This window comes from Zonotrichia leucophrys, chromosome 4, assembly GCF_028769735.1.
Source record: "Zonotrichia leucophrys gambelii isolate GWCS_2022_RI chromosome 4, RI_Zleu_2.0, whole genome shotgun sequence".
NCBI classification, from domain to species: domain Eukaryota; kingdom Metazoa; phylum Chordata; class Aves; order Passeriformes; family Passerellidae; genus Zonotrichia; species Zonotrichia leucophrys.
In genome coordinates, this window is record NC_088173.1 from 25073465 (window position 1) to 25181825 (window position 108361).

General features: G+C 38.3%; 2 long non-coding RNA genes across 4 annotated transcripts; both read right to left on the minus strand.

Annotated features, from left to right (window-relative positions):
• Positions 1-4518: 4518 nt before the first annotated feature.
• LOC135447329 (uncharacterized) lies at positions 4519-22750 on the minus strand. Its single transcript, XR_010440072.1, has 3 exons — positions 22620-22750; positions 5461-5517; positions 4519-5186 (listed from the first exon to the last, which is right to left on the minus strand). It is a non-coding gene; the product is annotated as an uncharacterized LOC135447329 (long non-coding RNA).
• A 1838-nt stretch (positions 22751-24588) lies between these two features.
• On the minus strand, positions 24589-105091 carry LOC135447328 (uncharacterized). Of its 3 annotated transcripts, XR_010440071.1 has the most exons (5): positions 104983-105083; positions 81597-81751; positions 72265-72402; positions 25437-25558; positions 24589-24690 (listed from the first exon to the last, which is right to left on the minus strand). It is a non-coding gene; the product is annotated as an uncharacterized LOC135447328 (long non-coding RNA). The 3 variants fall into 3 exon arrangements; XR_010440069.1 differs by lacking the exon at positions 81597-81751 and having other exon boundaries at positions 104983-105091; XR_010440070.1 differs by lacking the exons at positions 24589-24690; positions 25437-25558; positions 81597-81751 and adding an exon at positions 45549-46456 and having other exon boundaries at positions 104983-105091.
• Positions 105092-108361: the final 3270 nt, after the last annotated feature.

The following is a 108361-nucleotide window of genomic DNA, read 5'->3' on the forward strand; positions in this document are numbered from 1 at the left end:
TCATTTAAAATATTTACCTTCACAGTACTGGGTGAAAATGTTGATTTGCTGGAGGGTAGGAAGGCTCTGGAAATGGATCTGGAAAGACTGGATCCGTGCCCCAAGGCCAAATGCATGAGGTTCAACAAAGTAAAGTGCCAGGTCCTGCCCTTGGGTCACAACAACCCCAAGAACCCTGGCTTTAATCAGCAATAGTGTGTCCAGCAGGACCAGGGCAGGGATTGTCCCTCTGTGCTGGGCACTGGTGAGGCTGCACCTCAAATCCTGTGTCCAGTTCTGGGCCCCTCACTGCAGAAAGGGCATTGAGGTGCCAAAACGAGCCCAGAGAAGGGCAATGGAGCTGGTGAAGGCTCTGGAGCACAGGTTCTGTCAGGAGCAGCTGGGGGTGTTTAGCTTGAAGAAAAGAAACTTCCGGGGTGACTTTATTGCTGTCTACAACCGCCTGAAAGGAGGCTTTAGCCAGGTCAGGGCTGGCCTCTTCTCCCAGGAAACCAGTGACAGGATGAGAGGAAATGGCCTCAAGCTACACCAGGAAGAATGCTGGACATTAGGAAGAATTCCTTCACTGAAAGGGTGCTCAGGCTTTGAAACAGGCTGCCCAGGAAAGTGGTGGAATTGCCATGCATGCAAGTGGTGCAAAAGGTGTGTGGATGTGATACTTGGGGACACAGTTTGTTGGTGTCAGGTTAATGGTTGGACTTGATGATCTTAGAGTTCCTTTCCAAATTTAAGAATTCTGTTATTCAGATGGCCAGGTCTCAAGAGTCCCCAAGTTTTGCTTTTCAATAGTTTGCAGGATTTTGGCTAGAATCATTATAATAATTTTTATCATGTACTAGCAAATATTTTATCAAATGTCTTGGAACTTGAAATATGTCTCAAATCCATTTACAAAGGTGCAGGGAAACAACAAAATGGACTACTGAAAGTTAGACAAAATTAATTCCTTCCTAGGGCTTTGGTGGTAAAATAACCCTGAGATTAGCAAGTCTTCTGATGAAACTGTCATTACGGCTCCCTACACACATAAAATATTCCCTGTAAAAAACCCCCAAGTTTCTAAAAATTAGTTACGTACTTGTAGACAGAACAAAAAGTATAAATGTCACTTCATATAGTCATTTTAGCACAGAATATGGTGTACTGATTTTAATGTCTTGAAATATGCAAAGTAAATGGATTATTTCTAACTATATATCACAGACATATAGTACATATTGACAGCTGTACAAATCAATGAAATGTCAGCTAAGATCTGATCTGTGTGCAGTGAAGTTTGTGACAAATATTAAAAAAATGGTACTCCTGTCTTTATTCATTGCATTAGGCAGATAGGTAGATTATTTGTTTTAGTATAATTTAATGTACAAAATTAAAATGTGAAAAATTAACCACAGTAATGCTGCTGCTGAAAAGATGAGCCTTTACTTTCCCTGCCTGCTTGATCCCACTGCCTGCTTATCGCTGGCAACAGTTTGTCACTTTGTTTATTTGGGCATGGCATCATCTACATTCAAAAACTGAACTGACAAAAAAAAGAGCAGTTCTGAAAGGGAAAAAAATAAAATAAATCCAACCCAAATCAATAACAAATCCATTAGGTTTTGATTAAATGAGCTCCCTGACCCTAGGTGCTATTACCAGGACACGTAGGGGAGTAAAAGATCACCATCTTTCAGTACCTGTGTGAACATAGAATACCTTAAACAGATCATAGAAGTCACACTCACTTGTGTGTGGAATGAAAACGTTTATTGGTGTAAGCTGGACAATTCATAAGACTGTTAAAGAGCCCCACCATTTTATCTAGCCAAGAATGTGTAACATATTCGATGAAACTTATACAAAGAAACAGAAAAAGCTATACTAACAGCAGGGTCTTGAATTATTTAAGTTCCTTTCTTCACTTGTGTCAGGGTCAGCATCATAAGAAAAAATGCTACATTCATCACTCAGGGTAGTAGAAGCTGCACTTAGTCTTCTTTACAGATTACAGTAAAGCATTTTCAGATTACAGTAAAGCATTTAAGAAAACAAAAATGATCCTCTATGAAAACATGCCCATTAATCCAACCTCTTGTAAAATGTTCTATGTTTTGCACTGGCATCTCTAATTCTTGCTAAAAGCGTGGTAGAGAATACGCACTAGTCAGCATTAAACAAGTAGGTACTGTTAAATGTTAACTGAACATGGTAGCATAAAATTACAAATGGTCAAAGATCCTGTGTTTTGGCCAGAAGGAAGGAAAATTGTACAAATGTTAATAAGAGATTTTTAAGGTCATACTTGTAAAATTATCCCAGTGCAAAGAAAATGCAGTTAATATTCTTACCTAATGTCCCATTCCCTCATCTCCCTGCTACTTCAGTTGTGTAGATCTTGGCCAATTTTTGAACTTAACTATTTGTGAAGCTCTTTGTGGACTCTTTTCTCTCCTTATACTACTTTTTAAAGGAAAGAAAATATACTTAAATTAACCTGTGTTGCAACTGCAGCTGAGTCAGTCAAATTACAGCAGGGATTGATTTGCCTGTGTCTAACCGTGCTCTGAACAGAGATCTCCAGTCTGCTCAGATAAACTTTAGCAGACTTGCTCTGTGTTTGGGATTTCTTAGGTGAAACTGCACATGCATTTAAGTGTCAAGGTCCATAGACAGCTGGAACCATCCAAATGTAAGGTAGATCTAAAGGGTTTAGGGGTAGGACACTCAAAGTTTTCAAATGCAGATCTCCCTTGGCTACAGAAATGAGAGCTCATTCAAGGGAAACACAAGACCTTCCCTCTGCAAAACTCTTCTGCAGTGACATTATATTATGGGCTGACAACAACTCCCCTGAGGTAAACAATCAGAAATATTTCAGAACTTCTAAAAATTAAGCAAACAAAAAGCAAGCAATGATCCAAGTATGCCAGCTGTGAAAATACAAGAGAAAGATGGAGATCAGAGCTTTTCAGGTCTATAGAAAATATATTATTAAAAATTATAAAATAAAATATATTATTATAAAATATATATTATCTGTCTATAGAAAAATTAGGAAGACCTGGAATTTATAAACATGGAACCAGAATCCAGAAAGGAAGGATTCAGTAATAAAAAGTGGATATAATATGCACAAGATTCATTTGTGTTTGTTTGAAACACAGATTTTAACTTGTAAATCGTATTGACATGCAAGAAACAGCATTCCTATCAAAAACCCCACCCAGGTGAATTATGTTAGTATTGCTGGCATACAGCACAGTGAAGAACTGAGCAGTGATTCCCACAAGTGCTGGCACATAGAAGAATTCCAAGCCTCAGGGCTGATGTGTTAAGTCCTTTCAATGCTTAGTGACAGTAATATACATTAGTTGCATACTCCTATCCATTAGGATACAAATACCAGAAATTAATCAACTGATCTGAAAACAATTTTTGGTGGTAGCAAACAAGCACAGTTGGATCCAGGAACCAAAGCCTGAAATTGCACGCAGAAAGCTGAAAGGTGATGTCTACAGGGAATGTATAAATACAAGAAGATTAAAAGTGGGGGAAAAAAAAAAAAAAAAGAGGAAAATGCACTGCCTAGACAGTGTGGTGGCAAATTACATGTCTCACAATGCTTCCCATAGTCCCATATTCATAAAGTTTCTTTTGCATTCTCACTACAAGCTCTTTCAATATATGTCCTTTCAAAATTAATTTCTTTCAAAAGACTTATGCATGAACTGTTCTTGTTAAACTGTTTAACGCTCCAATTAAAACAGGATGAATAAAAGAACATTTTGTAACTCAAGGTGACTGAAATCCCAAATGACTGTCTGATCTTAACTTCTGGTTCTTGCCTTTTTTTTTTTAATAGTTCTTCTTTCTTTTCTGTGATCCCTTCTTGTTCTGTAATTTAAAACCTGGTCTGTCAACCTTCTCTATGATATCAATTGTCAGTAGGGTACTACGTGGTACAAATCACTGTCAGATGAAACCCTTAAAGAAAAAAGTTCCTGTTTTGAGAAGAGCTCTACATGGAGACAGTGAAAAGCATACAGTACTAAAAAGAGGAACCCAGGACTTTTTTTTTTTTTGGTTGGAGCTTATCTGATTATCGGCTTTAAATCAAGAAGTTGTTCCTTTCTGACAGTATGTTGTAACAGATCCTATTCAGCATTCTCTGTCCCTTAATACAGTGGACTGCATCACTTGCAGAATAACTTTAATAGAAAGGACATAAAATTCAATCATAAGATATATGAATTAGGACATTTCACCATAGTGTGTATGTGAAATAAATACAGTGAGGATATATTTGGGACAAAACCACTCTCATTCTTGGAAAGAAAAACATAATAAATGTTTATCTGAATTAATAGATTATCCACTCAGTCCCTGAGGTCCTTCCAGAGAATCTCATGGTAGAAGACACTGAAAACACTGAAAGAAGTTTCATACAGAAGCAGTACATCACCAGAATGACCTTCCTAGAATATTAATGGTATTAAACAAAAAACACACCAATAAAATAAATCCAGATCTATATATACATGGCTACAATTACAAAAACATTTTCATGCTTATAGCATGGAATTAATCCCAATTGTCTGTCTCAAATAAATTAATAATTGGAAGGCAGATTTGGCATTTATTTCCACATTTCAGCATGACATGCTACCTATACCTGAGATCATCACCTCTATTATCCTCCGCCTTATTGTGCAAAATATTTCTTCTTCCCTTTTCTGATCAACACTGCCATCCTATGACCACCCCCTTACTCTCCATAAATGTCTTCTTTCACCTGACTTCAGAACTCCATGTCTCCTTTCTGCTTTCTAATCCCTGATTCCCATGCAGCATCTCCACCTATGGAAAGTGCAGCCTCTTCTTGTTCATTGGGCTCATCTCCTCTCTTCCTCCTCTTTTCACAACCAGACTTCCGCCCCACGATCAGCACTTCATAGCCCCTGGTCAGCTGTCACAATTCAGAGAGCAGTTAAGCAGCTTAACCTTCTGGAAAACAACCCAGAGCTGTGTCAGACAGCAGGGCTTAAAAAATACTGGTAATGTCTATGAAGGCTTCACTTGGAATCACTAGGCTTGCCAGGCCCCAAGCTCCTCCAGGATTCCAATGATCCATCTTCAACCTTTGGAGGAGGTGTGGAGGAAGAAATCTCAGCAATTACAGTCCCAATGCTCCATTTGCAAGGCTAATTTTGGAAACAAAATGAAAAGCAGGGGAATGCATGTGGTTTTACAAAAACCAGATTAATTATTAGTGTAATAGTTTGTAAAGTGGCCTTCTTGGGCTCCAAAGCCTGGCACCAAACCATAGTGAAATGAATACTAGAGGCTTAAAGCAAAGAAAGTAAAACTGGATAAAATTATTCAAGATCTGTGTAAAAATATTAACAGGTTTTAAAGTTACCATGCACATCAACACCAGAGAAAATTTAAAAAGAGAATAAGAAATTACTTGCTAACCTTTGCTCTGTCTGGGTCTCACTTTTGCTCCTACTTTTCTGAAAGGTGGAGTCCATGCTATTGGTGACAGTTTTTTGTGGGAAGGAAGAGAGAGATTATTATCAACAAGAAATGCCATTGCCATGCTAGAACAAGTATAGCTGAGTATTAATCATGCTGAAAGACACAGCTCCCTGCATCTAGACAGATTATTACTGAAAACAATGACTTAATCTTAAAATGGCAAGAAAACACTTAGAATGCATGGGTTTGATACTGTTAAGTTGAATTGTCTTGCCACCAAAAAGTGTGAGCAATGCAAGTGAAACATGTCTGCGTGTGGAATTGGTCCTGCCAGTGGCACACCTCTGCTCCACTGCAACTGAATACCCTCCACATGCAATGGAAACAAAGCAGGTCCTGCATCAGTTGTATAATATGACTGCTAGTAGAAACTAGGAGTTCATATAAACAATAAGCACCTTAAGGTGAACTATTAAACATCAAAAAGTTGGATTTTTGTCACCCCACTGTTTCCTTTACTGTTCCTCTGTTAACAGAGAAGTCAGTTGTCATTTAAGGCTCCTTAAAGGAACATGAATAAATATTGAAATGTTATTGCCTTCTGCCTGTTCCTAGAATTAACCACAGAAGGAAGCATCCACCAACTGCCCAGTAGTTCAGTAAGATTTGCTGAAGGGTCAGAAAGGTAGCAGGAATTTCAATCAAAGGCTAGACAAACTATCTCCTGTCCCCAAAGTCCTTCAAAAGTAAACACACTACTGCACTTACAATTTTCCTTCTGGGAAGACAATCAGAAAGATAACAAACCACGTATGTCAGATATTATGCACATCACTTGGCATCCTCTGGAAAGCATTCAGAGAAACTATGGTGATGAGTAAGGTATAAAAGCCTATATAAACTTTTTTTAAAATTGCAAAGATAATAGTGGCAAAATCCTGCTTGAAGGGAGCTTTCTTGTGGTTTATTTCCAGAAAGGTTTATTCCAGAACAGAAACAAAAAATGATAAAATTATATCAGATTTAAATGAAAATAGCATTTTCTATGAAGGAAATACATTTTTTCTTGTTCTCATGGAGTCAACCACGTTGCTCTTTAATAAAGAGCAATTTCTGACAGAATTGCCTGTATTAATCCTTAAGCTCCTAAAAGAGATGCTTTACTCTCAGCTCTACAGATTTGTATGAGAATGATGAGACAGTGACTGCTTGCAGAAAATAAAGTCCATTTACAGCAAGAAACTGTTTGGAACCAAGAAAGCCTTCCACAACATGAATATGTGTCTCAGTATGACAGCTTGAGACAGCAACATCAACCTAAACTAACCTAGCACGTAAACAAAGCTCCAGTTTTTGTTGGGTTTTTTTAAAAGCATCTTTGGACTTCCCTAGAGAAAGTCTCTGCCTAAAAGTGATGACCATGCAAGATATGCAACTCCTGGTGTTCATGGGATGCAGTTAAATAAATTCATATGCCATTTAATAAAGATGTAAATGAGGGGAAAAAAGAGAGAATACCATAATGTTAGCCAAGTCACACTAGCATGAAAGGTTCCACTCCCTACAAAACATCAAATCTAACAGAAATAAATTATTGGTGACACAAAAAAGAGTGCAAGTGAAATTGTTACACTGACCTCAAAAGACCTCAAATTATAACCTAGCGAAGGTATAGTAAGTTACTTTGCCTCTGCAGTTAACTGTGAGGGTAAGTTTCACACAAGTTTTGAAGCCAACTTTTCAAATCATAAATTAATCCAGGAATAACTATCAATACATCTACCTTAAGTCAAAAAAAGCCTCCAAAACACCAGGGCATTCAAGAGAAGTTTGATTACAGCTGTTTTGTAGGGATTTGAAGATAAACTGTAATTAGGAGATAGTAGGGGTTCTAGAAGATCCTAGTAGATAAGGCTGTGAAATTTTAACCAGGAGGGAATTGGCAGATGAAACAAAATTCAAATATCATTAGCAAACAAATAATTAGCCATCAAGCAAGATTCTCCCTGCAGATTGTCTTGCTAAAATAGGTCAAACAATCAAAACAGTAAGCAAAAAACCAAACAAAAAACGGAGCCCCAAAAAAAACTCACAAACAAATAAACAAAAAGCAACAAGTAGAAGTCTGCAACAGTTCCAGAGATTAAACAATATTCCTCAGCTGAAATGCTTTACACAAAACTATGTATACACCCAACAGAGTATACTGGGAACCATCACTGAGCAAACTTATCAATCAAAGCCTCTCAAACTGGAAAACACCCACAGGACTACTGAGGCAGGGCACATGCCAGAATCTGTACAGGAAAAGTAAAGGTTCCATGAAAGATTCACAGGCACTGGCCCAGCCAGCTTCTCCCACACAGGACACAGCAGGGTCAAAATGCAGTGAGGCATTATCCAAAGTAAAGAGTGGGAGCTGCTCCTCAGGAAGAACTGGATCCTGCTAAGCAGGTTATCAAACAAGGAACTCCTATGTAGAGACCTGCACCAATTCATGATGGGACCTGAGGTCAGGGACCCAGTAAAAGGTGTTATATCAGTACCAGGTATTATACCTTATCCATTACACCTCACTCCTGCATCAGGGGTTAGCCTCAAGCTAGTATAACAGTAAACTGATCCTGTTTACTTTTAGACAAGTAATAGCTGTATCTGGTCAGAAGGACATAGGGTTTTCCAAAAGTAGGGAACATAACCTAGCAGAAGAGTAAAAACTGCTCCCTGATTATGACTAAGAAACAGTAAGTCCAAGTGGCTCTCATAAACAACTCTGTGCTATAAAAAGAAATTGGGGTGCTAATGTGAGTCAAAGAGAGGCATAATTTTCATTTCTTGTCTGTTTAGTCATCTCTCCAAGCTTTACAATTGCCTTGACTTTCCTAAATAAACATTATTAGTTTCTTTCATCTACCATTGGAAATGCAAAGTAAAGGACAACAATTGTTCTTAATCATCTTATTGGCAAGGTGAACCCACAATCAGGATTCTGGTCTGAGTAGAACCCAGTGTATTAGAAAGCTCTTCACAGAAATCCCTGTGAACATAGTACTAAACCTAAACACTGCAGAGATAAAGGTGGTACCCACTAAAGACCTTTGAGGAAACATTGCCAGGAATTCTGGTGATAACAACCATCATCTTTGCTGAGGAGTGCAAGGAAGTACTCAAGGTGTCTGAAAAGCTGTCAGGACCACCACTGGGCTCAAAGGCTCTTGGCCAACAGTTCAAAGTCCTACTGACTGGCCAACAGAAGGGCCATTGCTCATGAGTCACTTCTGGGCCTGCCATTGCTTCTCATCTGCAGCAAGAACCAGATCAGCAGGGGGCTGAGCAGAGACTTTCATGGGTCCCTACCAATCTGCATTCCTCCTTGAGGCTGCCTTGGATTGGTTTGTTTGCCTTGAAGGGGGTGAGCAAAGATGGGGTGGGGTTGACAGAGGAACCTGTGACCCTTTTTTCTCTGGATGAGAGGTGTCTGTGACAGATGCAGGCACATGCATAAACAAATGGACTCACATGACAGAGGAGGTCTGGAAGCTCTGCCAGCAGTGCAAATATCTGTTATGTCCAAGAATCTGGAGCCCTCCCTTCATCTCCTGACATTTTCTCAAGCAACTTCCTTCCCGTTTCCAAGACGCTTCTCCTCCCAAGGCTTCACATGCCATTTGCATAAGGGACTAATTATAATCAGGGCTGTGCAAGCAGCAAAGATATGGGTAAGAGAAAACCTGTTTGATCATCAAAATTGCTCACTTTGGAGAGGAGGAATTTAAATGATTATACATGTAGATGTGTATGCATACACACAGGGGTTATTTTATTTTGCTTTTTAGCATTTACAGTTACCATAAGGTGTTTCCACACATCCTTTTCAGGCTTCTGTGTTTAGTATAATTATTTGCGGAGCTGTTCTGTGATTAGACACTTTCAGAGGTTCCCTCCCAATGCAATATTTTCCCCAATTCCTTCTGACATTCATCCTGTGGATGCTTCTAAACACAAGAGAAAATCCTCTTCAGTCCTAAGAGAGCAGAAGCCAGTGACATAAGTGCCAGGGACAAGATTCTAAACCTGTTGATAGCAGAGATAAGGTCCAGGTAGGACGAAGAAAAGAAAGACTTATCAGAGTATCAATCTTCTAGGACCTTCAGTAGAAATTTTAGCACAGTAAAGATGAATGGGCAAGTCCTTAGCTTTTGTTTCTTTCTGATAGCCAAAATAGGATCCAATATACAGTTCTTTTCCAGTCCCAGAAATCACAAGAACACATCAAATGCTAAAACATTTACATTGGAAAGGCCAGGAGATTAAACAAGCCTCAGTTACTTCAACAGTATAACATTTTGCAAGAACATCCAGTTTCTCCCTGTACAGCCTCAATTGACAAGGACTGACTTTGGAAAATTTCCCTGAATCCTTCTAATCCCACATATAATTCTCATCCCTTTGAGAAAATGAACATGGATACAATTAGCCTGTTCAAGAAGAATTCAGCAGAATATCAGACCAAGTACAATAATAAATAGCTTCTCCCATTTCACCGAGCCCCTATCCTTACATCTCATAAATGCCAAGGTAATAGCTGACAGAAACAATTTTTTCAGTTTGCAATATCCAAGAAGAAAGCCAGACAATGAAGGGGCAAGTTTCACAACAAAACCCAGGCATGAACTTTATTGTTTACATGGATCAAGTTGCTGAATGCTATAGTTTACCATTTCAAACAAATGACCTGGTCCAGTGATTAAGCCAGACTCAATAGCAGATCCTGAAAAAATCCATCAGCCATGTCACAAAATCTTAGATCAGCAGCTGCTGTCTGCCTTATTTAACAATGGGGATTGCTACCAAAGTCCACATGCTTCTCCCTGGTCACATTTCTTTGTAACCACCAAGATGTAGGCATCTTAAACCCAGGAAAATCCAGCTATGACAAGCTGTCCTCGACACCACACCATGTCCTAGATTTAATATAAAAGATAAAAGACATGGTGAGTCTGGCCCAAGAGAACCTGCTAGGAACCAGCCTGATTAGCAGAAACAATATGACACAGCAGCCTAATTGACAGAGGCTTGAAGCACTGCTGTTATTTCATTCAGCAAAACTGTTTTCAAATATAATAGTTGAATAACTGGGTTAAGTGCATTGCCTATGTTATGAACCTGACAAGAGGAACCAGCTGGAAACTGAGCTGGAGCTGAAGCTCTTTATCATCACAAGTGAAAAAGCCTGGATACCATAGGAGACAAACTGTCACAACAACAGAGGGACTAAGAAGATCAGATAGTAAAAATGTTTGCAGGTGTCTTTTGGCTACAATCCAGAAGATTCAATGTGATTCAGCATAGAAACCAAAGTAAATTCATAAACTTACCTGCAACTCTCTGCAGTAGGTACACTAAAAACTAAAGATTATCCTTGAAAAATAGGGGAAAACCAATATTAGTAAGAAAATGCAACTGGAAAATATTAATGCTCCCTTCATACTGAACTGGAATGGGGCAACCCTGAATGTACATACAGACTGGGGAACAAGGGGCTGGAGCAGTGCTGCAGGAAGGGAGCTGGGCCTGCTGGTCCATGGCATTGAACGTGAGTCACTGAGCCCTGGCAGCCAGGAGGCACAGCCCTGTCCTGGGGGGCAGCAGGCACAGCCAGGCCAGGGAGGGGATTGTCCTGCCCTGCTCTGAGCTGGGGCAGCCTCACCTCCAGTGCTGGGGCAGCTCTGGGTGCCACAACATCAGAAAGACACTGAGCTGTTGGAGAGTGTCCAGAGGGCAACAAGGATGGCAAAGGGCTTGAGGGGAAGCTGTGTGAGGAGTGGCTGAGGTACTGGGGCTGCTCAGCCTGGAGCAGAGAAAACTGAGGGGAGACCTCAGTGCAGTTACAACTTCCTGGTGATGGGAAGAGCAGGGGCAGGCACTGACCTCTTCTCTGTGGTGACCAGTGACAGGACCTGAGGGAATGGCCTGAAGCTGTGGTTAGGGGAGGTTTAGTTCGATATTAGGAAAAGGCTCTTCACCCAGAGGGTGTTTGGGCACTGGAACAGCTCCCCAGGGAAGTGGCCACAGCACCAAACCTGACAGAACTCAAGAAGCTTTTGGACAGTGCTCTCGGGCACAGGGTGTGGCTTGGGGTGTCCTGTGCACAGCCAGGAGTTGGAATCAATGATCCTGAAGGGTCCCTTCCAACTCGGGATATTCTGTAATTTGGGAAGCACATACCAGGTGACAGTTCAGTTCCTCTCCTGTGACACGTGTTGAAAAGGGCCAAGGGAAAGTTTAAGTAAACCAGTTTCTATCGTGTATTGACAAACTGGTTGAAGTGATTCCAGGACTCCAGAAATTTTTAAGATTTTATCATTCTCAAGGCCTAAGGAAGTTAAATAGGAAGTCATCTGAGCCTTCAACCACTTTTAACAGGATTAATACATCTTTATCCTCAGAGTCTGTATGTTGCTCTATAATTAACACGTCATAATTTATAGTTAATTCAGTTTTGAGTTCTGTGATATGAACATAAACACCTCCAATACTGACAAACCATAATAAACATGCTTAAGTTTAAGACTCTCTCAGGTGGAAAACAGACCTGAGAACAACATGTAGCAGAGCGAATAGAGATGCAGTTTTGCTATTTGAACAAAGCTGCTGTCTTTAATAAATATTGTAACTTCACAGAGAGTTACACTGATTTATTATTTTTAATAGTGCCTGGAAATGAAGACAGATATTTTATTAATGTTTCTTACTGGAAACTGTGTGTGGTCTGTATTACAATTACAAGTCAACATTGCAAAACAGACCGCTACATCTCCATATGAATCAGCAATAAAACCAATCATTGCTGCAAGAAGCTAAAATCTGAGAAACAGCATCAAAACTGAAGAGAGAGACTCCAACATTCTCAGGGCATGCTTTCAAAGTACACAATAGTTGCCCAGCTGTGTCCTGTAGAGGTTCTGTACATAAAGACAATGCAAAAATTATATTCAAAGATCTTCCTCAAGTTGAATAGCTCACTCCACGAGAAGAAAAATCAGTAGAAAACAGCTCAAACTACTACTTATAGGAATAAGTTCAAGTACCCAGAACTCAGACAAGGAACATAAGTAATGCCCACTAAAGGACAAAAAGGGATTTGTACTTTGAAACAAGCCCTTGTGACACAGTGAAGTTTTTATTTTTGTTTGATACTTTGCAGAAGTCCCTGCAACTAGAACATTCTCACAGTTGTGCTGAAACATGTGAAAACAGAGACTATCTAAAAAAATCACGCTGAACAAGAACATGCAATCGGAGATTTGAGTTTGGAGGCATTTTCCAAGCACTTTGCCAACCAGCACAGTCTCTCCATTCATGTCTCTAGTCTACAAACAATCTCTGTGCTGTGGTAATCAGCAACTGAAGACTGCATAACTCAATCAACCCAAGAGGCCAAGCAGGCCCAGATGAGGTGAACACCTCCATGCAGCTTGGTGCAACGCCTACAGTATACAAACTGTTCTCCATCTGATCTTTCACAAATTATCTGTCTGAATTTACATTACTGAAGCACCAATGACTCAGCAAGTGTGTACTTCAGTATCATTTAATTTCAGGTTTTTCTGTTCAGTGAAAATTCTGGCAGATGGGCATTATATGGAAAGGTGGACAGAGAAAAGTACATTTATATCAAGTGTTTACAAAGTTTATCTCCTTACTTCAGGAGAAGCTATCTGAAGTAAGGAGATAAACTTTGTAAACACTTGATACATAATGTCTATGAAACACCAGCTAATTGAAGCATAAAATACCAAATACCTCCCCTTTAAAACCCATTTCTTGAATTAAAACTGTTCCATGACACAAGAGAATGATCTATTACTCTTGGAGTTACCAGTCTTAGTTATCTCACTGTGCCTCAGTCATTAAAATCAGGCAGGTGTTTGGGTTTTTTTCTGAGTTCATGCCATCCACTTATTCACCTCAATTTTTTACCATAAGCAGAAGCCATAAGAATACTGAACTACTCAGAACTGTCTGTAGATTGAATATGCACCTATTTACCAACGACCTTTGTTACATTTGCCAGGCATCTAGCAATGTTACAGGAGAAAAACCTGCTAATATACTGCAGACTACATGGGAGAAAAGCAGCAAAGAAAAATCCACAAGTGACATCTGTCATCTAGGTATGATTTCTCTCTGTGTAAAGCTAACAGAATCATAAGCTACTATTGACACCGAGCCAGCTGAAAATGTGAACTGCAGCAAGAGACATAATGCAGATAAATGTCCCCTTTTTGTGCTTTAAAGAGTTCCATAGGCTCTTTCTTCTAAATCCTTTCATTAATTACACTGTCTAGTAGAATCCAGCACTTATTGCAGAGGCTAAATTTTTCTTGATGCACATTGAGCCTGCTTTCCTCTTCCCCAGCCCCATCAGCTTAAAGAGAAAGTGGCTATTCTGTGATAGAATATGGAACCTCCATCCAGAAACGTGCTCTGGGCAGACAACAAAATTACTATGGGCTACAAGTTTACCTATACTTACACACATGGGAATTATTTCAAACTTCTCAGCACTCAAATATGCAATTTTATGTGTCAATACACTGATTACAGTTACTGTCTCCTTCTAGAGCTAGATTTGCTGCTATTTTAAGGTCTAGTTGTATGACTATATCTTCTGACACAATAACATCATCACCCCCCAGTTCTTTCAGGCATACACGTTACAGGAAGGTACAGTAAGTACAACTAGGAATCATTTGTATAATTATTGAGGATTTCTGACGTGGAAGTTTAGATACAGTTTCTAAGAGAGCCACAAAACCATTGGGAAGAAATATTCCTCCACCATCCATTTTTTTTTTAAATGAAGACAAGTGCAATACCGTGGACAAGCGCATGTTCATATGCAGAGTCTTGCTCAGTTGTAGAAAAAAAGTGATGACAACTTTTGCAAGCAGAGGTGGCTAATTGTGATTTGAGCTGGGTGTACTGCAACACTCAGTTATAAACAGACTTTGCTGAGGTGAATGCACTACTGCAGTGGCACAGGGCTGACTTTGTGCTCACTGGAGCAGGAGTTCTTCAGGGAAGGCAACGGTGAATTCTGGGGAACCAATTTGTTAAACACTGCTGAAGGAACACGGCAGAGATGTGGGTGTTCAGTGCTCTGATTTAACAGTCATTTGAAATGAGTATGAATAGACAGCATTACAAATCAGCAGGCTGTGCCTCAACTAAGGAATTAATCAGTGTGTTGTGATTTCTGGAAAGCAGCACTTAACTTCAGTGGATAGAGAACTGCCCCAAAACAAAAAGACATAAGAGGAAGAGAAGGCAGAACCTCTGTAGACTAGTTATGTCTGTCTTGTTGGTCACAGAGAAAAATTAATGTTATTTTTATTCCTTTAGAACTATTTCAAGCAATTATATCTCATTTACTTTGGTGCCAGACAGTGCTTGCTCGAGTCAGATCTCCTCTTCTGCCAACAGCAGTTCTCTTTAGCCTGCAAGTTTCAAGGTCACGCAGTATTAAACTTGCAAAGGCATTGGCACAAAGCAGGTAATAGATGTTGTCAACAATACTGACATATCTTCCTGAAATAATCCATCTTTTAATTTTCGTATTCATTAGAAAATTCAAATGATTTTTAAATGTGTCATGACACAAAACAGAGCCTATAAACCTACACGCTTCTCAGTTAGGGAGAAGTTATTCTTATCTGAGAGCTACTTAGAAATCTGATAACAACTCAAATAAGTACTGTCATTTGACAGAAAAAGGAATCCAAGACATACAAATGAAAAAATCTTCTACCTTAAATAGAAGGGATGCTTGAACTGTACGGTGTTCTGGGATCTGCACAGTATGCACACCCCCCTCTGTCTGAGAGGGTCCAGTGCACAAAGTTCAGTACTGGTGCATCAGCACACCAACACAGTCTTTCTCAAGTAGTCATGGTTTAAACACAGATGTACATACATTTTTAATGTAAATCTTGTAATATACATTCAATACTTCCTTTTTCTATACTTTCCATGCCCCTTGTGGTACAAGTAAATCTAAATAAACCCATCTTCCTTTTTGTGGCATTATATGAGACTATATGAACCCAAATCAATTATTAACAATTATTCTTGAAGTGAAACAAATCTATTTCAATAGCTCACAGAATTCAGTAAATTTTTCCTGATCCTTTTCAGTGCAGTTGATAAAGTTTTGCTTCTGTTTTCCTTTCAAAATAAATTGTTTTGATTATATACATTTGGGGTTTTTTCCCTTTATCAAGTGAATTGCAGCTATCTAGAAGTCATTGCATCTTGAACCTGTAAAAACACAAACCAATGGATCCCTACCTCAGTATCCAATTGCTCTTCAGAACTATTAAAAATTACTTGTTTTGATTTAGATGTTCAATATGTTAAATTAGCACTTAGTTCCACAGGAATAGAGGCCACTGGACAGAGGGAAACTTTTTTTGCTTATGTGACTTGTTGGATACCTAAAGCATTTCAAAAGATTTCCTTGCCCAGGAGGTCTGGGATAACAAGTTACTTCTTATAAATATGTACATTTAACCTTAAAGTATCATGGATGAGAAGTGTATGCAACAGTAAAAGCAGGGAAAACAGTTTCCCACTTTTAATCTGGATAAGACAAAATCCCACTTGCTCTCCAGAAAGTGAAGTTATCCGATTTTTACTTACATTGCTCTCTCAGGGACTTCTGTATCCCTGAACTCACTACTGGGCTGGGGAAAGAACTCCTCCAGAAAATCCCAAAGGAGAGAGTGAAAAAGGCAGCAAAATTGTAACCAAATAGAAAATGCTGAACACTGCAAGAAGCATCACAAATACATACAGCTGGGTTTATGTTTTTAATAAATTAGGGCTGGCCACTTTGTCTGCTTTGCTCGGTTCCTTTTTAATCCTCTCTCACTGCAGCTTTGGCTCTTTTCCTATCTACTCCCCAAACTAAGGCTGAATGCCAGTGATATTTGATAGCTGAATTGCAGTTCCCAAGGGCAGTCTGGATATAAATTCAGGTCCTAAGTCCAACCCAAAATAATAAAAATCTTTCAGAAGTCTCACTGAAATAACTCTGGTTATTTCAATGTCTTTCCTTTCTAACACCACTCTTGTAATTTTTTTTTAGATTCATTTATGTTTACCACTACTCCACTATTACCATCATCTTTTTTTTTTTTAAGTCCCACACAACCTAGATTCCTCACAGAAAAGCATCAGTTGGTATTTTCCATACAACATGTGGGTAGTAAGTAAAATTAACATTACTCTGAGGTCTTAGAGACAGAAAGGTCTTAAAGGTAAGGATATTCATAAGCATTATATGCAGGAGAAAAAGAGGGCAAGATTTCTCACAGTTAATTATAAAGTTGAAACCTGGCATTGTATTCTAAAACCTGGAGTCTTCACATTCCTTAAGAATCAGACTACAAACACAGTTCTTCCAAATCTGATACTCAAAGGGTAATATAGAAGGCTGAGAAAGGGAAACAGAATCATTTCTAAGAAAGACCCACCCCAGGCAGGAAAAATGTAAAGAGGAGTTTTCCTGCAGTAGCTTTGGGCATTTTTGTTTTGTGCACATTTTCTTCGATTCATCTGTTCTAGGAGGATGGTGCACCATAGAAGCAATGCCAATGTTTTGTTTGCCCAATACTGGGTCAAACAAATGTGCCTGCATGGAATTTTTATTGAAAATCTAATGTAACTAGAATGTTTGCGTGGCAGCACAAAGATACAAGGCTGAATACAGTGACACACTACAGTTTATTCTGCCTTACTAACCAACCACAACAAGTAGATAAGGGAAGGATTGTAATATAAGAATATGTTACTCTCTGTTAATAAAGTAACTGTCCAAAGCTACACTTCAAAATTATTAAACAAGTAGTTTAGCAAGTATTGTGGTCTTAGAGACTCAGAAAATTACCTAGCTTATCCTAATAGACCAGCTTACTTTTCAACTATAAAAAAACCCCACAAAAAATAGTAGACAACAATTGGATCAAATAAGTTAATTACTCAGCAGTTGGTAAAGTTTTGTAATTTGCCATTTTGAGCCTGGGCTAGACACTTCAACTATTTGGGTTCAGATATTACTTGTCCCTGAAATAAATTCTAAAGGAATTTCCCCCGTCTTTAAATTTTCAGCTCCCATTTCTCAACCTTTTTTGTCTCTCTCATTACTACTTTTTACATAGCAAAGTATCAAAGCCATAATAACAGAACAAATTTTGGCAGACTCATTCTCTATCATTTCATTTTAGGTCATCATTTGATGGCTGTTTTCTATAAATACCCTCAACTCATGCACACAGCATCTCCCCTGATTTAAACTCAGTCAAATTACTGAACTTTAAAATCAGGGCTGTGATCTGGGACAGCCTAGCTGCAACATAAAAATCATCACTTCTTCTTGAATAAAGACATTGCATAACAAAGAGTTAGATTGCTCTTGATATCTGTTGGAAACAGAATCCTGTACAAAGTCCATGACTGAGCTCTGCACTGAACCAACTATTAGAAACAGAGAAGTTCCAGCCTAAAAATGGTGTCTGAGTTTTCACTAATGCTTTATCAGAAGGAGTATTATAAATAGAAGGTACTGTAAACACGATGGCAAGACATTAAATCCTTGCTAAATTTCTCTTAAGAAAAAATGTTGAGCTTCAGTAAGATTTATGAACAAGCATAGGCACAGAAAAACCTAAGTGAAGCTTCCAAATTGAACTATGCACTGATTTTCATTTTGACGAGGACCGAAAATATCAACCTTGCCTCTCACTAAGATGTCAGTCACTATTTTGTCAACAGCATAGATGCTCTGCAGAACCCAGAATACAGTCAATGGTATTACATCAAGCCCATGATTTTTTTTTTTTGTGGGTTCCTGATTTAAGCAGAGAACTGCAAAACGTGGCAAGAAGAAGATTCATATTTCTGAATATTCCTATAAAAGTTTTGATAGCATTCAAAAAACATTTTAAAAAAATCTTGTGCTTTATGTCTGATACAAATCATGTTATTAGGTTAGCAATTTTGTATGGGAATCTTGAATCATCTCTCTGCATGCTGGGATTGCTTCTTTCATGTGGTACATTCGGTGCCTTTGAGGAACGCCTCATTCACTTGAAAATATAGTTCTAGAAACAATGTTTTGTCTGCCACTCTGCCCCTTGTCATGTTGCATTAGAAGTAGAGGAGGAGAGCTGATTCAGATAGGGATAGCTTCCTAGTGCATTTACTTTTGATTAAAGACAATATTATTCTGTTTTATGCAGTAGGCAAAAAATTCTGCTCTATTAAGAGTCTATAGCACCCTAATGAAATCTGGCAGAACACAGGAGGAAAACTGGGTTCCTACTGAGTTCTCTGAAGGAGCCTGAGTCAAAGAGAGGAAAAACACAGGCAAGATGTTAAGCAGGAGAGCTCAGACACAAACCTGACCACAAAGAAAAATGAAAAGCTTATTCAAAGGGGTAAAAGATTTCTGTTATAAATAATATTAGGACACTTTCAGTAGAGTCTTATTAAACATATTTTCTTCGGCACCATTTGTGAGTCAGATTCCCTTGTCTATTACTTTAAACATAGTGTCACCAGTTAGTTTTGCCTAAGTAGCCCCCACTGGCTTGTTTAAACTGGAGCATTCCTTTTTAAAGACTCATTTCTTTTTTAGTTACTTTGCATGCAGTGCGAAACAGTGCACGCTCTGCTAAAACAGAGCTGCACAGGAGGAGGCCAACTGCATAATAATTCTTGAAGAGACTGACAATAGCTTGAATTAAATTATGCTTTCATTTTTCTTATATGTTTCAACCTGATTTGTCTTAATAGCATGTTTGCAACACGTTAATTATAAGGACTTGACACTGTACAGTTGGTATTTAGTAGAAGAATGATTTGGCTAGGGAAGTGAAATCTAAATAACTTATATGCACACAAATGTTTGGCAAAAAATTAGATTTGCAATTAAGCAATCTTTCCTGCATTACCTACAAACTCAGCATTTCTAAAAATGACCATCATAAACCACCATGTCTCAGATATCCTTTCATTTATCCTGTGGTCCTACAAAGTCACTAGAGAGAACTTACGCTGCACAAAAATATACCCATTACATAAAAGATAAACTAATAGTTAAACACAAAAAATCCACAGAGAAACCTCCAAGCTAAGCTGAGACCTGTTACTGTGTTGTGTGAGAGTCCTGCCATTGGCCTGTCAGCGGGAGAGAGACCCCACACCAAAAGCAGCACCAGCATTTCTCTGAAGTCAGTGAGGCTGTAGCTCTTACAGCAGCTCTGAATTTGGCTTACTTAGGTAGAGAATGCACCAAGGAGAGAACAGGAGCAAATCTCAAGTGCTGAACATAACATATTCATGCATTCCTCAAGTAATCAGAAGTTAGACTAAAATGTTATTTAAAAAAAGAAGTGCGAAAGAACTTGCTGACATCAATTTGTCTTTGAAATATCTTACAGTAATATAAAAGGCTTCCCATGATACTTCTATGAATTGTCTCTCCCACCCAGATCCCAGGTGTCAACTAGCCTCAGTTTCAAATATATTCCAAATGAAACACTTTGCACATCCTCCCTGAATGTGTTCTTTTCGGGGGTGGGTGTGCTGGACAGTTTGGCAGAAAGCATTTGCTGTAATTAGGCAAACACTTGAGGAGAAACAGTTGAACAGATTTTCACTGAACTGCTGTACCTAGTTAGATTTGTGCTTCTGCTAATAACAACCTCTACCAGTTTCAACCCTAAAGATCTGAGATGCAAAAGACAGCATGAATAATTCAGTGAGCATGAGGTCCTGAACCTACCCTTCCTTTCATAAAGAGAGAAGTAATGCACCTCAGGTATAAAGTTTTACTCTAACAGGGCTTAATCTTTCTTTCTCTTTCAGTGCTTTGTTACTAAGTGCTGTGTAGGTGTGAAAAGCTGTATTACCATGTAATTTTGTTGGGATCAGACTTCCAACTACCTGCTTTGCTTCATGTTCATTTACACAGAATGATCAAAATCTGTTTTATTTCCTAACAATAGCAAATTTTGCTATAATTATTTTTAAATGGCAAATTCAAGGAATAGTGTCCTGGTTAATTCACACATGGCACCTATCCACACACGAATAAAATACCATATTATTTATTACCTTTCTCATAATGAACTTTGTAATAAACAACTGAAAAACTAATTTGTTTTTTGACAATGGCAAACCTTTGAATAGAGAAAATCACAGAGTCGAACACAGAGTGCAGTCCTGTGTGGTAAGTGGTCTCCATAGCAACCAATAGATTTTATGCTAAGTCTGGCCTTTAAAAACATTTCACGTTTACCACCGAGAAAAAGATGGCCTTGATTTAAAAATGATACAACAAGTATCTTGAATGTGCATGCTTTCTCGTCTCTCTTGCAAATAAAATTAGCAGACGTCCCTTTAACACTAAATCCTCTGAGAGCTGCGTGTCATCATTGACGTATGTGTGGGCCTCCTTTAGGCTTGGAAATTTTTTTTCCTTGCATATCATTGCAAGACTTGAAGCCCTTTCCCCCCCATTTACCCCTCCTTGTTTTTCTCTATCCAGAATAAAAATAGAACATCAAGTTCTTATCTCAGCCAGTGATCATGGTGACAGTGAAAATATTATTGCATGCTTATCTATAGCAGTTTCAATCATACAAGCTTATAATAACTTGCAATAATGGAAGAAGTAGTAACTATAGCTGCAACGCCTGCTACAGCCTAATTTATTTTCACTCCACATTCAAGCGACTGAAGCCCCTAAAAGGAAATGTATTTTTAATAAAGATTCCAACTTAAGAACATGTGTATGTAATTATTGACAATGATATGCCATAAAGAGTTGTATGATTATAATCATTAGCACTTAATGAGAATTTTGTTTGCAACACAGGAATTTGAGCAACAGGACATGAGGGTAGACGTAGAGAATTATAACTGAATTTATCATTATGCTTTCAACTCTTACAACCTGACAATATAGGGTGCACGGCTTTAAAGTTTAATCCAAAGCAGAGCTTGCATGCTCAGGTTATTCCTCTTGGCATGGGTGTGGGATGCCTGCTTTTCGTTGATTAGGAATGCAGCCTTGAGAGCTTTGGATGAGTAGGAGGGGAAGATACAGAGATCATTTGTCGCTATTCCTGTAAAGGTAATTTCAACATGCATTCAGTCATCATGGTGACAGTAATAGCACTTCATGCATAGCCTTTCACATCATCGAATGTTTGGTCTCTGTATTCCATTCCATCACAAATGCCATAAAAGCATCACTCTCCTATCACACTGATTGCTTTCCCCACTATTTCCTTTGTGCAAAGTACACTTTCCTTTCACTCTGACTTCAGAAAGGTCCTGTGTTGAGCCTCAGTGAAGAAGGTATCAGAATCAAGTTCTGTTTGTCATGAAATAAGACAAAATAACAAAAATTATTACCTTTTTGTTTCCTTCTACTATGTCCTAATAGACTTATGTTTCTCCAAAGATGATCATCAATGCATCAACAAAAATTAGGGCCTCCACAGGGAAGGAAATAGGCAAGAAAACAGAAGCTAAAAATTTCTGTATGAAGAAGCATGATCTCCAGTATACCTCTAGAGAAGACAGAGGTTTGCTCCCTGTATAAAAGAAATATGCTACAAATCTAGCAAAAATACAGACAGCACAGCCACAACAAGGCCAGAAAATTCTCAGGTATCATGGTATGGAAAGGCAAGGTAAACATATTAAGTATGTAATTCCTTTTATTTCTTGCATCAGAATACACTGAGCAGACTGAGGGGAATAATTAACTTCAATAGCAATGTGTGATGGTGTGCCAATGAAATCTTGCTTATGGTGAATGTTGTAGCATCAGTGTATCCTCACCACTCCCTCCTCCCATGCTCTTTTCTTCCACACAGATGGAGAAACACCATGCCAGAGTCATGACTAGCATAGGGCTGGAGGTATCAGAAACAACTGAGCAGTTCCTGACAGACCACTTTTCTTATTTAGACAGACCACTTATTTAGAAGAGAATTCAGAAATTCTGAAACATGTACTGCAACTTCATTGCAAAAGGATGGAAGATGGAAGCAGGATGCTCCAAGGGAGGGTCCTACCTGTCAGTCGCTTCCCTGGGTTCCTGGTGTGCAGACAGGCCTCCACAGAACCAGTAAGAACCACAGTGAGAACCTAAGATCTGCATTCCAGAGCAGGCAGCACCACAATTCCCCTGGGAGTTGTGCTCTTACGGCTTGCCTTCATGCCCTGCTTTCAAGGGAAGAGGCGAGTATTAATAATGTGGGATGCAGCAGCATTTCCAACAAGCTTACAGGGATACCACTGCAAAAAGACACCTTATGCAAAATGCAGGATAAAGATGATGGTACTGTATTAGCATGCCTCCTACCCAGAATCTCTTGCCTTCACATACTCCTAGAAGCTAATTCATTTCATTTTGGGCTTTTTTTTTTCTCTAAAGCACTTACTCTCTTATCATCATATGTACTTTTAGCAACTCTGTTTTGATTGTACAGACCTTTTATTTTCCTTAGCTGTCTAAGAGAAAAAAGTTTCAAATGACCAATTCTAAAGTGGAAGAGAATTTATGTGTTCTGAATTACATATCTGCTGTTGTTTTGTATTATTTGGAGAGACATACATACCTAGAGAAGTGGTTCCCTAACACGGGAGTTTCTAATATTGACTCATAGATATTCTAGTGAATAAGCCTGAAGGTCAGTGTTTAAGGAAAATGAAACAGGTGAAACACCTGGAACTCTCATGAGGCAGATTCAACAGCCTTTTTCTTCTTGTTTCGAACTGGAGATGCAGCAATGAGATCTTTTCTCAGGTAACATAATACTGATAATATTTGAAAGTGGCAACTTGTCATTAAATACCTGTCAAATATTCCAGCTTCCACAGTAAATTGCAATGTAGTATTTACTGCCTTGAGACAAAAAAATATCAATATAAATTTGAATTGGGGTCTGAGAGGGAGCAAGACAGTAGGCCCAGGCACTAACCATCAAGCCTACATGCTATGTAGGCAGATCAAAGGTCCACCAGCTGCTGTCCAAGATAAAAATAGGCACTCAGAACTATTTTTATAGAGATTATAAAAACATGTAAATGGGCCCAGTTTAGAAGTTCTATTCTATTATGTCACAGTCTCTTCAACACAGAGAATATGTGGTTGTTCTAGGAAAAACAGTTGATTGTTTTACATAATGAAATATCCTAGACTCTATTAATTTCTACATATAAACTGTTTTAATGTAGATGTGTGAGAAATCTGAAAATAATGCCTAGTGACAGCCATAGGATTAAGCTCTTCTCACTCAGAATTGCTAACTTTGATTGTAAATTGCTTTTAAAGAGCAAAGCATATACTGTAAGTCCTCCCAATGCCTCCTACTAGCTGACATCAACAAGGCATCTGGGACAAGTGTATGCTAGTAATTCATCTTAATAATCTGTCAGCAAAGCTGTCCTAATGGGATGTGTCTTTCATTTTGATTAAAATGACCCTCTGAAATGTGGCTCTCATAGAAAGTTGACAAGCAGAGGCAAATTTTGAACAGTCTGGCACTTCTAATTTTATCTCTGGAAAATGAAAGTGCTGTTAAATACTCTTACATAACTACTCCCTCTGTTTGGCTGTCTTTTCTTAGCTTCCAAATGAAGAACCTGTCTATACCCCCTTTGATGATCAATAATAAATAGTTCTCTTTGGTCCATGTGACATTCTTTTCTTTTTTTGTTTTCTCCCTCCATGGCATGATTTCCAGTATTGCTTGGAAATGTCAGTAATTCAATACAGTTGTTAAATGAACTACATGTTTTCTTAAACATAGAGCCATGCTATGAAAACACTTCTCATGCCATCTGGAAGGTTATAATCTTGGGATTTTTTTAAATGTATGAGCTGATGGGGTACATCATGTTATCCCAATACTCATACACATTAAACTCTTCAATATTAGATTTCTATTGTGCTGCCATGACATGGTATTTCTTTAGGAATCTCATTTATCCTATGTCCTAAGACTAATCATCATGAATTGGTAACAAAAACAGAACTAACATTTACTGTAAGGATGGAAGACCACAGGTTTGATATTCAAGTTGTCAACACAGACTTCCATGAGTTTTCTCATTAGACCGTCATACATTTCACTTTGATTCCTGCCAGGCATAAAATGCAATTTCAGTGTTATTATTCTAGGTCATGTTGCGTGTACATTAGAAAACATTGATAGTACCTTTAGAAGCTAGTTTGAGGCATCAGGTAAACCAAAAGTTTCATCAAGAAAAGACCCCTGACTTGGAAAGGCAGTTGGAGAAAGAAAATGTTGCTGTCGGTAGGAAGACAATCACTGAGTAAATAGTAACACCAGCTGGAAAATCCACTAAAAAAGTCCACCAATTTTTTGCTTTTCAGTTACCTCTCACAAAATGTTAGAAAACACAGATTCTAACACTTCAGCTAGCTAAAATGAAAAAAAAACAAAAAAAAACAAAAATAAGATACACAAGTATTTTTGAGAGGTTTATGCAAATTTCTTCCTCCACAATTTTGGAAGGGCTAGTTGGTAATTTCATTCATGCTCTACTTAATATAATGGGAGAGTCTGGACCCATTCCAAGACCATGTGATATAATGCATAACATATGTTTCCCCTTGAACATATGCGTGCTGTATTCCCTTCTTACTTTTCTAATCCCATACCTGTATCCTGTCAGCATCAGCCTTAAAAATAAAAATGATGAGACAAAACATGATCCCACAAATTCTGATTTACTGTCTTTGCACATGAAGACTAATGATTAATAAGGTTTTGAATAATAGTTCAATACCAGGAGTGTGGAAATGTGGGACAGAAAAAGAGAAGAAATATGAAAGTTCAGGTAGCAGTTTTAGTACAATTTACCTTCCTAGATAGATCAGCCAAAGCCAGCTTGAAACATTTTTTCTCCTTCTTCCTGTGGTAAAACTTGAGTTCTCTCTAACGCGCAAGACAGCTCCTTGACCATCATTTCATCTTTGGGTTAACTGGAGAGAAGGGATTCATATGTATCAAACACAACAAGTTCCAGATTCCCCAACTCTGTGTTGGGTAATGACATGTGAGCGCCAGAATCAGGCTTTGTACACCTCAATCTTATGCCACAATAGTAACGTTACAACTCTTCCACAGTGTAGCTTTCCCTGGTAAAGGACTGGGATCTTGGGCTGTAGTTCTACATAACCATGCAGCATAACGTGGGATTTTTGTCAGAAAGCAAAGGAAAAAAGTATGTCCTTCCATCTTCTCCAGACTCACCTTGTTGTAGCCTCCCCTCTGCCCCTTCCTTTTGGCCATCCTTTCAGGATCTGAGCTGGAATATGCCACAGAGGGTGGAGCACGTGTGTGTGTCTTTGGAGAGGGGCTAGTTCTAAGGACAAACATGGATGTTCAGCACCTCATATTCAGAGATGTAGCAATTAAAGGAAAAAAGCTGGGAACACACAGCCAACGTGAAAGGAGAAGCAAGGACTACAAAACAGCACCAAATACAGAATTAGCAAGAGCATGGAGCAGAAAATGGCATAACATTTCCTTTTTCTATGTTTTGGGGTTTTTAATAAAGGCAGCAGTCTGATATTAAGCTAGGTTCTCACATCTGTTTCCAGTCTTCCAATTCTGAATGAGTGCTATGATCAGATTTTGGATGAATACCTAGAGTATTCAACGCAATGTTCTATCCCTGCATGGACTCCACTTCTTTTGTCTCGCTTCGGATATCAAAACCATCCTGAACACCATTTCCTGTCATGAATCTCACATGGATACTTGAAGCAGTAAACCAATACAGTTCCTACCCTGTGCAAGGGGAAGAGGAGGCTTCCACAACCGGCAGAGCAGAAGGGGAAACCTGCCAGCCTGCCTGAACAGGACTCCCAGGCATCAGATTCACAGTCCCTGCAAGTTCTTCACTTGGCAGAAACAAAAAAAATTTAAAATGCTACTTCTACTGACACTTTCCCTCTCCACAGAAATCAATTGTGTTTGCAGCATGTAACTTTCAGACTGGCATCAACATTCCTGCTCTTCAGAGAAAAAGACAGGTTGAAGAAAGAAATATATCACTGAAGGAGCAAGGGAGAAGCCAAACATGTCCTGCTCCAAAAGGGAGTTTAAAAAAATAATTAAAAATTTAAAACTGAGCCACTGATTCCACCTTCACATATAAGCTATAAGTGGCTGTTGTCACAATCATTCCACAAGAAAGAAAAACTTATAAGGGAACAGGTAAAGCAGCAAAATTTATGTTCTCTGAAGTACCCAGTCCCCCAAGTATCGTGCTAGTAACTTAAGCAGAACTGTGTGAAATTGTACACTCCAGGTGATATTTACCAACACTGCAGCATTTTTCAATTTAATTTCATCAAATAGCTTGAGGGGAAAAAAGCACCTTAAAAAAAAAATCAAAGCTCATCTGTTAAAACAACATTTCCTAAATGTGTTTTTAATTATTATTCTGATTGACTATTTTGAATTTTTCTTCAGTTTTATTAAAGAAGACCTTCAAATATTAAAAACCAATCAAATAATAAATAAAACAATTTACTAAAGTCTCATTTAACCCCCTAAATAAGTGAGATAGATTTCAAAATTGCAAAGAGATCAAACATTTGTCATCATTCCAGCTCCAGCACTGACAGACTCACAATTTCTTTCTTTCTACCACAGAAAATGTAGGATCATTAATCCCTGTGTTGACTGAGCAAGAAGGTGCTTGGTCCCCAAACCCAAAAGCACAGAAACAAGTTGTCCTTTACACTTGAGAGGCTGAATCCTAGGAGAAATATTTGCTCTAAGAGCATAGCATGTGAGGGGAGAGACAATTCATGTTTACTTCAGAAAAAAGCATGTAAAAAGGAAAGGAAAACCTTTTCATCAAGCAGAATGAGGCACACTGGAGCTCAGAAATCAGTTTTCTGGTTTTGCCTCTACCTTCATGCGCTCTGGGAATACCAGCAAGTTCTTCAAATTTCTGTCTGCTTTGATTTACCCCCATTAAAAAAAAAATCATTCCTTTACAAAACAATTCAAGATGTATAAATTAAAAACTCTGTAACAGATATTCTAAGATTTTCTGCATTCTGCCTGAGATCTGGAGTCTTAAAACCTTCTTTAATTCACAGTTCAGTGAATTATCATGAAACATAAGTGTCTTTGGATAAAAACATTTGCATTTAGATACATTTAACCTTACATTAAAACCAAAAGACGAATAATCCTTTAATGCTCCTGTCATATTTATTAGCTCTGCTCAAGGTGAGCAAAAGCTCTTGGGAGCAGCTGTGCCAGACATTCTTTCCCTTCACCCATTCACTATTTTTTCCCTTCTTTAACTGCAGGAGTTCAGTTCTAACACTGTTTTATCATACTAGTTTTTTTCCTCCTGGCACCAAAACCAGGATGCAGCAAAGACATAAGGGATGAATGATAAAAGAAATAAGACTTACACTAAATTAACTGTATACAGAGTGTAAGAGACACAAAGCTTGTTGTTCATAGATAAATTCTGACCTATTCTATCATTAATCTCTACATAATTTAAATCCAAAGGTTCTCTTCCAAAGCTCAGCCTAATTATTGCTTCTGCTTTTGTTCCCAGAATTTAGCTTGGAAAGGAGCTCGAGAGCATCCAGTCCAACCCACTGCTCAAGCAGGGTTACCTAGAGCAGGTTGCTCAGGGTGAACCCAGCAAGGTTTTGAGTATCAACAAGAGACTCCACAATCCCTCTAGACAACCTCCTCCAATGCTGGACCAGATGTACAATGAGAGGCGTTTTCTTGTGCCCATTGCCACTTGTATCACCGAGTGCCACTGAGAAGTTTGACTCCCTCATCTGCATTCCCTCCCATAAAGGTCTATATATAGGTTTATGTGATCCCTCTGAGCCTTCTGATCCATAGACTAAACAGCCTGACTTTCTCAGGCTCTGCTCACAGTGGACAGGCTCCAGTCCCTCAAGCACCTTCACAGTTCTTGCTCTGCTCCTTCTAATTTGGAAAGGGTGCAAAATTGTCCTATCATCCAGGTTCTAAAAGAGATGTTAAATGGCATGGACCTCCATACTATATCATAAAAGTAATTGAGAAACCATCTATGGAGAATATGCAGACACACAAGTTAAATTTATTTCCTCTCACAAGCCTCAGAATTTATTCTATGGAAAAGAGCCTGCTTTTTCCATAATATTTACCTGAATCCTTGCAAAGCTTTATGCTTGTCAGTACAACAGAAGGGAAGGAAACATAGTAAAACAAACAATTATGAGATATTACTAGATTGACTTATTGGTGGGCAACAACTCTATTTATAAAAAAGAAGTAGAAGTACTGAGGAAAAACATTATGAAGAGAATGAGAGCAGGAAACAAAATGAGCAAAAACTGTGATGGAAGATGGAAAAGTGAGCATGTCACCAGCATGAGAAAGGAACAAGGACAATTTGCCATCAGCACAGACTGTCTTCTGTGGGTGTGATCTGCTAAGGTCTTACAGCTCAATAACTTTCCAAAATCTGATTGTTACAGCTATTTCTTTCTTTTATAGCTCAGTGATGACAGCTACAGAGTACTGCTAAGACAATATCTACACCAAAAAGCCCTCAAAATACTCTTCATTCCTTCTCATTTTTCTCTTCTGTTTTGATGATTAGAGAGAGATGCACTCAGAGTTTCACAGCATGAATGCCATTGGCAAAGTGGGATCCCATTCCTGACTGCAGAGAACACACAATCTCCAACTGAAAGTTTTTCATCAGCTACAGCATAGTAACATCCATTGAGACTAATTTGTTTCTTTGTGTCAGGACTGCAATCAGGGCTAAAATAGCCCAGAGTTTAACTGTTTAACTGCCAATCGAGCCAGTGGTCTGGGGTACTAACTCCCATCTCAGAAGTCCATCTGCCTCTAATCTATTAGCAGAAATATTAGTAATTGAATCTTAACTCTACCTACCAAGATATGTTAATTGAACACTGATCACCTTCAGGCTGCTCATCATTGTCCCTACCTCCTTGCCACCATCTCCCTTGGTTGAAGGTACAACATTTTAAGACCTGTTGGCACTGCTATACCTTGAATTGCCTCCTAACAGGCTGTTCCAGAATTATTTGGGTTAGTTTGGATACACTCTAAATTATTTTTTTCTATTTTGAATAATTTTGACTGAAAACCACAACAGAATATTTACCTGTTCCATCATGGAATCTGATCAGACAGGACTGAATCTATTAACCTGTCCCAAAATTCAGAAAGAGCATTTTGCCCAACTGCAATCTCACTAGCAGCAGTAATCTTCTACACTACTTCAACCTTGCCATCTTCTAGACAAAATGAAAAAAGGACTTTTTTGACAGTATTTTTGTATGATGGATAATGGGCATTTAACTTTTGCATTCCCTTTAAAATCTCATCCTCTGTATAATGAGCCAAACTTCAGCGTCTGATTTGCATATCTAGACGTAGTATGGGTACTCACCATAACAGATCTGTTTTAGCAGTAAGATGATTTCACCTTTTAATCTAAGATGGAGCAACTGGTGGCATACTGGGTGTACTCACACAGCAAGGTACCCTGTCTTTGTCACAAAGCCTTGAGTATTTATCTCAAAACCTTGAGTGTCCTCTTGCTGAGAATGGGGACAGAGAGCATTTGGGTGGGCAGCTGGCTAAGGTCAATCTGGCGCTGAGCCAGAATGGCATGGGGAAAAAGAATTTGTAATTCATACCAAAAAACCACCAGCCATGGAGCTTAACCTTGCCTATATGCATTCCAAAGTATTATGGAATATAAACAATATTCTTCATTACAACTGTACTGCAGATCTATTGTTTCACATGGCAGTATTCAGAGCTTGCTCTTTGTTGGGCACATTTCTTTGGATAGCATCATGAACCCCATCTCATTGGAAAGCACTTTTAAAAATTCACATTTGATATGAATTTATTTCCATAAAAATCTTAAGGTTCACTTCTGTTCTGATCAAAGAAGCCAAAAACCGAAACTGAGCAACATGACTAAGACCTACCCTGAGGCATAAAATACTTTACAGCAAAGAATTCATATTGAAAAAAAAATATTTAAAAGTTTCTGCTGTAATGGCAAGCGTGAAGAAAACAAAACATGTGAGGCTTGCCTGTTACATAATAAACACTTGTTCTGCTCTCAGTTATGTTGCTTTAAAACCAAACTAATCCAATGGACTAGCAATGTTTCCCTGGCATGTACTGGTCCAAGAGGGATGGAGGCAAAGAGCACAAAGCAATGCAGAGAGATGGCCAAACAATGTAGTATGACTTAATGCCAACTCTGTCCGCCCTGCACAGAATAAGATTAAGAAACAGAATTTTTATGTCACCAGGCATTAGGCCCTTTATATTTTTGGAAGTAGCCTTGCCAGCTGTATTATATGAAAAAAAACTCTTTCAATAATATTCCAGAATGAGACATTCCATATTCCCTGTCCCAAGTTTACCAATTATTTTTTCCATTTTAATGTCAAGAGGAAAACAAGGCACACACAAAACACACCAAATTAAAATAACCCTGACGCAAACCCAAAACTCAAATCCCAACCGAAAATATTGTCATAAACCCCCAATTCCAAGAGATTCTACCCCCACCACCCATGTCCTTTTCAAGAGAATGAAGCATCTTTGACAGTTTTACTGTTGCTTCCATTAAAATTAAAGTTTTGAGTTGCATCAAGCTGATCTCAAGAGAGATGACGTCAGGATTTCTTTTCACATTTTGAATGTTGCATGTAGCAATCTCTGTCAAGCACTCTAACAAAAAAGAGACTTTCAGAGGAGAGACCTCAGTCTTATGCTTAGAAAAATCTTTGAGGTTCACCCAGTATTCTGTGGCACAGCATTCTGTTTTACATCTGAGACCTAGAATATTGGAAGGATGTAAACTAATATATTAGATCTTATAAGTGATCTCTTCTCCCAAGCAAAAAATGTGGTTTTCATGGTATTCTCCCACCCTGGAATGTTTATGTATTACAGGTGTTAAAATGCAGGAAAATGTTCTTTATCACACATACACAAAATAATCTATATATAAATACATACACAAAATAATTCCTTCCCTCTGTTCACTGAAGGCTGTGAATAGGAAAACAAGCCTTATAATAGGGAAGAACAGGGTATATTGAAGAGAGCTAATGAGAATGAAGAGCTGCAGCCAGAGGGTTGCAGTTGTTGAGCGCAGACTCCGCTGCACACATATATCTGGTAGATCTTATGTTCCCTACTCAGAAAGCACCTCCAGCATCAACCAGGAGGCGTGGAGCCTGCTGCCCCTGCAGTGCCAGTCCTAGCAAATGGCTCACATCATAAAATTACCTTTGCTGGTTGAGAAAACAACACCACATTCTGAATGTATTTTCAGGGGTTTCTAGGTGCACTATATCTCAAAATATACTGAATGTTTTGGCTTACTGACAGACCTACACACCTAGCCTAGGGTTTGAAAGTCATGCTAAAAGCATGTTAATTGTAAGAATAAGGTGCTTGAAGTAGGGGCAAGCTGTCACCTGGAAACTTGTCTGCATTCAGTAGTAACCCTGGTGAGCCACATGAATATTCAGCTGATCATCAGGATACAGGACACTGAACACACCCCATAAAAGCCCTAGTGAACAGCCATGAAAATTCTACATTTATTTCTACACACTCTCTGAATATTGCTGAGACTCAGTTACCCTATCACTTAATGAACTCTGCACCTGAAGAATTTACTGTGCTATAGGAAATGGTATCTACACAAACACATGGTCATGTCAATCAGCACCCTAACATATGCCAGACCACAACATTCCAGTATTGCAATAATTATTTCATTGGTATTAAAATAATTATTTCATTTGACCATACCAAACAACAGTTTCTAAAGCTGCTCATAAAATTATATAGCAAAAAGTAGAGACTTCCTATTTCAGGTGACAGGGTGTAAAAGGTGAAGTATAGCTAATTCCTTTTCTTAGTTTAAATCCAAGAAAGAAAATTGTTTACCTTTTTTTTTAATAGCAACTTATGAGATAGTAGCATTTCCTAGGGATTAGTAACACTTTTATGGTGACAGATAAACACATACAAGATTAATTTACTAAGATATTTGGTAACGTGGATATTGAAATAATCTGTTACAATTGATCTTTCACCTTATCATATATTTAGCAGTCAAATCCATTTGTAACCTGATGAAATATTATCCAAACATTGAATGTTGCTTTGGTGGATGTTTTGGCTAAATAGCTGAGGATGCTGTAGCACAAAATTGTATCATATATCCTGTTTACTACAGCCAGAGACTAAATTACAGGTTCTGGTATTTCAGTTATCTGGTATTCCTGTGCTCAGGAATTTTCCCATGGCTGTTTCTAATACAGCGAGGTTTAAAGACAGTCTTTAGCAAGTTGGCCTTTAGCAAGTTACTCTGGACTTAACTATGCCACATCTACAACTCTGGCACAAGAACTTAAAGTATCTCCATGGCCAAATTTTGGCCAAATTCTGAGTGTAAGCACATTAATTTACCAGAAGCCTGATATAACAACAGAATCCTCACACTTGGGTAATTACTCAGCGACCCTGAGCAAATTAATCTGGTTGAGATGAAAGATGCTTGTTTTTCTATCAATTGCTAGATATGTTATTCTACAAGTCCTCACACACTTATACACAAATACATTGAGTGCTCTGCAGAAAGTTACACATTATTGCAAGAGGAAAAGGCATGTTCTGAGACACTGCAGACAGATTAGTATCAATTCCCCTTCATAAACACAGTGAAATAAAGAATTAGCCTTAGAAGTGGAAGAAGAGAGAATTTCTATAATATATTTCTGCTTCATGTGCTTTTATCATGGATCAGCTGTGGTCTGTGATCTTTCAGAAGTATTTCACACATGCTGTGTGGGTATTAATATTGAGGCCAACAACAGAGAAATGCAAACTGGGTGCATACTTCACCCTGTGTGTCAAGCCAATCTAGCACATGCCATGTTAGCAAAACAGCAGTTTCATGAGATTTAAATTGTCTACATTCTATAATTGCACATACAGTTACTTAAATTTAAAATAAAGTCCTACACAGAAGAAATCAAGCCTTAGCTGTGAGTATAAAATGTATTTTGAATCATTCAGGCAGGGCTGAATTCATCTGTATTTGTTAGAATTCATCAATATCAGGAATTTGCAATATTTACACATTCAAATCAGAAATGGCAAGAAAATCAGAATAGTCAGACATGTAAAGACACAACAGCCATACTGTTGCCCACAAAGTAACCATGAATGCAAAAAGTATTTGATTCAAGCCTCAGTTATACCAAATGATATAATAAATTTCTTTGTTCTTGACAAAACCATCAGGCTAAAACATCTATGATAGACAAAATCCCTTTCTTAACTAACTAGCAATGTGGCTTGTCACTTTGCATGGGAGGAGTTTGAAATCATGATGCATTGTAGCTTCCAAAGGACTTGGGCATTTAGCATAGGAGACAAAGCAAGGAACACTGTAGAAATTTGGGTTACTTTTAGACAGCTATACTGTCATACTGCTATAAAACTCTGTTAATAAACAAAGAACCAAGTATGCTACATATTGCATTAAGTTTTCATGTTTAAGAATTGCAATCTAGAAGACAAGAAGCATATGATCGGGGAATTATAAGATCAGTAAAACCCCATTTTAATAAACAGTGCTCTTGGTTCTGTGAAAAAATGTTACCTCTTTCTTTTACAGGCATCCTGACAGAGAACTTAAGACAGGGTTTGAAATATGATTATAAGGTAGCTTTATGGATAATTACATGAAGTACCTTCTAATCATGAGAGACACTCAGAGAAAGCAGAAAGGTGCTTGTGTAGAAATGAATGAGTGACAAGGCAGACCAGCAGCACCAGAAAACAGCTGCCTCAAAAACCAAACTAAATACAGTAGATAGGGAAGTAGATAGCCCTGAAGGTCTTGAAAGCAACAACTTCTGGGAACAATCTGGAAAATTATTCTCTAACTTGGTTCTACCAAGAAAGTAAAGTGTTATTTTTTAGGAAATTACTACTTCAGCTGTACACAATTCCATGAGTATCACATAGCTTTTTCTTTCCACACATCTCTCTTCTTTAAGAGGCTTAGAAAAGAGAGATAGCCACGAGTCACTCACTTTCTTTATTGGACTCCAATCTTTATGATTTAAAGGAGAGATAAATGGAAGAAGGCAAAAAGTAAATAATTCTCTCCTGCCTCTAATGACAGCAGTTAGCACTTTGGAGCAGCTCAGGTTGCTGTGGCCTCCAAAATGCACTTCTACAATCACCTGGTTTGACAAGATATGGGGTTGGTTCTTTTAGAAAAAAAATGGTAGAAAGCTTAGCAAGACAATTCTCTGAAGTTCTTTTGTGGCTGAAAGCACAGACAACAGCAACAACCATCACCTCACTCCTGCAGCACTCTGTTGCAACAAGAACAACACGATATGGCAGAGTTCAACTGTGTTGAGTTGTAAAGGTGCAAATATCTCCTTACAAAGCATTTCCAATAAGATTTTACCTATAAATATCTTACCCATATTCCAATAAGGTAGTCTAAGCCTACAGTGGGACAGTATCTAGCATAAGAAATCTTCCACTATACCAAGTAATAGCACTTCATTAATCAACTAGCTTAAATAAGCCTTGGGAAAAGTTTGGGATTTTTATGGTTTTGGAGATTTTTGGGGTATTTCGGTTGCTGTTTTTTGCTTGGGCTTTGTATGTATGTTTGGTTTTTGGTTGTTGGGTGTTTTCCATAATTTTAAATTTATTGAAATTACTATTTTATTTTTGCTGCGATTGCTAGTTTTATATTTTGTTTTCTTCAAGAACAGTGGAACTGGTGGAAGACTCAAGGTACTAACAGCAGACACAATTGTTATCCAAGTGAACAGGAAGCAGGCATGAAATATATCTGCAAATACACCATGGGGGATGGCAATGTGTGCCCACTTCTCATGAAATAATGTCTGAGGAACAACATTTGAAAGCTAAAAGCCCTGCCACTACTGCTCTGCACCCTGACACCTGCAAAGACATGCATTGCTGAGATTACCTCTGAGGTTTCCCCCCAGTAATTACAACAAGTATTTAAGAACTTCCAAAGGATTAGCAAAAATCATCTATTCTGTTTGGGTGTTATTTGTCTTAAAAAAACTTGTTTTACTACCCTTAGAAAGTAGGCTAGCAGCAATGCCTCCAGATGGGAATAACAGTAATTCACACACTTTTCTGTTTATCAGTACAACATTCTTTATATCAATGCCAAAAGATTTCAGGACAAAATATATTTCCAAGGAATTAATTACTCCTCAAGTATACAGGCTGAATTAAGAGGTATCACAAGTTTCAGTACTGCCAGCCTGGTGAAAACCAATGGTCACAATATTTTCCCTTGCTTATCAGCTCTCAGGGAAGCCCCCACAGCAGTACCCTTCCTGTGTACCAATGGTTTCTTGTTTTCCACTGTTCCTTAATGTGACCAATGTGAAAGCACCTATGCTGGAGTCTTAATTTCATTGCTTCAAAGCTGAGAACAGATCTGGAAGCCTACTGTTCCTAAAAATTTGCCAGAATTTCCTTGGCACAGATGGGCAGGACAAGACATGACTGATCGATCATTATTATTGCTAAATAGGAAAGGAGTAATTTAATTTTAAAATGCATTATAAACGTCATTTCTCTGTATTGCAGTTCCAAACTCCTGAGTCACTTAATGGCTAGAAATGTGTGTATGTCTGTGTGTATTATTTGCATTTTGCTTCAAACATCCCAAAAGGAAAAGGACTAAAACAACCCTCAAAAAGCCAAAATCAACTAAACAAAAGTACACCACCAAAACAGCTTGAAACCTAAAAAAATATAGGCTTAAATAAATGTGCAGTTATTAACCCATATGTAAATGTGTATTCAGTTTTGCTGTCCTGATCAGTACCAATTTTCTAAGTGTAACAAGGACGCTCAGAAATTAAAAGACCAAAACAGAGAAACAAGTCATATTTTTAAGACTATTAAGGGAATTATTTACCTTCCAGGGTCTGTAGCTAGTTAAAATGCTCACTAAATGTTTAGAGAATAAACCCAAACACCTGAAAAAGCACTAAACCACTCTCTGGAACAGCCTCCTTCCCTTAACACAGGTTACAGATGCCTATAGAGTGGGATAGGTGAATCATATCCACTGCACCTATTCTTACATAGGTAATTCCTAAACCATAGGCATTTTTAGGCTGACATTCACATTTCCCTATCTCTATATTGAAGATATGCTTCTATGAATAATATAATGTTAATTTAATGAGAAAATCTAAATTCACCTTCTATCTTTGCTGGAACTGATTATCTTCAAACACACATAATAAGCCAGAACTAAACACAGAGAGATTGACTTGTGCTTTGTTGACACCTTTTCTTCTATCACTCGAGATGAAGATAGATGCATCTTCATCTTTGGCTGTTTCTTTGCACAGTATTTTGCCACTTCTGCACTGTTCTGAAATGCACGCTGTGAGATTCAAATATCTTCATTGTCTCCATTTTCAAGTCTTGACAAATAGGTGTATATGGATTATTAAATTACTACAAAATCACCAAACACTGAGTCCAGATTATTAGACACATTCCAGCTTCTTTGTATTTTTTGTAACTTGTAACTCCTGGTATCTGGCCCCCGGAATTTTCTTTTTTTTAGCAGAAGATGACTGGTGGCAAGACACACCTAGGATTGTGCTTGTGGTGTATTTTGCTTTTCAGAACCAGTGTGGAAAAACACCCCAAGTACCTATCTACATATTACACTCATCTAGACTCCATCTGCATCACACTGAGCATTTGTTCCTGGGAAGCAAAACATTGTGGGTGACTCCAAATACCTTACTGCATTGAGATCGCACATTTCCCACAGCATTAAGAGATACAAATTCCCTCAAGATAACAAAAACCCCAATCTTGTTATCTTGCTGCATGTTCCTTGCACTGCCTTCACAAAAGGCAGCATTGCTGTTGGGCACTTTCTCCAAAGCCAGGCCACTGAAACTGTTGAGGGATGCAAATAAATAGTCCACCCTGAATGTACAGCTGTACATTCGAGTTAAGAACATGACACTGCATCCTCAGAGCATCCTCACAACAAAGAGAGTAATATGCAGGCAAAGGTAATCCTGAGGATGCACTAACATGACAACATCAGGAGAAATAGCAGAAACAAACACGATGTAACAACCAAACTTATAGGGATCGTTACCAGCTTATGGGAATTGTTAACCCTGGAAGAAAGTACCTGGGCAACGATATCTGAAATACCAAAGATGTCAAATACGTAAAAATCAGGACCAATGGGAAAAGAGTAAATACTTACTTAGGAGGAGACAAAAGTGGTAGGGAGAGAATTGGCAAGAGGAAGAGGAGTAAGACGACTACGAGAGCAAAATCACCCAGTCATAATTGACCACAGTACCTGACAAGCAGTCATGTGCTCGATTACCACAGTTTGCACAGGCCAATAAAATCACTGCTTCCATCATGCTTGCCTCTGATTTACTTGTAGGCTCAAGAAAACACACCTATTCTCCTTGGCATCAGTTCTTGGAGCACTCTACCTAATATCAGCGTAGAAACACCTCACCTTTTCCTCTCTTACAGTGAATATTTGTAGACAACTTAACATATTGTAAACAACTTGACAAATCTAGGTCAAATTCACCATGTTACAACAATTTTAAACCATATTTTTGCAAATCTAGTGCCTAGCAAAAATAAAAAAAAATTGACTACTCTACGTAGAGTAGTCCTCTATAATTTTCAGTGCATGAAACCTTTTACAAAAAATGTGTAAGTTTTGTTATAAAGGAAGATTTGGGAAGCTTTTTTTATAAAAAAATTACCCATGATAAGGATAATGTTTATTATATTTCATAAAAAGAGAGCTGCTCATGATGAGGGAGAGGAAATGGATTACAAATTATATGCTTAGCAGCAGACCTGTCACAAACGACACCACCAGTCTCAAAATACTGATGCTGAATCCATCTCAAAAGGAAGCATTTTCTGTAGGATAAGAACTCATAAAAACTCAGGACCCAAAGCTAAATGTGACTGTAACATTCTAAACATCTCAGATGCACAAAAAGCAGGTTTTTAAATCTCAACTTGCTCTTCCCTGTGACCTTTTCAGCTTTCTTGGCTGGAGAAAACCTTTAGACAGAATGATTTGATCTTCAGGTATTCTAGGCCCTTCTGATTTTAGATAACTGTAATTCTTCCATTTTCTTCCAGGAAGGTAATTTCCAGCCCAATGCACACATGAGGCACTTTAAAGCTTACATGGGCCTAAGTCAACACCTTCAGCAGAAGGACCATGCTCAGCCTTTTGTGTCACCTTCCTGCACAGCTGCCTCTCTTCTGGCATTCACACTCAGGGAGCAGGATATGGGAGCTGTCCTGAAATAATGTAAACAACTTAGGATATTTGTCAAGTTTTTAAATCTCCATCAACTCCCACATCTCATCCGCTCCATAGCCCCACAAATATTTGTTTATGCATGGAGAAGGGGCTCATGTTCTTCCAGTTCAGCAACAGTTTATGTCAAATTTTAACGTCTGAGAAGCCAAGAATCAAGAGTTGCCCTAAAAAACCCAAATAAAAATTCCTCTCAAAAAAAACCCCTACAACTCCTCCCACCCTGAAAACTCCAAAACAAAAACAAAAATCAAAACCACAGAAAAACCCACACACTAAGAAATCCCAAAACACACAAATACCCCAAACAACCAAATCCCTCAAAAACTAGTTATGCTCAAGAGATTTGAGACCTACTTGTGCAGATTAAAGAGTTTTGCACAGTTTGAACTGCTTAGTTTGCATTGTTTAAGCCTTCTTGGGTGTGACTTAGTAAGAGCTCAGCAGTATCAAGTTTGCCACTTTGTATTAAATTAGTTGAATTTATGCCACTTTAAGGCTGAAATAACCATAACTAGGACAGACAGACGATTTTCTTGCCTACCTTAAAGGTTTGCAACACAATAGCTCTTACCAATGGCTCCAAATCAGTGCAGCTACACCAAATAAGGAACCCAAGTAACCTCATGTTCAGGATATACACCTGAACTTCAACTGCAACCTGTTTTCTCTTTTAATCAAAGGCTTTTCAGGTATTCCTACTTATATCACATCTAAGAATCTTTGAGACCTGATTTTCAAAGGTTTGACACTAAGAGTTTCACAGGGAAAAGGTGAAGATACTTCAGAAGAGAAAACCCAATTCTTGGACCCCTGATATTTTTCCCTAGAGAATTAGGTTTCACCTTAAGCATAAAAGACTTATTTCTTAATACTTTTTAATACCTCTAAAATTACAAAAAAAAAAATTAAAAAACAATCCAGATTTGGTTACATATTTAAATCAGACGCTAAGCATCTTCCCAGCAAAGACAAGGAATTTTTTGTATATAATCTAGTCCTATATTTCTTGTAACTTAACCTCATAGCATGTAAAACTGAATGCTCACAGAAAAAATATTTGGCACAGCAAATAAAACCCTGAAAATTCTTAAATACTTTATATTTTCTGCCATATTGTGGAGAATATCAGATGGAAAGGCCATAAATAGCAGATTTCAGTTTATAAACTTGTTGCAAAAGCCATGGATGACTTTTTTATTCTGACTTAGTACAGAGGAACTGAAGGCCTTCGACTTTGTATCAGGAAATACTGAGAGCATGTACAAGAACATCTTGTAACACATCTCTGTGGAAAAAGTGGTTTGTTATTTAATCAACGTGTCATAATAGTAGGAAAAAAAAAAAAGAGTTTAATTCAGTTTGCACAATTATATCCAGAAATCTCTTTCCAAATGTGTGGCTAAAAGTTCCCAGACCAAAGCAGCTCTGTGCAGTTCAGCTCTTGCCATAAATGACAGCAGAACTGTGACCATTCTCACCTATGTACAACTGCTACGTGTTGCTTGAACACACTACATAGATCCCTGGTTTCTTTCCCTTTTTCAGTTACCAGATATCATCTACAGAAACAGTGATGGAAAAAGGAAATCTGGTCTTCAGATCCAGCAATTGTCACTTCTTTCTCAGCGAAAAAGAGGTCTGTCTCTTCTGAACAGAAATAATGGTAACATTGCTCAGAGAAAGGAGAAGGCAACAGAGCAAAACTTGACATGAAAAGGACAATCACTCAACAGTGTCAAAGGAGGAAAGTGAAAATCCTCAATCAAATCCTGAGGGAGGAGCTGGGACAGTAAATCTTAAGCATTTCCATACTCACAGTTCTTGGCTGACCCCTGCACATTCAGAAGAGCAGCCTCTCTCACCACTGTGCAAAACACACAAATCCAGCCCTTTTCATGCCCAACCTATATCACTACATCAACCGAAGTTCACATTTAATGACTCCTTAAGGTAACATTAAAAACACACAAATCTCTAAAATACAATACCCCTTCTGTACCAGGGGTGTACAATCGTGAAACAAAACTTATTCAACTGAATTTTTGCAATGAACCAGCTTCTCAGAAACAGATGCTATTTCATACACAGTGAAAATGTTTCTTAATAGTGCCCTCTAGTAAAGCATCACCTCTTCTAAGTCAGCAATAGCACTGTGCATTGGTGCAATATCTAACTTTTGGTCAGAAATAGTTATTAAGTCACTATTTTCAAACACATACAATTTTTAACTGGCCTTTAGAATTGATTCCTAAGCACTAACCCTGAGGAATAAAACACTCTCCCACACAAGGCAAATACTGCAGCCTCTTTACTAGTGCTAATAGATGCTTCACTGGAGAATGTCAGCCGTGACTCAGACTCACTTCCTTCAAATAGGAGATCACAAGTTTGGGCATTTTTGAAGCCCTGCAGTCATTGAACTAGGTATTTTTTACATACACACACTCTTGCCCCCTCATCCCCCCCATGCTCTGAATGGAAAAACAATCTCTCATCATCAGCAGCTTTCAGATGGAGCTGGGCCTTAAAAAATGAGATCATCTAAGACCATCATAATAATATAATAATAATTATGAGATAATAATATAAAATAATAATTATGAGATCATCATAATAATTTTAAAAAAACAAGAAAAAAAAGCAAGAACTGGTAGAAGACAAACTACAATCATTGTTTCTGTGACTAATATTTTAACACTGTTAGAGTATACAAAGGACAGTAACAACCTGCAAGAATTACAGTATCAGTAAAAACCTAGAGAAGCCATTGTTCACTGTGGGAGCCTCACAGCCAGCTCCAGCCCTCTCAGCAAGAAATTGCCAGATTCCTCATGCTGAGTTGAAAGGAATTTTCATATTCTAAAAGACCTAATTATGGCAATCAAAATATAGTGATTATATGCCCTTTAAACAGCAAACACGCACCTGCACAAAGAAGAATAGGTTACAGGTGCACAGAAAGGAGTGAGTGTCAGGATGGGTGTCAGCTACACCTCTCTGGTCAGAACCTTAAACATGGAAAGGCACATTAAAAAACTGTCTGGAAAAGAACAAGAGCCCATCTTCAATCCTATTGCCCAGCCTGAGATAAGACAACCAGCAATTTTAACTACTTGCTTGACATAAATTGCATAATAGTCAGCTAATTAGACCTAACCAAAATTCGGACATCCTGCAGCTGCAGAAATAGAGAAAAGCCATTTTCCACAGGCTCCGAGTGCTGCCACTGCAGGGAGGCTGAGCTCAGCTCAGCTGACAGCGTTGCTCAGTGCTGCTGCAGAGACCTTTTATATTGGAGAAATTTAGGACAACGCTTAGAGTCGTGTCAGCTCTCTTTATTAAGGTCCTAGCAGAGATTTGTTTGATACAATATATTTTTACCAGATCAAAGTATACTGTATGTATGTTAGGCAAAGTAGAGAGCACGCTGTACTTCCCTCTTCTCTCTCAGAGTTTGAAACAAAGCATCGAGAACCAAGGTGTGAGCCATTTATCTGTCAAATAAAGATCAAGGATGATTAAGAGCCTCTGGCAAATAAGGATCAAGGATCGTTAAGGGCCTCTGACAAAGCTGATGGTGCAATGTGTCCCCATCCAGCTTTAAAAAGCATTGATACAGAGGCCCTTGCTGCTATTACAAACCAGAATTGTTTGGAAGGTTGAAGTCATTCCCTTCAAGATCCATGAAGTTCAATACCTGTTCTTCATGCCTATGGAACTTTTGCTTTTTCTTTTCTCTGATCTTCTGTAATATATGAATTAAAGTGTCGTTAATGCCTGATGACTGGTAGGCTGACATTAATAACCATATTGCTACTCTGAAATATTGTATTCTTGTTATCAAAACAAAACAAACAAGCAAAAAGCCACAAAAAAAAAAAAAAACCCTGAATAAAAGAATTTAAACTTCAGCCTGCTTCCTTATGTTTACAACCTGATCCAAACTCAAATTCATACTTGGAAGGTATTTAAGAAATCATGAATCCAGCTCTGTGGATACAGGTAAGTAAAAGCTGATCAGAGTCAGTCAAATGGAAACAAACATAAATCCCATCAACTTCATTTTTTACTGAACACTTGGATTACACTAGAAGATAAACACTACAGAAATGTCTCTAGAGAATGCAGTTTGGGGACTCCTCATTATGGCCTGGGATGCTTTAACAGATGACAATTAGTAGATTAGAAGTTGCCCAGTTGAACACTTCGGCTGTCAGAAAATGTCATCAGTGAAAAGTGAAATGGGTTGTAACTGACACATTTTTCTAAAAGTAAAACATCAAAACAAACAGGGAACAGGGCTTTGTTTCCAATGTTTTTAAAAGATAGATCTCTTAGGGGATGCTTGTGAGAATTCTAGGATTCACTGGTGCTTTAGAACTGTAGCTGTGGTCTGCTGAGGAGGGTGGAAGCACGAGAACTTCCAATCAAGACAAGACACCAAGAAGTGCACCTCAGATTTAAGATTCCAATACTTCAAGGCACATGTTTAAGTAAAAAAAAAATTAAAATCCATGGGTATCCAGACCTTTTCGCTGAGATCTCTTATTTCATCACTTATTTCTACTGGACAATATGGAGTGTGATTTCAGCCAAATCTAATTTCTTTATACAGAGACAAGCACAAAACCTAGGACATCTCTATCTAACTACATTCAGACAATTCTTCACGCCTATAAAGTCTTCTTGTTTGAAGGCATTATAGTCACTGCTGCTAAAAAGAAGATTAAGAACCACCCAGTTAACAAGTCTGTATCAAAGCCACGAGCAGCAGAGTTCCTCAGCACAGCAAAGTGCTGGTTACTCCATGCTAGAGGAGGAGAACATATAATTCCTTTAATTAATTCCATTAAAACTGATTGTAAAGTTTACTGCTATTATTATTACCAAAACATCTGCCATTGCCTCTCACTTTAGACATTTCTTCTTGTTTAGCACTTCTCATAGGAACCGTGCTCTTGAATGTTGTCTTTCACTGAGGTTTCTTTTTTGGAAATCCATCGTAGGCATGATTTCCATCCATTGCAAGAAACGTGGGCATCTGAACAACAATTGTCTTTGTATTTGACCCAAGTAACCTTGTTCAATATTCCCAAAATGCCAGTAAACGACCATTTCAGACTGAATATAATGAGAACTGTAGATGAGGTACTCACATCCTATAAAATTAAAGTAGTAACAGTGCAGAAATGGAGTAGTAAAGTTCTGCTTTACACAGATGCAATCTTCACTGGTTCACCTAGTGATGATCTAAACTAACACCTCAAATATATTTATTATGGGGTGGCTCTCTACTTGTTTGAATTCCTTTTTCCTCTGCTTTTGATTGTTTTGGACTTGGTTTTTTTTTCCCGTCTGTCCCAGTCCTTGTTTTCTTTTTACTTCTAGTCTCAAGTAGTACTCACATGAGGAATCACACATGGGAACCTACCTTTGAAAACATTGCTCTGCAAAATCTGCAATGACAAGGTCTTTATGGACTCAGGTGTGGAAATTAAATTTTGGCATGAATTGCAGAATACCAAAGTACATAGGAGTAGACCATGTGAATCATAATTCAGATTATTCATATTGTAACATATTGTGCACTAGTATGAAAACTAAATTACAGAACAGATAAAGGTCTTGAAACTGTGGAAAGAAATAGAAGTAAATGGGCATTTCATTCATTCTCAAAGAGAATAATCTGTTTTCATGATGTAGTGTTCTTCAGAGATTTATAAGGTAAATACATTTATATCAAACATGTAAATACAGTAAAAATGAAAAACTTTAAATTAATTCTTGTTAATACCAACCTTTCAAATTTGTGTACCCTTATTTACCTTAGTTAAACCAATAGCATAATGTTCAGAAATACCTGGGGGTATGCCAGGCTCTTTTCACGTTTTTTGTTTGGGTTTTTGTTTGGTTTTTTAAATGTGGCATTTTGTGCCAGAGCTACAAATCTTTTAAGGCACCTAAAAATATAATTATCCAATTGAAATTAAAAAAATAAAAGAAAAAAAGGAATAGAATCTGCGGATTTCCAATTCCTATTCTAAATCTCTAAAATGTTACTTTTTCTAAACTTTCTGAAATAAAACAAAATGAACTGGCAGGAATCATTTCATTTCAAAAAAATCGTACTTTTTTGATTACAGACAGCCAACCATCTCACCTGGAGCTGCTGAGGCAGCTATACTCTAGAGGAGGGCAGAGAGTAAGAGAAAGTAGAAATAAAAGCAGAAGACAACACAGTGGTTTCTATTTGCTCTAGATTGCTCCTTACACTGTAGGCAAGTTTTTTTACATTGCATTTCAGAGATGCTCCTCCCTGTTTTCTGCACCCTTTGTAGGTGACTTAAGCAACTCCTTCTAAATTTTGCTTCCTGTGTCAGATGTCTGAAAATGAGGTCCTGCAGAACATGATTCTGAAGCTTTTATTCAAACAATCCATATTTTGTAAAAACACCCTCTTAAGTGGCAGCAGAGGAGCTACATTTAGAAAGATGGAGAGGAAAAGGAGAAAGCTATTTAGTAATAAAGCAGACAGTATATGTCAACATTTTGTACATTAGAAGTGACAATACATCTTTCTTTACTTACAAAAATAACAGAGTCAATGATTTAGCTCTTTATCCAGGGGCAAAAATGATTTAAAAAAATCTGGACACTGCTTAAGTGCAGTAACATTTCACACAGAGATCATAAATATTTACAATGACTCAGTCAAGTTTCACAAAAGGCATGTACGTGTACACAACTACCACTGTCAAGCAATGATAAATTTCTACAATTCCTTTGGTAATTCAACAAAACGAAACAAAAACACCTTAAGACAGCTAAAATACTCTCCCAATAAATACTGAAGGTTCACATTACACCACTGAGATGCCATTTTGTGGAATCAAATAAATCCTAAGTCTCAGAGGCAAATTGAAACTTGGGAATAAGTGCAGATGCCTGGGACATTCTTAGATTTAAAAGGTTTTAAAGTAATTTAGAAAATCACAAGAGGTTGTATGCAATACTGCTGCAGTGCCCAAACTGAGCTTGAGAGGAAGTGAATCACAGTCTTTTTGTTCAGAAGCCTCTCCAAACACGAGCAGTATCCATAAAACTCAAAAGACATTAACTCCTCTTAGAAAATGGGGCTATACAACTGCAGTAAGATCCATCTCCTAATCAGATAATCTAGTTATTGCCACAATGACTCCATTCATCCCAAGATATGAAATTACACCGAACAGAAAGCCTTGCTTCTTTAATTTGCTTCCTGCCTGCAGGCTGAGGTCCTGCACACACACACACAGAGTACCAGTGACCTCTCTTGAGCCAAGGCTTTTGGGCTGCTCTCTGGTGACAGGCCATAAGACAGCACTTCTGTAGCTTTCAGGCTGCCCTGTGGTGAATGTAACAGTAAAAGAGGATGTTTCTGGTTAGTGCAAATCTAATAAACTAATGGTATTCTGCTTCTGTAAAATTTAGACACATATAAATAACACACCATTACAGTGACAACTACCAAATTTCTCTGTCTATAGAGAACTGGCAGTTCATAAATATTAAAGTATGCTGTTAGCAACAAAGTACAACATATAGCTGTTATTTTTCCTAAAGATAAGGAAACAGTAACCATTGCTGAAAAAATTTATTATTTATAGACCTTTGAATTTTAAAGCCTCATCTCTGCACTGTAATTTTTTCATTAAAATTCAAAAAAAGTATCTGTTTGTTATCCCTTTGATGAATGTGCTGAAGGCACGGAAACAAGTAACTATTGCTGACAGATTTCCCAATGATATAATGGTATTTGCCACTTAACCATCAATACAGTGCTTTAAATGTGCCTTAATGTTGCCAAATAACTATCACGTAGATTCATTAAAGCTAAAGCATAGAACTGCTGTCACAATTGGACATTGCAATCACACATCAATAATTTGCATCAGGGAAGTGTTACAGGGGAGAAACCCACTCCAAGGCAAACTTCCCTTAGGGCTTACTGCAGGGAATTTCTAAAGCCTTCAGAGTTAGGAAGGATAACAAACAAATTTTCTACCTAGACAAAACATGCCATGGAAGTATTGTGATGGGTCCCAGAGATCCATCATGTGTGTGTATTACTTCTGTAGTCAGAATATTTTCCTTTCCAAATTTCAGTGGGTACTACCCACCTTAATTTTTCTTCAAAATAATTTCCTTCTTGTAATGCTATCAGTCAGAAAGAGCCTGACAGTAAAACATGAATGGACTAATAAAATAATTACCCAAAGTAGCCAAACTAACTTATGCAGAAGAACCCAACTGGAAAACTAAATATATTTTCCATAGAATATCTTCCCCTGCTACAATTATTTTGGATGTTATAAAAGACTCTGGTCATATTGGAGACTTTTCTTCTCTTCAAACTGTAGGTAATTCTCATGTGAGTTTTTAAAATAGGTAGTCAGGAGGAAGAATTTCTTTTACTAAGGTTTGTTAAAACAAGAACTTTTCATCTTATTTCAAAAATGACCCCTCCATCAAACCCCAAGTAGAGTTTTCTTGAGAGATTTAATGACATTATAGAGATCAGGACTAATTACAAGACTCTAAAGACATGTTTTAGAAGTTCTATTGTTAGGTAAGTCACACTAAGGCTACTTCATGGGGCTTAAACAACCCTCCAAGCTGAAGCTCTGGATCCAGCACTGTCAGCCATGGGCTAAGGTTACAGCCACAGCTGCCAAATAGTCCAAGCTGGTTTGCTGGGTCAGGGTGTGGAACTACAACACTCTTGGATGAGCTGGCAAGGCACCACTTGAAACAGTCTCTGAGGTTGGAAACTCAGAACAGAAGTTGTGCATAATCTCTGCTGCATGGAAAGCAGAGTCCGGACACAGGGTGAACAGAAGGGCATCCAGAAATCACCCTCACTGCAGAGAATGTGTACTTCCACTGCAGTAACAAAACTCTTTTCCCCCCACAGATAGCAGGAGAAAACTGCAGAGGAAGGGAGCTCTTTAAGGAGAAATAACAGGGAAAATCCCCTCCTCCTACAATCAGCATGAAGACAGACAGCTACTGCTCCTAACAGTTACTCTCCTCTATTTTCACCTAGTGGGTTTTTTGTTTGCTTTGCTTCAGTAAGAGTATCAGTAATGTTCAGCTAATAAGGAAAATAAACTTGCTTCTAGCAAACAAATATGACAGCAAAAAAGGTGAAAATTCTCATTAATCTCTCGACACACAGTTGAAACCTGGAAAATACAGCTTATACAGTCCTTTATGTAAAATATATGAAGTGTGTGCATCTTCAGAAGTGCTTAGAATGTTCCTTTCAAAATATCAAACCTTGTCAAAACTTGCACAATTTCAGATTTTACAGTAACCTTGAATCCTAGTCTGGGCTGTCAAAATCTTTTTAACCCAGTTCTGAGAAGATCAATGTCACGTTAAAAACCTAAGCTGTTGTTTTTGATTTTGGGGGATGGGAATTGGGTGTTGGGGTTTTCTGGGAATTTTTTTTTTTTTTTGTAGGGGGGCAGGGGGGGAGGTGGGAGAGAGAGAGGTTTGTTTGGGTTTGTTTGTTTTAACAAAGCCAGAGCTCAACTCCAAGTTCTAGATATGTGATTCTAAAATATAACCTATAAATTAGTCAAAACTGCCAGAGAATTCATAACAGGAATATAGAAGCAAAATCAGCAGCTTGTGGTATATTCAAATGGAGGATTTTGGGGAATTTCCTCTAGTGAAATTTCTGAAGTACTGGAATATTTGAACCTAGCACAGTGTATGTTGCCTATATCCAGATGTACTGTGTACAGATGGACAGCTAGAGAGAAGGGCAGAATAAGAACTATAGCCAATGTAGTAGTTCTTCCACATCATCCTCTTTCATGCAATGTCCTCAGATTCACAGAGACCTCAGGAGATCACTTTGAGGGCACACATTCCTTTATCTTTCTGAAAGAGGGGATGTAAGGCCTCTGTGTGTAAGCATTTTTATGCTAAAGACAACTGGTGAAGCTCTTTTACTTCTTCATAGGAGGTAATGATGTTTTCCAATAGCAAGCATGAAAAATTCTGTCAGAATATGGATCTGTGCTGAACTGCAGCCAATATAAGGAAGATTTACTCATACAAAAGGCAGCTCATGGCTACTACAACAAAGTGAGGTGCCAGTTGCACATACCTCCAATACAGAACAGAGCACGTTAGCATTTAAACATCTCAAAGGAATTTCCATAATCAAAAGCAAGAATAAACTGCAGAGTGCACTCAGGAGGCTGCAGTCACTTAATGAAAGCAAGAAAAGCCTCTGAATTACACTGCAAGCCAGTGACAGCCTCAAAACTCCTGAAGAAAAAATAAAAATGGTGCAACACAAGCACTTCTCCACTTTTCTTGGTGAGAAATATTCAAGACATTGATTCATATCTGTAGCCTGCATTATAGGAGGTAAACATCATTTTAGCAGCATAGATTGTTAGATTTGTATGGATGCATCCTCTCCCACTGTTCAGACCAGCAGGTGATTAACTCACAGGTCTGTTTCTCCTGAATCAGATGCAAAGACAAAAACATGAGAACTGCAGGATTTTTTCTCTTAGCTCTGTCACCTTCTTTAAAATCTCACAATAGATTGCAGTATACTATATATTGCACAAGGTACTTGCAGTACAAAAGTGTTTAACCACCCACCAGCTGAAAAAGCACATACCATACAAGGTTTACTTCACCCCACCCTTAGTTCTTGCAGAGGTATGTCTGAGCAAAGTCTCTCAGTCCTGTTCCTTGGTTTACTAAAGTTCAAGAAGAGTCAGAACAAGAACTTTTGTCCTGAAGACATCTCTGATTTATCTATTTTGAAATTTCAACCAAATAATTGGCTTTTTCCTCAACCTCTGCATGCCAGCTAAAACCACCAAAAAACCGCCTGCAATCTTGCAATTCCTTACTGAATCCCACCACACCCTGTTATAAGAGAAGACCTAAAAACCTCTGAAGCCACAGACCATTTAATGCCAGCACAGAGACATGCAGCAAGATATTCAACAATATTTAGGTTGAAGCTGACAGCATCCCCCAGCTGAAGAAGGCACACTCTCAGAGGGTAGTTAAAGCAATCTGATCCAGCCTTTGCAGCGGCTCTGGACGGACCAGAGGCTTTGTCCATTTGACCTCCAGAGGCGCCTCCCAGTCTGAATATTTTTTAAGATGTATTTAACGGATGTTCATGCATTGAGAAAATACAAGGGCAAACCTGAATGGTGCTGGATGACTTGAAATGCATTCACACATTCACCAGTTCTATTCCCTGTCAGGATTTTGTGCATTAAGAGCCTTGCCAGGTACTCCATAGCTGACAGCTCACAACAGACCACAACATACAAAGAATATTTTTGTGATTTTAGAGAAGCAACAGGATAACCTATAGCTACACCTAATAGTGATTATATGAATATTACTAATATCTTACCTCTGCAGAGTCAGAACAACTTAGAATGCTTAGTGTCAACCCTGATTTCAGAGGACCTTCACCGCCTACAGGAAAATCTGCATTTATGTACCCATGCAAAATTAGCATTCAGAAGACACCTGAGGCTCTCCTAGCTATTTACTAGCTAACTACCTCTTCTTGATTCATCATGTTGTTGCAGCAGAGCTTCCCTGACCGTGGAAAATATCTGGTCTGGGCAAATGCAGATTCTTTGTTTTTCTCAAGGCCAAGCCTGAATTCTGCACCCTAATCTCAAAACACTATATGGCATAAAAGAAACATAGTTTGAAAATCATCCCTAAGGAAGGAAGAAACCAATAACTTTTGATTAATATTTTTACAGAACTCATGTAAATTCGTGTCAGTTAATGATGATGAGCTGGTCTAAATCAGATAAGGAAAATCTGGTCCTAAGAGTCTCACTTTCAGAATGTAATGTACCATCTATTTATCAGAGCAGGACTCCATTTTGCTAATGTTTGTTTATTCTGTTACCACAGTGTTTAGCGAACTATTTTCATGTACAAAATATTTAGTGTTATTGCTTGCTATGGTGTATGTATATGGAGTTCTAAGAGAGGTCAGAGTTTGCCAAAACTAGTTAGGCATGCTCTAATTTTATCATGGATGTCTCATACAGCAGCCAGGCTGCAGCTTGTAAGCTTGATTCAAGGAAAGGAATAGCTGGATAACATTGAAATATTGTAGAATTCTGGACAGGTGCTGAGAAACTGCAGCTCCACACAGTGTTAAGGCCTTGGGAAAACATCCCTGATGGATTTAATAACGTTGTCATTGATTATCTATTTTTCCTCTAAGATCTGTCCTAATCGATTTTGCTCTAGATTTTTTTAGGCTGGGCCTCTCACAAGAAATCCTTTCAAAGGCCAGCCCTTTATGCCACAACTCTCCCAAGTCCTCTGATTGGAAAACCTGCTAGACAATGGTCCATCAGCATGGAGGCATTTTGATTCCATGCCACTCCAGATGTCCATCTCCCCATTACACACATACACACTTCACTTACTCTCTTAGCAGCTTCCACAGTTTGTGACTACCTTTGGAAGCACAGTCTCCCCTTCACCTCCAGGGGAAGATGTTAAAGAATATATTGCTTTTTCAAGCATTTACCAGCATGTAATGGGCGGTACCTGCAACCCTTACTTTTTGTCAGGCTCATGCAGAATCTCAAACCCAGAACACAGCTGACTACCAGGTTGTAAAGTGACAGAAGGGGGCATGAAAGGCACTAGCTCCTCATTCTTCCCAAACATGAGGGAAGATCAATCATTGTCTACTGGAACTCAGAATACTCTTAAAAAAGGGAAAACACTACCTATGTACCCCTGGCCCATTTTGGCAGCTTCCCACATCAGCTATTTGTTCTGTCTCCCCTTGCATAATTCCTCCACCCCTATTACCATTTTTTAAGGCCTACTAAGACTATTATAATGAAAAAAGAAGAATCATCTTATAATTTAAGACATATAAGTTGCTATGTTTTTGGAAACCAAATAGAATTCATTAGAGACATACATTAACCACTACCTTCTGATCTTCCTGCAATTACCTCTTCTTCAGAAAACCGTAGTGAGGGTTTTAATAAAAACTGGTTCCTATATGCTAAAGCATTAATACTTGTGAAATGGAAATCACCTTATCCAAAAGACGATGAATAAAGAGTAGGACAGCATGAATTATCTTTGGTAGAAAAAGTCTCTTGCAAAAACATCAGGCAACTAAGGTTCCTTATGTAGCAACTGCTATAATTTTTATGAATGGACTTAATTCTGTTGGTTTCATTTCTTTTCTCCCCAGTTTCTTTTATAGCATGGGGCCCAATCCAATCGGAAAATGACATATATGCTGCAGGTTTTTGAAATTGCTTCAGCTTTTCTTCAGCTTAAAACAAACAATAATTAATGTTCCAGCACATCTTAGTGCTCATTTGCATTCTTCCAAGATAAATCTCATGTATATTTCCAGCATTGCATGGAGCACCAGGAAGTTAAAAACATGAGAGAAGCCTGAATGAAAAACCCAATGCCAGGTTTCTCTTAAATCTGAATTTATGTTCAAATTTTTTTAAATCACTGTACCTTTCCAGCTGATTAAAATAAATCCTACTGTAAATTCATGGTCATTCCAAATTGTTACAGATGGTCAGTGGCTGAGGGGACAACCTCATGTCCGTGTACTGCACTTGTTTTCAGAGCACAGTAAGGGCTTTCTGATGGCAAATAGGATATGTAAAACTCAGGACAAATTCAAAAATACAGAAAACCAGCTGGGCAATTCCACACAACTACTGAAAACCTGTGAAGCAACCAAAACTAAACCCATGCATGCAGCAAATTTAAAGGCATATGCAACAAGTGTTTCACACAGGAAACTGCATACTCCCTTTGCCCTTGTGATTTGAAGGTAGTTTACAGTCTGCTGTGGAGCACAAATAACTAGTGAGTACATTGTCTGTTTAGGGTTCAAAGTTATGGGTGTTTAGAAACATAATTTTCAAAGTCACATTGCTTTATGACTGTTCATATGTCTAAAGACTAATTATCTGTGACAAGCTGACCATTAGGGAAAAGCATTCATACACAAGATGACAGATGTTTTAACACAAATATAATGCCAACTTAGTAATATAGTAAAAAAAAAAAGATATGACAGGTATAAGTTTCAATTCATTGGAGACGTTTCAGAATACAATAATCACTTTCAAACTGATTAACCCTGTTAAACTAGGAACACAGTATTCCTTATTTAAACAGTGATTCCATTCTCAAAATTGAGTGATATAAAAGAAGATATTACTTCTGTGCCCTGTGACCTATTCCCTATCTCTATTCAGCCTTGACTGAACAAAGGTTTTGCTGCTTTTACTTTAATTTACCTAGAAAAATGAGAGACAATAGGAAAGAAAAACATAGGATGTAATTTCAAATATTTTTTCAACCAGCCACATACAATAATCCCCAACTTTATAATCCTTATTCTAATGCCCCACAAAATTGACCTTATATTTCTATTTCAAAAATAAAACCTGGAATTTTTGAGTGGAGAAAAAAACAAGCAAAATACACCATATATTTTCCTTTCATTTTGTATCCTTCATACCAAGAAAATGAAAGTTTTCCACAGTGCTCACCTATCCTGTCTTACTCTTGACTTTAGGGAAGTTTTGCAAATGTGAGTTATTCCAAACTGCAGACTATTCTGGAAGCATTAGAGCTGTTGGGACGGCCTGGTGTGTATGTTTTTAAAATGCCTCTGACCTGACTGTCCCAGCCTGGTGTCTGAGCTAACACAAGCTCAGCTCATGCCACAGATTCCAATAGCTTTCTAAGGAAGTATTCCAGCATCCAGCATCTATTGTAAGAAAGCCATAGTTGAATATTTTTCTTTAAATGCAGCAGCTAAGCTCATGTCCAGAAACTACAGGCATGACTGCAAAAATGTCATGAGTAGCCAAGGCAGCATTACACTTCTGGAAGGATGCACAGGGAGGAATACTTTATGGCTAGTGCTTCTTGTGTGCAGCACATTGTCTCAGGATTTTGATTTGGAGGGGAATTCTTTTGTGGATTGAGATTTGTTTATTTTGTTGCTTTTATTTTTTTTAAGATTAAATGTTTTTGCGGCCAACTAAATGGCAGTTTTCCAATGGGAAAGACTGCCCTCACCTTTTGCCCAGGGCAAGGAAAATAAAATATAAAAATCAAGTTTCATTTGTTGGACCTCATGAATAGATGCCTAGCACTGGAGCACTGGTCTGTTATCATGCCTCAGAATATAATCTGAATCTAACAAAATTAAATTCCAGATTAGTACTTATCCACCCAGATTGTATTCAATCATCTCAAGCTTTGGACATACAAGCAATCTATAAGATTTCTAGTCACAAGATTGTACCACAAAAATCAAATTTTGTCAAGCTTCCCATCTTGCAACTGTTCAGACTCAAGAGCTCATAACACCCCTACATGTGCAAAAAGAAGAGCTTGGTTGCCACAGCATTTCTCTTACAGCCCTGGAGCCATATCAGATATAGATTAAATTTCAATACAACCCAATGGTTTGGGGTTTTTTGTATGTTTATTTTAACAAACACCTCTGAGATGCAATCCTAGCACCATCTCCTGTATGGGTTGATGTGCAAAGCATAGAACAGAAGAGAATACCTTGCACTGTGTGAAGATTGACACAGTGGAATATATTCTTAGACCACTTTGTGGTCAAGAAGAGTAATCCACCATATTGTTTTCTTGCATTGAGATTACTCTAAGGCAAAAGAAAAAGAAATTACTTTTCTTAATTGCTCTACCCCAAATGCACATTTTGCTCAATGCAATAGCTCCTGCTTTTTTTCCCCCATTAAGGCTAGACTCAAACCAAAAACATTCATGCCCGTGAATTTGTTAGCTCCTTATATGTTCCTTTTGTGGAATCTGGCATCTGTATAATAATCAGAGACTATCTTAAGTACTGCACAACAGAAAGTATCAACCATATTATACAGCAATAAGGACAGTAACAACTGCTTACAAAGGCTTAAATAATTTTTTAAACCCTGTTTACACTGTGTAGTAGCTCCAAACAGTGGAAAAGCTGAGGTAACTTGACAACTTCCATACACTGCAGCAGTGCTGAGACTCTGAACTTCTCCTGGAGGGAGGAAGACATGGACAAGCAGAGCACAAAAAGTACAGCAGCAGGGTATAAAAACAGCTCCCCTGGAATATTTATTATAAATAGGAGTTAGCTCTGTGTAGTTTATTTTCTCCACATCATCATGTTTAACAGTACTCAATGGACAGTCCTTCCTAAATTCTCTCAACTTTTTTTTTAAACCATTCTATAGCTTTTCTGAATGTTAAAAAAAATCCTCTAACAATTGACGGAATCTAAAAATGTAACCAGTCATAGTGTAAAAAAAAGCAAAAACTCCTAAATTCCTTTTGTTTAAGTTTGCAAATCAACAATTTTCCAATTTGTATGCCATGGAAAATAGTGAGTGTCTTTCCCTGGCAGGTTCTTATCTTCTAATTTTACAGGTCTTTGTCATATTCTCTGAGGCTGACTCTTTCCTAGCAGGTGCAGCTTTAGTCTCTGCTCGTGTAAAAACTATTCCATATCTCTCTTCATTTATTCCTCTGCTACTGCATGGTTTTCAGTTAAGCACAGTTAAGCACACTTTTACTTCATCCCATTTGCAGCTCATTCATAAATATGTTAAATGGCAAACCCTCAGACTCAAAATGCTAGAAGGAAGATTCTCAGTTACCTCTCTCCATTGTGAAAGTTGACTATTTTTACTTCACCTTCATTTTCTGTCAAGTAACTATTCATCCACAGGAAGACATTTCCACTTACTTCATCAAGCTTAATTTCTTCAAGAGTTGTTTATGAGGGCTCTTTTCAGGAGACCTTCGAAGAATCTCAGCATACTGCACTAAGCAGAGCACACACATTCATGCTCATTGACAAGTCTAAAACTCTAGGAAAAAAAAAATCTAGTTGATTAGTGAGGTATAATTTCTCTTCAAGGTGTGCATGGGATAAAACAAATAAGAAATTCCTTTCATAAGCATCTTTAAGACATGCTTATAAGACAAAATTTGATTTCTTTTCTACTAATATGACCAGAGGAGAAGTCAGATCATCTGGGGAGTATTTTGCTACTAACCCTTAAAAATTGGCATAAATTTTCAATTTCATGTTCTGAGGCCACTTTAAGTAACAGATTTCACCTCTTCACTCATTAATTTCATGACTGAGAGATCTCTTAAAACTCATTATTGGATTGTGTCCACCCTTGAGATTTGTAAATATTAATTTATCCTTTCTTAATTTCTAAAATTACATATCATTGCTAAAATCTCTCTCAATGACAGTTCAACAGGAGTAGTTCCTTGACCTGCCTCACGGAGGCAAAAACTCCAGTGCGAGAACATTGACTACAGGCGCTGGAAACTGAATGTGACCATGCTGTATCTTAGATTAAAGCAGACTGTACCTCTACATCCTCTTACTTAGTGCAGCTTGTTTTCTTTGACCCAAATACTTGACTTTTTCAATTTTCAGTAGGATTTTTTGGGTATATACAAGTTTGGATGGGTTTGAGATTTTTATGGAAAGCTGATGTTTGGGTTTTTGGTTGGCTTTTTTGGGGAATTTTGTTTTAGTTTGAGGAGGAGGGATTTGTATATTTGTTTCTTTTTTTTCTTTTTTTTTTTGCTTTTAGACAGCATACTGTATACGCATAATGCAAGCAAAATAACAAGAATAACTGTAACCACATCTCCTCACCTCAGTGCCAGGCGTATAATTTCAGAACAATACTAACTCCAGTAGCATTTCTCTAAATTTTCACTGGTATAATTAAGAATCAAAATTAAAATAAAATAAAAATAAAATAAATTTTAAAAAAGCAAACCCAGAACGAACAACCAAAACCAAACAGCAGTCATACAATGGATTTCAAATTTTACATAATATAATAAATTTATCTTTGCAGTAAGAGGATAGTTCTGGCCTTCTAATTTTAAAATTATAATCCAACCTGGCCTTGAATATTTTGAGGGATAGGACAGCCACAACTCGTCTGGGCAACTTGTGCCAATGTCCAACCATTCTGACAGAACAGAATTTCTTCCTTATATGTTTTCTTCCTTTTATCTGAGGTTTATATGTATGCTTATTTTTTCATAGGAGAATACATCCCAAGGTGATCACCATTCAGCTACAATTCATTCTATTTTGCACAGAATTAAGGATAAAGAGGAAACAAAGTCTTGCATACCTAATTCTTGAATGACCAATATAAAAAAAGTTATAAACCTAATAGTAGTTGCAGGGGTTCTTCCTCCTGGGACCAGAACTTTGGCTGTGACAGAAACATAAGAATGATCTCTGACATATATGAGGCACTTTCTTCTTCCTCTAATCTTTGTTAGAATTTCTTCCAATGCAAGAGTACTGTGCCCTCAGAGCATAATTATTTCAATACTCCTTTTAAATCCCTGCAGTTGTACATCTTTTACTACACTGAGCTTCAGACAAACACTCAGCTGCTACCTTTACATAGACTGCATTAGGAGCAAAATTCTTTGCTAGGATCTTTATTAAGGAACATCTGAAATTTATGTCAGCATTCAAAAGAGGCTGCTTGACAAATTTCTGAAACACTGCATTTAAAAACTGCATACTTACTTCTGTTTCTTACCCATTGCTGTTTATATTTTCTAATTCTACCAATTACATGTACTTAAAAACATTGTAGTTTAAAATACAATTGTTTAAATTCAATTGCATTAGCAGCTGAATGATCTCTCAAAATTCTGGAGTCAGAGGTAACCAAGTTTAGGTATTTTTCAGACAAATTGGCAAGGGATTAATTAAATTTCCAACATTTTGATTTGCTTGTTTTGAACTCAGATAAACTTTTGTTCTTTTCAGTTGACTTGCCTTCTAGCACTCACAAATGCAAAAAGAGAGATCAACATCATTAGCATTCTTTGCACCCCAACAATATATTAACACATTTTCCTTACAGTGTGTACAGAATTATTCTGTACATCTTGAGGACTATATAGTAGTACATAATATTTCTTCAAGAGTTTTATGAAGGCAAAAGCAAATAAGGGGGAGTGAACATGACTTTTATCATCGCACAGCATCTTAGGCAATGTTTTTTGTCTTAAATTTCATTACAAAAATTGGTAATAGGCCAGATCCACACCCCACTGCAGCAAAAGCAATTGCAACTAATGTCAACAGGAACTGAAATGTTGAATATTGTTTAAGAATATTTTATGAAAGATCCTTGCTTATAAACATCCTTTTTAATTGTTCCTTATGCATTAATGCTAAAACTTGGATCAGATTTTATCTACTTATTAGAAACTACCTAACTTGTGCGGCTTTTCTAGTCTGGAATATTTGGAACCTCTTGTTCCAATCAGTATCCCATTTTGCTGCAGTAGCTCAAAATATTTTACTCTGATCACTACACATATTGTGAGGTCACAGCAATAGGACAGACAGAAGGAAAGGAGACATTTATGGCTCCCTACTACTGTTTAGTTAAAAATGTAGCTTATTCTGCTTTTGCAGAGTTGCTTGTGCCTCCGATCCACAGGGGATAATTTTTTGTTTTTCTCAGAAACTAACACCAATCCTCAAGACTACAGAACTGTCTGAATTTCATGATGCCTGTTCCTTCACAGGACCTTTTCCTCTGTATGTGCAATAGATAGAAGCTTTTCACCCCTTTCTCTGACAAGGCAGGCATTAATAGGCAATGCTGAACAATTCCTCATACTGTACAGCTAAGCTTTTTAGCAAAAGGAAAGGCATAAGCAGCTCACAAAATAAAACCTATAAGGCTAGTATCTCACTGACTTGGTTTAAAACTGCAGAGTGACAAAGGTTCTCACTGCAGAACTTTTTTTTACAATAGTGTGTATGTGTATATAAATACAGACAAGACAGAAATGAATGCTCTAAAAATAGTGAACTAGAATATTTGGAAAAATACACTACATGCAGGGTGTGCTCTGAGTATCCAAGCACTTCATCACAATATAAAAACAAGGTTAGCTGAAATAAAGACAATGGTCCTCAGCAGTTTTCCCTACAGACCAATAATTTGTCAGCACAAATGACATTACTGCTCAGAGGATGCTGAGGTGGATATTCGTCATTCCCCAATGGGCAGAGAAGACAAGGTTAATTCTTGGGACCTGGTCTTCCACATGAGAACTCTGTGCTCCCTCCACAATATACTGCCTTAACCAATGGAGTTTATGACCATGTTTGTCATCTGTTTCTGAGCCTGAGCCTTTTAATCTTGAAGCTAAAAGAATCCTCTTGCCTGCAATATCTGAGACATATATTCCCATGCTATAAAAACCAAAATTTACTGCTAAACCTTCTCCAATGTCTGTGAGGAAAAACTGTGCTTGGAGCTGGCTGGCTCCATGCATCTGCTGGCTGTCTCCATGATCTTGTTGGAGAAAGTCCATAGGAGGGCCACAAAGATGATCAGAGGGCTGAAGCACCTCTCCTATGAAGGCACATTGAAATTGTTCAGCCTGGAGAAGAGAAGGCTCCAGGAAGACCTTACAGCAGCCTTTCAGTTCCTAAAGAAGGCCTACAAGAAAGTCAGAGAGCGATTTTTTTATAAGGGCTTGTAGGACAGTAATAAGGGGACAGGATTTACACTGAGAGAGGGTCAGTTTAGCTTAAATATTGGGAATAAATTCTTCATGGTGAGGATGGTGACCTGGAACAGGTTCTCCAGAGAACTTGTAGATGCCCCATCCTTGAAAGTGCTCAATGCCAGACTGGATTGAGCTTTGGGCAATCCAAAGTACAGTGGAAAGCTCCCTGCCAATGGTGGGGGTAGTTTGAACCAGAAGGTTTTTAAGGTCCCTTCCAGTACAAACCATTTAAAAAAATTCAAACATATTATAAAGGAACCAATGGAGGGAGTTAGGGAGGACATCTGCAAAATAACTGAATCTGAGCATTCAGTCTGAAGCCTCCCCATCACCAGAAAGATTGCTAAGCACAGGGGATATACTAACACAGCAGGAGTAGTCTATAGCTTCTTATCCAACAGCATCTAGTAGTCACCATGTCAATGCTGTACAGTTTGAATATGTTCATTAGAGACACAAAGTGAATGCTACATCACAAGCAAAACAGGATGACATTCCGGACCACAAATGGAGTCAGTGTTTCAGAAGATGCATACAGGACCTCTTTTTCTGCTGCCTGTGAGAATTCTTAAAAACATTACTGTTAATATTCAGCATATATTCCCGAGAAGTGTCAGCAAAATGAGGATTTCTCCCCTCTTTCAGCCTTTACATCAAGAAAAGCCACAGCAGACAAAATTCAAGCAAGAATTCTGTCGGTTGGGTGCTGAAAAATCTCTCCTGATTCTCACCATCACATGGGAACGAAGTAACTCCAGGTCACAATCTGGAATGGATTCTCTAACAGATCAGGAGTGAAAGGGGCTAAAAGGCAAAATAGTATTGGGCAAAGTCAGACTGCTTTGTACTCACTCTGAGCTCTTAGAGGATACTTGTGGCTACAGACAGTTAAACTAAAGAATATTTTCCATTGCTGATAGTGTCCTTTTCCAGTGCTGTTTAAATCCTTTAAGATTTCACAGTTTAGCTAATCCTATTTCTTTTTAAATCACATTAAGCCCTTCCATGTGTCTTATGGATAGTGAAAAGAATGAACACATACCTTGCAAAGACAGCAGAGTAAGTCTCTCACATGAGGAGAAATGAGCTGGCTAAAATTCAAAGCTACATTTACCTTCAATACCCAGCAGTGAAAGCCATGGTTAAAGGATTGGGCAGTCTCCAAAACCCTTTCCAACTCCATTACTACAGCTCTTGGATATGCTAGGTCCCATCAACTGCCTAAGCAATAGACTTTGCACAACACCTTTTTTCCAGTGTTATGACATCAGACATAATAATTCCTTTACCAGCCAGAACACAAACATTCCAAATACCATTGCTGACAAAAACTAAAAAGAAAAAAACTATAAAACACAGAACACTTGTGGGTGTGCTAGCAGGGTTTGACTGAAGACAGTTTCACCCTGTCATTCTATTCCAAAGCCATACACTGCTACAACCATACTATCCCTAATTTTTTTTTCTTACATCTAAGCAAGATTTTGTGAACAGCAAATACTTGTTGTTTAAAAGCCACTACTAAGACAGAATTTAATTGAGAAGCTGAAAGACAGCCATACTCCATTTCCAAGTTCCTAAACTCTCAAACTCACCATTTTTGGTTTTGCTATAGAAAGTAATACCAATTGTAACTGACATAAGTGACTGAACCCTGTTAGACTTTTCCTGTGTACAGCCATAACCTCCTCAAATCTGATGCTTTACCTGCTGAAAAATGCTGAGTTTCTGTACATGAAACTTCACTGCATATCCCAATATGCTATTAGCTTTTCAAATACCACAGAAAACTAATTTTCTAGAGATTATTTTTCCCTCCCAGACCATAAACCTCATTCTTTCTGAGTCACTTAATGGATATGTTTCTCACAGCTCTATTCAAAGCAAAATAATTGCTGTACATTTCAAGATTATAAACCTCTTCTTTATATATATATATTATATATATTTATTTTTTTTATAAATCATCTCAGAAAAGTTTAGTATGCTATATGCTGGGACAGATCTCTACTATTGTCTCTTATAACAGTAGAACTCTAGCTTTACTGTGTAATGCTCTGTCTGCTAAATTCAAATGATAATCAAGTATGAGTTGTACAAAAAGGATGTTCTATCATTAACATTGCTCTGACCAATACAAAACAATGCTTTTTAATAATTGCTTGTGTTAAAAACAAACCCCACCTACAATCTGTTCTTTCTGGGTTTGTGTGCTTATTTATGTTGTCTATTGTAATTATTGCATGGGAAGACATATTAGTTGAACAAACACATTTGAAGCCACACTTCAAGTTTGCCACAATTCTATTTCTTCAATTTTAGAAATTCCTATTCTCAGAATTACAGGAGGAAAAAAAAAGACCCTAGGAATTGTAACATGGATAGCAGTTCTCTATGGGCCTGACTCCTCTTAGACCTCAATAATTCTATTAGTACAAAAGAAATTAAATCTACCGAAAGTTTGATCTGAATTATCTAAGCTTATACCTATACATTTAATTAAAAATTTAAGACACTCAGCACCTTGCATAAGACATTCTATCTTTATCCTGAAGGATGAGACATTTATCTGTAAACTGAAACTAAATGCCTCCTGGTGAGAAATCCTAGTTAAGTGTACCTACCTCAAACAAACTGCTAAGTAAGTGACGTCCAGTTATACCCAGAATAAACAATTTAGTCTAGCTAGAATGAAGACAATCCAGGAAAGACTACCTCAAATGAACATATATAGGGGTGGCTGGGATTCAGACAGCATATGCCAAAGCAAGCAATTTTATAATTTACACACATGCTCAATGGAACAGAGATGAAATAGAAATTGGTTTGCTGAACAATTACCTTCAGCATCAGCATGTTTGAAAAACAACTGTGATTTCAGAGATGCCAAGAATGGACTGACTATATGGAGTGTGATTTATAAACAACAGTCATAGAATAGGTTTTGTTTGCCTGGACGTTATTTGTTTAGAATTCATAGGACCAGACTTTTATCCCTCTAAGAAAAAGAGTAAGGAGGTAACAAAATAAATACATAAAAAAGCCAACAATCACAGTTATTGTCCATTTATTGTCTGATGCTCAGTGTTGTGCTCTCCCATAGATAACACAAAACTTGTGTCCATCCTGAGTTTAGGCTGTACAGTCACATTTTCTTCTCTTTTGTCAAACTTTATTATTTGAAAAGACTCCTGCAATGAGAGAAAGCCCTATCCACTAAAGTGAAGATAGAAGTATTATCTGTATTTTAAGATTACAGCGCGCTATGCATTTCAGTTTTACTTCCTTATTAAATTGCTAGTCTAGAATGATGTGGGACAAATCATAACTTAGAAAAAAACCCATAAATGAGGCATTTATTTGAAGCAGAAATCTGTGCAGGAGGAAGATGACATGAGCTAAGCTACATGTTTTTCTCTGAGCCAGGTTGAGTTACACTACTGTCTTGAAAAAATTTAGACATTGAAAATATATCCAAAAAAAAGGAAGGGCTGCTGTCCCAAGAGTCCCTTTGGGTTCCTCCTGCCCCCATATTGCTAAGGATTAAAAGAAAGATTAAGGCAAAGTCAAAATATGTTAATAAATATCAGAAATAGGGGTTAAATAGCAACAGTCTGTATTCCCTCAAGTACCAAAAAAAAAAAAAAAAATTTCATACTATCTTTTGAAAAATTTTCAGTCACTCTAATCAGCTGCCAATCTCTGGATGCCAAAGAGGGAAGTAGAACTGTGGGCCATTTTTCTGAGTACAAAAGGCCAAACTGGAGGGCTACTCTGTATGCCTAAATTCAGCCAGACAGGGATTGTGTTGTTCCCCCAGAGATGAGATGCCACCATGTCACCTGATGGCCGTGCTTAAGAGAAGGTGAAAAGGGAAGGGCTCTGCCACTGTGACCACAACCTTTGGCAGCCTGCTGGTTCAGCCTAGAGCACAGTGCAGTCCTCTCAGGGAACTGAAGGGAGAGTGTGCAGGTCAGATATGCACCGTAATGAGCTCATAAACATAAAACCAGCTCAAATAACATTCCCAAATTGCCTAAACTTTGAAAAACTTCTTGATTTTAGGGCTTTCAGCAAGTATCCCAAGTCACAGTGGTGAAAATGAGCAAAACCAATACTCCTCTATGTCAATATTAAATCCAGACTTGGAATGAAAGGGGAAAAAATAAGGAAAGGAAAAGAAGAACAATCCAGGAAGAAAGCAATTTGTTCTAGAGATTGAATGCACTGCCAATCAAATCTAAGAGCTCTTCAATCTGAAAATTACTCTATCTAATAACATAAAATGCAGAATTCATTTAATTTTTACAAGTTATTATGAACAAAGTGATGTTTACTTTTTTCTTTGAAATATATGTAGTAGCTTCAGTTCCATGCATTAATCAATAAAAAAAAGCTGAGAATTCAATTCTGAAGTGCAGTAAGCTCCATCCAATTATTTGAAAAAGTTTTTCCACTAAAGCTTAATTTTTTGCAAACATTTCATGATACTGACAGGCAGGCATAACTCCACTATGAGTATATGGTATACACCATGCCCAGGTGTCACCTTTTTCAGCTCCATTTCAGCAACAGCAGCATTGCAAACCTTATCTCACCTATACAAACCAAGTCTGACACCCCTTCAGTTGCCTATAAAAGCACATTTATTACCACAGAGTAAGTGAGATATTTAAGCCACACCTGGCAAAAGACACTAACAATGCTTCTCAGATTTAGAGTAGCAGATGGTGATAGCATAGCTGAAAACACATTTGGCAGGACAAAGAGTCATCTGTCCAGCTATTGAAGCCCCACCATTAGTGGCTAGCAAAATTCAGTTTGATTGTGTGAAATGAAATCAAAACAACTAATGCTTGGGAATAGTTTGACTGCTGGACTTACTGATTATATGATAGCAATTCTGACTGTCTAAAACTCTCCATAGTATCCCTCTAAATCCTTCTTTTCTTCAAGATATTGGTTTTCTTTCTGCAGTTTATTTGCTTTATAAGTGACAGGCTTGGATGTTCAATCTTGTCATTTTATATCCACTGCAGCAACTTATAAAGGCCCCATTTTACAAAACCAACATTCTTCTACATTGGCACCATGTTTATATAAAGCTTCATTGTACGATTATAAAGAAATTATTGTTTATATAATAAATTTTTTCTAGAATAAAAATCTACTTCCTTTGCTATCATGATGCCCAGGGAAGCTATAATGTAAAAAAATCTTACAAGAGATTCAAAGTACCATGAAAACAATGGAAAAGTTCTTCTGTTGGACAGTATAGCACGATCAAACAACCTGTAGAGGTGTGCAGTTTGTTGCATATTGTGTTTGACTTAGCTGTACTTATTTCAACGTAAAAATCAGTATTTCATCAACAGCAGCTGTCATTTAAAATTAAAATTCAAACTTGTTTGATTTGTTTGCACTCTAACCCATTTTCTCTATATTAAAGAGGATGCACAGTTGTCAGCAAGGTTATGTGAATTTCCATCAATACACAGCGTGCAGAAGTTGTATGTATAGTACCCCAAATCTACATAAAACCAAACATAAACCTTTTGAAATAGCAATGTTATTTACATGCAAGTTCACCCCAAAAACCTCTCTCTTCTCAGCACCTCTCATTCTGAATGGATGTTGTCTCCCTCTCTTCCCTATTCCCAGCATATAAGTTCCTCAGCTCCCCCTTAATCACTTTCTCTGCTTCAGTAGTTCACCTTCTCTCTGGACTGTTTGAAGATGAAGCTTTTATAATACAGCACTTACATAAAGTATTCTTAAGCACAGCTCTCCTTTAATAAACAGCAACAAAGCTCTCATTAAATAAAAGGAAAATCTCTTTCTTTGTAACATAGACTCAAGTACAAGCCCATTCCCAAAATGTAAAGTATGGCCAAGAAATTATAAATTCTCAGATATTTACACAAATCTGAACCTAAAAAATATGGATAATATGTCCAATCTGGACAAGAATACCACTAAGGATTTAGTTTTATAGCTATTACATGACTAATACTGCACAGCCAGGCTAGACTGCTGATATTCCTTGTCAACATCTTCCTGGGCATGCTCATGCAGAAGGAATGTGAAAACACTTGGCAATGCTGCTACAGTTTTAGCACATCTCCAGTTTCCTACTTGTTTTGGTATGACTTTTAATACAAATTACTGAGTCAAAATTCCCATATTAAAATTAGGATAAACACTTGAAAATGTGCATGTCCTGTTTGATGTGATATGCAATCCATCCTTAGAACGAAACTCTCCCACTCATAAAAGCATGCCTTGGTAGTGAATAAAACACTCCCCCTCTTCCCACACACGCACAACTGGACATCGACTTTCAAAGCCAGGAACACTCTTTGCAGCAAGGATCAAAGGAACCATGTGAACTAAAAAGCAGGAGATGGAATGAAAAAAATTCTCCATGGATTTCAGCGAGAAATAGGAGTGTTCCATTCCTATATTTCTGAAAGCACTTTACTTGGGCACTCAGAAAAAACCTCTTTGACCTTCTATAATCCAGAACACTAATTGTTGGTTTGGTTTTCAAAAAACACTTTGTCCAGCTTGAGCTCAGCACGAGCTGTGTGACCTCACTTAATGACACACCTATCATAGACATCTACATCATGGGAAATGGAGCCAAGCAAGAGCGCTGGCCTACAGACCCAGTCCCACTGCCAGGGCAGCTGGGAATAGCAGTGTCCTTAAGAAGCTGTGCCAACATCGCCTTTGAGACATATTTGGAAAGAGAAAAGGCAGGAAAGCCTCAGCAGACATCTGGAATTCCTAAGTGGATATATAATTACAAAACCTGATTCAGAGACCAAATCAAGTGGACCTGAAGGTTCTAGCCACATATGCTTAACCTGATTTATCACGTTTCCAAATCGTATCCTTCTGCTGTTTTATCTTACACAGCTGGCTTAAAACACAGTCAAAGAATCAAACTACTAATCCACTGTTTATTTCTGCCATCCAAAACCTGAAAAATAATTCACTTGAATGGTCTAGAGAGCTCCATGATTTGCTGGACGATTTATTATTTCATATAGATGTCTTTTCTAGTTTGTTCAGAGCACATAAAACATGCATAAGCCCTTAGTGCCTATATGCACTCATTAGATAACATAACACCAATCGGCCTTCTCATGAGCAACTAGAAACCTAGCTGGATTTCCAGGGTGAACACCCAATACTGCTAAATGAGAAATCAATACAGCTCAATAGCGTATTTTGCAAGACAAGTGCTGCTTTTACTCCTGACCCCGTGCATGGAGCTTAACACAAAGATATCCTACCCGAGCAGAGAATGTCTCACCTACAGTCACAGCAGAGAACATGCTGTACAAGCAGGCTAAAATGTCAACTCAGTCAGATATTTGATTGCATGCACTTGATAGAAAGACAGAGTTTAATTTCCCTGTAGCAAACAAGATATTCTTGGGAAACTTGAATATGCACTTGAGTATCAACTAGCAAAGATACTGTAGCTTATACAAAATGAATCACAGTACGACAATTTCAAACAGGAACATTCATAATTTTAAAGCCAAAGTCAGTATTGTACATAGTAGTTGTTGAAGAAATATTCCTGGAAGATAATACAGCCAGAAATAGAAGTATATACATTATATATAAAGCCTACATTGATCAGAGACTGCACAAAAGAGTTTGTCAGATAGAAGAGAATCACAGTGGTGCAAAGCTACTGATTTTAATATATCTTTTTCCAAAGATACATTTTTTTCTTTCATCTACATTATCAACGTGATGTTCTGCTCTTGAGATTGAGTGGGCAGTGCAGCAGGGAGCCCACAGAACACGCCCACACGCACGGCCAGCCTGTGATGCAAGGCTCTCTCCCTGTTTGCACAGCCCCAGCACTGGCAGCTGCCTCTTGCTGTGCTGTGCTGACTAAGAGCATCGCAGGCTGCAGCAAAGAGGAAAACACTCATCTCAATACTGGCTTCACAGCATGCAGTTCAAGAGGGTTTTCTACCTCTACAGAGGACACTGCAATGGGGAGAGACTGGTTTTATTATACATTATAGTCTCTCAAAAATTACTAGACTCTTAGAAATAAAAGGCCTTCAGAAATATCTTTTATTTGTGGTTTGTCTAAAGTTATTTTTAATGTCTTCTCCTCATGCACAGCATGTGTAACAAATACAGTACTGTAATCCTCACAGTTATAGCCTGAGTAATGCAATTTTTGACCCTTGTTGCAACCCTCTTGACATGAATCTCAATGGAGATGACAACACATGTATTTATTTCTATGTGTATACATTCTCTCACAGGTTTTTCCCAAAAATCTTAACTGCAGCCTCTCTGGCCTAATATAATACACATTCTTGACCCAGTTCAACAGTAACTTGCATATGCCAAACTCATGTAAATTCTGCACTCATCAGTAAAGTTTTGTATCTGCAGCCATTATCTCCCGTCAGCCAGGTAACACCATTAGTGCCCCTTCCCTGCTTTTCATTGCTCATGCTGGGACCTCATGCTTGCCCCCTTGCATTCTGCCCCACATGGGCTTACTTAATACAATTTTCACACACTCATCTTACTTCTCTAAGTCTGGCAAAATGCAGTTTCAAGGGGTCTTACACTCATGGGATTTTCACGGGCAAAACTTCATCAACATACTTCCTTTTTTAGAGTTTACTGTTACATATCTAGAAGAAAAGCCTGGGGGAAAAAAAGAGGACTAAGGGGCAGACCTGTTTTTAATCCATTAAGTATGGGGAGAGAAAAACTCAAGCTTTTAGACTTGCTTAAGTGCCACTGTTGTAGTACAATGGAAGTTCTGAAAATTTTAGAGAAGAGTCAAAGAATGGTGCTGGTTTTCTTAAGTTTCTTGGATGAAGGACTTCTCTCTGCCAGGGGCCAGATAGGTAAAGAATGGGGGTCTCCTGCAACCTCAGGTCCCTACAAAAATAGTACACTGAAGGCTGTAATCACTTTATTAAACTGAGACCCCTCACCCAGCTTTCTTTGAAAGCAAGAAGATAGGTAGCCAACTCATCAAATGAGAATCCAAAATGATAAAGACTGATCAACCCACTTGCTCAGTAAAGCTCTAATAGATATGAGTTTAAGAACATCTAAGCTTTTTATGATATAACACAAGAGTATATCCCAAGAAGGGTCAATTCCATCACAAAATCACTATCAGATTAACCCAAGACAGCTTTTTCCCAGAAGATTTTCTATTCCTGAGGCCACATCCTTCCTCAAAGATGTAACACTCAGCACTTCAATCAGAAAGAGAGATGCACGCAGGCATGCAAACAGTACAAGTGCTGCTCTACACTGGAGATCTGGGCTTTGCTCTTCCAAATTCAGACTCCTCCTCATGCAGGGTCACAAACAAAGGCTCTGCAGTTTATCACCAGGAAATATTCAGTATTCAGTGTCTAATGCCTTGAAAACTTCAAGAAATGCATAAGAAGGCAGCAAAAGAAAAGAAAGAAAGGAGGGTCATCTTCAGTCACAAAACATCTTCATGTTATAAAGACATATCTGGAACATGTTCTTGAATAACTCAGATAAATTGTGTCCAGTCTCTAGAACTGTTCTGGCTGCAATAGATTTGAGTGAAATTTTTATCTGCAAGTGATCTTGAGATGAAATTTAATTTTAAAAATAGCTAGGGATTAGAGGTGAGGTTTTTTACAGGTGGGCTTGCTTTTGGGGTTTTTTAATTTTTTTCCTAATAGAAAACTCCTATATTTAATATTGAATACTCAAAGCAAATAAATACATCAATTATATATCATAAAATACTATCTACATATTAAATAATCAGTTATCTTCAAACTTCATAGATTTATTTTCCATGTTTTTTGAAAGCTACTTGAATGTGACTCTAGGGCAAATAACAATGAAAAGCTGGCAGTATGGAAATGCTTTCACTGTCTTACTTAGCATCACAGTCAAGAAATAGCTACACTGGCATCCTTGCCAACTAGGTTCATATGTCAACTGCTACTCAGATTATTTGGAGGCAATAGTCCAAAGAAGCTGTCTTAGTGAGGACTGCAAATTACTGGATCTTTATTCCCCACTTCAAAAATACTTAGGAGTACTGTATGAAGCATCAAATGAAATAAAATTTAGGAAATACCACTACTATATGGGCCTGGAGCAATGCAGCATCTAGAGTTATTAGATTATTGAAATTATTTTATCTGAAAACCATACACAAAAATCCAATTAAAAATCTACATTAAGAACAAAAATGACAAGGTTTGTGTCTCAGCTTCAGCTCCCCTTCACAGTTCCAGCATACATAGGTAGCTCTGTTCATGGTTAAAAAAAAATGTGCAGGTTCCATTTTTTGGACCTGTTTACAAAAAAACATACAGATCTGTGTAAACTCTTCCACAAAGACTGTTTAAGAGAGAGGACACTGTAATTTAGAACCAAATCAAGCTCATGAGTGGCCAGCTCTGACAATGAGCAGGGCAAACCTGAGCCCGTTTGTACCTTGCATCTGTCCCAAAGGACGGCAGAGAAAGGATCAGAAGAAATGCTGTGCCAGCTCCCCCCAATCTCAGTTCACTGCTTTCCTCCTGTCCTCCACAGGATCAAAAAGATGCTATTTCAGATTTGACAAAAAGATATGTATATCCTTCTTTTGATCTCTTTGGATTCTAACTTTCAGTTCCTGTCCTCCCACACACACCATTTCTGCGCGGTGAAACCGTGCCAATACCACTCAGAAGACTCCTGCACTCCTACAGACCAGAAGCTAGACGTGCATTTCATAAAGGTTAAAATACTGACGCTGAACTGATCTGAGTGGTAGCAAGACAAATACAGTATTCCATACCACATTTACTAAAATTTTTGAGAACAAATGAAACCCAGTTCCATCCCACCAGGGAAAATAGGAATGAATGTTCTGGGACAAAACCCAGCAAGGGCACTCTTCTAAATTGATGGTGTTATGCTACAATATATTAGAAGAGTAGCAAGAAACCCAAATACTCTACACAACTGAAACACATGCAAAATATTCCATCTGAATTTGTCTCAGTATTTAAAGATCAAAGATAAAATTATTTCAGACAGGATGCTTCTTTTCCAGACAACATGCTTAAGACTAAAAAAAAAAGGCCTGTTTTAATTAAGATTTTGGCACTGGCTTTTGAACATCACAAGTTTGTTAATTTTATGTGAAGCAAAATAAAATTATATTCTCAATGGACTTCAGCAAATTAAATGAAAATATTTCCAGCAGCCAACTTGAAAAGGGATATCATTAAAGCACTGAATTCAATCTTATCTGTAGTTACCACTTAAACTTCTAGTCACGACACATTCATTCAAAACAAAATAGCAGATTGTAATGTGGGCTGATATCTGAAGGCATTTCATAAGCATACTCATGCTGAAGTCTAAATTTTACATGATCACTAGAGAGATTACCTTTGAACTACTTACAAAAATGTTTAAATGCCTTTGTTCTGCCTCTGAATTAGCATGTGGCATTGGAAAATTCAATATTATTTCTTACCATTTACTTCCCTTGACTAGTTAGCTGAAATAATGCGCAATACAAAACTGGAGATAATTTTCTCTTCAAACAGGAGTGGTATTAGAGGCAGAAAAAAGATCATTCAGCTATTCAATTTACATAGCTTTCAAATTTACTGTCCAAAAATCCCAGGTTAGGGACATAAAGAATAGATGTAATTGTCATTTGCTGCATTAGGATTATGATTTTTCTGTTTGTACTGGGTAACACTGATAGTTCAATATGTTGTTAAATGAAAAAATTGCTTTGACACTTGTCACTGTATCTTAAGCTAGAAAATGAGTGTGGTTCTTAATCAGAGCAGACAAAAGTACTGTACTGTTTGATGAAAATTACAATTTCTAACTGGCTCTGTGTAAACCATTCTCACCTAATGCCAAGCCCTTAATGATAAGTGCTGCTAGGAAACACTCCTGGGCAGCTCTGTGCATGCAGTCAGTTAATTAGGACTTCAGTGGAGAACAGTTCATGAGATTATGTACAGTTGCAACACAATTAACTTGTTTATCATTTCTTACAAACCTGCAATGTTTGTCTATGTGTGGAGCACAGATTGTTTGCATATAATTTTAACCTTTGTTCAGAGGGTTCCAAATCTATAAGGGTTTGTATGCCTTTTCTTTTTAATAGGAAAACAGACTAAATCACAGTGTTTACAACCAAGCTTTGTCTCTGTCACTTGGTTTTATGATTCCATATATAAAAATTAGCTAGATCTGTGCTTACTATAGCCACCTGCTGAAACTTCAACAGCAAAATAAGATCTATAATTGGATATACAAAAACAGAAGCCCTAAAATTATAGCACAGGCCTAAAATTTGCAGCAGGGATAGTGAAATTCTGCAGCAGTGTTTATGTGTGGCTGTCAGTAGTTGTAACACCCACAGAATCTACCATTAGCAGTTTAAAAAGGCCAAGAAAAAAAAAAAAATCCTTTGCACACAACCTTCTACTTTTAGCGGGTTTAATTGTCTGTCGTTGCAGGAGCTCTTCCCTGTTCCTTCCACTGCTCCAGAAGGAGAGCATGGACCCCATGCTCTACAGGAGAAATGCATGCCATCTTCTCCACACCATGTTTAGGAATCTAGGTAAAGGGGAGATAAGAGCATTTAATTCCTCAAGGCTTCCTCAAAATACCACTGAAAAATACTCTCTTACAGCATGATAACAACATTTTTAGCTAGTATATTTTTCAATAGAACCCACTTCTATTTACTAGAAAGTACTAACCCACTTCTATCTACTATACTTCTGCAGTGATTAAAATCCATATACAAGACACAGGTAAAGAAATAGGCTCTTCTTCGTGTATAGCCTTAGTTTGTAGCTTTATTTACAGAATATCTCAGCAGTTCACTTTATAATCTCCTACTGAGTATAACCCCAGAAAAGCTCCTTGTACGGAAATACTGGCAGAAGTGAAGGACAGGGTTTTAGGACTTTAGCCACTGCATCACCTAAATTCAACCAAATTTAAACTCAACCATACGAGTGGTTAGAATAATAACAATTACTTTGATTGGCACTCACTAGCTGCTACAACATAACAAGAGTTCTAAATCCACTGGAAAAGAATAAAATAAATACTTCTGCTGTCAAGGTATGGCATGGCTCAGCTCTGGCACATCCTGGCTACACTTGATATACTACATTTGATACTGGAGACACATCCAAAGCTCAATCATGTTCTAGATCTTACAGACCCTGCTCCAGGTGGCCTCAAAACTATGAGGGCAAACCTCAAAATTCTCCAACATATACTGGGGATCTGGCCCAAAATCTCAGAACAAATTTTGTCCCCAATTCTGATGTTGAGCAGAGAATTCAGACTGCAACATCTAGAAAATATTATGCTGACTATGTAGAGCTCTGGTATGACTCAGAGGAGAAGGACAAATCTACTGCAGGCTCTTTTGAATTTAAAGCCCTAGAGGAAAACAGTGTGTTTTGTACATGTTTTGATGTTTGTACAGCCTCTCCTTCTGGCAGTTCCATTTCCTCTGGAAGCAGAGAAATCAGTCAGAGCTGTTAATAGGCCAAGGTAGAACTGATAAAATTGTTAAGGATGTTCTCTTTTCTGCCTGTCCAGATAAGGTGGTGTTGACTGGGGAGATGCTCACACCATTTCCACAAGAACTGAGAAAATCTTTGTCTCACAGAAAATATGGAATGCTCTGGTGTTCTTGCTTCTCTCTCTCCGGCCACCAAGAGAGAAGCAACGGCCACAGATGCCTAGGCAAGTTACAATAGTGCAACATACAAAATCAAAGAAAATCAGTTAAACTGAGGAGGCAGGGGGGAGACTGTGAAAATAAAGTTAGTAAACAGAGGCAGGAAAAGAAAATTACAACCTCAGAACCTAAGTAAAGCTGCAAGCTGCATATGACAAGGGCACATGAATGTGTGTCCTGTCCCTTAGCTACACAGTCCAGAGGGGGCTGCTATAAGTGCCAAAAGCACACCACAGCATCAATCTGACAGCCAACAGCATTAGCTAACTTAGGAGAAGCCAGGAGTTCAAAAATGGAGAAAGTTTCATTCTATATTGTTAGCACGTGTATCAGCTTAAGCACCAAGGCAGTCAATGTTGTGCCTGTGAATGCAGGGACTGACAATCCCATCATTGACAGGTACCTGTGAGTCTCTCCGAATGCTGCGGTACTAAACATCACTGACCTTGGGAGCTGTAACATTGCAGGTGTGCTTTAGCACAGGCAAATCCTATTTGGAGGTTCACTAGGCCTGCTTGGGGCCCAGATAAGAGACTATTTATTTATTACCTCTCCTTTCTGAACACTCATCTTCTGCTTCACGGACCTGTTTTCTGAATGCTGCAATATTTCCCTCACACCTCAAGATGACCAGATACAGAAAAGTCAGCTCTATCAAGCTCGTTAAACTACCCTTTTGGTTTTATTTTTTCTTCACTTAGTAGCATTTAGGCTTCTCAAAAATCTTCAGTCATGGTAGCTTTTATAGCATTTATATGGAAGCTTAAACCTCTAATCTATTTCCTCACCTTTGCATCAGTCAGAGGGCACAGCAACTGTCACTTACTAGTGCTTATAAAAAGTACATTTTAAGCTATAGTAACTGACTGGATAATTTATGAGTCCCAATATCTCATTGCAGTGGCAATGCTACTTTAGAAATTACTTTTTTTTCATTTCTGGAGAAACTAAAGTATTATCATGGCAAATTAAAACTGTATATTAGCTCAGAGATTTATTATATTGTCTCTTTATTCTTGCTCTCGTTTTGGACCTTATTGGACCCCTTCTATGTGTTCAGAGGGACAATCAGAACTGTTCAGTGTGCACAGCTTAGTAAGGATGGTAAATTTGCTAACAGCATGTTTTCCACTGCACATATTCAAGTCTTTGGCCTATCTCTTCTTTCACTGCTTCCATCCTCCAAACTCAGAGAACAGTAGTCTCATTTCCTACCACTGCGCCCATCGTGATGTTTGTGCTTCCCAGCATCCTGTTACTCATCCTTTTCATCTCTCAATGGAGCATCTTTTCAGTTGTCCATTTAACCCATGATCTGTCCCTGAGGGTGACCGTAGGGAATGCTATTTAGAAAACACAAGAAAGAGTAACACTGGCTGCAACTCATTCCTCTAATAACAACAGAATTTCTCTTCCAACCTCAGAAAGGGTTGCATAAGAGGGGCTAAAGGATACATCCATGCCTAACCCTTTGCTATCCATTTATAGACCTCCTGTATATTATTTAATCTGATCTCTTGCAAATCTGCTGAAATTGTCTGCTTCTCGAATATGCTGAAAGGAGCTTGTACAAGTTCACTGCCTGCTGTGTAAAATACCAGGGCTTCATATAGTGCCAAGATCCTGCCCTTGTCTTATTATAACAACCCCATTTTGCTGGTTCTTTTGGCTGCTGCACATTCAGCCAGCAATTTCAGCAATCTCTCAACTAGCTCTGAGATATTCCTCTTGTGTTGTAATTGCTTGTTCTGAGCTGGCTTTGTGTGGGAATGATTTGGGTGACTTTACTTAGATCCATTAGTTCATTTTAATCTGTTCTGAAGCTTGATCTGCTGCCTTCCTCCCCCACTGCCTCTCCCTCCACCCCTGCACTTCCTGAGGTCCTGCTGGAATTCCTCATCCTTAGCATACCACATTTGACTTCTGAAACAAACTCAGTGACTACACTCTTGGAGAGTTCAATGTTTATCTCCTCTGATTCACTGACTGTGATTCCTGAAGATCCCTCTCTTGCCTCCTTTTCAACCCATGAAGTGATGACTACTATTACACTCAGATGCCATAGCAACTGAGTTTCTTTGATCACTGAGAAACCTTCACCTGAGTCCTTGCTGTTCTTTCTGGAAGAGCAGAGTGGGAAGACACTACAGAATTTTTTTCTCCTCTTCTCAATCATGATGCTCAAGTTTCCTTGAGAAAGTGAAGCACAGAGCAGCAACACAACCAGCCTGTTACTTCTGAAGTGAGATTAAAACAGTGAGATTACAAAGACAGAAAACTGACTATTCAGAATTCTACCCCTCCCTGCACCAGAGGAAGCATTATTACATTGTTAAGAGACATCTTTCTCCATGTTTCCCCAATAGTGACTTTGATCATTGGCTCTATTTCAGGCCATGCAAATGAGATTGGTAGACAAATTGAAACGTAATCCCACCATAACTGAAACCTCTTCTCCTATTATGAAACATTCACAGAATCACAAGATGATCGAGTCCAACCCATGCCCCTAACACCTCAACTAAACCATGGCACCAAGTGCCACATACAGTCTTTTTTTATAACACATCCAGGGATGGTGACTCTACCACCTCCTCAGGCAGACACTTCCAGTACTTTATCACACTTCCCATAAAAAACTTTTTCCTAATATCTAACCTATATTTTGCTTGACACAGCTTGAGACTGTGTTCTCTCGTTCTTTAATCCTCGTTCTGGAGTTGCTGCCTGGACAAAGCGACCAACCCTCACCTGGCTACAGTCTCCTTTGAGGCAGCTGTACAGCAATAGGGTCACTCCTGAGTCTCCTTTCCTCCAGGCTAAGCGCCCCCAGCTCCCTCAGTCATTCCTCACAGGGTCTGTGCTCCAAGCCCCTCACCAGCCTTGAGGCTCTGCATACGCTTGAGTATCTCAACACCCTTCCCAAACTGAGGAGCCCAGAACTGGACATATCACTGAAGGTGTGGCTCACCAGGCCAGAATGCTGTTGGCCACCAGGGCACTCTGCTGGCTCATGTCCAGCTGGCTGCCAACCAGCATCCCCAGGTCCCTTTCTGCCTGGCACTGCCCAGCCACACCATCCCCAGTCCATAGCGCTGGAGGGGGTTATTGTGGCCACAATGCAGGACTCAGCACTTGGATTTATTAAACTCCATCCTGTTGGACTCTGCCCATCCATCCAGCCATTCCAGGTCTCTCCGCAGAGCCCTCCTACCTTCCAACAGATCGACACACGCTCCCAGCTTAGCATTATCTGCAAATTTACTAATGAAAGACTCAATCATGTTGTCAATAAAAACATTGAACAGAACTGTCCCCAGCACAGACCCCTGAGGAACACCACTAATGACTGACTCACATCAGTCCTCACCAAAAATACTTCTAAGATCAGGCAATACCACATTTGGATATCAACCCCACCTTGCGAGGGCACATGTGGTAACCACACAGAGTTCAAGGAGTCCTGACAAAATACTGGGTTCCTACAGGAAAAAAAAATTCTGAGAGTCATGCCATGAAGACACAGCTCTGCATCGCATGCAACAGAACTGAACACTGTAGTGCCTGTGGGGAAGAAAAAGACCCGTAGAATGAGGGTAAGAAAGAAGCAAGTAGGCTAGCATTTACTGCAAACTAGGAGGAAGATATCTGTTGACTTGGAAGAGAGAGAAAGATGTGGATCTTTTTCCTCATAGTCCTATACCTATACAGGCAAGTCCTACTTGATTCCATTTCTGAGAGGACTGAGCATGTTATCCAGACACACATATTTCTTTATTAAACAAGTTCCTGTATAAAAGACCAAGACCTTTTCTTTAAGATCAGAGAGAATCATGCTATGTCCATGTCATTCTTTGACCTTTGGTAAAATAAAACTATAGGTACAATATCCATTGAATGTACCCAAATAATCCCAGTAGTGTTGTTAGAGACATAATGAAATTGATGAATTCTTCATAAAAGCAATGCTTGAAGAAAGCAAAAAAGAATGAAGAATAGTGTTTACTACCTTAATGAAATTGTGGCAGTGCCTTTAGGAGAGTGATTATTTTCTTCAGTGGTGTCTCCTATCAGCAGCTTCATCTGTTTGCTGAGTTTGACTGTTAGCCTCAATTGGGATCTGCACTTGCTGCTTGACTGGCTTGATGACCTCAGCTTCAATAGCTATGGGCAGCAAGGGTCAGGAGTTTATAACGCCTCCTTCACTTCCAAAATGCCAGCTTCAACTTGCCTAGAGCCAGGGGTTCATATACATACAGCACATAATTACATTTTAAAGGGTTATGGTTGAGAGACAAGGAAAAGTGTGCATTTCAAAAGGGGAGGGAATTATTCCTGTGAAACAGTCACTGCTCTCAGTTCACCCTGGGAAACAATAAAAACATCACCTCTGCATCATGCAGAGGCATATGCTGAGCACCTTGCAAACTAAGCCTTACTTCTTCATCCCACCAGATATTAAAACATGCAGTGTCCTCAGCTCACCTCATTTTGTACAGCCACTACAGCACCTGAAACTGCCCACCACATTACTGCTACAGCACATTTCATTTCCTTTAACTCTTTTTTTTTCCTAATGACTGTAATAAGGCTCATTGGCTTGAGTAGGGGTTTGTACTCAAGCAGTTAAATGAAATTTAAGATTGTAACAAAACCTACAATGCATCAGAGCTGGCATTCTTAACAAACACTGTTTAACAGGAACATTATTATTTATGGGGAAATGGTTCTGAAAATAAACTCCTACGCATGTTTAATGTCTTCTTTCCTTTATTTTTATTCTATGCAGCAGGAAAGATTTAGAAAAAGAACATACCCCAAAACAATGAAAAATTACTTAATGTCCAGTAATGACTAATTATATGCAAAATTGCTTTTAAAACCAAAAATCAGTTTAAGAGTTCTTCAATCAACTATATATCAATAGATAAAACATGACAAAAATGTTCATTCAGAAGAATCTTAAATTAAATTTCAATCTAATAAGGGCCATTTGTCTTCTTGATGACTTATATCCAGGAGTGAGGAAAACACAATGTAAATTCTCTTCATCACAATCCCTTTTTCATTTCTTATTTGCTGATGTATATCACATTATTGAATTTTAGAAAATGATGAGGAGAAGAATTGGTAAGTGCTTCACCCTGCAAACTTTCATTAGTTTTTTTTTTAAATTGGCATATTTGAATATGCTCAGGTTTCAAATAAAGTTGAAGTATTTCTTTAATTAAGCCATTTTAACTCTTGAAGTTAACAGAAAGTCACCGGTAAAGCCCAATCTAGGCTGTGTTTTCTTACTTGGTTCCATAAATCCGCAGTTATGTGCCTACAGGTCACCCCAGAAACTACAAATTGCTCCTCTATAGAGGAGAACAAACGTGGAGGGGTATCAAATACCACGTTGCTTTAAAGACGAGTTGCACATTCAGATCATGAGCCACGATCCCTAGTTCTCCCATACACAAGTATTCCCTCGTTTTTCAGTATCCAGTGGAACTATGGAGTGTGAGATACTTGAATTTGGGGCTTGACTTGAAAGTGTCATTACATGAAAAACTGCAACGTACCCAGCATTGATCCTTGTGGGTCCCTTCCAACTAAGGATATTCTAATGACTCTATGATTCTGACTTGTAAAGTATCTTCAGTTAATTTAACTTGCAAAACTGCCAGCTGCAGTTAGGTCCATCACAAAATTAATTCTCAAATCAATAATGAACCATAGATAAAATTACACATTCATCAATATGAAAGTTAACCTACTCCACATTGATACTCCTTAAACAGATAGTTGGCATGTGTCTTTTCTATTAATATTGACAAGTCAGAGGGAAAACACTGTTACAAGATTTTATGGTTAACGCTATGACAGATGATTTTGACTGATAAATCAAGCTCTAGACATGAGACCTTTGATTTTCTACTACTTTCTACCACATCCATTCTACTACATGTGATACGTCACATCTCTCTGCCTCAGTGTCCCTGGAAGGGACAAAGTGCAGTGAAACTAAATCAACTTATAAGCCTCATGTAATCTAGAGAGTATCAAAATAAGTGGAATACATTCAGCATTCTCAATGATGCTAGTGCCTTGCAGGATGACATCTGTGCAGCTCCTTGAAGATCAAATACACAGTGACTAATTTTCATCTACTTGAAGGCAAAGTTTACCTTTAAAACCTAGACAAGAAGTGTTACATACTTCTTACTATTAGTCAAATCCTCATGTCTCTCTTTTACATAATAGTAATCACAGTAAGATCTCCAGATTTGTAAATCATAATAAAATTAGAGTTAGAATGAATAATAAAAGTAATACAATTGGATTTCAAAGGATTTGGACCATTTTGGTAATAACGCCAGTAGATGGCAAATGCAGTTGAGTTCAGAAAAATGTAAAATAATTGGTCTGGGAATATGTCCTAAGAGGAACAATCATAAGAAAAAGCATTATTTTTTGGGAGGGGGGAGGGAATAAACCAGAGAAGAGAATGGTGTGGTTCAGCACATCCAGGAGTTAAGCAGCATGCAGTCACTGGCTCACTCCACACCTCACCTGCCCTGGGATGAGGGGTAACAGCACAGGAGCATGTCCAAAGAAAGGCAAGGAAGACGGTCAGGAGGCTAAATCACATGAGGAGCAGCTGAAGGATCTGGGGGTGTTTAGCCTGGAGAAAAGAAGGCTTAAGGAGGGACCTTAGAGCCCTCCACAACTGCATGAAAGTAGGTTGTAGCAAATGGAGTTCGTCTTCCATCTGACAAGAGACAGGGCAAGAGGAGATGGCCTCAAGTTGCACCAGGGGAGGTCTAGATTCGGAAAATTTATTCTGTGAATGGTGGTCAGGCATTGAAATATGCTGCCCAGGGAAGTGGGGAAACACCATCTCTGGAAATGCTCAGAAAATGCCTGGACGTGGTACTTGGGACCTTGTTTAGTGGTCAAGATGCCAGAATTTGCTAGGTTAAGAACCAAACTTGGTGATCTTAGAGGTCTTTTCCAATCTTAACAACTTCTTGATTCTGAAGTGGCTCAACTTAGATCAGATATGAGGAATTTTTTTACAATGAGGGTGGTGAAACACTGGAACAGGTTGCTGAAATGGATGCCTCATCACTCAAAACGTCCAAAGTTATATTGGACAGTGCTCTGAGCAACCTGACATTATTGAAAATGTCCCTGGGCATTGCAGGGGCATTGGACTGCATGATCTTCACAGTCACTTCAAACCCAAACTATTCTATGAATAATAATAATAATAGCAATTTTAAAAATCCCAAACAACATCAAACCAAAACAAAGAACCCCAAAACAAACAAAAAAAACCAATCCAAACCAAAATACCCCATACCCCCAAAAAACTGCACCACAAGTGATGCCCAACACAATTGATCACCACCTGCTGACCAATGCCCAGCTCATCCCCAGCAGCAATTGGACCCTGTCATTCAACTCCTCCTACATTATGGGCATGACTTGTAACTTGGAATAACCCTTTGGCCAGTTTGGATCAGATGTGCTGGCCATGCTACCCTGACACTCCCTCATCAGCACAGCATGGGAAACTGAAAAGTCCTTGTCTTAGGATAAGCACTACTCAGCAACAACCAAAACATCAGCTTGGCATGAGCATTATTCTCATACTGAATCCAAAACACAGCACTGCTTCAGCTACCAAGAAGAAATTAATTTTATCCCAGCCAAAACCAAGACATCAATATATTAGCTAATTAAAATATGTTAAAAGGATTTGGTAAAAGGAATTTATTAGAGACTACAAGGTATAATGCATGTGAGCCATTTTTTACAATCAAGGGACTCAGTCAGGAAATTATTTAATTAGGTAACAGAACCAACTAATGTGAAAGTGCAAGTATAAGCAGAAGTATTCGACACCTAACAGGACATATTTGGCATCCCATAGTATTAAATCTAAAGTCAGTAAGGTTCTTTGAAGATCAAGTGCATTAAGATATAACTACGACCTTTTGAAGTTTGAAACCACAAAGAAAAACAAGCCAAGATGAAATGAGAAACACTAACATACCTGATTAATATTCAATATCCGAATGAAGAAATAATTTAGGAGTGTGCTTGTATATGTTGCAGGGTCCTCATCTAAACTAGGCAGACCAAGGACTCTAAACACAGTCTTGATGACCATATTATCAGTTGTTCCAGAGTGAGTTTCCCAATTCTGTTCTAAAAAAAAGGTCCCTTTTCTTAATACAAATTTCATTTAAAAGGTTGCTAATTTAATTTTTTCATAAAACCCAGAAAATTTACACCCAGATTCTCTAGTTATAAACATCATGCATCACAACAGCATGAAAATAATTCACATAGGAATAAAACCTTGATTATAAGCACTGTATTGTCCTAAAAAGACAGACCATGACAGCACCAGAAAGTTGTCACTTGTGGGTTGCAGCAATGTAGAAGTGCTGCAGGGGGTTGCCAGTTCTGGTACAAAGTGGTCCTCTTAAAAATGGAGACAATACAAATGGGAAGACAAAAGGCTAAGTTAAAAAGAAATATTTGTGAGAAATAGGCACTGCTACACTTAAAGAATGTTACTCTATGCAATCACTGACATTTCAGGACAATGAAACTTATGCCCACAAGTACAGGCCCATTTTCACTGAAAAAGATGGCACGGATTTATGAAAAAAAAATCCCTATTTTGTTACAACTATGGTTTTTTGTTTGTTATTTTTCACATACTAAAAAGGAAAAAAAATCTAATTTTTGAAAAGCCAATCTTGTTTGTGCCATCAGGCATATTCACAGGTCCACAGAACTGGAGCAGGGTTCAAGTCCAAAGTTAGAATTTACAGAACAGGAAACTAAATAAAACATCAGCAGAAAGGGTGTAAAAAGCAGACAGGTGGGATTAAAATCTTAATAAATATTAAACCCCACATTTCTAATCCCAAAATATCATTATTTCTTGTAATAAAATGGCAAAATTCTTCCCTTACACCATTAATTTCCCTCTCGTCTGAACCTGCTAACTTTATTTTGTGCTGGCACTACCATATGAAAGCGCTTTGAGTGCTTTTCTCTGATTGCACTGGCAGAGTTATATGAACCATTACCTATCATTACTTTTATTTCAAACCTGTCAGTTCCTCCTCTTTGTAGCCAACAAGCTGTAAGAAGGGAAAAAAATGCAGTCTCTGTCAGGGAATAAAACCACACATACAAAAATGAGCTGAAAGGAGCACCTGAACAAAGGAGAATAGAGGGTGAAGGAAGAGAGAGATAAGAGATTGATAAATCTGCTCGCCCTCTCTGCGAAGGACATTCTACTCTCCTGCCATTAGAAAGTAATAAATAAATAAACACATAACACTAACACACAATGCATGCTAGATGTGGCTTTTGCCCATGGCTCTTCTTTATTCTGCCACGTGTACTCAAAATACCTCAAACATTCCATAAATGTTACGCAAATAAAAATAACATCAATGCCATCTCCTCATTCATGGGAAAATGCACATAAATTGAGCTTGAATACATGAGAGGTTGTGAGCTCCCCTCAAAGCTGTGTATCTTAGGAGGTGCTTTTCAGCAAATCCTTTACGAGCCACACAACGAGCAACAGAAAATTAGTGTTAATTAAACAGCCCCCCTAACTGCAGTGCTGCCAGGGACAAGTTAACGACCTCAAGATGCACTTGGATTTGAAACTCCTTTCCCTCTGGGTGCATACCAGGCTGCCTTACCTCTGTGGAGCTGTGGCATGCTCCAGCTGCTAGCACACATGTATGGAATGTCATTCCCATTTGCAGTCACTAGCACCATTCTCCAGACACTGAAGTAGCCATTATAGAGGGGCACTGCAGACACAGCTCCAAGAATAAAACATACCAGTAAGTTCTGATTTGTCTGCTTGAAACACCCAGGGAAGCCACATGCAATGGCAAAGTGACAGCATACTGACAGGCAGACCACCACGAAGGCAGCCAACTTAATGCAGCAGAAACACATTCCAGAAGCTTGTTTATCAAACTCAGTGCCCCAGGTTAGTACCACACCTGCCTCTTAACATCTCAAAAATAAATCAGCAAATTAAAAAAAAAAATCTTGAGTAAAAAGAGTTAATATACCACCACCACTTCCCTCACATTGTTCATGTTATTCTCCTCATGTAGCACCATGGAATCAACACCAGAAACTGAGGTGTCCTACTGCCTCTCAGGAAGTAGGAGACAAAGGAGTACAAATGATCAGTTATCCCTGTGAATGTATAGTGGAAGTCACTGAAAATGACCAGAAGAAATAATGTCATCAAGTCAAAAACAGACAGCTAAACTCACAGCTGTTCCTAATTTGGGCATTATCTACAGACTAGGCTGCAAACATTCATCCTTGGTATTCAATCAAACTGAATTAACAGTCAATAAAGGTTGGAGGGTGTTTGACAACTTTTATCTCCAAAGGAGAAGATGGAAGCACGTGGAGTACGTGTTAAAGAATGAGGCTGGAGCATCTGCCATAGCAAGCATGCTACTGGGCAGCTGGAGGAATCCAAAGAGCTGGCCCAAGGAATCTATCAAAGAAATGAACAGGCGGAAACTCATGGGACTTCACAAGCAAGGATGGGCAGTGGCAGAACATACAGGGATTGCTGAGCCCAGCTGGAACGCCAGAGGTCATATGATGGCACAGAAAAGATTCATATTTCCCATCTTGCTCTGAAAAATACACCCATGCTCCACAGCTGATGGACTGGGCTGTGATTTACCTCAAGAAAACAAAGCCTAGTCTGTATTCAGACAGTAGTAATATTTTTCCTCATGGTTGTTTTTTGCTTGTAGGATCTCTTCTTTCCCTCCATCTGTCTCAAATGACATAGTTCCATTAAAACACCAGACTTGAATCCGTTGTGATTTTGGTGGGGTTAAGGACAGTAAGATATTTCCACCTCTTTTCCAAAAACTAGCTAATGGTAAAGTCAAGAATGTTAAGATGTTGGGAGCTTTTCGACACTGTGATAGAGAGAAGGACAAAGAAAACCTGTTCCAGAAGCACATATGGTACAAGAAAAAAAATCGGAAAAATAAAGTAGTAGCTCAAAGCAGAGAAAAGTTATGATAATAGCAGCATAAATTTCTTGCAGCTAATATGCAGCTTGTCACAGCCCCTAAAAATCACAAGTTATTAAGTATGAAAACTAGAATGTAATAATGACATTTTGCATTCCAGCCAAAACAGAATTCGGTTTTGAATTTTATTTTCATTTCAATAGATGAATAATGCCCACTGAAAAATACAGACTGTGTACAGAAGACCAAGGTAAGTTCAGGTACTTTCATTTGAAAAGGAAAAGAAAGAAAAAGAATTTTCATGCTTGAATCCAAAAGTAATCAGTGAGAGAGAAAGAAGAAACCACCCTCATTCAGAGGAACAAAGGAAAAGACCATGGAGAAAAAAATAAAGAGAATTGCAAATTGTACTGCATTCAAAACATTGTAATTTGTTCACATTAAGCTTTGATACATGTGAAATTCCAAATACAGCTAAAGCAAAATGCAGCCCACTACAGGAAAAATTAAATCTTTAATTTGCACAAAGATCCAAATGTAACAAACATATCAAGGTATTGTCTGCTGCATTACATAGAGTCAGAATATATCAAATCTTCTTATTATTTCCATTATTTCATTTGAATTACAATTGCACCCATTGTCCAGGGGATAATTTCCAGAGATTCTATCAGTGCTTCAGAGGCTTCAGAATCTAAAATAGCAAGCAGCATACACAAGAGAAATGGGAAAATATTAAAGCATATCAAATAAGTGTTGGCTTCTTCCACCAGCTATCTACCTAGAGAAAAAAGTAACACCTATCTGGTACAAAACTCACATTATCACACTCTTGGTGATAATCCATCATGTGTTCATAGGAGTCCCCCCTTTAAAGAATTGCATACAGAGGAAAGGAGAACTGCCTCAAATTTTCTGTGCTTCCAATAAGGCTCTGCTGAGTGGCTCTGAGCTCCCACTATGCATAGCCATGAAATCAAGGCATCTGACATCTCTAACATTCTGAGCTTTCAGCAGAGCATGAGAAGACAACAACTAAGCAATATGCTTTCTGGAAGTGCTCCCTCTCATAGTGCTTCACTGAGTTGCACATCTGCCACACACTTGCACTTTCTCATGTGGACTGCTAAGTGGGTAATGCTGACAGACACCGCAACCAAAACCATTAGCTGTTTCTCATTTGGCCTTATTTACAGAAACAGAGATGTTAAAGTGCTGCCTTGCAAATAAAAGCAAAGCCAAAAATGCAGTAGGTATAAGTGAATTGTGTTTCTTTCAGTGAGAGCCATTGAAAAAGTCATCTCTAAGTTTTTCCAGCAGTCTGACCTGTTTGAAGCCAGTGCTGTAGCAAAGCTCCTAATGGGACCAGGGAGCCCAAGCTGTGCACATGATGCTTCTCTGCTACAGCCATGAATTTACTGCTGGAATACAAAGAGAGAAAAAACAGTCAGGTGAACTCATTTTCTGCAGCCTGTGTCCTCTAGGAGGTTTGCAACCACACAAAGTGGCAGCTTATGGATGGAAAGGAAAGCTGTAGTCACAAACACCATCTCTTACAGCTACAGTTATCATGGTGCATCCACAACCAAGGCCATTCTCTTAAACACTGCATGAACAAAGATGAAGAAGGAAACGTTGGTCCACTATCACAACTTTAATGAGAGACAGCAGATGGCAAAATGGTAAACCACAAGGAAGCAGTGGAATAGCAGTGGTCTTGGCATAACCCATCTGCTTATGTGGTACGTAACTTTTGCAGGCACCAGAAATAAACTTCAGAAAGGCTTTGGGGGAGAGTTTGGAGGCAGTTCTGCATCTGTTCATGAAATCACAGAATGATAGCATTAAAAAAATGTTAAAGACTTAAATGGTTTATGGAGATTAGCAACTGAAGGCAGAAATAAATGTTTTAATAATGCAGGAGATGAGATATGTAGGAGAGAACAAAGAGCCTTGAAAACAAAAGACAAACATCCTACATTTAATGTGACAGGTTAGGTGGAACTAGCTGATGAAGTCAAAGAAAGAAGTGACAGAGGTCAAACTGAGAGCTAAGGAAATTCTCTTTAGAGCGGCAATTATCACTGACAGAAGCGGATCAAACCTGCATTGCCAAAGATAGAAGGGTTGTTGGCATAATCAAGGTATACAAGACAAAGCTATAAGAATGGCCTGGAAGGCTGAGGCTCTGTTTCAGCTACACTGAGCTTCAAGAGGTGAACATACAGGTCCAAGCAAAGATCAGACAGGATAAGACTTTAGTTTCCTCATGGAAGGTGTAGAACCTGGATGATGAAAGACACAAAAGTAAAGCATTTCTATTCTGAGAATTCTAAAAGACAGAGGACTAATAAGAGGGAAGCTTTTAGAGATTATGGCTATGAATTATGGTGGTTTTGAGAGGGGAACAAAATGAGGATTCAGGAAGTACAAGACAAGAATTCAGTGCATTCTACATAAGTGCCATGACAACACATTTAAAGGAAATATCAGTTGTTGATTCTTATTAATTCTCGGTCTGTATGAGCCTCACTATTATTCTGCATGCTTGTGTGTGCATGCATTAAAAACCAGAGAGAAAGTAGAATCTCAGCTAACAGACTGCTAACTCTTGACTGAAAAAAGGAAAGCAAGAGAACTTAAACCAGCCCACAGAGAATGGAACAAGCTTGTCAATTTTGAAACTGTTTTCTAAATACATTAGTAAAAGAAAAAAAATTAAGGGAAAAAATCTCAAGTGTCACTTGCCAGTTTCCTACATCTCTTATATGGGCTTCACAGAATCACAGTATGGCTTTGCATGAGAGGGCGTGGGGAATTCATCACCTCTGGGCAATGTATTTCCATGTTTTACCACCATCACTGTAAAAAATTACTTCATTATATCTAATCTAAATGGACCATATTTTAGAATCACAGGCAGTTTTTTTGGGTTTTGCATCATAAATCCTTTAGAATGTAGCAATGGACAATGCAAGTGTTTCTGAAGATCTGCTATCTCCATAACAGCCTATGACTACTTAGAGAAGCAGGATTTTTTCAAGCTCACAGAGTCATACAGACCCTGAAGCCCTGAGGCAGCTGAGCCAGCCAATCTGATACCAACACTGTTATCATAATTTATGAAAATTTATTGTGATCAGGCCACCGATAAAACATCTGTTTTAAAAGTGTGCTATGCCAATCCCTTAAAAAAGTAAGGAGCAGAATCCAAAGAACAATCTCATCTGAAGTCCTGGAAATCATGGAACACCTCTTCTTTGAATACATTTCCAAACACACACATCACCAAGGAAGGAAAACCAGCATTGAATTATTAAGCTTAAGCCACACTTAGCCAAACTACAGACTAACTATCTGTAGAGAGTGGAAAAAATAATCTCTGTAGAGTTTAGTAAAGTTTTTGGAAGCTGAATGAATATGGGCTGGAAGAGCAGACTCCTAGGTAGGCTGAAAATAGGCTGGACTGCTGGGCTCAAAGAATACTGCTAGGCACCAACTGCTCAATGGCTGGCACTCAAAAATGAGAAATGCTTGCCAGTGATTGATACCAAGATCTGTATTGTTTAATAATGCCTGGGCAATAACAATGAGCTTCCAGAATAGTGCAAAATTTTGCACCTGGGGCAGAGTAAACCCATGCTGGGAAGCAGATGGCTAAGTTTCAGCTCAGAAGAAAAGGATCTGTGAGATACAGCAGGCATCACCCTAAACAGGGCCTATAAATGCTCACTCATAATGACCAAGGCAAACTGAACACTCGACTGTACCGGCAAAACAATGGGAATTACTACCCTCCTCTACATGGTGTTGGCAAAGCATCAGGAATCTGTGCCCATTTCCAGGTAGATGTGGAGAACCTGAGAACATCCAGAGGAGGATCACTAAGATGGTCATGGCCTTAGAGAGCATGATTCCTAAGAACCAATTGAGGAAGCTGAGCTTCTGTAGTTCAAAGAGGCTAAGGATTGCTAGAAGAAATACAATGCCAATGGAGTCAAAATCTCCTTGACAGTAGCAGGTGAAATAAACTGTCTTGACCACAATCTGCAGCTTTGGAGATTCCAAGTGGATATGAGGAACAACATAGTACAAATTTGTGCCCTGAAGCTGCCAAATTTATGCTAGAGGATCAACACATTTCCCAGTCAACCACCTTGCAGACACAATGCCACCAACCTTTTTGTCAATACCAAGCTTCTATCTATTAGATTTAATAGGCTAAATATCTCCAGCTGAAATACCTTTCTTAAAAAGGCATTGCAGCAAAAGCTCAATCAGCATAAGCCCTCCAAAACCTGTACTGACTTACTCTGAAATATTTTTTGTGCAGGGGATGACAGGAAAAAGGAGTAGAGATTGAAATAGGGAGCATGTTACCCTTCCTACATTTATAATATCCTGTGAAGCTACCACAAAAAGGGATTTGCAGGTCTGAGCTGTCATTGCATAACATTTCAAAGCCACAGTCCTCTTTCTGTGATTCCCTTCTAGCCCAGATCTGTAAGTTTCCCACTCAGAGAAGGAAAACCCAAGGCCCTCTGTTTGTAGCTACACGTTATGCCTGCAGTCAAACTGTCAACATCTAAGCACTCATGTAAACAGGTACATATTTTAATTCTTTCTCCCACAGGCATAATAAGTATTATTAAGTCTAGGGCAGACAGCAGATTTTTAAAAGGCTTTGGTTATATCAATAGTAAGTTTGAATGGTTTTTCAGTCTGCTGTAGTAAGGCAGTAAAATATAATAGCCTTTTAACTGACACATTGTTATCAGTCTTATTATGGCTTTCTTCATGTCTGTCAGTGGATTATGGTAATTTTTTTTCGTCACAGGTCTAATCAAAGTAGAAAACTCTGAGATACTGACAGCTCAGGAGAGATATAACTGCTTACATAATAGTGTCATGAAATTCTAACGCAGGCAGAAACTTCAGCATCTCTGCAGTTCAACTCTCCTCCTAGTTAAACAAAGCAACTGTTAGAACAACAGGTTCCTTTTCATGCCCAAGGAACAAATAAAATCCTATGGCTTCTCTCAAATTACTACAGTATTCATAACAAGAAACCTTGTTCTTCCAGGCAGCTGGTGTGATGCACTCTAGAGATGGCTTTGTGATCAGGATTGTAAACTCATCTTAATATCTACCTGTCCAAAACATCTCTCTGCTTATTTCTGAAGAGCTGGTCAAGTTAAATCATTACCCCTCCATGGGAAAAGTTCCTTTGTAAGACTCAAACACCACCTTCACATTCAAGCAAGCAAGGTGAAACTAATTTTTTTCTTCAAAGACCCAAGGAAGAGCTTGGTGCAAGCATTATACAGGGGCTTAGAAAAGGAACAGCCAGGACTGTATCCACGTGCAGGGGATGCCGTATGTCTGAGCAGGTGCTGGACTTTATCTTGTGGGGATTTCTCCGTTCCTCAAGAACAGAGAAAAGTCCTCAATGTTTTGGGTTTCTACGGAAACAGATCAGAAGAAGGTCCCAACATTAAAAACCTTACAGAGCATAAACCATTTGCTTTCTAAAAGACATTTCTAAAATACATCAAGTATTTCCAGTGTAGTTTGCACTGAACTTGAGGGCCACAGATTGAAAGCTGAATTGATGCATAGATTTAGAGTGTTTATACAAAACACTACACGAAGGCAGCTCACAACATCTCTCCAAAAGAACTAAGAAAGCAGAGGAATTTTCACTTTCTTCAGGTATACCTCACATGCCAGCTGCAGCAATGGTCAGTGACCCACTGTATCCATCACTGCAATCACTAACATACTTCTAATTGGCTACTAAAGAGTGAGATTCTGTAAGTGCTTTAATCATAGCTGATGGGACCTTGAAGCTTGAAGCACCACCAATCAAAACAAACAAACAAAAACCCCCAACAAACAACACAACAAAAACAAAACCTAAAAAAACCAACCAAAGGGGAAAAAACCCCATCAAACAAACAAAAAGACCCACAACAAAACAAACTAACAAAAAAACCCCACACCAAAACCCATAAAACACCAGATAGTAGACTGGTGGCACAAATCTCACCAGCATTCTTCACCACTGATATTACAAGAGAAAACATGAACAAACCAAACAGCAATCCAGGAAAGTAACACCTGCTTCTGTTGTGGAAACAAAGAATAAGAAATTCTTAAAGTTAATAGGAATGTTGCCACAGCCTAGTTTTCATTCATTTGCCCTCTGCATATAAAGCCAGGTGGTTAGTGTCCTGAAGCTTGATCTGATGGTGAGTGACATTCCTCCAATAAAATAACTTCTTGCTTTCCTCAGGAATATGTTGGATGTCAGAACACTCTCAGGCACAGGAGCAATGCACTATGGAGGTGTTTGTGAAAGAACCTATTCAGAATATCTAGCCATTCCTGAACATGACAGAATGGGTCTCAAATACATTTGAGTATTTGCAATCCTTCTCTTTCTCCTTCAACCATTTTTTATTTCGCTTGACTTACAGAGAGGTAAAAAAAGCCAAAATCAAAAACAAGCCTGGGCAAATGAGCTAAAGATTTGATCTTCACATAAAATAATACAGGCAGGTACTGAAATGCTGCCTGATGCTGCATTTCTATTATCCGCAATAGTACAAATCACGCCCAAAGAACATCTTTTTACAGCAATGCAAAACACTTCAAAAACAATATGGATATTTTTTTTATCATGTGAAAACTGAGAAGAGTCTTATTTTCTAAAATCTGTTTAAATTCCTGGCTACTTCAATGGTCACAGTATTATCAGTCAAGTATAATAAGAACTCCACAGAGCTTCATGAGTCACAGTATTGGACACAAAGCCGACTGATGTCAAGGTGAAATATCTTCTCATTGACTCTAAAGGGTTTTGACTCGAGCCTATAGCAAAAGACATGAAGCAAAGCAATGCAAAAACACTTGAAATAAGATATGCCACATCTTAAGACTAAAGACAAATCATTATATGATACAGAATCTCCAGCACTTACTGCTTATCCTTGTAGGATTTAATGCTATTTTCTCTAGTTTCTATTCTGCAATGAACTAAGGTTATTGCCAATAAAGATTTCTGTAAGACACTTCACCCTGCTTTTGCAAATTCTTAACCTTTTCCACCAGATTTTGATACAGACTTCAATATCATCCATCATTTTTAAAAGCACACTAATTTCAGAAACTATTGAAACAAGCTTTAGCATAAACAAACCAAAGTGCAACTTGAGGGCAGAAAGCAGTGAATTCTGAAATATTTTCGACATAAAAGTGAAACAGGGTTAGCTTTTGTGGCTGAAAGAAAGCTGTTGCAAGTAATACAATGGGGTTCAAATTATATAGGTGAGCAAATACCTTCTACTAAAGTCCTTTTTATAGGTCTCAGAGTTTATTGTCAGAATTAACTAGGGCAAGGGGAGAGAGAATCTAGTTATTCAGTAAACAAGTTCTAACTGACCAGCGTCACCCAACATGAATTCTAACTATTGTCAATGAAGTATCTTAAAAGTAGTTTTCAATTGGTTGGTGATAAGCACTGGGCAAATACTACATGAGGTTTTTTTTAAATTTTTTTTTTTTAAATGCATTCCTTGTGAATTAGAAAAATCTATCCAAACTGGAAGAAATTTTTTCAAAGCTCATATCAATACTCATCTTCTGTTAATTGCTATAAAATTCCACCACATTAACATATGACAGAAATACTGTTGTAACTAATACTTCAGATTAGTTAGTGCCCAGCAGTAGTGAGATATCAATAGAAGCAAGGATTGCTTTTCTAAGTGAAAGCCACAGCAAATGTCAAAACTGAAAACTACTAAGATCTAGGCTCTAGTCATGTGCCACAGCGTAAGACACATTAATTCCAAGTTCTGCTCTGACCACACCATGCCCCTATCTTCTAACCACACTTTCCAGCCTGGCTCTTCAGTGCATGTAAAATAACACATTGAAGTACAACACGATGCCCGCTTGACTGCCAAGTCCTGCCACTGCACAGCAACGCAGTAAAATTAACATTTTTAGTTTGCTTTCCCCATGTGGTAATCTCTGTCTTCCCAGTGAAAGGCTTCCTGTGGGGGCATGACATAATTTAAGGTGCTGGAAGGTTTAGCTGACAGCAAAACATGTACTTCCCACTACCACAGGAAGGACAGCTACTGACTGCAAAACTCACTCTAAACCATGCCCTTTAAAGATAACTGGCCAAATGCTATAAACTCCTCTGAAATCCCTGGAATAGAATTTATTTTCCCCTACTCTGCTACCACCCTTTAAGGTTCTGTTTGTAAAAATAGTACAGAGGAGGCAATTCAATTTATGCTGATATGGGCCCAATAAAGGAGCGACAGCTAGCAGAAGGAGCTAAGAGGACAAAGGTAGAAAGGTATACAAATTAAATATGGATTACTTGACATCAACTTTCACTAATGTATTCAAGGAACTCAAGACTTACTCCTAAGAGATTGAGGCTTGGAGGGGGTTTTGTTTGTTTTGGGGGGTTTAGTGAAGAGGGGTGTTATTTATGCCTGATTACTCTATTGTTGGTTTTTTTGAGTTAAGATTCAGTAACAGAGAGCAGTCAGCTTTGAAGGTCACTAGATAAGGACATGACACTAGAGTGTTTTTCTTCCTGCTGTTTTCCCTGTACAGTGCACCTAAAATAACAACATCATCATATGCTACTTAGTGGAATTGAATCAATTATATCAGATGCTGTGTTGTGCTCAAATACATGAAGCCAAATAACGAGCATTTGGCTTATTGTACATCCTTTTCAGGAAACTTGGTCTTGTGGGAAATTGACAACCAAAACAAAACACCACATTATAGCCTGTGGGGAGTGCTTCTGCTCCAAAAATATGATAAATACCATTGTCTTTCATTGTGGAGGTATCCCTTACTAACACAGGCTACTGCTGATGGCAGGCAAGCATAGAATGAGCCACCTGTATGCCACACAACAGATTTCTGAACAATACCACTTTCAGAGAGCCAGAAGTATCAGGCCACAGATGGTGCTTTAAAAATCATTACTAGGGCAATTTGTTGCATCTCACCTCAATCTTTATTTTTGCAATTATGCAATAATATATGCAAATCTGTTGCTGAATTTTACAACAGCTATAATTCTTTTTCACAAAATCCATGGCATCACAATCATAGTAGTAAAAGATTAATAATCCACATCATTGTCTCTTGAGTCCACAACACCTCCTCAGATCAGAGATCAGCTGGGCAGTGCAAGTCAATATGTCAGACATCTTGGTCCCTATGGAGGTCTCAAAAGAACATCTTTTATTGATGAAATATGCTGATGCAAACACCCAAGTTACTGAGAGAGGAAAAAGTGCTTTAGGTTTTGGACAGTTCCTGGACTCTTGGGACAACTGGGACCATTTCAGGCTTTTTTCTTTAGTGTTGCTGTTTGCTTGTGGTGCTGGTTTTTGTTTTGTTTTTTATAATTCCCTGCTTAGAGGACTTAAAAACTTGCTGCTGCTCTTTTTAAAGTTAAGCCTCTGAACAAAATCTAGGTATGCTATGATCTGAGAGGAGGTCATATTCTTTCCATTAAATAAACCAAGGTTGCACTGTAATGGTTTCCTGACCACTTTGGGCACAGAAGGCCTTACAATCTATTTATCACATGCTCTTCAAGTGCCCCAGCCAGGTGGGCTACAAAAACTTGGTATTCATTTTGCTAATCATTTTCATCCCTCTCTTGTTTTCCATAAAAGCATTTATTCTCTCTAAAACCAGCTCTTTAAATGCATACATTTTCTAACACTCAAATCTACACGTGTATTTTAATCCCACAAGGGAAGATTCTGAAAATGAAATGACAGGAAAAAAATGAGTTGAAAAGGTCATCACATCCCTAAAATTCTATTTGCTTCTTAAATTCTAACAGACAGTTTTGGACATGAAAGGACAAACCATATTGTGGTTGCTCCAGTAAATTTTGCAGTCACCACTGCTGCCTGTTAGCCCAATGTAAGCTTGCACAGATTTTCAAAACAAGTCTACTTTTTCAACTATTTCAGAGTATTAGAGGGAAAAAAAGAAAACACATACTACTCAAAAGAGAAATCCTAATGGACTACTGAAAAGTCCATTTGACTTAAATATTGGGAAAATTCCCTAGAGGAGGCTGACTCACCATATAATTTTAATGATGGCAATTAAAAAATAGATCTGTATTGCAAGTATTTCTCTTACATGGAAATTAATAGAATCTGCCTTCTCTCAAGCAGAACAATTAGTCCATTCAGGAAACCCACATAATTTCTAATAGCAATTTGAAAGTGTTTATACTTCAGATTTATACACTTAGGTAGGGATAATTAACTGCTCAAAGCAAACAGTGGAGGACATCTTGCTAGGTATCACTTCTGTTGGGAGAATCTGGTAGTTACATTGGATCACAAATATTAATTTAATAATTGTTTCTTTGTTTTAGTACCATAAAATAAACATAGATCTTTATGCCATTTATAGTCATAAATAATAGCTGAAAGAAAAGTCAAGTATCTCTATTCAGCACCAGTTAAGCCAGAATTCCCATCAAGGTGTGACATTTCAAGAAAAACCTAGGCCACATGGAGAGGGTTCCGAGAAGAACAGAGATCAGGAACCTGAAAATACCAGATATGAAGGAAGATAGACACAGGACTATTTAGCTGGAAGAGATCAATGGAAATGTGCTAGTGAGAGTCTTACTGGATTGTACAGGACTGCTGCAAAGAGGAAGGGATTCATTTGTTCTGCCTACCCACTACAGACAGGACAACAAGAAGTTGTCCTAATCACGGAGGCGGGGGGGAAGGAAAAAAAAAAAGTCTGTGGTAAGCAAAATTTTGCATTAGTGAAGATAGTGAATGACTAGAAAAAGTAGGAAATACCTACTACCAGTGGCCCTTGAGAACAAACTAGACAAACACCTGTCAGGAGCACCATCAGACTCCAGGCCCAGACACAGATGACTTCATGTAATTCAACAGTATCTCTTGATTTTCTGCATACTCTTTTTCCTATTTAAAGTGTTTTGCAGAATGTATCTGTTATGCATTTTAGCCCATCTCTACTTTTTGGCGTGCAGTAGTACAAGTGCTTATTCACTCATTGAAAGCTGCAGCAAGGAGAACCACTAGGTGGAAGGACTAAAAAAACATGCCCAGTTTTAGCTGAAATAAAGTCTATTGGATTAAAAAAATTATAGGAAGTACCTGAATTTGGGAGGGGGAAAAAAGTAATACAAAAAAATTAAGTAATAACTTAGGGAGTACAACCCACTGAGATTTCTTGAGGGGTGGTACAGGCCTGAGAATATTCTTGCAAAACCAAACATACACATAATGTGGCTGAGAAGCAATACATCAAACTTGTCAATTTATGCAGGATACTGTATTTTATTTCTCTTTCAAAAAATTTGAAAAGGTAGGTAAATTCTAGAAAGGCACATACAGCGTCTGGCACTTGACACTTACATGCACTTACTAATTGTACTTAGGGACTGAAATAAAGGGAGTTAGGAAAGAAATTTCGAAAGTGACAAAGCAAGAACACAGCATTATTTGTATGCCTTGTCCTTTCCTGGGTTCATTTTTCAAATAAATCACTACATTTAGCAGATAATCTGACTCCCTTCTCAAAGTGTTTAAGAATTTTCTCATGCCTAACACATGATTTAGCAGCTCTAGCATTTATTCATGGAAGGAGGTGGTGGCAGAGAAGCAGGAGTGAAGTCAAAGTTTCGTCAATGGACAGCACAGCCACACTAATAAGTATTGGGGCAGATGGTGCAAATATTTTGGTAATTAATAATTGTTTGAAGCATTGCACACAGGCAAGAAGTCTCTGAGGGTCTCTATAAAAAAAAGCTCTTGCATCATTGCACCGATAAACCACTTACTTAATTATGTTATCTGCCTTTCAGTAAGAACTAAAAAACAACAGGATTCATACAGGCTCCAACAGGATGAATGGTACAAAGTTTCAGGCAACTCCCCACAACAAACCTAGCAAATTTTATGTTACATCTTGCTACATTTTAAGCATTGTTTTGTTGAATGTTTCAAGATACACGTGTACCCTTGATTAAACAGTCTCCGAGTGTGAAATCTTACCAGACTCTGTGCAAGGAACTATCCAGGGTAGAAAAGACTGAAGGTTTGATTAAAAAACATTTTTTCCTCTATTTTTGAGATAAGTTGTGGAATGAGGCAACAATTCTAGTCCAATAACTATTGTCAGCATATGAAACTTCACCTACTCTTGTGAAGGACAGGGTCAAATAACATATTCATAAAGAGTAATAATTTACACCTCAGTCTCACTGATTTAAAGGATCAGAGTGAAGCATGGAATAAGTGAATAGCTTAATTCTACTGCTGGAGCAAATGTAGAAGCAGCACAACTGGAATACCAGACAGGATGGCCAAACCACAACTATCTCAGCCAGCCCCAGCACATTAGCACAAACGTGCCCACTGCTGTGGCTTGTGCCAATACAGCAAAGCACAGACATGTGCCCCATGCCCTGCTGCAGGGAAGTGGTGTCTACACCTGGCACACAGGTGAGAACAGGCTGATACAGCGAAAGCCACCTCCCCAGGGGCTGTGGCACAGGTGACAATGTTTCTGTTACCTACACCAGAGGCTCGTCTGGTGACCGTATTCAGATCAGGTCAGACTGTGGGTCTGACTATTTGTTTTTCTCTTGCATGAAGAGGGAAGAAGATGCAGGGCATTCAGTTCCTCTCTCTTAAGGCATTTCCCTAAAGGCCCGTTATATATAAAATAGATACATGTATATTTTATTTATATATATGTATTTATATATATATATATATACATACACACATATTTCAATAAACCAAATTTTCTCTGCTGACTATATTTTCTCTCTATTTCCATTCCAACCTAATTGAATGGGTTGTCAGTCACTGTTTGGCTAACTCTGACTTCTCCCAGTATGTAAAATAGATTCCCCTGCCCCCCTACTTTAATTCCCTAGAGTGGTATTTTTCCTGTATTTAAATAATTCTACTACTTATTACTTGGACAATGAATCCAGACCTGGGTGTTTGCCTATGCTAATAAATATATAACAATGAAATGAAGATTTCTTCTGCTAGCACAGTGACATAAGAAGTACAACAAGAGTTCTAAGACTTACTAACGATGTACTTATGAAACGTTTCGGCAAACTGCAAAACTGAAGGTTAAAACATCTTTGAATCTTGACCAAAATAAAAATATGCAAAAATCAAACATGACCAAACATGCAACATGCAATGCTCAATTACTGTACTATACCAGCAGTAATTGCTGAGGGAAGTCATTAGCCCAAGCAGGATCGGCCCAAGCCATAGGACACCAGGCACTGCATTCACCAGTTTACTTCCAGGAAGCAGAGCAGATGCAGTCCATTCATAAAATTCTCTACCCAATAAACAAACTTTCTGGAGGGAATCCCAACCCTGCCTACATTCACCTAGCTTCAACTGCACCACAGCTCTGTTTACTGCCACTGATTGTGGGAAGAAAACATTCAGCCACATCCACACACCACAAGCACAAAGAACTGTAGAGAAGCAGCATCAATTCCATTTCTGCAATAGGACTTGACCAGTTTCTCTGAAGTCCAGGATTATCAACACTCAAAGGAAGAACAGTAATGCTTTATTTCTTCAGTCAAAGAAGAATGCTTCATTTCTTCAGTCATTTCTTCATCCCACTTCTTCAGCTTTCTCACACAACTTTTTGACAATCTGCTTACGACTGCAATACCTGAATGGGCTTCCCTAACTGGAAAATCCTCATAGATTTAGTGCTTTTCTGAAGGTCCCACTCCAGGGCCTCAGCATATTTCTTTTGCAATGTCAATGCTACTGCCTCTGAAATCAAGGTCACTGGAAACAATGTGAGCCTGAAGCCAGACCTAATGTAACTGTAATAAAAAAAAAAAAAACCAAAAAAAACCAAAAAAGGCAGATACAACTCCATAACATCTGGGTGGAAGATTTATATTACTATTATCCTCTAGATAATTCCACAGTGGGATATGAAAGCTGAAAAATCACTTTCTATATTGGCTATCTCTCATGGAATTAATGTCAGAGAAATAGCCCAATGGACAAATACTGAAGGTCAATTTTTTGGATTTTTTGCTTAAATAAGCAGGTAGATTAATAGCATTAGACAAGCCTTGTTTAGGAAACCTAAGTCAACAGTACTTAAAAAGCAGAGTGCTGGATAGACAGACTCAGACATCTTAGAGGAGACAGCATTTCTTGGCATCCTGAACCACTTGGTAAGTTATAGTCGAGGGTCTTCCCCAGAGTGCAGAGCTTTTGAGAAAGCTACACAGAGTCTGGGAAAAATAACTGCTGCTGTTTACAGACTGCACTGTTGGGTGGCAGCGGCAGTAATGAAGACTGGTGATGGAAATCTGCTGGGCTCATCCATCCATCCTAAAAAGCCAAGTAACATTAAGAGTTTTCAATTTTCTTTCCCAATAAGTATTTTTCTGGCCTAGCTTGGCCTGCCCTCCATCTCATGTTAATGACTTCCAGCAATTGCAGGCGAAGTCCAGTGCAATTATTCCAGGTTTTCATCATTACTATGATGGCCCTGCTTCTCTCTATCCCCCCTCAGATGGATTTAGAATAGCAACCTACAGATTTCTGTGCAGCAGCAAAGAACTATAAAGGTGCAGCTATATTCTGACCTAGTTCCATTACTACTAGAGACATTTCTGTGCAAGTGAAAAACAGGACGGATGCCAGAGAAGAAACACTGTCTGCCACCACTATCACACAACTTGTTAAATTTGCCTCACTAATACCAGGGCAGATTTTGTAAATCACCTGCCTAGTAAATTTGGTCCCTTGAGTTTACAGTTTGGTATAAACTCTGGCTTGATTAATCATGTGGCAGTCCTCTGATCCTGCTCTGTTCACTCAGAGGATAAGCACTAGATATTAATTTTTTAAGGTTCTCTTTTTACAAGCTTCTAGAGGCCCATGTCCATCTTTAATGCACTTTATGAGTTCATTCCTAAATTCCAACCATCTAACCAACTGAAGCAGGTAACAGATGCCCTTGAGCTCTTTGAATAATCACAGTATGCTCCTGACTTGGTTTATTTCCACTTCTGTCAAGAGTATTAAATCAACAGCTTCCACTATCATCTGAAAATACCTAGTGCTAACCTGGAATCTCAAAGATTGAATTCTCTATACCCTCATTATACTTACTTTGTCACATTCATAAGAGTTCGTTCAGTATCTTGTAATTCTCAGCTACCTTTTGATATTTGGCATTTCATTTTAAAGTCCCAGCTTTGAGACTTTAGCTGGGAGTTTGGTGGCTTCATGAGAAATCACATCCCTAAATTTGACTTAATATTGTGAATAAAATTAGTTTAAATAAAAACTGAGACTCAATCTTAGCAGTTTTGGAAAAATAGAAGCCAAGTAATTAATACTTACTACTACTTTAAAAAGAAAGGAAAAAGAAAAAATGTAGCCTTACATCCCTCTTGATTTAAAGTCCATCTTGTGATGTGATTTGGGGGGTTTCAACTCTCAACACTAAGAACTGCCCTTTCAATGAATTCACATCCCATGAATTTGGATCCATATTTAAATGCACAATAGAAATTCAAGCCTGAACAGCTAAGTGAATACAGCCACACTGTGAAGAGATAAGCTATGAATGAATAGCTTAATTGGACACTTGCAAAATTAACTTGTCAAAAGTAATTACTCTATACATGATCCAACTGGAAATGTTTTATGTCATCCACAAGTTGAAAGAGTATTTATGCTATTCCTTGGCCTTTAAAAGATACATTTACAATATGCTGATTATTTACTAAGCTGCTATCATGCATTTGCAAACCTTTCAAGCATTCTGGTAAAAAGAGACAATAAGTTCATTTGTGAAGAGGTTAGCAGATACACTGACTATATTTTTAATGAAAATTCTCATACTTTCTTCTTATATTAGAGTAAAAACATCCTCGCTAGAGGTATATGTTTGAGGTTTGTTTTCTGTGTGTAACAATAAAAATGGATTTAAAATTAAACAGATGAAGACTGGGAAAGACCAAGGAAACATAATCACACATGCAAGTGTCCATATTTCAAAAGATGGCAAGGAGAAAAAAAAAAACCACAAAACTAGACATGCATTGAGAAAGAAGAGCCCAAGAGGCGGTAAAAATCTCTCCCTCACAGGACCTAAAAGAAATCGCAATCTTTGCATAACCCATACAGAAGTAAATAAAATGCTTCCTGAACTAGACAGTTCCCATCTAGTGCCATGAGACAAGAGATCATAATTGGAAAAATAGAATGTGCTGATACACAGATCCACGTCTTTCAGCCATGCATAAGGCAGCTGCACAGCTATTCAAAATAAGGTGCCATAGAATTTCCACCTCAGTAACACAGGAAGCCACAATCCAAAGCATGCCTTTGAGGCCATGCAACCTTCAGATATAACTGCTCCTGCAGGCCTGCCCCACCAGAAAGATTCTTCTTCACATGCAGTAACAGCACAAGAATTGCCTCGTGCCTTGGCGAGAATCCCTTCTCCTACAGATACCACCCTGATGGAAAAGGCTTCCAGTGCTATCCCTTGTGCATTGCCTTAATCTACACAGTAGCAGGAAACAACAGAAGAAAGATCAGAAGCACTGTTAGAACAAAAGCCAGCAATGAATTCTTAAGCCATTACCATTACTTTTGGCCACTACTGTGAGCATCAGCAGAAAGAAAATGCTTCTAAAGAGAAAGCTATGCTACCAGCCTATAAATGCTAACATCTGGAAAGGAAAGAGAAGGACATATGGCAAAGCTGGAAAGAATGGTCTCTAAAGTCCCTTTAGCAAAGTTGTTATTGCAATTATCCAACACATGTTGCTACCTCCTTTGGGTTTGTTTCAGCAATGGTCTGGGGAGTCACACCCAAACTCTTACTCAAATCCCCCAGAGCTCTCTTTGAACAAGTCCTGTAGAAGCAGCCCTTTGACACAATCTAAGCATCTTGTGCTGCTGTGCATTCCCTGCACGTGCTGCTATCCTGGACAAAGCAAAGAGGAAATACAAACTTCAAAGATTATCCAGTGTATTAAAACTTAATGAGCCATTGCCCCAATATGTGCAAAGCACACAACACCTCTTACATTCTGGCTTCAGATTGCAGTTTACTAATCAGCTACTGAAGCTGAAGCACTTCAGTCCCAAAGCAGTTACTGACTGATTGGTTATAGAAGTTCCTACAGAGAGAATTTCACTTCTATAATGGAAGGATTTCATCTAATCTGAGATGATGTAATCACTTGCTGAAGCACTTCAGTCCCAAAGTACCTACTGACTGACTAGTTAATAAAAGTTTCAATAGAGAAAATTTCACTTCCACAAGTGAAGAATCTAATCTCATCTAATCTGAGGTAATAAAGAAAAAAAAAAGAGGAAAACCACACCAAAAAAACCCTAAATGCCCCCAAACAAAAAAAACCAACTCTACATATAGGACAAACTTCACATAAAATCAAAAGATGCCAAGCCCCAACTTCCTTCCCCCCGCCAAACACTTGAACAACAAAACCAAACCAAATACCAGCACTCAATTATTTTCCTTACCTTTAAAGTAATACTAAAATAGGTATTCTACTATCAGTGTAATTTATACACTGCAACAAGACTTTAAAATGCCTGCTGTCCACAAGACTGCACAAGTATTCATACTTTTTTCCAATAACAATTTGGGAAAATACCTCTGATGTAACATGTATAAAACACCAGGAGTCTTCAATGGCCAAGTTACCCCATGAGCAAGGGATAACTCAGGTCACCTTTAACAGAAGGGAGAACTCCCAGGTGAAGTTCATAATGAAATAAAAGGCTCTGGTTAGTTATCAGCCTGTTTCACATCAGTTGTGGTTACTGGTGGGCAGCAGTTCACACCAGTCAGTATGAACTGATGGCACCACAGAAAGACCAAGGACAGAATAAATGACTGACAAGGAAACCCCTGACTGAAATTTTTTGGCAGTACTGTATATTAAGGCACTAGATACACAAACAAAATAGAAAATATGTTTGTACTGCTTCTATGTGTTCTGGCCTATTTTATACCCAAAGGCTCTCATGTCTCCAGCTTGTCACAATCTGTCTCCACCTGCAAGCTCCCAGTTAATGCCTGTGACTAACACACTATCTTTACCAGGTCCATGGAGAAATCAATCTGGATGCAAAAGCAATGAGTCTGAAGGGAAAAAAAAAAACAAAAAAAAAACAACCAACCAAAACATAAAAACCCCAAAACTGCATCAAATTGTGAGATGGATGTTTAATTTCAAGGGCACTGTCATCCTCTTTTCATTCTCAGGAAGAAGTGATGGTTACATTTTTTAGTTCGCTGTAAGAAAAGTTACCAAGCACATAGGTATGGCATAAATACAGTACAGAGGGGAAAAAAGCCAAAGACACATCATAAACATTCTTGTCCCTTAATAGTAAAAAGCAGAACATAAACCAGATTTTGCTTTGAATGCCACAAGCACTGTGTGAAGATGAAGACAGCAGTGCAACTATGCAATTAAAGAAAGAAAAATTCATGTTCCAGAGTGAAAACGTCGTATCCAGCAGGACAAACTTCCAACATCAGGTGTTCCTCAAGCCTACCTGGGTTAAACATAACACAAGTATAGGTGTATACATTTGAAGGCAACGAAGATAGAAAAAGTTTTGAAAATAGTGAGCTAAATAAATCCTAAATAAGTAAAAAGAATCCTAAATATGTAAAACAGAAGTCTGTGTTCCTGCAAAGGGAAAAGATAGGGCTGTCCCACTTCAGGACCTGCAACTTCATTCAAAGTTTTGGACCACTTACCTGCAGTATTTTCCTTCATTTACATTTCTGCTGTGCTTTTAGTGAAGTAATAAATCACAAAGTTCCATCTGGACAACAGTTTTAGTTGACACCCTTATTGCTTCAGACAATTAAAATCAATCCTTACTGTTAAGAACAATAAAGGCAGCCCTTGGAAGCATCATGCTAAGTTGTGGAATACAATTTTTTTAAATATCACCTTTTCAGATTGACTTCAACCTACTAGTAATCTCATGTTTTAAAGAAATTGCTCTCTTATAAGCAGCAGCTTGACAGAATTTAACATTTCAGACTATCTTTAGACTGGTTTTGATTAAAAAATTAATTTTAGACCAAACTAATGATATTATTATCACCAGCTTACTCCCAGCATTACGCTGCCTGACAACTCCTTCAAAATATTCCTTCACTTTATTCATGACAGAGAAGTCAATAATAATTGAAGGCTTTGCTGATTCCTAGTACTATGTCCTAGTCATGGAAAACACTTTGATGCAGATTCCCAATTTGACTGTTCACCTAAAATTTTTCTTCTTTAACAAATTTAGCATAGATCTTTGTGTCTATTTTTTCCTAGGCTGGGCTGTCAGCTGGAATCTCATAACTGAGAATATGAAAGTTCTTGTTAGAGTATCAGTTATGTGAAACTGTACACTGCTGCAATGTTAGATCCGTGACTTTTATATATATATAAAGTCATAGACAGCCTGCAAAACAAGAGTTATGGCTCTTAATTTAGGAAGCAACAGGCCTCAGACATAACAGCTCTTTGCAAATTAGAAGCAGAAGAACATTACATAAAAATGCAATGCAAATTAAATACAAGAATAAATTAGTCTCACTTCTATATGGTTTTCCCTATATTCTCCCTTGTTCTAAAAGGACCAAAGTAAAAAATCAAAAGCTAGAAAGACATTTTAAAGGTTTTCTTGCAGATACCAATACAATTAGAGAGAATACTAGTAAAATTTAGATCAGCTAAAATATTATCAATCACTTCCTTCTACATAATAATCACCGACAGTCCTCACAATAAGTTTATTACACTTTAATACAGATGATTTAGCCTAGCCTCTGCTGTTACCAATGTCATTTCCATTGCTGGAAAAACATACTACAGAAACAAACCACTATAACATATTCCTGATAGACTGAGCTATGTCTAAGTATAAACCTGACATAGTTCTAGAATTACAACTCAAACATTTAGAAAACATTGTGCATTACAGCAGGTCCAAATCTAATGGAGTGATCACCCTGTAGGTAAATTATACTGATTTTCAACTAAAAGAAACAAAGCCCTAGGCAACTAGGAATCATACTAAAGGTAACACAGGCTCATAACATAGATTTTTCAACAACTTAATCAAGATGCAATACCAAGACAGCATTGATATGTTAGGAAATCCTCTCATACCTATAATAATAGAACTTCACACTGGAAAAACAAGGATTTAATTTAAAGAATAAGATTAGGGTAGTACTCACCCTCAGACAATGTTAGTGGCACTGGACTTCCTCAAACACTGCCTCTGAGTCTCACACAGACCTCAGCTAAAAGAAGCCCAGGAGCTACACTTCCAATTCAGACTCCCAAGACAAGGGCTGTGGTGTGCCCCTAAGTGAGAGCTTTCAGGATTGCCAGCACCTGATTCAAACCACAGGTGTAGCCAATGCTCAGTGCAGCTCTCCCAGGCAAGGCACACCAGGTGAAACCAATATAGAAAGGTGGTAATACACAAATATTACATGGCTGATCCAAGGTTCTCCTCAATTACACAGCCTTGAGGAATAGTGAATTCACCTTCTACAACAGAACATATATGTAACTTACATGTTTTCATTACTGTTTATACAAATTGCTTGTGCATTAATATTTCTTGTGGTGTTTTATTTCCTGAGTCTGGCCCTTATTTTTCAGCTCATGAGTTATAACAATTTTGGTAAATAAAATAAAATAAAATGGCACTATGTCCCAATTAGGAAATTGATGGCACTTTGATACAAGAACCCTCAAATCATAAGGCTGTTCATATTACCCAATCTATCACTTCACGTATGCATACCCACATGGTCAGCAGATCATACAAGGTACCCCTCTTAGGTCCCTAAATACTTTCCTGTGGTCAATAAAAATATGCTTTCCCAATCCTCAAGATCAAGTACACATTTTTGTATTTGCCATGTCCCATTACTGGTAGATAGACAAGTTGAATCCATATTCCAGACTGAAACAGTTCATTGTCACTAGTAGTTCAAAGTTGCAGCAAAAAAATAAAATTTCTCTCTTTATACACACAGAGAAAAAAAACCAAAACAAAATGTCTTTCAAGGTATAGAGGTGATCCTAGAGGCCTAAAAGTTTGAAAACATCTCTTACCATAGTTTGCTTCCAGACTTAGCAATCTGCTTTGTTACTCTTCCCTGCAGGCCAATGTCTGAATTTTTGATAGACTATGGATCTATTCTTCCAATAGTCACAACCTCTGCTTCAAAATCTAGCAGAGATTCCTGTCTGTTCCTTATTTCACATGCTGAAAAAAGACACTGCAGGCAGCCTGTGAAGTATCTAACAAACACCCCAGCCTGAATATCCCATTCCCTGCCGTAACAAAAAGAGACCTCACAGTCCCCAAAAGGAGTAAGTATGGGTGCTAAGGATGACCTGCAAGAAAACAGATTTTAGAGCTCAGACCCTAGAAACTAAAATGCAGAGGGATCTTTTTCAAAAAAATGGGATAGATTGCTTGTTTATGGCTTAAATTATATGCTGTTGGGTTTTTGCTCTCTGCAAAATTCCAATTTCCTCTCAGACATTGGTTAAATTCCTATAGTAACAAGAGACTCAGAGCAAACTGTCCCCTGGGTCTACCCCCTCTAAGATATGAGTCTACATAGTGCTGAACTATCATAGCACCAATCTTTATGCAGTGCTATTTTCCTATTCCAAGCCACAGCGTGATCTATAAACACACTGCAGTAAGGAACAAATATGTAGCCTTTCCCACCTCAAAGTAAGCTGCTGGGAAAGGCAATTATTCCCTGTGATTGACCAGCTTCCTGCATATGGATGTGGGGGTTTTCATTTATTACCTACTTGGTTACTGGCAAAAGGCTGCAAAGGTTCTTCTAATGGGATTTTTTCTGTGAACAGAATTAAAATAACAGAGATAATTTAAATCACAAACAATGGCACTTCCCAGTCTTCCTCTCTCTGTAAGACAACATCAAATACAGCTAAAAGTTCCAGAAAAATTGTTTGTGATGGATTTCAACCTTTTTGTCCTGTCTACTCCTTTCTAAATAATATGTGCAAAGGGCAGAAGTCCATGCAATCAAGGCAGAGTAAGGCTTTAAGTGACATGACTTTAATATTCATTAGGTTTTAACTTCTTAGCGTCTATTTATGAAATCTTCTATTACATCAGGAGAACAGACTTAAAAGAAAGTCAAACTGAAATTTACAATTTTTACCCCAGTAGAAACACTTTGGAGCTATATTTAGAATCTATCCTGACAGCTGGGTTGAAGTGACCTGCCAATCCCTACACAGTATCAGAAAATAACTGCATCCAGAGCTTATGGAGGACAATTGTACAGAGAATAAATTTGTTGCAGAAGTAAAATCCACATACTAAAGCTTCAGTCTGAAAAGCATTTTTCACCACAAGACATTGCACAGGCCCTGCTACATCCAAATGAAAATGGGATTTTCCTCAAATCAGAATTATCAAAAGTTCTTAAATAGTTCTAAGTCCAAACGGAAATGGGGTTTTCCTCAAATCAGAATTATCAAAAGTTCTTCATTGGCTCAAAGACTACTACACAGGGAATTATATTATATTAAGGTGTGAATAAGTTTCCTGCAGGAGAGAAGGAAAAAGGCCACTCCAGTGTTCTTTCTATCTCCGAAACATGTACAAGATTACCTCTGGTCAGTTCTTGTCAATTGGAAAGGAATTTTACCTTGGTCACTCTTTCTTGTACAAGGGGAGGATATTTCCCAAGAAAAGGAATGTGACAAATTAATTTTAAAAAGGTATATGGTACAAGTAACTATACCTCAATGTCTGATGAAAGGATCTCTCAACTGGTTCTTCTTATACAGCACTTCCAGGTAATTTGTTAAAAATACAAACATACCAGAAAATCACTGCTACGAAACACTGTTTATAAGACATTTTCTTAAATTATTTAATTGTTTGAATTATCTTGTGCATGATTCAGAACCATTCAGCACCTCATACTGGATCTTGGGAAGACAAGAGGTTGCAAAGGTTCCAGGATACTTCCAAGTGCCTGTGTGCACCACTGTCCTCTGCTGGAAGTGATCAGCCTGAGTGTGTGCGTGACTGACACTCAGTGTGTGACTGACTGACCCTCACAGTGTGTGTGACACTCAGTGTGTGACTGACACTCGCAGTGTGTGACTGACAGTGTGTGACTGACACTCGCAGTGTGTGACTGACTGACCCTCACAGTGTGTGTGACACTCAGTGTGTGACTGACAGTGTGTGACTGACCCTCACTGAGTGTGACTGACACTGAGTGTGTGACTGACCCTCACTGAGTGTGACTGACACTCAGTGTGTGACTGGCACTCGCAGTGTGTGAGTGACACTCAGTGTGTGACTGACACTCGCAGAGTGTGACTGACAGTGTGTGACTGACACTGAGTGTGTGACTGACATTCACAGTGTGTGACTTGCAATCAGTGTGTGTGACTGACCTTCACTGACTGTGACTGACCCTCACTGACTGTGACTGGCACTCAGTGTGTGACTAACACTCAGTGTGTGACTGCCCAGCCTCTGGTGGGAGTCACTGCCACAGTGCACAGATGACATTAGCAACTACAGTTCACATT